The sequence below is a fragment of the Prionailurus viverrinus genome, chromosome B2 (genome assembly GCF_022837055.1).
Source record: "Prionailurus viverrinus isolate Anna chromosome B2, UM_Priviv_1.0, whole genome shotgun sequence".
Lineage (NCBI taxonomy): Eukaryota > Metazoa > Chordata > Mammalia > Carnivora > Felidae > Prionailurus > Prionailurus viverrinus.
Window position 1 is genome coordinate 42,327,105 of NC_062565.1, and position 143,198 is coordinate 42,470,302.

The window sequence follows — 143,198 nt, forward strand, 5'->3', positions numbered from 1 at the left end:
TTTAATGTTTTTATTTATTTTTGAGAGAAAGAGACACAGAACAAGCAGGGGAGGGGCAGAGAGAGAGAGGGAGGCACAGAATCCAAAGCAGGTTCCAGGCTCTGAGCTGTCAGCACAGAGCCCGACACAGGGCTCGAACTCACGAACTATGAGATCATGACCTGAGCTGAAGCCGGACGCTTAAATGACTGAGCCTCCTTCCACTTTATTTATTTAAAAATTTTTTTTTAACATTTATTTATTTTTGAGACAGAGACAGAGTATGAATGGGGGAGGGTCAGAGAGAAAGGGAGACACAGAATCTGAAACAGGCTCGAGGCTCTGAGCTGTTAGCACAGAGCCGTATGCGGGGCTTGAACTCACAGACTGCGAGATCACGACCTGAGCCCGACTGAGCCACCCAGGTGCCCCATCCTTCCACTTTAAAGTAACAAGGACTAGGACACCTGGGTGGCTCAGTTGGTGAAGCGTCCAACTCTTGATTTTGGCTCAGGTCATGATCTTACGGTTTGTGAGACAGAACCCCGAGTCGGGCTCTGTGCTTGGGATCTTGTCTCCCTCTCTCTCTGCCTCCTCCCCTGCTCACGCTTGCTCCCCCTCTCTCAAAATATACAAATAAACTTAAAAAAAGAGTACACAGCCACGCCCTGTGCCATGTGACTTTGTGTTATTCCCCCACCGGTGTGGATGGAGTTTATGTCCTCCCTTCAGAGATCTTAGGCTTTCCTGTGTAACTTGCTTTGGCCCACAGAATATGGGAGGAAGTGACAATGTGCCATTTCATTCAGCCCTCTTGTGCTCATGCCATTTGACATGAGATCAACATGCATGATGGAGCTTCTGAACCCAGGAGAATGAGACAAATCTCGGGGAGCAAACCTGACCTACACCCTGGAGCCAGGCTGATCTGCAGCTTAAAGTATATTGACCTGGTTGGCTTCTAAACTCATGAGTTATTAAATATATGCTGGTCGTAGGCTGCAACATTTTGGGGAAGTTTGTTACAGAGCATTATTATGGCAATAGATGACTAATACAAAGACCACAATGCAGAAGCAGGGAGTAAAAGAGTAAGTGAAGTAGACGGCTGATGGACGCATAAGGGAGGAAGGAAGGAAGTGATGGTGGCTCTGAACAAAGAGCAAGTGGAAAAGGGGCCCCCAAGAAGAATAAGGAGAAGATGAGAGGCAAGGAGTACTATGGCGGCAGCTCCTTTAGGTGTTGGGATGGGCAGGAGCCGCGTGTGCACACACGCACACACGCACACACACACACACAGTCCCTCTGTGCCTTTGGTGAGCCCTGGACCTTTCTGGTGTCATTGTTCAATGTTGTCTGAGAGGTTTCCAGGGAGTAGAAGTTTGATTCCTAGGAAGGTTTAGACTTCCAATTTTAGGGTCTATCTGGGCTCATGGTTGCAATAATGGGAAGGCGGGGCATGTGAGATCTGAGGACTCCCCTGAAGGGAGTATTAGCACCACTAGCTGGGATGCGCCCTAACTTTAAGCAGGGAACCGGCCCTCCAAAGCGCAAGTGCCTGGTGTGAGCTGGGGTCTGTAAGGTCTTGTGACCTTGGGGAGGCTATTTAATCTCTCCAGACTGACATTTAGAGATAATGGAAATAGTAATGACCTACCTGAGGGCTTGTCTTGAGCTGTGAGAGAGAGTGATGCGGTACCTGGGGCAGAGTGAGGCCCTCCATAGACTAATATCAATGCTATCTTGTAAAAAGAACAGATATCCAGTGTTCAGTAAGGCATTGACGTGTCTTGTTTTCCTGAGCCTAGATGTTGAATAAAGACAGGAGTCCCACCCAATGGTCCATGACACCTGACCAAGTCCGGAACTCTCGCTGGCGATACTCTGAGCAGAAAGCTGTTCTCCCACCATTTATTATTCTTCAGCCCACATCAGTTGATCCACTGGCTTTTGTTCTCCCGTTTCTCTTTTTCTCAGGGAAATCTATTTTTCTTAAGCTTGTAGGGGGGAAAAAGGTGGAGATAGACCTGAAGAAGCAGATGGCAGAGGTCAGTAGGATGCCCCATCTTACCACCGGCGTGGGCTGTGGGCAGCATCATTTTCTAGTTGGCTCTTCCACCGAGAGCTGGGTGACCCCTCTGTCGCACCTCTGGTTTATAAAAAGGTTCCGATGACCTTTATCACAACTTCAGCGGGGGGATTTTTGGCTAGACTGTTCTCTAAACACGAACTTGCATTTCTTTTCCTAATCTGCTGCCTATGATTGCTCTAGATCTGTCTTGTATGCTCCTTTTCCAGGGAAGAATTTCCCAGATCAGCGGGCTCCCTGCCCAGCCAGTGTTACATGTTTCTTAGAGTTTGAGCAGAAGAGCCCATCTGCCCCAGAAGGCATTTGCTTCCAACAGTCTATCCTTCCGGAGGCTCTTTGTCCTTGGTCCTGTTCAATACCTGAGCAGGGACACACGGGGATTTAGCAGCCCTCTTTATGGAGCTTAGGGTGAGCAGAGTAAGGGGGATGACCTTTCTCTCTCCCCAAAGGCCTCTAACTTTTCAACAACCCGCAACAATGAAAATCGCTTCTATTGTTTTCTCTCCTCTCTCCTTCCCCAAGAGAACAGGCCAAATGCTGTTCAGTTCCTCTTGCATCGGATTTGAGTTTGTATTTCATTATAGAAATCAGTCACAGAAGGAAAGGCTCTTCACAAAAGTGCCCGCTTATTGGCTTCTTACCAAGTGCATGGGTATGGTGAGTGCTAAGCTAAGTGCTTTACATGTATTTATTCATGAATCCTCTCAATTACCTTTTGGGCTGGGCACTATTATTATCCCCCTTTACAGATGGGGAAACTGAGTCTCACAAAGGATGAGTAGCTTGCCCAGAGGTGCACAGCTCCCTCCCACCCTCCCTCTGTCCCTCTTTTTCCTTTGGTCCATTGCCTCCTGAGGGAGCTGGGGAATTCTTTCCATACAGATCAGCCTCTGGAAGCAGAGCAGGGTGGAGAGTTGACCCGGAGGGGCCCAGGGAGGATATGAGGATACACTGCTTCTGCCGCCTTCTTCCACAGAGGGATCCGCAGGGATCATTCCATGTTGGGTCAAACCTGGTATTCAAGCAATTCCCCCAACAGCCCCATCAAATCCAGCCTTCTTCCTTCTGAATCTATAGAGAACAGACCTTGCACTCCATTTGCCGGTGTCCTTATTCTGTGCGTCTGTTTCATACATTGTAAATGTTATATATATTTTAAAATCTTACTCATTTATTTATCTTACTCTGATATCCAGGCCAAGGGGATTTTTGTGCTTCTGGGGACAAGCATCACCCCGGACCTCTCCCGGGCAGTTTGGCAGCCTACGATGGGAATGGCGATAGCCTGGCTGGCTAATTGGACTAGAAGTTCACCCCCTTGAGTCTGTCTTTCCTCAACTGTAAGATGGGGATGGTTTTTATGGCACTTCATTATCGTAGGGATTAAATGAGATAATGAATGCAAAGGGATTGGCATATCATAGGCACTCACCTGGGGAAGGGGCTGGGTTTTACTCACCTTTGAACCCCCTGCCCCTGGCACAGTGCCTGACACATAGAAGGTGCTTGGAGTTGTTTCCTGACCTGAACTGATGGTGAGGCTCTTTGAGGATTTGGGTGCTGGTAGTGTTAGCAGGTTCTGAGGCAATTAATGCGCGTTCTCTCTCTCTCTCTCTCTCTCTCTCTCATCTTTGCCAGGCCCCCCCTTGCCTACCACTGAAGGTTTTGGAAGGCGACTGTGTGTCACTAATCCACTCAGCCCCCATTCTCTCAGCGCCCTCTTTGTCTGAGGCCCTGGAATGCCTCAGCCTGAAGGCAGCAGTCAAGATTCTCCGGTGCTTTGTATTTTCCATGGCCTGGTTTACACTGCCCTCTGCTGTGTGCTTACGGGATAAGCATGTTCAATGAGGGTTTGCGGTGACGTTTTCTTGACATTGGGAGAGGCTCCCCTCTATGGGCTGCTTGCAATCCTGTTGGGCGGAGAGGTAGTGTTTAAGACCTCCTCCCCAATTTAGCTTGCAACTCCTGAGGCTTACCAAACACAAGAGGCTTTTTACCAATGTCCCTCACCGCTCAGCCATCAGATAATGCCATCTTGCTAGGATTAGATTTCTTAGGCATTTTTCGTTTGGCCTTGGCCAAAAGGGACAGGGTAGAATTTATTTGATACTATTCCCAGTCTGCCGTCTAGTTTTTTCTGAATCGCTGAGCACCTAATTCTTAGAGCTGCCCCAGCTGCTGTCAAGGGTCGGGGGGGGGGGGCGGTCACAGGAGGCACCTGAGCCAAGGGAGAACCAGCAGGGACCCTCTCTGCCTGTAACCTTCTTAAACCACCATCCTGCCTTCTGTCGGTTGTCCCTTCTCAGAGCTGATCCCAGTCAGTGAACACAAAATGGGGTCCTGCACGTCAGAGTGGGAGATTGGGGGCTAAAGACCAGGCCACTCCCATTGACCTCACTATAGAACCTGCTAGAAATGTACACCAAAGCCCCAGCGGAGGTCCCCGCTGATGGCCCGCACAAGTCACCGGACATATGAATGAGAAAGCTCCAGCTACCTTCTGACTGCAACTGCATGAGACACCCCCACACATGAAGGGTTAGCCTAGCCAACCCCCAGAATCAGGGTTTAACAATCGTGATGATGGTTGTTTAAAGCCACAGAGTTTGGGGATGGTTTGCTATCTAGCAATCGATATGCAGAAGAAGTGACTTAGGATTGTGGGATCCTGGGTATCAACACTACCTTTCTATGTTTTCCAAGATTTCTACACTGACTTCTTTTATAATCGGAAAAAAACTGTTATCAAAAATAAAAACATGGTCTAATTTTTCCCTCCACTTCACCAAGGGAGAAACTAGGTCTGAATTTGAATTGAGGGACGTAAGCCAGACTTGGAGAACAATTTTCCATGCAAGATTAGTTAGATGCTGGAAAGAATTAGAGATACATTGGAATTGGTATGATGGAAAGAGTGGTCGATTTGGAGTGAGGAACCTTGGAAATGAATCCTAGTTTTTTGGGTGACCTTGAGCAAGTCCTTGCTCAAATTCGGCTTTCTATTTTGAAAAATGCAGCTGCTTAGGGAAGATAACATCCAGCAGGGCGCCTGGCCCAGAAAAGTGGTAGGTGATCCTGCCTAATCAGTGCCAATTATGAACAGGCATCTGCAGGCTTTGTGGACGGCCCATCCTTCACTGCCACCAGAGGCTACGGTTCCAATAATGACATCTGCCTGGAGAAAACCCACAACTCTTAAGAAAAAAAAAAAAAAAAAAAAAATCCAGAAACACTGAGCAGCTTTTCCGGCGGCCCTTGATGGCGCCACCCCCACTAGCCGGGGCCAGTAGCCGTGCCCTTCGGGGGACCCCGGCGCCTGAGGAGGGCGGGAGCGCCCCGGACGCGGAGGCAGGAGGACCGGGAGCGCGCCTGGCGGGACGCAGCGCGGCCGCGCGCGCGGCTGCGGCCGGTGTCCAGGCAACCCCCGGACGCGGCTCCGCGGGAGAAGCAGGTGGCCCCGCGGCCCTCCGGCCCTCCGCTCCGGTTCCTCGCCCGCCCGGCGCCCGGCAGTGGCAGTTCGGCTGCCAGTGGGTGCGTTGATCTCGCAGCCTCGCCCCAGGAGGCTTCCGCTGGGGGAAGGGGTGGAAGACCCGGAGGTGGAAAGGGAAGGAGCACCTTGGGCGGGCGGGGCAGCGAGTGTGGGCGGCGGAGAGAACCCACGGGAACCCCGGGGGCATCCCGACCTGAGAAAAGCCCGAGGAGGGGGCGGGAGGGAAGTTCTGATTAAGATGCCACCCCTGCCCTCTTTGACTTTCAATGGCTTGTGGACTTTCTCTTGGCTTTCTTTGATGCCTTTCTTACAAAGGTCTTTTCTTTGTCTCCGGGTTGCTTTTCGTACTTAAAATCAACACATGCATAGATGAGTCCATGTACCCTGCAAAAGGTCCCCGGGACTGTTCTCTCCCCTCCATCTCCAGAGCGACCTGCAGCAGAGAGCTGGAGAAGGTTCAAGAGGAAGGAGACCCTGGCATGACCACGATGGAGAAGAGATACAGTTGAGTTGAAGAAATCAGAAGGGCTGGGTGTGGATTTGGTCGCCAGATCCAAGTATACCAGAGCCGGGAAGTTCAAACCACTTCAAGTGTACGGGGAGGCCAGTTTGCGGGCATATAAAAAGTAGTCTTTGAAAAGTAGCTTATGTCTCTTTTAACCCAAGATCTGATGAAGCGGAAAGCAGCTCAAAGCAGAGATAATCACAAATTAAGTTCTTGGATCTCATAACAGCCCAGAGGAATATTACTAATGAGTAAAGAGAGCCAGGGGCGCCTGGGTGGCTCAGTCCATTGAACGTCAGACTCCTGATTTTGGCTCAGTTTATGATCTCACCATTATGGGATCAAGTCCCACATGGGGCTTGGGCCTGCTTCGGATTCTCTCCTCACTCTCTGCCCCTCCTCCGCTTGTGTACTCACTCTTTCTCTCTCAATCTCAAGATAAATAAATAAAAAAAATAAAGGGTCGGGGGAGCCAGAGTTTTGACCTGCCCAGTGCTACGGTCAATAAATGGTAAATCTGAGGATTAACCACAGTCTTCTGGCCCCCCAAACCTGTGTCCTTCAATTTTTTCTTTGCTCAAATATTACTAGATTTGTGGCACTATTTATTGGATGGGCAGCTCGGGCAAAAAGTATGAACATTTTAAGGAAAGGCTTAAATTACAACGATGGATAGTGGCTCCTTAATTGGTTCTGAAGGCTGAGGAGGACGTTTGGGGGGCACACTGCCTCTAGAGAACAGAATCATGAAGCAGAACAGCCACAGTCTCTCAGAAAACCTTGGAATGAGTGTATGCCTAGGTTGGCCTTTATAGGTGAGTGGCCTGAATGCTGGAAACAGGGCATGTTGTAGAATGTTCTGTCTGTGCCCCATCAGATCATAGCTTGGTCCTCGGCCCTTTGTATTACAGATCTTCTGTCTCCTCGTTCTCCTTCACAAGTGCACAGAGAGCGGGGAGGTATGACTTACCATATGCATCTGTAAGCAGGGACCAGAAGAGCAGGAGTTGGAACCCAGAGTGCCCAATGTGGCTAGGTCAGCAAGAGAAAAAGGTTTGGGGATTCTAACTTTAAGCTCTAGGCTTTTCTGCAGTTCCCATGTAGAGCTCAGGTAGCAGAGGGAGCTGCTGTTTTAAAGGTGGGGGAGAGGGGGTTCATGTTTCTGAGTTAGGGGTACTGGAGGAGCACCAGACTCTGAGATCCCCAGACCACATTAACCAGAGAGTCATGACTTCCTTTCCTGCTATGTAGGTGTGTCCGTTCAGGAGACCATATCTGAACTCAGCTTCACATGGAGTCCAGGGAAGGAAGGAGCTCCACAAACCAGTTGACCATGAATACAAAACTGTGGGTGTATATGCATTTTTCCAGCGGGGGGGGGGGGCGTTGTTTTCATTACTTTCCAGGGGAGTCTGTGATCCGAAGGGTTAAAAACCACAGTCCTAGACCCTTAGGTTGTTTGTGGAGCAGATAAGCAGGGGTGAGAAACTGAGTGGTTAAAAGGTAACCACATTAAGCTAACTTGGCTTGATGTATCATTTTCTCCCTGCCAGACCATGCTATTGTGTAAATCAGCTGTGATGACAAGTATGTGAAAGTTCCTTGGTTATGTAAGGTGTTATTCCTGCCTAAAGAAATGGAAATAATTAGCGTGGATTCCACAGATGGCACCAAAGAAACAGACTTTCTTCTAAACTCTCTATTTCCCCCTAAATTTCTTTCTAGTCGCCAGAACCTTCTCTCGGTCCCTTCTGTTGAATCATCTTTTCTTATATCACTGTGTTTTGGCAACTTGTTAGAATTTCCCATCTTATGGCTTCCTGGACATTGAATTTGAATAACAATTATCATGCTAAATGATGACATTTTCAAGAAGCATGTGCCTTAGCTTCTTTGTATCATCTCAAACTAGTGAGCTAGAGGGAGGGGGGGGGGCAGGTGTTGGGAGCTGGGCTGGGGAGGTAATTGACTTACTTGAAGTAACTGGATGTTACCTTTACACAAGGCGAGCATCAGTGTCAGAACAGAAGGGGTCAGACTTGCAATTCCAGCCTCTTCTACTGGAGGACACGTGGAGAGGCAGCCAGAGGCCACGTTTAAGTGTCTCCAGGCTGTAGAGGCTGAGTTACTTCTGGGAAGATCCTGTAGTAAGCTGGATTTGGAGGATGTGCCCTTTGCCTGTTTAGAAGAGAGACCGCTCTTCCTATGCTTGCCTGTCAGATAAGCTTTCCCTTTCAAAGCAGCCACGGGCCACTTTCCAGAGAGTTGCCAACACAAAGCTTCTTAAGCAAACAAGGAAATATGCTAAATTTGTACATGTGATTTCACTGCTTGCTGCTCAGGGTTATATAATATATTTAAATTTTGCCCCTAAAAAAACCCCCAAAACAACAGTGTTTGTTTTGTAATGCCATCCATAGCAACCAGTTCTTGCTTTGGTGAACTCGTAAGTCCTCTAGTGGCAAATATACAATTAGAATGTTTACATGCTATGAAAAGGCAACCACTGTTAAAATCCAGGGGCAAAAATTATTATCAGTAAATGCTGTAATAACTCAGAGCTTACATATGATTATCAACCTAGAAGATATATCTGCTATTGCTTTTGTCTTCTCTACATATGTGGATCCTTTCTGATTCCTTATAGATAAGTTTCAAACTTTTTTCATAGCTATGTTTCTGGAAATAGAAGCACCGGATCAAATGTGCACTTCTCACGGACTTTGGAGGATGCATATGGCCAAAGTGCGTTTTGGTAAGATGCAGACATTTCTACCAGCAATGTACAAGAACGCCATTCCTCTAACCTCTGCCAATCTTAGGTTTTTGCAGACTCCTAGCAAACACTGGTATTGTGTCTTTTTTTTTTTTTTTTTAGTTTTTTATGTTTGTTTATTTTTGAGAGAGAGAGATAGAGTGCAAGCAGGGTAGGGGCAGAGAGAGAGAGACAGAGACACAGATCTGAAGCAGGCTCCAGGCTCTGAGCTGTCAGCGCAGAGCCCTACGTGGGGCTCGAACTCAGAAATGGTGACATCATGACCTGAGCTGAAGTTGGATGCTTAACCAACTGAGCCACCCAGGCGCCCCTGGTATTGTGGCTTAAATTCAGCTCTTTGATTATTAGGAAGGATGGATTCCCCCCCCCCCCCCCAAATGTATATTGGCTATTTGTGTGTGTGTGTGTGTGTGTGTGTGTGTGTGTTTAAAATTTTTTTTAATATTCATTTATTTTTGGGAGGCAAAGGGGGAAGGGACAGAGAGAGAAGGAGACGGAATCCAAAGCAGGCTCCAGGCTCTGAGCTGTCAGCACAGAGCCTGACGCAGGGCTTGAACCCACAAACCGCAAGATCCTGACCTGAACCGAAGTCGGATGCTCAACCAACTGAGCCACCCAGGTGCCCCTGTGTGTGTTTAATTCATTACCTAATCATGTCTTTTGCCCATTTTTTCCTTGGGTATTTATTTTCATTTTATAAATTTATGAAAACTCACAATTTGGCATGACTACTAACTCTTTTTCTTGTTGTATGCTATAAACTTTCCCCCAGTTTATAGTTTTCTGTGGAACTTTTAAATGGATATGTTTTCAAATCACGTATCTTTTCCTTTATTTTGCCTGTATTTGATATCTTTCTTAGAAATAACTTCCCCAGTCTAAGATTATGTAAACATTAAATTATCATTTTTCTCAGGTACATCTTTTATTTTAAATCTGATATTCAAATCTATCATTCATCTGGATTTATTTGGGGATTAATTAATTTTATTTTCATTCCAAATGATTAGTTGTTTCAGCAATATTTTTGAATAATCTATTCTTTCCCCACGACATGAAATGCCACGATTATATAAAGTTTTATTCTATCTACATTTTCTATTTTGTTCTCTTGATTAATCTGTTAGAGTCAGTGTCAGTACCATCTTGATTATGTGACATTAAACTACATTTTATAAATTACACTCTATAGCTCTGTCACCTTGAATAGGTTACTGGACATTTCTGACCCTCAATTTCTTTATGTGTAAAGTTATTTCTGTTCCATTTGTGATTATGGTATTTCATTGCTAATACTGTTTACTTGTGTTAAAAATTGTTTTTTCTTGAACTTCATTTACCTATATTATTGGTACTTTCCACGAAGCCATACCAAAGTTCTGATAATCTTCTCTATTTCATTCATTTCTGCTTTTATTTTTATAATATCCTTTTTTTTTTAACCACGTTGGGAGGTTTATTCTTTTTTCCTTATTTTTTTTGCATTGCAAGTTAGCTCATTAATTTTGGAATCTTTGTTTTTTAACCACCTGTCAGTTCTAAGATGGACATTTTTCAGCGTGTGAACATCTCTGAGGTTGGATTGGTCTTACCAGAGCTGTGGGCCCAGCAGCAGGTGTGAAGTCGTTTTTATAAGCTTTGCTGAATGAGCCCTGAATAATATAGAGGGTGTGTCTGTGTCTTGGAAGAAAATTCCAGAGGCAATCGAGGAGCACTTATTTAAGACGTGCTGCATCACCCATGTTCTTGTTGCACTGAGGTCAATTTGGGTGGAAAATGTGGACATCAGTGATTGAGTTGAAAAGTGATTCAGTAATCAGGCTTTTGAATGTAAGATTTAAGAAGGCCTTAACCAGGGGCCCCTCGGTTGACTGTCTGACCCTTGGTTTCAGCTCAGGTCGTGATCTCACGGTTTGTGGGATTGAGCCCTGCATTGGGCTCTGCACTGACAGTGTGGAGCCTCCTTGGGATTCTCTCTCTCCCTCTCTCTCTCTGCCCCTCCCCTGCATGCGCGCTCGCTCTCTCTCTCTCAAAATAAATAAACTTAAAAAAAAAAACAAAAAAACAAGGCCGGGCACCTGGGTGGCTCAGTCGTTTAAGCGTCCAACTCTTTTTCGGCTCAGGTCATGATCTCGTGGTTTGTGAGTTTGAGCCCCACGTTGGGCTCTGTGCTGACAGCTCAGAGCCTGAAGCCTGCATCTGATTCTCTGTCTCCCTCTCTCTCGGCCGCTCCCATGCTCATGCTCTGTCTCTCTCTCTCTCTCTCTCTCTCTCTCTCTCTCTCTCTCTCGCAAAAACATATTAGCATTAAAAAAGAAAAAGAGGGGCACCTGGGTGGCTCAGTCGGTTAAGCGTCCGACTTCAGCTCAGGTCACGATCTCACGGTCCGTGAGTTCGAGCCCCGCATCAGGCTCTGTGCTGACAGCTCAGAGCCTGGAGCCTGCTTCAGATTCTGTGTCTCCCTCTCTTTCTGGCCCTCCCATTCATGCTCTGTCTCTCTCTGTCTCAAAAATAAATAAATGTTAAAAAAAAATTAAAAAAAAATAAACATAAAAAAAAAGGTCTTAACCAATTTATTTTGCTTATATTTTCCTTCTTTAAATATGCACATGAATGAAATGTATTTAAAATATACATCTAAGGAAGTCTGAAAGAATGCTTCAATAAATATATAATAAACATTCTAAGTGGTAGAGCGTTCTCTCCTACTTTAATGGGCAACCTTTGTTCTTTGTGGTACATAAAATAATAATGTTATTACAGTTGCTGGTGTCTCATATTTGGTGGAATACAGTAGGTGCATTTCGGGCTCTAGTTTCTACTTACCGCTTTATTTGAGTCCCACAAGTTTGATTTATAGTACGTATGTCATTGACCATTAAGCACCTCGTGATTCCCCTCACGATTTCTTCTTTTATGTGAAATATTTAGAAGTGTGGCTTGAGTTTCCAAGCTCATGGATGTTTTTGGCTGTCTTTTTATTATCGATCCCTAAAATTGTGTTGCATTGTGGTCAGAGAGTGTGGTCTATGTTACATTGGTTGACGCTACTTTTGTGGTTTGTAGGTGGGTGGTTACACCTTTGGCTACTGGGACCCTGTGCTCTCCTCTTCACAGCTCCCCTCCCCTGGGCTCCAGTCCATTCCTGCTATTCACACCTCAGGCAACCAGTTGACCCTTTCTGTACCTAGGGCTGTTCTAGGTGCTGTGGCATATTCCAGAATGGCTCCTCCCACACTTGGCCGGCTCTGAGAATCACCTGAGGTGCTTCTTTAACATTCTGACACCTGGGTCTTGCCCTGTAGGTCTGAGTTGGAGCTCCGGGATCTGAGTTTTGGGTAAGTGTCCCAAGATGATTCTCATGACCGAGCAAATTAAAAATGTGGGTTCCCGGGGCGCCTGGGTGGCGCAGTCGGTTAAGCGTCCGACTTTAGCCAGGTCACGATCTCGCGGTTCGTGAGTTCGAGCCCCGCATCGGGCTCTGGGCTGATGGCTCAGAGCCTGGAGCCTGTTTCTGATTCTGTGTCTCCCTCTCTCTCTGCCCCTCCCCCGTTCATGCTCTGTCTCTCTCTGTCCCAAAAATAAATAAACGTTGAAAAAAAAAATTAAAAAAAAAAAAAAATGTGGGTTCCCAGGCCTCACTTAGAGAGATTTGTGATGGGATATGAGAATTTGTATTTTTTTTTAATGTTTTATTTATTTTGGGAGGGGGAGGGGCAGAGAGAGGGAGACCCAGAATCCGAAGCAGGCTGCAGGCTCTGAGCTGTCAGCACAGAACCCAACTTGGGGCTCGAAACACGAACCGTGAGATCATGACCTGAGCTGAAGTCGGACGCCTAACCGACTGAGCCACCCAGGTGCCCCGAGAATCTGTATTTTTAACAGGCCTCCCAGGTCATTCTGACGCAGGCAGTCTTTATGCCATACCCTGAACAACCTGAGAATGGGGATACTGGGAGGGGAGGGGAATGTACTCAAGAGTCACAGAAGTCTGACTCTTATTTTAATTTTTTAAAAGTTTATTTATTTATTTTGAGAGAGAGGAAGAAAGAGAATCCCAGGCAAGCTCCACACTGACAGCACAGAGCGTGATGCAGGGCTCAACGAACCGTGAGGTCATGACCTGAGCCAAAATCAAGAGTCGGATGCTTAACCGACTAAACCACCCAGGCGCCCCTTTTTGTAATTTTCTAATCACCGGAGGTAACGTGTCTATTGGGCTAAAGTTATGCATAAAGAAATGCAATATCCATTCATCTGACTTTTTTTTTTTAATGTTTTTATTTGTTTTTGAGACAGAGAGAGACAGAGCATGAGCAGGGGAGGGGCAGAGAGAGAGGAAGACACAGAATCCGAAGCAGGCTCCAGGCTCTGAGCTGTCAGCACAGAGCCCAACCTCACGAACCCGTGAGATCATGACCTGAGCCGAAGTCGGACGCTTAACCGACTGAGCCACCCAGGTGCCCCTCTTGGAAGTTTCTGATGACAGTTCTTTGGATTATTCATCAGTCTTTCTATGAATCAATCCTTTGGAAAATTGTATTGAGATGCTCAATATAACTTGATTCAGAGGTTATCTCTACCACTTAATTCAAAATAGACAAACTCCGGAGGGACAAGTAGTGTAGCATTGTGGTTAGGATTTTTGACTTTGGTATTACAAGAACCATGATCAAGTCTAGATCTAGATGTTTGCTTTCTGTGTGATCTTAGGCAAGTTGCTTAACCATCTGTGCTTTGGTCTCCTCATCAGTAAAACGGAAGGATAAGCAATGCTTATGTCTGTGGGGTATTATGGGAATTAAATGGGATAATGTGTGTAAGATGTTAACACCATCCCCAATACACAATGAATGCTCAATAAACATTATTTTTAAAAAATGTTTATTTATTTTTGAGAGAGAGAGAGAGAAAGAGAGAGTGGGAGAGGGGCAGAGACAGAGGGGGACATAGGATCTGAAGCTGGCTCTGTGCTGACAGCAGAGAGCCCAACGTGGGGTTCAAACTCACCAACCGTGATATCATGACCTGAGCCAAAGTCGGATGCTCAACCAGCCACCCAGGTGCCCCTAAACATTAGTTTTTTTGTTTTCTTTTTTAAAATAATTTTTGTAATCCAGGGGACACGATGGAGGGGTAGATATTTCGTTTCATTAACGAACTCCAATGGTGATGTGTTGCAGGTGATTTTCTGGAATCTAAGGGATGCTTTGCTGGCACAACATCCTCTGGAAGAAAGGTCAGCCCCTCATCTTCTGCTGAAACATGTCCTAGTGTGAGTGAGCCTGCAGTCCCCGGCAAAGTCTCCGTTCCCCTAGAGTAAGTAAGAGGCCAGTACAGTCCATACTGTTGGCATAAATTCTGACTGGGAAGCCAACAGTCTAAGAGGTAGAATGACACGTTTGGCAAGAGCATAGATTCTGGAGCCAGACTGTCTAGGTTTAAACCCCAGGTCTGCCAACTTCATCTGTGTGAACTTGGGAAAATCACTTTACCTCCCTGGGACTCAGTTTTTTATGTACAAAACGGAGATAATACTTCGTAGGATGGTTTTGAGGATTAAAGGAGGTAATGCATGGAAAGTGATCGCAAGACTCTCTGGCACACAATAAATGTTATGTGCATGGTTGTCATTATCAAATGTAAAAGCAAGCGAAACTAAGCTGTTTTTGTTTTTAATGTTTTAAAATTTCATTTTAGACAGCGAGCGGGGAGAGGGGCAAAGGGAGAGAGAGAATCCTAAGCAGGCTTCGTGCCTAGTACAAAGCCTGACGCAGGGCTCGATCCCACACCTGGGATCATGACCTGAGCCGAAATCAAGAGTCAGCCACTCAGTGGACTGAGCCACTCAGGTGCCCCCTATTTCCTTTTCAACGTTTATTTATTTTTGGGACAGAGAGAGACAGAGCATGAATGGGGTAGGGGCAGAGAGAGAGGGAGACACAGAATTGGAAACAGGCTCCAGGCTCTGAGCCATCAGCCCAGAGCCCGACGCGGGGCTCGAACTCACGGACCGCGAGATCGTGACCTGGCTGAAGTCGGACGCTTAACGACTGCGCCACCCAGGCGCCCCGCTATTTCCTTTTCAAATGGAAATGATTATATGGGTCCTGCCTACATCGCAGGATTATTAGAAGGGAGCAAAGAAGACCAGCGTCATGACGTTGCTTTGAAGCCCTTCAACCGGGAGAGCAATGTAATGTCGTGAAAAAACATCTCATGATTTGATAACTGATAACTATACCTGAAGACCAAAGCCATCTGTCAACTGTAAAGCTACGTAAACAAGAAGTGATTGCTTTTACCGCTGAAAATAGTTTGTTGTAGGTTTTGGTTTTGGTTTTTTGTTTTTAATGGCCAGGAACTTCGCGAAACACGATGCTCTGTTATTACAACCATTTCAGCTTAGGTTTGTTTTTTGGTTACTTCTTCCCCTTCCCTTTATCTTTGTTGATTTTTAATTTCCATTTAATGGTTTTATTGAACGTGCGTATCTTTTGGTAGCAGTTTTTGTGGAAACGTAATTCACATACTGTGTAATTCATCCTTTCAAAGTGTGCAGTTCAGTGGTTTTTAGTGTAGTCAACAGAGCTGTGCAACCATTACCACAATCAATTTTAGAACATTTTCATCACCTCAAAAAGAAGCTCTTGAGCAGTCACCCCCACCGTGGCCCCTACTCTACCTGCCCCTCCCCTCCCCCCCCCAGCCCTAGACAGCCACTAATCTACTTTTTATCTCTGGACATTTTATATAAAAAGGAATATGTGGTCTTCGGTGTCTGGCTCCTTTCATTTAGAATCATAAAAAAAAATTTTTTTAAATGTTTATTTATTTTTGAGAGACAGAGCACAAGCAGAGGAGGAGCAGAGAGAGAGGGAGACACAGAATCCGAAGCACAGGCTCTGAGCTGTCAGCACAGAGCCCAACACCAGGTTCAAACCCACAAACCGTGAGATTATGACCTGAGCCAAAGTTGGTCACTCAATAGACTGAGCCACCCAGGAGCCCCTAACATCGTATTTTTAAGTTTCATCTAGGTTTCAACATGTATCAGCACATCATTCCTTTTTTTTTTTTTAATTTTTTTTAACGTTTATTTATTTTTGAGACAGGGAGAGACAGAGCATGAACGGGGGAGGGTCAGAGAGAGAGGGAGACACAGAATCTGAAACAGGCTCCAGGCTCTGAGCTGTCAGCACAGAGCCCGACGCGGGGCTCGAACTCACAGACCGTGAGATCATGACCTGAGCCGAAGTCGGATGCTCAACCGACTGAGCCACCCAGGCGCCCCACATCATTCCTTTTTTTAAAAAAATTAGGGTGAAATATATATTAACATAACATTTGCCATTTTATCCACTTTTACCCATTGGCATTAATTACCTTTCCGTGTTGTGCAACCATCACTGCTATTTTTTAAACATTTTCATCAGCCCAAACAGAAATGCTCTACCCGTTAGGCGATAATTTCTCCCAGACCTCGGTACTCTAATCCACCCTAATCCGCTAACCTAATCTACCTTCTGTCTCTCTGAATTTACCTGTTTAGATATTTTGTGGAAGTAGAGTCATATAATACTTGTCCTTTTGTGTTTGGCCTAGTTCATTTAACACAATATTTCAAGTTTCATTCGTGTCATAGCATGTATCAGAACTTTCTTCCGTTCTATGGCTGAATCATATTCCATTGTATGTCAGCGCTACATTTTGCTCATCCATTCATCTGTCAGTGAACATTTGGGTGGTTTCCACTGCATGGCTAACGTGAGTCACACTGCGAAGAACATCCGTTTACAAGGGTCTAAGTCCCTGTTTTCCATTCTTTGGGGTATGTGCCTAGGAGTGGAGTTGCTGGGTTATATGGTAATTCTATATTTAACTTTTTGAGGAACCACCACACTGTTTTTAAGGACGCACCTTTGGGCTCTGTTTCAGCCCCCTCAAATTGTAAGTAAGTAAATGGTATGTTATGGACGTTTATGGAGGGGTAGGCTTAGTTGACGCACGTGAGTGTAATTCTAGCGTAAGATATATAAAATCAGATTCTAACTACCAATTTAAACACATAGAAGATTCTAATCCTTCTGCCTCCTTTCCAGCTCTGCTACAGATTTGGATCTGAAATCCTCCTCCGCACATTCTGATCAGTCCTCTGAAACCTCATTCCCTGAAGTCCCCAAGGATAAATATCCCAAGGAGTTCAGCCTGCTTAAGTTGCAGACAAGTGAGTACGTCCTAGCCTCCCCTCTGCGTGCCTCCATACCCAGGGCTTTCCAGAAGTCTGCTGTACTGTTGGGCACAGTTCACTGAAGACTCACGAAGTGCCAGGCATTTGACACGTTTTTTTTCTTTCTTTCTTTCTTTCTTTCTTTCTTTCTTTCTTTTTAATTTTATTTTTTAACATTTACATCCAAATTAGTTAGCATCTAGTGCAACAATGATTTCAGGAGTAGATTCCTTAGTGCCCCTTACCCATTTAGCCCATCTCCCCTCCCACAACCCTCAGTTTGTTCTCCATATTTATGAGTCTCTTCTGTTTTGTTCCCCTCCCTGTTTTTATATTATTTTCGTTTCCCTTCCCTTATGTTCCTCTGTTTTGTCTGTTAAAATCCTCATATGAGTGAAGTCATATGATATTTGTCTTTCTCTGACTAATTTCACTTAGCATCATACCCTCCAGTTCCATCCACGTAGTTGCAAATGGCAAGATTTCATTCTTTTTGATTGCCGAGTAATGCTCCATTGTATATATATGCCACATCTTCTTTGTCCATGCATCCATCGATGGACATTTGGGCTCTTTCCATACTTTGGCTCCTGTCGATAGTGCTGCTATAAACATGGGGTGCACGTGTCCCTTCGAAACAGCATACCTGTAGCCCGTGGATAAATGCCTAGTAGTGCTATTGCTGGGTCGTATGGTAGTTCTAGTTTTAGTTTTTTGAAGAACCTCCATACTGTTTTCCAGAGTGGCTGCACCAGCTTGCATTCCCAGACAGGTTTTCTAATTCTCGCAGCAGCTCTGCTGGGGAGCTGTCATGATATGTTTTCCCAAACTGACATGGCTTTATATAAAAACCATAAAAGTATCATAGCAAAGTATTAAAATAAGAAAGGAGTATATAAGGTAGAGTATAGAAACCCCTTCCCCAGTGTTCTCCAATGTATCCCCCATGGGCCCCGTAGCCATGAGGAATTTTGAAGCGTGTATGTGCTGGTATGTATGTACTTATCTATAGATGGGTTGGAGTATACAACCATATTTTCACTAGTGGAAAATAGTATACAAACTGTTTTCACTCAGAGCAAATAGATCATGGACCTCTTTCTGTGTCAATACACATAAATCTAGGTGGCTAATATAGGCCTACCCATTTAACACCCAAGGCAACTGAGGCACGGAGATACTTAGTCACTCGTACAAGACCACCTGGCTAGGAAGTACAGTGATGGGATTAGACTCCAGGCTCACCTGCCCCCAGAGCCTGTGTTCTTTCTTGGCCACCACAGAGCCCAAGTGTTTCTCAAACAACCCTAGAGCTGTTAGAGGATCTCTCGTTGTTTAAAATCACTTTAGCCATTTTGTAGGAAAAGTATTGAGCGAGGAAACAAAGCCCTGAGAGGTCCGGTGACTTGCCTGAGGTCTCGTGACGGCCTTTCTCATTTGCCAGAGTTGCATGTCTACGTTTCCCAGAGTCACTCTAGTGCACGCGTGTCCCATCATTGCTGCCAACACTGTGGTCCATCCACTAAGTTGCCGTGGTTGGCCCAGCCCTTCCCTGGTTGATGGGCATTCTGTTCTTCCTACCCACTCATCAGAGCGAAGGCTGGATCATAGGTGCTTGTACAACTGTCTCTTAGCTTCCCATTCCAGACATCGCTTCCAACCATAAAGGTGGCTTTATTTTTGGAGGAGAGAGTAAAAAGGAAAAAAAAAAGAGGCCTCTTAGATACCTATCTCCCCACTTCCCCTCTTTTTTTTTTTTTAAATGTTTATTTTTGAGAGAGAGAGAGAGCAAGCACGAGCAGGGGAGGGGCAGAGGATCCGAAGCGGGTTCTGCACTGCAAGCAGAGCCCATTGTGGGGCTTGACCTCATGAACCGTGAGATCATGACCTGACTGAAGCCTGACACTTAGCCGACTGAGCCACCCAGGTGCCCGTTCCCTTCCTCTCGTGCTGAGTCCCCCAGAGGTTAACACTGCCCTTGATGTAGACCCAAGGAATTAAACATGTTGATAAAGGCTGTACAGTCAGAGAATGCCTGGGACAACTTTCTGTCATTTAATTGCATTGTGAGGCCGGGAGCGGAGCTGATGGAAGGATTTCTGATGTCTTGCAGAGGACGGGCACCGTCCTGAATGGACGTTTTACCCGAGGTTTAGCAGCAATATCCACACCTACCACGTTGGAAAGCAGTGCTTCTTTAACGGGGTCTTCCTCGGCAACAGGAGGTCTCTATCAGAGAGAATGGTGGACAAGTGCTTTGGGAGGAAGAAGTATGGTAATGTTTTCCTCCTGGACCTTGACTGTGTGATGTCTGAAAATACTTGAGTTGTGGTTCTGCCAGGCCAACATTCCATGGCTGGGGTCAGCCCTCGGGGGTCACCATGTTACTGTAGGGCGGCCAGGAAGATAGGAAAGTGAAGGGGATGTTTGGCAATTCTTTTTGGCAAAGAACCGACAACATATGCTGATCCACATTTTTGTTTTTCTCTGCATTTCGTAAAATGCTAATGTGACATTTAAGTCATCAGACAAGTTCTCTCAGATACTTATTAATAGAAACCTTCATTCAAGTCGGAAGAAAATAATTTGTTTCAATTAGATGCTGCCCATGATATGTATTTAAATTATACATTATATTCTTCAAAAGGAAAATAGCCCGTAAACCTTAGCCTGAAGTGCATTCTGTTATTTCATACCTTATTAAAGGTAATTTGAGATGAGTGTGTGTATATACTCAGATAGTTTGTTACTTGGTGAGTTCTCTGTCCCAACCTACCCATAATAGATTTATGGAAAGATCCTAGTGTTGCTGAGTTCCAATGGATCATTATAGCACATTCTTCAATAGAAATACCCATACAGGAGGCAGCCCTTGCTTCATGGATGAATAGGATTGCTGTAGCAGGAATACAAAGAGGAAGAAATAGAAAGTTTTCATTTTTGAGGTTTAAAATAGACTTTTTTTTGTTTATTCTGCTTTAGAGAGAGAGAGCACGCCAGCGGGGGAGAGAGGGGCAGGGGGGGGGAGAGAGAGAGTCTCAAACAGGCTCCATGCTCGGCGCGGAGAACACAGGGCTCGATCTCACAACCTGAACCGAAATCAAGAGTAGGACTGAGCCACCCAGGTGCCCCTAGAATGGACTTTTAAACTCATTGCACAGGCAAATAGTTTTAAGTGTTTATTTATTTTTGAGACAGAGAGAGAGAGAGCGAGCACATGTGAGTGGGGAAGTTGGGAAGGGGCAGAGAGAGGGGGACAGAGTATCTGAAGCGGGCTCTGTGCTGACTGCAGGGAGCTCAATGCGGGGCTCGAACTCGGGAACCTGAGCGGAAGTCAGTCGCTTAAGCAACCGAGCCCCCCAGGTGCCCCCAGAGATAAAGTTTTAAAGATCAAGGCTTTTGTCTGGATAGAGAATATACAAGAAGCCGTACTAGAGGAGGTGGGAGAGTTGTCACTGAGGTGGGTGTTTTGAGGAGTCCTGTATCCTGCTCAGTTCCTGGGACCAAAATCTAGTCGGTGATCAGATGTGACTCTAGCTGGGGCTTCTGCCTCAGACTGTGGTTGGGGAACCTCAGCGTAGTGATAGCTATGGGCAATGTCTGGGCAGAAAGCCAGATGCGGGGTCTCACCCACCCAGGAGACGTGGGTAATAGCTGCATTCTTGTGCCCCGTGAGGACTGTGGAGGTCGGGACACATAGAAAGAATGAAAGAAAGAGAGCAAGCCAGGAGAGCTCCATAGCTCTCACGACCAAAACGGCAGGAGGCCACCGTGTGAGGCTCTGTGGACCATCAAGCCAGGGGTCATAAGAACGACTTTATGTCTCACCTGATGCATTGTGGAGCGGGCCGACTTCCTGAGGATCAGACTAGATGACACATTTTAGCAGACAACGGAAATAGATACCAACTTACAGAGAGTAGCAGAGATAAGATGAGGGTCAGACACCAGGGTGGTTCAGACAGTGATCCAGGACCCAGAGGCTTATACGGAAGCCTTGATATCACATAAGGCTGTTGTGTACACGCTTGCTCCCCACCCCCAACTGAGTTGCAGCCATAGGGTAGAATAGGAAAGATTTATTTAACTGGTTTAAACATGAAAGAGCAGAGAAAGACCAAGAAGGGACTAAGTTGAGCTGTATAGTCCTTAGGAACGCTCTCAGCCACGGTCAGACAAAAGCCAAACTGTCAGAGGCTTAAATCATAAGACATTTATTATATACTTAATGAGAAGCTTTGGAGTCTAGGTGGTCTATATTGTCTGATTGCCCAGTGATGTCACCAAAGATATAGCTCTTTTTTTTTTTATTAAGTATATTTATTTATTTTGAGAGAGAGCGAAAGAGCAAGCAGGGGAGGGGCAGAGAGAAAGGGAGAGAGAGAATCTCAAGCAGGCTCTGCATTGTCAGCACAGAGTCCGACGCAGGGCTTGAACTCACGAACCGTGAGATCATGGCCTGAGCCGAAATCAAGAGTTGGATGCTTGACGGACTGAGCCGCCCAGGCGCCCCAAAGACAATAGGCTCATTTTGTGTTTATGTGCTGCTATTCTTAGTTGTGTTGGATTTTTGTCTTCACACTTGTCATCTTATGGTCACAAGAGAAGTGTTGCAGTTCCAAGCATCACGTCTATATTTCAAAACATGAAAAAGAGGAATCTCTCTTGTTGCCTTCCCTTTTTAGAATGAGGGAAAAATTTTCCCATATGGTCCTTAGGAGACTTCCTTCCACTCATGTCTCACTGACTAGAACTGGGCCAGTGACAAGTATTTATCAAAAATAAATGGTATTATCGTGATGACTCAAGTCCTGACCCTAATCCATCACTTCCCTCCTAACTCAAACATTATCCTGAATTTTGTTTATTATTATTTTTTAAAGTTTATTTATTTTAGAGAGAGACAGACAGACAGACAGACAGAGACAGAGTGTGAGCTGAGCAGGGGTCAAGAGAGAGGGGGACACAGAATCTGAAGCGGGCTCCAGGCTCTGAGCTGTCAGCACAGAGCCCGACATGGGGCTCGAACCCACGAACTGTGAGATCATGACCTGAGCTGAAGTCTGGTGAGCTACTGGGTGAGCCACCCAGGCACCCCTGAATTTTGTTTATTATTATTTCCCTTCCATCCTTTCTTCATTTGTTTCTTCTGTCTTTTTATGGTTTTTATACATACTGAATGCATGCAAAGGTATATTTATGAAGTATTTATTGAATATATAGAATAAAGTATCACAATCACTTGTGTTTTTGTTTAAATTTCTAATTTATTTTTGAGAGAGAGAGACAGAGCATGAGCGGGGGTGGGGGGGGCAGAGAAAGAGGGGAGACACAGAATCGGAAGCAGGCTCTTGGCTCTGAGCTATCAACACAGAGCCTGACTCGGGGCTTGAACACACAAACTGTGAGATCATGACCTGAGCCGAAGCTGGATGGCTAACTGAGCCACCCAGGTGCCCCTCACTTGTGTTTTTTTTAATGTTTATTTATTTTTGAGAGGGAGAGAGAGAGAGAGAGAGAGCAAGCAGGGGAGGGGCAGAGAGAGAGGGAGAGGACCCAAAATGGGCTCTGTGCTGACAGCAGAGAGCCCAATGTAGGGCTCGAATTCATGAACTGTGAGATCATGACCTGAGCCCAAGCAGGACATTTAACTGACTGAGCCACCCGGGCTCCCGTTAAGTATCACAATCATTTGTATGCTTCTTACTCCATTTAAGACATAGAGTACTGTCTTTATATTTGAAGCTACTGATAGGCCCCTCCCTGAATATGACATCTTTCCTCCCCCAACTCCACAGGTAACTCCAATTCCACCTTTAATACAAAGAAAAACTTTTTATGGGGGACATTTTCAAACATTTGCCGAAGTAGAGAGAAGACCATACTGTTTCCTGATGTACCCATCACTTAGTTTCGACAATGATCACATGTGGCTAATCTTATTTAATTTTTATCCCCCTCCCCCAGGGATTATTTTAAAGCAAGTTCCAGACATCAGATAATTACATCCGTATATGTTTTTGTGTATACCTCTAATAGACAAGGATTATTTTTATTAAATGGCCACAATACCATTTTCATATCTTTTTTTTTAATTTTTTTTTTTCAACGTTTATTTATTTTTGGGACAGAGAGAGACAGAGCATGAACGGGGGAGGGGCAGAGAGAGAGGGAGACACAGAATCGGAAACAGGCTCCAGGCTCTGAGCCATCAGCCCAGAGCCCGACGCGGGGCTCGAACTCACGGACCGCGAGATCGTGACCTGGCTGAAGTCGGACGCTTAACCGACTGCGCCACCCAGGCGCCCCTACCATTTTCATATCTTAAAAAAACTAACAATAATTCCTTAATATCACCAAATATTGTCAGTGTTCAAATAGTCAATTGCCTCACAAATGCCACAATTTAAAAATATTTAGGGGCGCCTGGGTGGCGCAGTCGGTTAAGCGTCCGACTTCAGCCAGGTCATGATCTCGCGGTCCGTGAGTTCGAGCCCCGCGTCGGGCTCTGGGCTGATGGCTCAGAGCCTGGAGCCTGTTTCCGATTCTGTGTCTCCCTCTCTCTCTGCCCCTCCCCCGTTCATGCTCTGTCTCTCTCTGTCCCAAAAATAAATAAACGTTGAAAAAAATTTTAATAAAAAAATCTCTTTTTAATATATAGGTATTTCTCCTCTTTTTTTCTTGCAATTTATTTGGTGAAGAAATTAGGTTATTTACCCTATAAAGTTTGCCACAGTCAGGATTTTGCTGATTACATCCCTTGGTACCATTTAACAGGTTTCTCTGTCCTGTGTATTTCTTGTACACTTATAGTTGGATATATAGGCTTGATTCGTTTTAGTGTGACTAGTTCGTTGGTAATGTGCAGTGACTTCCTTAAACCTCAAATACAATGGTCTCTTTTCCATTTTTTCTCTTCCTTGATCTCTTGCAGCATGTAATATTTTTAAGCTTGGCACTGGACATTTCTTCGTTATTCTCTTCTCCCTCGTTACTTCTTGGACAAGACGGAGAGGCAGCGTTTATGACTGCCAGTCAGCTTCCATTATGAACTGAAATTCAACACATTTATTATAGAAAAAATCCAAACAAAATGTATTTCATTAAGAGTTAACTCTGATGATCAGCTATGATCAGGCCATTGGTGGAGTTCCTTAAAGGCCTAATTTGTTGTCATGGAAGAAGAACAAAATGTTGTCTATGGTTATAGGGAAATTGACCTGAAACTGATTTTTCTCTTCTGTAGCTCTTCCTCATTAGCTAATTCCCTTCTGAGATCTAGTCAGAGAGGCAGAGCCCAATTATAGTTGCTCCTTAAGATTCATAGGGCACAGGGATTCAAAGTACACCAATGCTCAAATTTTAAGCAGAGTTCTTGCTCTTCCTTTGCAGATACCTTTGATTCACTTCTTATCTATCTCGCTATCTATCTATATATTTATTTTTGTTTAAGGGTCAACTGTAGTTATTTTTTTAATGTTTATTTATTTATTTTGAGAGAGAGAGAGAGAGAGAGAGAGAGAGAAAGAGAGAGAGAGAAAGAGAGAGAAGGGGAATCCCAAGCAGGCTCCAAGCCCAGCACAGAGCCCAATGTGGGGCTCCTTCTCATGAACCATGAGCTGAAATCAAGAGCCGGACACTTAACCAACTGAACCACCCAAGTGCCCCTCATTTTAAACCAAAACATCCTGCCTGCACCTAAGCTACTGTTCTTTCCCGGGGTGGGGGTAATCGGGACACTTTCTGGAACAATGTCCCAAACACAGTGTTTCTCAAGCACACTTTTATCTTCATATTCTCCAGGCAAGATGATCACGAACAGAACTTTAGGAAGCCTCTATGTACTTCATAATAAAACATGAAATTATCCTGTTTCCATTGTCATATGGATAGCATTATCTGTAGATCACCTTCAGTCCCTTTTATGATCTTGTTTTTAAATATTTCACAGATATTGATCCTAGGAATGGAATACCAAAGTTAACTCCAGGAGATAATCCATATATGTACCCAGAACAGAGTAAAGGCTTCCACAAAGCAGGCTCAACTCTCCCACCAGTGAATTTCTCAATGTAAGTGTATGTGAATAGCAGGGTTAGTTAATTATAAAGGAATTGTAGCTCTCTGTACTATATATGTTATATTTCATAAGGAGTAGATTCCAACAAAACATGGTTGCTGAAAATTCCTTAAAAAGTTAATCTCTAGTTCCTTAGTGTCTACACACATGTACGTGTGCAATTGAACTTATACACAGGATCTTGACTACAAAAAGGTGGTTGTTAATTTTGTCACTATTGTTGTTACCACAAATCTGAGGACTTTTCGGTTTCATACTGAATCAGATTATTAGTGTTTACTGTTTGGATTGATGTACACTTGGAACTAAACTTAGGCCAAAGCGATTCAGAAGAGGATCATTAAGTTAAAAGAAAAAAAGTTGGTGTATTATATTAATATTTTAAAAAATCAATTATGTTTGGTTTACTGATGTTTAATAAAAATTATAATAAGAATTATGACCTTTATAGTTGTGAAGCCCATAGGTGGCCATTAAACCAGAAAATAAGACATAGTCTTCTTTAAAAAAAAATTTTTTTTTACATTTATTTATTTATTTATTTATTAATTTTTTTTTTTTGCAGGGATTATATCAATTTATTTATTTATTTTTTTTTAAATTTTTCTATTTTATTTTATTTTTTTTATTTTTTATGAAATTTATTGACAAATTGGTTTCCATACAACACCCAGTGCTCATCCCAAAAGGTGCCCTCCTCAATACCCATCACCCACCCTCCCCTCCCTCCCACCCTCCCCTCCCTCCCACCCTCCATCAACCCTCAGTTCTCAGTTTTTAACAGTCTCTTATGCTTTGGCTGTCTCCCACTCTAACCTCTTTTTTTTTTTTTTTTTTTTTTCCCTTCCCCTCACCCATGGGTTCCTGGTAAGTTTCTCAGGATCCACATAAGAGTGAAACCATATGGTATCTGTCTTTCTCTGTATGGCTTATTTCACTTAGCATCACACTCTCCAGTTCCATCCACGTTGCTACAAAAGGCCATATTTCATTTTTTCTCATTGCCACGTAATATTCCATTGTGTATATAAACCACAATTTCTTTATCCATTCATCAGTTGATGGACATTTAGGCTCTTTCCATAATTTGGCTATTGTTGAGAGTGCTGCTATGAACATTGGGGTACAAGTGGCCCTATGCATCAGTACTCCTGTATCCCTTGGATAAATTCCTAGCAGTGCTATTGCTGGGTCATAGGGTAGGTCTATTTTTAATTTTCTGAGGAACCTCCACACTGCTTTCCAGAGTGGCTGCACCAATTTGCATTCCCACCAACAGTGCAAGAGGGTTCCCGTTTCTCCACATCCTCTCCAGCATCTATAGTCTCCTGATTTGTTCATTTTGGCCACTCTGACTGGCGTGAGGTGATACCTGAGTGTGGTTTTGATTTGTATTTCCCTGATAAGGAGCGACGCTGAACATCTTTTCATGTGCCTGTTGGCCATCCGGATGTCTTCTTTAGAGAAGTGTCTATTCATGTTTTCTGCCCATTTCTTCACTGGGTTATTTGTTTTTCGGGTGTGGAGTTTGGTGAGCTCTTTATAGATTTTGGATACTAGCCCTTTGTCTGATATGTCATTTGCGAATATCTTTTCCCATTCCGTTGGTTGCCTTTTAGTTTTGTTGGTTGTTTCCTTTGCTGTGCAGAAGCTTTTTATCTTCATAAGGTCCCAGTAATTCACTTTTGCTTTTAATTCCCTTGCCTTTGGGGATGTGTCAAGTAAGAGATTGCTACGGCTGAGGTCAGAGAGGTCTTTTCCTGCTTTCTCCTCTAAGGTTTTGATGGTTTCTTGTCTCACATTTAGGTCCTTTATCCATTTTGAGTTTATTTTTGTGAATGGTGTGAGAAAGTGGTCTAGTTTCAACCTTCTGCATGTTGCTGTCCAATTCTCCCAGCACCATTTGTTAAAGAGGCTGTCTTTTTTCCATTGGATGTTCTTTCCTGCTTTGTCAAAGATGAGTTGGCCATACGTTTGTGGGTCTAGTTCTGGGGTTTCTATTCTATTCCATTGGTCTATGTGTCTGTTTTGGTGCCAATACCATGCTGTCTTGATGATGACAGCTTTGTAGTAGAGGCTAAAGTCTGGGATTGTGATGCCTCCTGCTTTGGTGTTCTTCTTCAAAATTCCTTTGGCTATTCGGGGCCTTTTGTGGTTCCATATGAATTTTAGGATTGCTTGTTCTAGTTTCGAGAAGAATGCTGGTGCAATTTTGATTGGGATTGCATTGAATGTGTAGATAGCTTTGGGTAGTATTGACATTTTGACAATATTTATTTTTCCAATCCATGAGCAGGGAATGTCTTTCCATTTCTTTAAATCTTCTTCAATTTCCTTCAGAAGCTTTCTATAATTTTCAGCATACAGATCCTTTACATCTTTGGTTAGATTTATTCCTAGGTATTTTATGCTTCTTGGTGCAATTGTGAATGGGATCAGTTTCTTTATTTGTCTTTCTGTTGCTTCATTGTTAGTGTATAAGAATGCAATTGATTTCTGTACATTGATTTTGTATCCTGCAACTTTGCTGAATTCATGTATCAGTTCTAGCAGACTTTTGGTGGAGTCTATCGGATTTTCCATGTATAATATCATGTCATCTGCAAATACATTTATTTATTTTTGATAGATAGGAAGAGACAGAGCACAAGGGGGGGAGGGGCAGAGGGAGAAGGAGACACAGAATCCGAGGCAGGCTCCAGGCTCCGAGCTGTCAGCACAGAGCCTGACGCGGGGCTCGAATTCACAAACTGCGAGATCATGACCTGAGCCGAAGTCGGACGCCCAACCAACTGGGCCACCCAGGGGTCCCAAGACATCTTCTTGAACACAAAGATGCTTCTATCGATCTCTCTGCTGTAGATGCCATACCAATTTTATGGTTGCCTTTTCTGTTTTTCAGAGTGCCGTATGAAAAGAAATTTGATACATTTATTCCACTTGAGCCTCTTCCACAAATTCCTATGTGAGTTCTCTCACCGTGTTTTATATTATCCAAGTTTTATTAAGTTATCAGTTATTTAAAAAAAAATTTTTTTTTCAACGTTTATTTATTTTTGGGACAGAGAGAGACAGAGCATGAACGGGGGAGGGGCAGAGAGAGAGGGAGACACAGAATCGGAAACAGGCTCCAGGCTCTGAGCCATCAGCCCAGAGCCCGACGCGGGGCTCGAACTCCCGGACCGTGAGATCGTGACCTGGCTGAAGTCGGACGCTTAACCGACTGCGCCACCCAGGCGCCCCAAGTTATCAGTTATTTATTATTTTCCCCTATGGACGAACTCATAGACACCCAACACAGAAGGACCTTTAGAATCTGAGCTGGTGGGTGGGGCAGTTTGTATGGAGCGTTTTTAGTGAGACACTTGGAGGGCAAGTGCTGTGCAGTCTATCAGCTGGGCTGTCCACGTCTTCACCCCATATGATGGACAGCCCGCCGGATGCCATGTGTTGTGGTAGGTATGCACTAATGGACGTTTATATGGACAAAAAAGGCAGGGTCCCTGATTTTTAAAACCTAAGAGTTGTCAGAAAAGAAGGACAGGCTTAAATGAGTCCAGCCAGGGAGGATGGTTAGAGTTTGAAGAGGCAGAGAAAAAGCTGTCAGAATATTCTCGCACTAGAGGGAAGTATCATTCCTCTGATGTCATACTTTAAGTTCAGGTCCTTTCTGAACCTCATCTAGTTGCCCAAGGAGGGTTTACACGTAGAAAAAGATATGTGTCAGTATAAAAAAATTCGCTTTCTAATACAAAAACAGTTTCATATAAACATAGATAGAGTGGGCAAGTGACCCACAGTCTGACCCACTGGAGTCCAGCTGAGAAACCAAACCCTGGAGCTCAGTGGAAATAAAAAGCCTTTTATTCCAAACTTGGGAGCCTTAATACCTTCATTATACGGCATTATTACATGAAGCAGATAATTAGGGCCTCTCATATCTGTACTGTATACATAAAAACTTTTTTTTTAATGTTTATTTTTGAGAGAGACAGAGCGTGAGTCGGGGGGGGGGGGCAGGCAGAGAGTGAGGGAGACAGAATCCGAAGCAGGCTCCAGGCTCTGAGCTGTCAGCACAGAGCCCGATGAGGGGCTCGAACCCATGAACCCCGAGACCGTGACCTGAGCCGAAGTTGGGCATTTAACTGACTGAACCACCCAGGCACCCCTGTATACTTTTTTTCTTTTTTAAAACTAGGCTCCATGCTGGGTGTGGAGCCCAATGTGGGGTTTGAATTCATGACCCTGAGATCAAGACTTGAGCTGAGATCAAGAGTTGGATGCTTAACTGACCAACCACCAAGGTACCTTGTGTACTGCACACTTTTGGTAAATGCTATTCTAAAATATTTAAAATAAAAGTAATTGCCAGGGCACAAAACAAGTCTATACACTTAAGAAGACGGAAATCCTATCAAGTATCTTTTTTTTTTTTTTTTTTTTTTTTTTTTTAATTTTTTTTCAACGTTTATTTATTTTTGGGACAGAGAGAGACAGAGCATGAACGGGGGAGGGGCAGAGAGAGGGAGACACAGAATCGGAAACAGGCTCCAGGCTCTGAGCCATCAGCCCAGAGCCCGACGCGGGGCTCGAACTCGCGGACCGCGAGATCGTGACCTGAGCCGAAGTCGGACGCTTAACCGACTGAGCCACCCAGGCGCCCCTCAAGTATCTTTTGTGACCACATGGTGTGAAAACAGAAAACGTTTGCCAGAGGAAAACTGGAAACTGTGCAAATATATGAAGATTAAACAGCATGCTCCTGAGTAACCAATGGGTCAAAGGAGAAATCAAAAAAGGAACATTAAAAAAAAACGACAACACTTCGAGACAAGTGAAAGTGGAAATACAGCACCCCAAAACCACGCATGCAGCGAAAACAGATCAAAAAGAGAAGTTTAGAGTAGTAAATGCCTACATTAAGAAAAAAGAAAGATATCAAATGAACAGCCTAACTTTACACCTCAAGGAACTACAAAAAGAAGAACAAACTAAGCTCAAGGTTAGTAGAAGGAAGGAAATAACAAAAACCTGAGGGGAAATAAATGAAATAGAGACTAAAAAGGTAATAGAAAAAAATCAATGAAATGAAGAGCTGCTTTTTTTTTTTTTTTTTAAGATAAACCAAATAGATAAAACTTTAGCTACACTAACCAAAGAAAAAAGGGACAGGACTCAAATAACATTAAGTGAAAAAGGAGACATTACAACTGATATCCCAGAAATATAAAGGATTGAAGAGACTGCTATGAACAGTTATCCACCGAACAAATTGGGCAACCTATAAAAACCGGGTGCATTCCTAGAAACATACAACTTCACAAGACTGAATCATGGAGGAACAAATCTTTTTTATTTATTTATTTTTTTTAATGTTCATTTATTTTTGAGAGAGAGAGAGACAGAGCACAAGTGGGGGAGGGGCAGAGAGAGAGGGAGACACAGAATCCGAAGCAGGCTCCAGGCTCTGAGTTGTCAGCACAGAGCCCAATGCGGGGCTCAAACTCATGAAGCATGAGATCATGACCTGAGCCGAAGCTGGATGCTAACCGACTGAGCCACCCAGGCGCCCCTTTGAAGAAATAAATCTGAACAAACCAATGACTTGTAAGGAGATGGAATCAGTAATCCGAAATCTGTTAACTTAAGCCCAAAACCAAATGGTTTCACTGGTGAATTCTATCAAACATTTAAAGAAGAAACTAATTTCGTTCCTTCCCAAACTTCCAAAAAAGTAGAAGAGGAGGGAATACTTCCAAACTCATTTTATGAGGTCTGCATTACCCTGATACCAAAACTAGACAAGGACACTGCCAGAAAACATAATTACAAGCCAGTATCCCTGATGAATATAGGTGCAAAAATCCTCAACTCTCAGCAAAACAAATTAAACGTTACATTAAAAAGATCATACATCATGAGCAAGTGGGTTTATTCCAGGGATGCAAGATGGTCCAACATCCGCAGATCAATGAATGCGATCTACCACATTAACGGAATGAAGGATAAACAATCATGATCATCTCAACAGATGCAGAAAAAGCATTTGGTAAAATTCACCATCGTTTCGTGATATAAAAACTCTCAACGAATTGGGTACAGAGGGAACATACCTCAACATATGTTCAAACTTAATCTTTCTTATGAGTAATGTTTAATTTTTCCAGAATGTTATCCATTTCTTTTAGGTTTTCAAATTTATTTGCATAGAATTGCTCCAAACAATTTCCTGTCTTCTTTCACTTGTTTCTCCCTTATCGTTAATTTTGTGTGTTGGTGATTTGTTCCCCCTTTTCTTCATTAGGTTAGATAGTGGTTTGTGTATTTGTTATTTTTAAAAAGCAGCTTTAAAGATTGTATTCTCTTTTTATACTGTCTCTTTCTCTGTTTTTAAATCATCAATCTTTGCTTCTATTGTTATTATTTTCTTCTTTCTACTCTTTTGGTTTATTTTTGTTCTTTTTCCATTTTTTTAAAAAGTAATCTCTACACCCTACGTGGGGCTCGAACTCACTCTGAGATCTCATTCTGAGGTCAAGAGTCACATGCTCTACTGACTGAGCCATCTAGGAGCCCCATAAGTAAACTCATCACTTGTATATTATTTATTTTTATTATTTATTTTGAGAGAGAGAGAGAAAGAGAGTGAGCATGACTGAGGGAGGGGTAGAGAGAGGGAGAGGACAGAGAATATCCCAAGCAGTCTCCACACTATCAGCGTAGAGCCTGATGGCAAAGGTCAAAGTCACGTGGGGCTCAAACTCACAAACTGTGAAATCGTGACCTGAGTCAAAACCAGGAGTCCGACGCTTAACTGACTGAGCCACCCAGGCGCCCCTATTTATGTATTTAAGTTTATTTATTTTGAAAGAGAGAGACAGAGAGAGGAAGGCAGAGAGAGAGGGGGACAGAGGATTCAAAGTGGGCTCTGCACTGATAGAGATCCTGATGCAGGGCTCGAACCCATGAGCTATGAAATCATGACCTGAGCGGAAGTTGGATGCCTAAGCAACTGAGCCACCCAGGTGCTCCCACTTTTTAAATTTTTTGAATGGGATGTTTAATTCATTTTTAAATTCCTTACTATATATATTAAAGGCTATGAAAGCACCTCTGACCACTGCTCTCCTTTTATTTTACAAATTTTGAAGTGTAGATTATCCTTACTTTTTAAAAGAATTCTGTGTTGGCCTTTTCCTTTTGACTAAAGAATTACTTAGTAGACTTAAAATTTCCAGGTGGAAGAGCTTTTGGATTTTTATTTTGCAGTTCATTTTTACTTTTATCACCCAATGATCAGAAGATATTGTTTTTATTATTTTTATTTTATGGAACTTGCCAACTTTTCATTGTGACCGAATACATGCTCAACATGGGGATTGTCTCTCTATGCATTTGAAGGTGTATCTATTTCATCAGGCTGCAAAGTTAGATACATACCCAGAAGATTTATCTTTTTTTTAACAAAATTTTTTTTGTAATGTTTGTTTATTTTTGAGACAGAGAGAGACAGAGCATGAACGGGGGAGGGTCAGAGAGAGAGGGAGACACAGAACGTGAAGCAGACTCCAGGCTCCGAGCTGTCAGCCCAGAGCCCAATGCGGGGCTCGAACTCACGGACCGTGAGATCATGACCTGAGCCGAAGTCGGACGCTTAACCGACTGAGCCACCCAGGCGCCCCCAGAAGATTTATCTTTTTGATTAAAATTGTCCATTTGACCTAGCTAGGACTGAAAATGGGTGTGTTAATTGTGTGCTAATGTTAATGTATTTCTATCTATATTGTTAAGTATAGCCATTAACAGTATAAAAATATCTTATTAGACAAACCGAAACCAGACTTTAAACTATAAAGAACAAATTGATGGTTACCAGAGGGGAGGTGGGTGGGAGATGGGGGAAATGGGTGAAGGGGATCAAGAGTATACTTATCTTGATGAGCATTGAGTAATATGGAAGTGCTGAATCACTGTATTGCATACCTGAAATGAATATAACATCCTATATTAACTAGATTAGAATTAAAATAAAAAAATCTTCTTTTTCTCACTTAATGCTTTTTGTCTTATATTATACGTTGACAGATATTAAGATTACAACTCTTACTTTGTTTTGTTTGCATTGACTGATATACCTTTCCCATTCTTTTGTTTTTAGGCTTTCAAAGCACTTTGGTTTAGGTCTGTCTTATAGACACAGAGTTGGATTTTTGCCTTGTGAGCTGATCTGAAAAATTTTGTCTTTAATAGGTGAATTAAGATCTTTTGCATTAATGATTCGGCAGATTTGTTTCAATTCTATCCTAATATTTTGTTACATTTATTATGTGTACCATATTATTTTTACCATGGTGGTTTTGTTCGAGAGATTCTTTTCTTTTAAAGCTTATTTATTTATTTTGAGAGAGAGAGAGAGGGAGCGAGCAGGGGAGGTGCCGAGAGAGGGAGAGAGAGAGTCCCAAGCAGGCTCTGTGCTGTCAGTGCAGAGCCCGATGTGGGGCTCAAACCCACAAACTGTGAGACCATGACCTGACCTGAAGTCAAGAGTCAGACGCTTAACCGACTGAGCCACCCAGGCGCCCCTTGTTCTAGGGATTCTTTATGCTAGAATCGTTCTGTACTGCTCTTCATCCTGCTGGTCTTATTTGGGCTTCTCATACTGGTTTGTCAGCTTTACATGATGCCCTTGACTCCCAACTATTACCTACGTGGTAATACCCCGTTCCTTCCTGCAGGAACTTCCACATCCCTAGCAGGTGTATCCGGCCATTTTCCCAATCATGGTGCATTTCTCCCTAAATGGATGGAAATCAAAGCTGCTTAAAAGATTAAAAAAAAAAAAAATTCTTCATCTTCTTTCTCTGACTCATCCCAGGAGTCACAATTCCTGGTACCTCTTGGAACATACACAGTGTGGCCCAGCATACGTCCTTTCAAATCCCAACAGACTTGGGAGGATGCTGGCTGTCAGCGTTAGAAAAACAGAAGGCATGCTCAGGTGGGATTCTGAAGAATCCTGAATGAAAGGACTGTTTACAGATGTGTGAACCAGTCGAGGGAACTCACATGGAAGGGCGAAGCATCCAGGGGCTCCCACCAGTGGGCAGCTCTTACCACTCATGTGTCTGAGCAGCAGGAAGAGTGATCTTGTCCCCGCTGTGTGGGGGGAGGTGGAGATGGGCTGTCTGGAAGGGGTTGTGGCAGTGGAGAGTGCACTCACTGCCGGAACCGAGGTGCCTCAGGAGATGAGTGGGAGTAGAGAAGCTAGGTGAGAAATACCCCAACCTCTCTCTCTTCTGGCTTTCTGGTCTCTTACTGGTGCCTCCCATTAGCTAAGCCCAATTCAAAGGTGAGGGCACAGAGGAATCAAGGTGATGCAAGTTGCAGGGGTCAGCTCCCTGGGCAGAGAAGGGCAGAAAAGAGATCTGGGTTTGGAGGGAGGGGCAAATGCGGAACAACTTCACATGGTGTTTTGTCACTGATCTCCTAAATCGGAGGCCTTAATACTTCGGAGGATGTAGTACCTTATCCACTGAAGGTGTCTGTGCATTTTGCTTTAGACAAACTCAAACTCAGGTGTTGTTTTCTTCCTGCAGCTTGCCTTTCTGGGTGAAGGAGAAGGCCAACAGGCTGAAGACCGAGATAAGAGAGGTGGAGGAGCTTGACAATTGGCACCCAGCGGTTCCCTTGGTGCACAGTTTATTCCCTGCTGGTGGGTTAAAGAACCTTCAAAGAATAGTATAAAACTGGAGGCAAGCCCAGAAGAGCAGGCTTTTGAGAGGCTTCGCAGTGGAGAGGAGAGAAGGCAAAGCCTCTCCCAGAGTGGATGGTATCTTTTGCCCCACACCGTGGTCCCTTGGGCTGCTGTTATCATGGCCATGCATCACTGGTTGAGTGTGTTGGTTGAGCACCATTAGTCTTGTAATGGGGCACAACCTTCAACTCCGTGCCTCTATCCACAGGTTCTTTGGATTCGCCAAGACAATCCTAAGCAGAAACAGGCCCACAGAGCATGCACTGACTGTACTCTGGAGAGCCTCTTCCAATTGGTTGCTTCTGTCAGTGTGATTGCTCTAAGTCAAATGTTTGACTTTGATAAGTAATCACTGTGCGTTGCCTTTTTTTTTTTAACTCTATGTTCTGAAAACCTTCAAACTTACAGAAAAGTTGTGAGGATCATACAATGAACAAATACCTACATGTCCTTCACTTAGAATTCACTGTGGTTAGCCTTTGTCAGAATTTGTGTGTTATTTCTCTCTCTTTCATTCCTGTTATTATTTTTAAATTTTTTTTTAACGTTTTATTTATTTTTGAGACAGAGAGAGACAGAGCAGGAAAGGGGGAGGGGCAGAGAGAGAGGGAGACACAGAATCGGAAACAGGCTCCAGGCTCTGAGCCATCAGCCCAGAGCCTGACGCGGGGCTCGAACTCACGGACCGCGAGATCGTGACCTGAGCTGAAGTCGGACGCTTAACCGACTGAGCCACCCAGGTGCCCCTCCTGTTATTATTTTGAAGAATTGTTTGAAAAGGAGTGGCAGACATCATCACCCTATGCTCCTACATACTATATACTTCGATATGCATCTCCTAAGGTCAAGGATATGCGCCAACAGTTTCAATACAAAATAACAACTTCGGGGAACCTAACATTGATAACAATTCTCTGACGGTCCACCTTCAGTTTTAGTCAGTTAAATTTCGTTTTCTAAGAATGCCCTCATATCAATGGTAAAATGCAGCCGTCAGCTTTAGTTTGGTAAAACTATTCTCATTAATACCATTCGAGATTTTCTCTACTATTCACGTGGTACATGTCAGAAAAATGTGAAGGCTGGATCGCCACAGGCGACTCATACCATTGCCCCTGTAACTCCCTCCCTCACTCCTGTATTTGTTTGACCACACAGCCAAGCAGGACGAGAGCTCAGTGAGTGCCAGTCGTGAGTCTTAGGGCCTTTCATCAATCAGGCGAGAAGCAAATATTTGGAAGAAAAGATAGGAATAAAAGCCAACCATATACATTCAGGCTGTGACCCTCGGCAGTCAAGCCAGTGACTCAGCATCTTCATAGCCGATCTCCTTTACTAAGGAGACCCCACTGGCTGGCTAATGAGGGCTGTGGGTCTGGTCTCGCGAAACGTTAAAGCGCAAAGAGAGAACTGGGGCCCATGCTGAGACTCCAAATTGTTCGAGACACGAGACACGACTTCTTTCTCTGTGAAAACATTGTCTCCAGAGGTAGCCAATAAGTGAAGTAAATGAAGTGGGTTTAGAACGGAGTACATCCTTGCTGTCTTTATACACGCCTTTGGATCAACTAGAAGACAACATGGTGGCCACGGCCAGCAACTGTGTCTGGCCACTCTTTGGGTTAGCATCAGCATACCTCTGCGCTGGTTCCCTTGCCCCTGGGACGCAAAGCTCACCACTGTCCCCGACAAAATCCACAATAAATAAATAAATAAACAAACAAACAAAACCAAATAATTTAGAAAAGGAAGAAAAAGAGGCTGCCAACAAATTTTCTCAAAGACACCTACTCCTGTAAAAGAGAACTTTTGTGCTTCTATTATTTAAAATATAGGGGCGCCTGGGTGGCGCAGTCGGTTAAGCGTCCGACTTCAGCCAGGTCACGATCTCGCGGTCCGTGAGTTCGAGCCCCGCGTCGGGCTCTGGGCTGATGGCTCAGAGCCTGGAGCCTGTTTCCGATTCTGTGTCTCCCTCTCTCTCTCTGCCCCTCCCCCGTTCATGCTCTGTCTCTCTCTGTCCCAAAAATAAATAAACGTTGAAAAAAAAAATTTAAAAAAAAAATATATATATATAAAAAACTCAGTGGCAACCACCTGTGTTGGATGGATAATGGAGAACACGATATAGATGCAAAAAAGGATTCTGCAGGAATTTCCAGGTGGGAGTATCTAGGTGGACCAGGAAACTGCTCTCAGAGGGGACCCTGGTGTTTTGGAGGGACGGAGTCCTATATAATAAAGGTATTAAGAAAAACACCCAGAGTACAGTTTTGGAAGATGTATAGCGGCCTCAAGATTTCAAAGAGGTCTATATTATTCCTTTTTTTTTTTTTTTTTTAGGTTTGTTTAGTTTTTTTTTTTTTTCAACGTTTATTTTATTTTGGGGACAGAGAGAGACAGAGCATGAACGGGGGAGGGGCAGAGAGAGAGGGAGACACAGGATCGGAAACAGGCTCCAGGCTCTGAGCCATCAGCCCAGAGCCTGACTCGGGGCTCGAACTCACGGACCGCGAGATCGTGACCTGGCTGAGGTCGGACGCTTAACCGACTGTGCCACCCAGGCGCCCCAGGTTTGTTTAGTTTTGAGAGAGAGAGAGAGAGAGAGAGAGAGAGAGAGAGAGAGAGCACGAGTAGGGGAGGGCCAGAGAGAGAGGGAGACATGGAATCCCAAGCAGGCTCCAGGCTCTAGGCTGTTAGCACAGAGCCCGACGCAGGGCTCAAACTCACAAACCTTATGGGGAGAGTAAGGCATAGACTAAATGGCCAAATGGCAAAAATATGTGGGTGTCCTAGCTGTCCCAGTCCTTTCTTCCTAGGCACAAAAATGTTGGACCTTTTAAGACATGAAAACCCCCCTCACCTCACTTCAGGTTCCTTGGTAAATAAGCATGTGGGTGCAGGTGCACATGTGTGTACGTGTGTGTGTGTTCGCCTCCTACTTTCAATCACTGAAACTCTCAAGCTTAATGGAAGCAACCTGTACATGACATTTCCAAGTAGATTCATTAGAGTAACAACTTCATATTGTACACAGGGTATTCTAATTTCAGATCCTGGGAAGAATGAAAACTAGCCTCTGTGGACTGGAGGGAATATTATGTTATACAGCTGGTGACATTCAAGTCCAAATAAGCTAAATGAAGACAATTCCAAGACTGTTTCTATAGTCTCTGCACTCCTAGTCATCAAAATGTTAAGATATTTGGATGTTAAACTTTTACAGTTCCACAAACGGGTTATCAATATTCTGTATAATTTCATTAATTGTCCACATTTCTGGTATGAGCTACCCAATTTGGTTAGACTGTTTCCTTTTGCTCTTAGGCCTTTGACCCTTAAAAGCTGGGCAGATAAAAGCCTTGTGTATAGGATTTCTTGCTGAAATATATCAGAGCTGGAGCTCCTCCAGATCATGCTACTGACGGAGAGGCTTTTCTTTCTCGGCTGGAAAATCAGGACACAGTGATACCTTGACCCGAAACTGAGCAATGGGCCTGATGTAGATGGGGCACTTGCAGGGGGTCTACTGGCCAAGTTCCCTGTGGGCTCTGGGAAAGGATGTGGGAACCCATGTGGTGTCTTTCTGATGCTGGGCAACTCTAGGAAGGGTTATGGCCCGAACCCTCCCTGGAGATGGGGGGCGCCACTACCGACTTGAGGAACCAACACTGAGGCTCTGGAACCCGGACCTTGTAAGAAATACTAATATGAAAAGTAAACATTTCTTAATGTGCACGGGGGAGGAGGCCCAGCCTCATATCCGAAGAGAAGCCAAATATACCAATGACTTGTTTAATTTAATTTAATTTAATTTAATTTAATTTAATTTAATTTAGAGAGAAAGACTGAGTGGGGGCGAGGGACAGAGGGAGAAAGTGAGAGAGTCGTAAGTAGGCTTCACATTCGGTGTGGAATCCGATGTGGGGCTTGATCCCACGACCCTGGCATCATGACCTGAGCCAAAATCGATACCTGAGCCAAAATCAAGAGTCTGACGCTCAACCAGCTGAACCACTCCCCACCCCATGACTTGTTTTCTGAGGAAATGTGTTGGTTTCCACCAAATATAAAAATGGTGTGGGGGCAGCTTTTAGTGGTGATGGTGTGAGCGTGGCTAGGATCATCTGGTTAGAAACGTGTTTTTTTGTTTGGGTACAGTGTGGGTTGGTGTAACACGCGGGGTCCTCTTAGAGAGGACGGAATGGACCCATGAGGCATAATTATACTAAAAATATGTTTTGTTTTGTTTTGTTTTTACTTGAAATTGAGGTTTAACTGGGAGTTCTGTATTTTTATTTGCTAAATCTGGCAACTTACAGAAGTGGCACGAAGGAGATGGATTTGAGGGCTAACTAAAAGTGCAAGACTCTGAGTTGACTTGGATATGGGTAGGGGGAAGGTATGGGAAAAGGACAAGTAGCAACAAGGTGGCTGGTGGTGCCCTTGCCAGGGCAGCATGTGGTGTCTTTATACACTTAGGGAAAGATGCCCTCTTGGGGGAGATAGTCGTGTGGACGCACTGTCTGGTAAGCAGTGTGCCAGCTAGATTTCAGCCCCCTTCTGTCCCTGTGCAGTGAACTACTTACACAACCATACACGGCAGCCCTGTGCTATTTGGTGAAATAGAGAATGCTGGGGAAGTCGTCTAGGGGGAGCTCAATTTTGGGAAGTTGAATTTGAGGAAACTGTGACACACACAGAATGGAATTGTTTGGGATGTAGTTGGGTATATGCATCTGGGGACTGGTATGTGTAAGTAGAAAAAAGGCTCCTGTGAGAAATATGAATCTCAAGCCTGTGCCATGTGGATGCAGGGTCTAGATAATAAATAACCTGATCAGAATATTGATCCCAAACCAAGATAGGCGCTCAAAGAGAGCTCTGAAACTCTGTGGCCTGAGAAAAAAAACCCAAATCCTCTTTGGGAATACTTTGCCACCCCAGGGCATAGGGGACTCCCTAGAAATAATGAATATGAGCACCTGAGAAAAAGACTACAAACTACAACTGGGTCCACCATGCAGAAGCGTCAGTAGGCGAAACCCAAACCAGTTTATTTGTTTTTTTAAAGTTTATTTAGGGGGGTAGGAGGGAGGGGAAAATGGGTGATGGGCATCGAGGAGGGCACCTGTTGGGATGAGCACTGGGTGTTGTACGGAAACCAATTTGACAATAAATTTCATATTAAAAAAAATAAAGTTTATTTTGAGGTGGGGGAGGGGCAGAGACAAAAGGGGAGAGAGAGAATCTCAAGCAGGCTTTGCACTGTCGGCACAGAGCCTGATGCATGGCTCAAACTAAAGAATCGAATTGTGAGATCGTGACCTGAGCAGAAATCAAGAGACCGAAGGTTAACTGACTGAGCCACCCAGGCATCCCCAAGCCAACTTAGATGATTAACCATGGTTAGCATTACGGTATGAATTACCAGCACTTAGGGTGCGTGGAATTTCATGTCTACCCAGACATTAGCTTTTTCCAACATTAGCTGAAGGGTTTCTAAATGGAAGGGAAAGGCTTAGGGGTAGCAATCCAATAGACAGGGCAGGCCTAGAGGTCTTGAAATTGTATTTGCAAAGCAGCACAGTGTTTCTATTGAAATTCCATCTGCTTATTTGGGGAGATGATGAAGATTATAACCCCAGCCCCCAATGTCTTGGTATTGTCACAGGCTTCTGACCCTAACTTTAGCCCTTTTTCCTGCACAATTTGATGGTAAAAACTGGACAAGGAGGAAACTAGAATTTCGATTGTTTTCTTGGCTAAGCAAAGTTAACCCAGTCAGAACTAGTTCCTCAGAAAGGAATGAGAGGTGGAGAAATGGGGGACATTGCAACCTACAAACCCTCCTGCTAACATCCCTGTTACTCCTTTGTAAGCTGGATGGACTGCCAACTTCTTAAAAAAATACTTTAATGTTTATTATTGGGGGGGGGGGAGGAGCAGAGAGAGAGGGAGACACAGAATCTGAAGCAGGCTCCACACTGTCAGTGCAAAGCCTGATGCAGGGCTTGAACCCATGAACCGTGAGACCGCAACCTGAGCTGAAGTCTGATGCTCAACGAACTAAGCCACCCAGGTGCCACCCCCCAACCCCTGGCCTTTAAGAAAGATTTTATTTTTAAGTATTCTCTACACCCAACGTGGGGCTTGAACTCACCACCCTGTGATCGAGTGTCACATGCTCCACTGACCGAGTGAGGCAGGCAATTTCTTTTTCCTGGGCCAGAGTTTCTCAAATTGTGTTTCCTAAATACCAATAGATAGTATAAGAAAAAATGTTTCCAGGGTCAACTTTGTTTGGAAATGTTATATTAAAAAGGGAGCTTTTTTGTTTCCTAGGGATGCTGTAACAAACCACAAACTGGGTGGTTTACAGTGAGAGAAATTTAATCTCTCACAGTTCAGGAGGCTGGAAATCAGAAATCAAGGTGTCAGCAAGGTTGGTTCATTCTCGGGTGCTCAAGGCGGGGAGATATAGCATGCCTCTCTCTTAGTTCTAGTGTTGCCAGCTGGGATGGTGATGGCCTCTTTGTGGGGACTCTTGAGTCCTGGCTGCTGAGGCTTGGGTGATATTGTGGGGGTTTGGCCAGTGCACGCGATGTTGGAGGACAGTCTCTTGTGTTCATGGCTATTGGCTTTGGTTTTACACATTATGGAAGTGGCATGATGTTGCATTTTCTGAATCCTTAAGTGAGACATGCAGTCTGCATGTTCAAGGGTGTCTTGGGGGACATTTTGACAGGGTTGCTCTGTCCCAATGGGCAGGTTGTATAATGCATGCCCTTAGGGGGCATGATTTACATCGTAGAAATGGTAGACACTGAGTGAGTCCCTGGGTGCTGGAATGGCATTTTGACAAGCTCTACCTCATTGGGTTTTTAGGTATGTATCAATTAATTTGCCACCCAAATTTATGTAGGTAGGTATTGTTAACTCCACTTTTTAGATGAGGATACTGAGATTCAGCAAGGTTATTACCCAAACTAATGAGAGAGCGAAGATTTCAATCCAACCTGAGTTTGTCTAATACCAGTGCCTATCAATGGTAACACTTTATTATTAATCCACATAGATTGAATAGAAATATATGAAAAACTGATGAGATATTTTTGTGGGTTTCTGGGACAATCACCGATCATCTGAAGTTGCCTTTGTAATAACAGCTGCCACTTTTAGGGGTAGTTATATATATCAGATACTGGCCTAGGTTTATGATCTCATTTAATCCTTAGGACGACCCTATGAGGTTGCTATACTATTATGCCTATTTTACAGCTTAAAAAATTTAGGGTTACGGATGCCTGGGTGGCTCAGTTGGTTAAGCCTCCCACTCTTGATTTCAGCTCAGGTCATGATATCCTTGTTCTTCAGTTTGAGCCTGGCGCTGGACTCTGCACTGACAGCGCGGAGGCTGTCTGGGATTCTCTCTCCCTCTTTCTCTCTCTCTGCCCCTCCCTCGCTCACGAGCCCACGCTCTCAAAATAAACTTAAAAAAAAATTAGGGTTAAATTATTTCCTTTTCCTGAGTATTCCGCGAGTAAATTCCTATTAGTTACATGCCTAATAAAATGCTAAATTAATAAGTTAACAAAGCTCTTCCTAAACCAGCTGGCTAATTCTGCACGCGTGATGTTCCCTTTCTCCGCCACTAGGTGACCTCACGATCAATCCCACCACAACCTTACTTACTAAGAGCCACTGGCGGTATCTCGCGAGAGTCGTGGTTTCCTCCAACGTGTTCTGGACATGCGCGGGGCGTAGAGCGCTTTAGCCAGAGGGGCTTGATGGGTTTCTGTCAGTCTTCCTAGACCAGAGCTATAACAACAAGACACTTAGTCCTTTCAGCAGCCTCGGTTCTCGCGAGACTTGCTACTCTGCTCCCCCCGCCCCCCACCTTGCGCCTGCGCACATCTCTTCAAGCCAGAAGGTCGCGCTTGGAGGAAGTGTCGGCTTCAGGTCCCGTGGCCGTAGCGCCGTTACTACTTCTGTGAAGCTCCTCTCGGCCGTTTGCCGAGACACCCCGCAGCCAAGATGCCTCGAATTATGATCAAGGGGGGCGTGTGGAGGAATACCGAGGTAAGTCCCCCTTTCCCGCCGTCCGCTGCCCTCCGCCCCCTCCGGCGGCCTGTGCGCACGCGCGCGGAGGTCGGGGAGGCGAGGAGGATACCCTGCGGGGTCTACGTGGGCGCGGTGCGGGGGGTGGGGTGCAGCGCGGGGCGGACCCTCGAGGTCTTAACTTGATGTCCGGCCTTGAGTCATCAGAGCACCTCAAGGACAGGGACCGTGATTTAATCACTTGACGTGCCAGGCACTTGTTAGGCCCTAAGTGAATATTTGTTGAATTGAGGACGCGCCCCTGCCATGGAGGAGCTCACTGTGTGGAAGGGGCGGGATAGGACTTCTGGGAGAGTTGGTTATCTGGCACACCCCCGTCCCTCAGCCTGGGCATTGTGCTTCTCTGCTAAAATATAGAGAAGTGCTGTGGCCACAACTTTGTTCCTTCATTGACTTCCTTGCGGAGGGGAAGCAGCTTGAGTGCCAAGTTCAGGGCCCGTGTATGCCCGCATCCCTCTTGTTATCTCTTATCAAGGCATAACTTGTTTGTCCTCACGACGGATCCCAAGGCCTGTCTCTTCCTGTCCCTCCGCCTCAGCCAGGATAGAAACCAGATAGGACAAACTACCTGCAGTAGTCTCTTTGCTTCGGAAACGCAATGGATAATGCCAATGGCTAGCTAAAGGGCAGTAGAGAAAAAGTAAAATACAAGTAAGATTTTGATGCATTTTGTGTTCATAGTGCACTGAACTTTCAGTTTCAGGAGCACATCTTATCTTTTTATGTTGTGTCTTTTTACTTCTTGTGCCCTCTCAGAATGCCCTACTGCTTGACATCTTTCTGACCATCCTTCAAAACCCAGTTCAGAAACTCTTGAATTTTTGCCCTATCACCCTGGAAAAATAAGTGGCCCCGTGGTACATCTTTCATCCATCTGATATAGCATGTTTTATCTTTTTGCAAGCATCGTATTCTTCTGTGTGATGCTGATAAGTTTCTTAACCTTTCAGAGCCTCAGTTTTCTACTGGGGATGATAATAGTAACAGTAATCTTCTTTTATAGATTAAATGAATCAACATTTAGAATAGAGTCTGGCACATAGTAGTCTTTCAGTAAGTGCTAGTTGACATTGCTTTTCCCCAGCAGACAGCACTGCAAGAGAACCAGGTCTCGGAATCCCTAGAACCTCGGACAGTAACCACCATGAAATAGTTTTTTTGGCAAATGGTTGCAGAATGAGTCTAGTAGGGTGGACAGTTGCTATTTGTTTTTACTTCAAGATGCGTATTGTAACAAAGTGACACGTAAAATCAGTGACAACCTTGTCTCACAGTTTGTACAGAGGGAACCAGGCTGTTTAAATTGGAGAAGAGATGACTTCTGGGGGAGAGACAGATGTACAAAATCAAGTAACAGCAGGATTCCTGTGTAGTGGCCAAAGCCCTGCAGTCTTTTTAAATCTCTGATAATGAGGTAGGGGGTGGGATGGGGTGGAGTGGCTCATATATGAGGCATGTATCACAAGTTCAATGTGGAAAAAAGCCTAAAAGTGAGATGCCCCAAGTGCGTTCATCTGTCGCTCTGTTATCCTTGGTGTCTGTCTATGGCTTAGCTTTCTGGACTCCCCTGGGAGTAGTGAATTCCAAATCAGAATGGGTGCCCTGGTGAAACAATAACTAAAGGCTAGAAGAAGAGCTGACTGGTGTAGTAGGGGAAAAATACTTAATTCTTGAGTTGTACCTGTGGATTTTTGGGTCAGAGCAGGGGTTATGGGACTGGAGAGAAAATGACATTTGTAAACTGGAGTGGAGAATGGATTCCCAGAGTCTTGCTTTGCTTCTTGAGGGCTGGATGAGACCTATTTCATTCTCTTTTCTGAAGTATGGAAGACCTGGTACAGGAAATAGGAAATGTTTTTTGAGTGAATGAATAAATGATGGAGCTGTATCCTTTTGAGAATGACAGCCAAACGTTGGAGAGTATTTTTTGTTAATCACTGCCAGGTAGTGTTTCTCAGATTGGGCTGTACTCACTCCCAATTTATTAGGGTGGGGAGGTTGTGTATTAGGGAGGGCAGGATGTCCTTCGGAGGGATCTCTTCTTAATATTTTGCATTTTGCCAATTCTGGCTTGTTGTTTGTTATAGTAAATGAAATTTTTGTATTTTTTTCCAGACCTTGGTCTGTGTGTGTGTGTGTGTGTGTGTGTGTGTGTGTGTTTATGACTTTTCTCCCTATCAATCCTAGGGAGAAATTTTGTCTGTTCTCACTTGGAATTTTGTGATTGAATATATTGTTTTTCCTTGACAATTTTTTAGGATGAAATTCTGAAAGCAGCAGTAATGAAATATGGAAAAAACCAGTGGTCTAGGATTGCCTCACTGCTGCATAGAAAATCAGCAAAGCAGTGCAAAGCCAGATGGTATGTACCACTTAATGAGTAGAAAACAGAAAGCGACCTTAATTATGATGAGGAAAATGTCAGTTCTTTGAACCTTGCCAAAGAAAGCAGGCAGTGTGATACAACAGAAAGTGTGGAGTGGGAGATGGGAATTCAGATTTAAGCCTTAGCTGTCACTTGCTTCCTGTGTGATCTTAGGCAAGGCATTTTTTTTATACCCTCTTTCCTGTCTCTGTTTTCTCCCAACTGGGGGTAATAATCCTTACTAACTGATGGAGATACGAGGTACAGATGAGTTAATGTGCTTGAGAGTGTTTTGTTAAGCATAAAATAAATTTACTTTTAGTATTGATGGACCCCAGCTTGTAAGTGGATTGTGTTCCAAAAATTTGTAAGTTGATTTAGAACTTACTTTCTCAAAGAAATTAATGATAAATAATGGTTAGTTTTTTAGGCTAGCTCACAGTAGTGAGTTTTCCTCATCAACACGGTTGAAATATTGTGTATTTGCTATCCCAAAATATAACTTAACTCAACACTGCACCTGTGGTGTCTCCTTTTAAGTCACAGGGTAGTGGACACATTAAGCTCTTGGCATGAGTGATCTGGCCCCAGCCTTGACCCATGTGGTACTAAGATCACATTTTGGATTGTACAAGAGTGATTTCATTTCCTAGGCACCTGGGTGGGAGAAAGGATCAGAATGTAGAGATTGGATCCCAAAGAGGAAGATTGTCCTCAGCCTGAAGAAGTTTGGATTTCTGCTTGTCTTAGTGGAGCTAAGCTCCTGCCCCAATATTTAGTAAGGCTTGTATCTTAATTGCAGCTAAGTAGACTGGATGGAAAAGGTGGGTTGGGTTGGGCAATAGGAGAGATAGAGGATGGCATAGTAGTAGTTTTACTTAAATTAAAAAACTCCAAAATCGTATGATATGGGGAAGCATTTAGTGAGTATAAGTCAGATACTTAAAGTAAGCCAAGGTATTGTGAGAATTGAATCAAAGTAGGAGAGGGGCACCTGGCTGGCTCAGGCGGAAGAGCATGTGACTCATGATCTTGGGGTTGGGAGTTTGAACCCCATGTTGGGTGTAGAGATTACTTAAATAAATAAAATTTAAAAAAGTGTGAGAAAGTACTATGAAAACTAGAAACACTAAAAATGTGAGGTGGTACTGTCTTATTTCAGGTAATTTCAAAACCTCTAATAAAGTGTAAAATAAATGAAAACAATTGATAGTAGAGAAAGAAGGCATATGATCATGTTTCAGTTAGGGTACCTTTTTCAAGCATTACTAGTCTTGCATAATTAAAAAAAAACAGAAGTCAGTGAGACAGGGAATAGTAAATGGGGTAAAGTTAACCAAATAGCGTTAAAAAGAACAGCTTTTGTAATTGAAGGGTGAGAGTTAGCTTGTGTTTTTGAGACACCAGAAGTTAGTATATCTAATGTGTAAATAGGATATTCTTGCCGAGTGACTAATGAATGTATCAAATGGTATCATTTTAATAGGTATGAGTGGCTAGATCCAAGCATTAAGAAAACAGAATGGTCCCGAGAAGAAGAGGAAAAACTATTGCACTTGGCCAAGTTGATGCCAACTCAGTGGAGGACCATTGCGCCAATCATTGGAAGAACAGCTGCCCAGTGCTTGGAACACTATGAATTTCTTTTGTAAGTGAATTTCCAAATCAGTATTAAAATGTATGTATATCTCCTGAATGAGGCTGAATAAGCGTTTAGCATTTTCTGTGTTTAAACATTCAGTTACAGATCTGAGTAAAGCCAAAGGAGCTAAAGCTATCGGATTATATACTCTTAAGTCTCATGTTATTGATAATATTACATACTTGTTACATGCTTTTTAAAAGAGTAACTTAAAATTATATAATCATACATATTCTATTTTTTTAGAAAATTAGGGAAAAAATGGTAAAAAAGCTAATAATCACCCATAATTACACCCGTAATTACATCACTAAGAGTGAACCAGAACATCTTGGTTCTTCACGAAAAGTTTGTTTTTGTTTTTTTTGTATGACTTTATTGCATTTGTGATTAAGGAGCTCTTTGGATTCTGTTTCATAGTGAATGGAACACTCACTGAAATTAGAATTTGAATGCCATCTCTAAAGTAGAATCACTTTATTTTGTGAATGTCCATCTGTTGGGTTTTTGAAAGGAAAGAGTGCCAGTGCTAGGAAACCTGGTATTTCTTAAGACTGAATGGTGTGAGAGTGTGACTAACTTTTATGGGCTTTTTTCTAGGGATAAAGCTGCACAAAGAGACAATGAAGAGGAAACGACAGATGATCCACGAAAACTTAAACCTGGGGAAATAGATCCAAATCCAGAAACAAAACCAGCACGGCCTGATCCGATTGATATGGATGAGGGTGAGTGCGTGCTTCTGAGGACTTTATTTCTTTGGTAACCATAGAGTCCTCAGGCCTCTTTTTAACTCTTTGAGTTTTCTTTCTAAGCTCCTCCGACTTCTTAGAACCCCAGTTTTGTCTGCAGTTGTTATTCTCTCTTTCTAATTGTGTCCAGTCTTCTATTATAGAGTAATTGTTCTTTCTGGACAGTGTCTCTTTATTTTTTGATTTTTCATTTCATTTAATAAATTAAGCAGCGTAATACTACTGGACAGATTCCCTAAAGGCTAGTTGTAAGCCCTTGACAGTTCTGTTTTCTCCTTCCCATTCTGTGGAGAGAGGCACCACGACAGGATTTGGAGTTCAGTCCTGTTAACTATTTTGACTTCAGGCAGGTAATTTAATCTTTGTGGTAAGGCAGCAGTGCGGTACTAGGAGGCAGACTCATGATGCCTTCTTCAGACACTGAATCGAGAATCAGAGGAACTGGATTTTAGTCTCCTGCCTGCCACTTATTAGCTATTGATCTTAGGCAAGATCATAATCCTTCTGAGATTTGATTCTCTTTCCTGCTAGATAGAGAATAATGATAGCTATCTTACCTCAACAGAGATGTTGTGAAGTGTTCAGTGAATGTTTGTTGAAATTTTAAAATTTAGAAGTTTAAAAGTAGTGGTTCCTACCTGCATCGTTGTTATGTGGTGACCTTCTAAAAATACAAGTACCAGGGTCTCCCCGGGAGATCTGAGTCAGTAAGCTGCAGCATGGAGTGGGTAATCTTGGGATCTGAGTGTTTTAAAAAGTTGTCTTGTTTAAAAAAAAAAAAAAAAAAAAAGTTGTGATTCCACTCAACAACCTTATACAGGAATTGCTGTAAGGCATCAGTAATGAAATTTATTCTATTTTGGGAGCCGTGGAAATGTATTGGAGGGGAGAAAAAACCTTTTCTGAGGAAAAAAAGGTTTGTTTAATAGAGTATCTGTTTCCTTATAAATAAATAGTAGTTTTTACAGTAGTTTGTTATGATTGGTGCTGTGCCAGTTAATTGATGATAATGAGAGATATGGTAATTATAGCTATTATTTAATGAATACTTTTGGATGCCTTACCTATTATATTTTACTTAGCTCTTCTCAACATTCCTGTGAAATAAGACTTGTTATTCCCTTTTTATAGATGATGCAGCATGCTCAGGGAGGGTAAATAAGTTATCCAGGGTCACAGAGCTAGCAAGTGGTGGGCCTGGTTTTTAACTTCGGTTTCTCTGACTTCAAAACCCATACAACACCATGTAATGATTATATTTATGGTTTTTCTCTTCTTAAGTACTACAGTATATCTCTCACATACCATACTTCTGTTGAAGAACTTAGTTTTTCTTCTCTATTTTTGCAGATGAACTTGAGATGCTTTCTGAAGCTAGAGCCCGCTTGGCAAATACTCAGGGAAAGAAAGCCAAGAGGAAAGCAAGAGAGAAACAGTTGGAAGAAGCAAGGTATAGTTGTTTCCATCCGTAGTTGAACAATTAGTTTGTGCATCCTTAGACCCCATAAAACTGTGATCTGTCAACTCTGTTGGGTAATAATTAGAATTGTCCGATTCCAGTTTTGCTAATACTCTTTAGTTCCTTTATACTTTGGAAAAGTTTTTTTTTTTTTTTTTTAAAGTTTATTTTTTTAGTAATCTGTACACCTTGCATGGGGCTTGAATCCATAACCCTGAGATCAAGAGTTGCATACTTTCTCTTCTGAGCCAGCCAGACACCCTTATACTTTGGAAAAATCTTATTTTTTTCTCCCTAACCATCATAGAATAGATACAGAAAAAAATACGTCTTTAAAGAGATGTTGTAAGAAGTAAAAGATGTTGGCAGAAGTGACGCCCAGGTGATCGCTTGATTATGTTGGATTTGTTCTGTTAACATAGGAGAGCTTCATTTGTTGTAGGCATCTTGGAGTCATATGACTAGAGGACATACAAGGCTATGTGATTGTTACTCTCCTTGATTAGTATTGTGCAGGTATTGGCTGTGAAATAAGAAACTTGGCTGAATGTAGAGGGAGTTAATGAGCCTTGAACCAAATTTTAGGCCCTTCTAGAAATTTTTGTTTAAAAAGTGAGTGGTATCATTGCCGTGTGCTCGAGGTTTTCTCCACTTTCCCCTTCCTTTTTCCTTTTGGTTAGATCTATGATTGAGCTCATTTCCTATGGCCCAGAAACCATGAAATGGTTAAAGGGAAAATCTGAATTGTCTAAGAGCTTATTAGCTTTTGGAATTTGGGTACTGGGGTTACCTTCCTAGCCTACACAGCTGCCGTTTTTGGTCCCCACGCTAGGAAGTCCTTCCTGACCTGATGACTAGCATTATGTTGATGGTTTCCCCAGTAGTGACTTTGAAGTGCCAGATCTTGGGGTGGAGGATTCTTTCACACCTGAGGGTGCTTCTTGGCATAGCTAAGATGGCCAGCCACTAGTCCAGAATAGTTACCTAATGGAAGTATGAATGGCCTGGAACAATAAACAGAAACCAAGGGGAGATACTCCGTTTTCTGCCCAGTTTCAGTCATTTTTGTGTTTTGTACACTATTTAGGGTTAAATAATGTGAGTAGGGTTGAAAAAAATTCACTTCTCCATTTTCGTCCATTGTTGTTTGGAGACCAAATAATTTTGAGCCTTTTAACCATAGATGGCTAAGGATGCTTCTCTAAGTATAAGTGTTATTGCTTGCTTTAAATACTGTTTTACAGATTTAAATTTTCTCTGGTCTATCTTGTAGATTTTCTTATAGAATCTGTGTGTCTTAACTTGTACATATATCTTGTAATAGACCAGATTGGTCTGTATGTAAAATACATTGCAGGACTATTTCTTTAATGCTAAATTACAGATGTGTTTTAAAGCTTTTTTTTTTTTAATTTTATTTTTAATTTTTTAAAATTTACATCCAAATCAGTTAGCATCTAGTACAACAGTGATTTCAGGAGTAGATTCCTTAGTGCCCCTGACCCATGTAGCCCATCCCCCTTCCCACACCCCTCCCGTAAACCTCAGTTTGTTCTCCATATTTATGAGTCTCTTCTGTTTTGTCCCCCTCCCTGTTTTTATATTATTTTTGTTTCCCTTCCCTTATGTTCATCTGTTTTGTCTCTTAAAGTCCTCATATGAGTGAAGTCATATGATATTTGTCTTTCTCTGACTAATTTCACTTAGCATCATACCCTCCAGTTCCATCCATGTAGTTGCAAATGGCAAGATTTCATTCTTTTTGACTGCTGAGTAAAACTCCATTGTATACGTATACTGTATTTTCTTTATGCATTCATTTGTCGATGGAGATTTGGGCTCTTTCCATACTTTGGCTATTGTCAATAGGCTGCTATAAACATTGAGGTGCATGTGTCCCTTCGAAACAGCACACCTCTATCCCTTGGATAAATACCTAGTAGTGCAATTGCTGGGTTGTAGGTTTTAGTTTTTTGAGGAACCTCCATACTGTTTTCCAGAGTGGCTGCACCAGCTTGCATTCCCATTAAAGCTTTTTATTGATTATAAATATAATACGTTTTTCCTCCGGTATTGCACTATTTTCTTTTTGAGGTTGATATGATGCTATTAGCTTGGTTATATTCACTTAGTGAAAGCATTTCTGATATCATTTGAAGTCTTTATTTCCTTTATTTAAAGAATGAAATTATTGGTGCGCCTGGGTGGCTCAGTCGGTTAAGTGTCTGACTCCTGGTTTCGGCTCAGATCATGATCTCACGGTTAATGGGATTGAGCCCCATGTCTGGTTCTGTGCTAACAGCACAGAGGCTGCTTGGGATTCTCTCTCTCCTCTCTCTCTGTCCCTCCCCAGCTCTTTCTCTCCAAATAAATAAACATTAAAAAAAAAAAAAGAATGAAATAACTTTATTTTTGAAATGTGTGTCTTTGCAAGCCTTTCTTTCAATACAGAGGTACATTTATGTGTACATATACACACAGTAATATTTGTATAAAATGGGATATTGTTACATGTTGTTTTGATGAGATGTTAGCTGTTAATCTTACTGGAGTTCCCTTGGCTTTGAACATTTTTAGCATGATGTTTCTGTGTGCAGATTTCTTTTTTTTTTTAATTTTTTTTTTTTTAACGTTTATTTATTTTTGAGACAGAGAGAGACAGAGCATGAACGGGGGAGGGGCAGAGAGAGGGAGACACAGAATCTGAAACAGGCTCCAGGCTCTGAGCTGTCAGCACAGAGCCTGACGCAGGGCCTGAACTCATGGACCACGAGATCACGACCTGGGCTGAAGTCGGACACTTAACCGACTGAGCCACCCAGGCACCCCCTGCGTGCAGATTTCTTTATCTGACTTGTAGTTCGTTGAGCATTCTGGATGTGTAGGTTCGGTAAATTTGGGAGAATTTTCAGCCATTATTTCTTTGAATATTTTACTCTTTTTTTCTCTCCTTTTGGTGCACCTAATGATGCCCTGCATTTCTGTGAGGCTCTGTTCTTACTTTCTTTTTTTTTTTTTCTGGATTGCCTAATCTTTACCATCTCTCTCTAGGTTCTTTTAAGTTATTTCTATCTTTAAGTGATTTTCTCTACTTGATGCAATATTTTCATCATACTTTGCTGCTTTAATCATGGTTTCTTTTTGTTTTTTGGAAATATTTATAATGGGTCCATTGAAGTCTGTCTGCTACATCTGACATCTAGTTGCTCTCACTGGCAGTTTCTGTTGCCAGCTTTTTTTTCCTCCCGTATGGGTCTTGCTTTCCTGTTTCTTCGCAGGTCTCAAATTTTTTTTGTTGGGAACTGGACACTTTAGGTCATACATTGTAGCAATTCTGTGTGCTATGTTCTCTCCATCCAGACTTTTTATTGTTATTTGCTTATGTGTGGGTTATGTTAGTGAAGTCCCTTCTCCCCTAGCAGCCCCCTCAGAATGCAAAGCCTCTGATGTTGCACCTCATGGGGGGTGCAGTCTTGGGTATACCCACAGTCACCTGGGATGGTGTGGTTTTGCCCACACTTTTTGGCATCTTTTTCCCTAGCTACGCCCACATTTTAAGCTCTACTAATTGCCAGCTGATTGGTGTATTGTTTTCAACAATGTCTTGGGACATAAAGTGTTCCACAAACCTATCCAATTAAATTTGGGCTCCTTTGAAAGGATGGTTGTTTCTCCTCCTCCCTCCTCCTCCTTCCTCCTCCCTCCTCCTCCTCCCTCCTCCTCCTCCTCCTCCTCCTCCTCCTCCTACCTCCTCCTCCTCCTACCTCCTCCTCCCTCCTCCTCCTCCTCCTCCTTCTTCCTCCTCCCTCTTCCTCCTCCTTTTTTAAATTTAAATTTTAGTTAACATACAGTGCAATATTGGTTTCAGGAGTAAAATTCAGTGATTCATTTGTCACTTACAACACCCAGTTGAAGGCATAGTTTCTCAGATCAGTGCTTGGTATTTGCTCTGACCCCAGGAAGTCTCCTCCCATTTTTTTCTGGCAAACTAGTGGGCCAACAGTTTAGTCTCTTTTTCAGTGAATCTACCAGTTTCTTCCCAGTTACCTCTTACCACAAGTTCCACTGTTTTTGAGAGTGCTTTTAGGCTTGAACGTTTTCTCCATACTCTGTTGCAAACGAAGTCAATTTTTTTGCGGGGAGATTTGGCATTCTTTCTTCTACCCTTGGGCTGTGGTGTGTTTGTCTCTCTGAATGACATCTCCATTTCAGGAGCTGAGTGCTCCGTGTGGGCAGCAGCCCTAGGTCCCCTCCGCTTGCTTCTCCTAGTGTGGAAGCCTCATCCCGCAAGCTAGGGCAAGGACTCCTGGAGCCCCAGCATTCTTAGCAGCATTGTGTCCAAGATAGAGCCTCTGTCTGGGCACAAGAAACAAGTGGCCCTGGTTCTGGGCCACTCTTGTTGGAATGTAACCTCTGCAACAGGTATCTGGAGGCAGGATGAAAATTGCTGATGTTCTGCCCCTCTTGTAATGAAAGCCTTCCTGTTGGGAACTGGAGGGGAGAGAGAACCCTGTGGTTTTGGCTGCACCAGTGTGGAGTAGAGTTTATATCTCCCAGTGCTGACAGGGGTAGGAGATGAGGAAGTGGGTCTTAATTCAGATACTATAGACTTTCACTTTTCTTTAATGAATTTTACTAGATTTGTAGCTGGGGTGCAGGGGTGCAAGAGTACCTGGCTCTGGGGGGTCCCAGACACACCAGATTTGGCCACTCCCCATTGACAAAATGCAAAGGCAGAGGGACGAGTGGTGGTGGAACAAGACAGAAATTTATTTCAGTGAGGCCAACGCCGGGAAGACTTGCACTGGCGTTTCAAAGACTGTCTCCAAAGTGCCAAAAATACTTCCTGGTTTATGTAAGGAAAGTGGGACAAAGGTCAGTGGGTATTTGCAGGTGGGCAGGAAAAGTCTGGCACTCAAGGTCTTGGAGTTCATTACCTGCAGGGTCTTACTGGCTTGGGGCAGTCCTTATTGCTTGAGGGGGTAAGCTGGAAAGAAGAACTTAATTAGAAAGTACAGACTGTGGGGTTGTGGGAGGGGGGTGGGCTAAATGGGTAAGGGGCATTAAGGAATCTACTCCTGAAATCATTGTTGCACTATATGCTAACTTGGATGTAAATTAAAAAAATAAATAAAAATTTAAAAAGTACAGACTGATACCACAATGGGGGTAGTTGAAGCCCTCTTTCAGATTTTCTTTTTTCCCTTTTTTTTTTTTTTTAAGTTTATTTATTTATTTTGAGGGGTTGGATAGGGAGAGAGGAAAATCCCAAGCAGGCTCTGACCTGTCAGCTTGGAGCCTGACACGGGGCTTGATCTCACAAACTGAGATCATGACGTGAGCCAGAATCAGAAGTTGGATGCTTAACTGATGAGCCACCCAGGTGCCTTGTCTTTCAAATTTTCTTTCTTTCTCTCTTTTTTTTTTTAATTAAAATATTTTTTGGGGGGCACCTGGGTGGCTCAGTTGGTTAAGAATCTGACTTGGGCTCAGGTCATGATCTTGGTTTGTGAGTTTGAGCCCCTAGTAGGGCTCTGTGCTGACAGCTCAGAACCTGGAGCCTGCTTCAGATTCTGTGTGTGTGGTTCTCTCTCTGCTCCTCCTCACTCATGCTCTCTCTCAAAAATAAAGTAAACATTAAGAAAAAAATAAGGGACGCCTGAGTGGCTCAGTTGGTTGAGCGTCCGACTTCGGCTCAGGTCATGATCTCACAGTTGTGGGTACGAGCCCTGCATTGGGCTCTGTGCTGATAGCTCAGAGCCTGGAGCCTGTTTCGGATTGTGTCTCCCTCTCTCTCTGCCCCTCCCCAACTTGTGCTCTGTCTCAAAAATAAATAAACATTTAAAAATTTTTAAAAGAAATTTTTAAATGTCTATTTTTGAGAGAAAAGCGCAAGCAGGGGAGGGCCAGAGAGAGGGGGACAGAGGATCTGAAGTGGGCTTTGCACTGACAACAGAGAGCCCGACGTGGTGCTCAAACTCCTGAACTGTGAGATAATGACCTGAGCCAAAGTCGGATGTTGAATTGACTGAGCCACCCAGGCACCCCTCAGGTTTTCTTGAATAAATGTTTCATCATGTGCTATATCTCCTTTGGATCCTTTCCAGAGACTTAAACTTTTTTTTTTTTCTTCCTAATTTTTGTCAGTTTTACTGGGGGTGTAGGTCTGCAGAGCCTCATGCTGGAAAGTGTTCTTATATGCTGATTTCTCCTTTTAATATTAAAAATAACTTTTCTCGTCATTATATCATTAGAATTATAGCATCATGGGAAAATACAAAAAAGTAAAGATTAAATGAAATTCTAACCTCCAGTGATTATTGTTCATATTTCGTTGGATATCCTTCACATCTTACAAGCGTATATTCACTGATAGATATATGCATGTAATTTTTACATGTTGCTCCATAGCGTGTAAACTTTGTAACGTGTTTTACACACCAGTATGTCTTGAGCATCTTTCCCTGGCAAAGTAGATTTACAGGTTTTTTAAACGTTATATAGATGGCTGTCTAATATTCTAGCTTATAACTATGCTATACGTTTTCTTAATTTCTTGTTGGATGTCTAGATTGTGTCCAGTTATTAGCTTATTTATGAATGCTGCTTGAAGTCTTGCAGCCAAGGCCTTGTTTATGTTACTTATTTCTTTAGGCTAAAGGCTGAGGAATGAAATTATTGGGTTAAAAAATGTGAGAAACTTCAGGGTTTTAATGTGTATTTCCAAATTCTCTTTGGGGAAACTACACCCATTTGTTTTCCATTACCACTGAGGGTGACTGTCCACTTTTTGTGTACTTGCCATTGAAACAAAAAACTGAACACTGTTAATTAGATCTGCAGAAATGGTACTTGATTTAATTTGTGATTATTAGCTAAGTATACCTTTTATCATTTTGGCTATTTGCATATTTTTCCTTAGAGAACTATTTGTTTTCTTCTGTTTCCTCCCCCACCCACCCCTTGGAATATAGTAAACAAAAAAACCTGAATAGATTGTTTATATCTAACCGTTCCCAATATAAATTGCAAATGTTTTTTCCTGTTGTTTAACTTTTGTTTTATGATTAAAAAAAATAATTCTATAGAGATATAAAATTTAAAATTCAAAGCTGTTGGGTATTTACCTTTGCCTTTTATTTAATTTATATTAAGTGAGTAATTCCCAACCACAGTTAAGATGCATACTTACTTATATAGTTCCTTCTGGTTTTTCTTTTTGCTTGTGTGTGCGCGTATCTTTAAATCAAAAGGGGAATTTATTTTGGTGAATGGTTGTGAGGTGAGGATTTAAATAAATATTTCTTGGGGTGCCTGGGTGGCTCAGTCGGTTAAGCGTCCGATGTCAGCTCAAGTCATGATCTCACACTCCATGAGTTTGAGCCCCGTGTCAGGCTCTGTGCTGACAGCTCAGAGCCTGGAGCCTGCTTCAGATTCTGTGTCTCCCTCTCTGTCTGCCCCTCCCTGCTCATGCTCTGTCTCTCTCTGTCTCAAAAATAAATAAAAACATTAAGAAAAAATTTAAATAAATATTTCTTCCCCAAATATCCAAGTAGTTTTCTTAGCTCTATTAGATGATCTGTCCCTTCCCCATGGTATGTGATTTTCAGGGTGATCTTGTGTTGTTTTTCTTTAGGCGTCTTGCAGCCCTCCAGAAGAGAAGAGAACTTAGAGCAGCTGGCATAGAAATTCAGAAGAAGAGAAAAAAGAAGAGAGGAGTTGATTATAATGCTGAAATCCCATTTGAAAAAAAGCCTGCTCTTGGTTTCTATGATACTTCTGAGGAAAACTACCAGGCTCTTGATGCAGATTTCAGAAAATTAAGACAACAAGATCTTGATGGGGAACTAAGATCGTAAGTTGCCTTTCTGATTTTGAAAATGGAAAAGTATAGTAGGAATTTTATGGAGGGCCATGCGCTATCCTTGTCAGAGCCAGATTTTTATTATTTAGGACAATGTGACCTACATAATGTTTTTATTTATTTACTGGATTCACGTTTCTGAGAAAACCAGTGACCCTTGCGGTCGTGTCTTTGGCATAGAAGGCTGTTTGCATCTCCTGACACGTCAGCACTTGGCTCTTAGTGTAGTCTTCACTCACTGAGTCACAGTCTTAACGTTGATGTGCATTTGTGAACAAGTTAGTTATTTTACTAAGGGACTGAGGAATTTCAAAATCTGGTCTGGTTTTTTGTCTATTCTAGTGAAAATTTTATCTTGTTTTCTTTGAATGAAATTAAAGTTACCGATGCATACCTAAGTCTTTTTATGGGGATACGTAAGTGTATTTATAAAATGTTTGTCTAAAGGTGCAGAGGATTTTGCCTATTTCTAGGGATTTTTAGAGTTTTCTCTATTTCTTCCATCTGAATTTTTTTTTTTTTTTAATTTTTTTTTTTTTTCCAACGTTTATTTATTTTTGGGACAGAGAGAGACAGAGCATGAACGGGGGAGGGGCAGAGAGAGAGGGAGACACAGAATCGGAAACAGGCTCCAGGCTCTGAGCCATCAGCCCAGGGCCTGACGCGGGGCTCGAACTCACGGACCGTGAGATCGTGACCTGGCTGAAGTCGGACGCTTAACCGACTGCACCACCCAGGCGCCCCTCTTCCATCTGAATTTTGTGGGGAGAACTTTTTATGGTTGTCAGAGAGTTTTAGTTTTCTACTCCCCTACTGACCTTCCACTCTGTTGACATGAATTGGGACTAAATGACAGGTGTCAGGCACCATGAAACAGGATTTTCTTTGATGTACTCCATTGTATTTGTTTCTCAAATTAAGACCTTGTATGAGGTAGGCTGTTTGAATAAAGAGGTGGAAGTGGGAGCAGCTCATCTGGAAGGAACAGGCTGGATGGGGAAGAGGCTGACACCCAGACTGGGAGGAGGCATTCTTGGAACTTTCAGAGGTGGCCTTGAGGCTGGCGTTAGACTAACCATTTGTCAGGACTGAAATATCCTTTAAAAAAACAAGTGAATTAAAAGAATCATAATGAACAATTGAAGAACAGTTTTAAAGGGAAATTTAAAAATTCAGTGTTTTAATCCCATCCCCTTTGTATTACTGTTTTCCGTTTTTTTGTATGCTTGTCTCCATCATTTTCGTAAGTGCACGCACATACTTTTGTAAGAATGTAAGCATGATATAGGAATAGTTTAATTTTCTTGTTGAAATTATATATAAAATTTTGTTTATCATCATAGTCTTTATGTAGGCTTAATATTTAATATGTAAGTTACTTAGTACTATATCTTCTTATTAATTCTATCGCTATTCTCAGCCTGCATTCCTCTTGAGTATAGTGGGTGAGTAATGGTGTAGGGCACAGCTTAATGTATTTGGATTTTGTCTTTTTATCAGTAATTTTTTTAGGAATGGGATTATTTTGTTCGAAGTGTATGAGTATTTATATGGCTTTTACTGTTATTGTCTATGTGTAACTTTTAAAAATCTCTCTCTGCTTTGATTCATGGTAGGGAAAAAGAAGGAAGAGACAGAAAAAAAGACAAGCAGCATTTAAAAAGGAAAAAAGAATCTGATTTACCATCAGCTATTCTTCAGACTAGTGGTGTTTCTGAATTTACTAAAAAAAGAAGCAAACTAGTACTCCCTGCCCCTCAGGTAATCTAATAATAACAGTTTTTTATTGTGTGAACTCATATGCTTATAATTTATTTAGCACATGTTTGAAGGGTCTACATGCCATGCTTTTGCTAGGTGTTGGGTGCCCTTAAGAAATTTACAGTGTAATAGGTGAGCCACATAAGGATAAGTTCTTGTGATTTACTATGATAAATAACAACTTCTCTGTATAAATTATTATATCTGGCCTTAAATTGCCCCGTGATGGTTTAGTTAAGTAATTGTCAGCTTTTAGCAATTTGTGAGCAGGTTAGGGCTCCCGGCCTCTTATTGTAGCCGATTAGGATACAGGTGGTATTTGGCTGTGTGGACTTCAGGCTGCTTTCTTATAGGGAATGTTTTGTTGTGTCATACTTCTCTTTTTGAGACAACAGCTGTGAAAATTAATGTGGGAGATGTGAAGAGAGAAACATACCCTCGTTCAGCTTATCATTCAGCTTATCAAGGAAGAGCCTTCTCTTCCTTTGACTTAATTATAGTTGGTCAGAACCATGGGAATTTTGAAAAAATTCTTGGTTTATTTTGAATAGTACAGCTCTGTAGAATTGGACTGTTTGGTTTAATGGAGCAGAAGGATGGACTTAGGAGGCCAGAAGAGCTTCTTTCTTTATCCAAATGATGCACTTATGTCAACACAAAATTCTTGGGCATAAACATGACATAATTTTGTCAGATGCTGCCATCCAAGTACTGATATTCCCTTTTTTTTTTTTAAAGTTTATTTCTTTTGATAGAGAGAGAGAGAGAGAGAGAGAGAGAGAAAGTGCTCATGTGCCTGAATGGGGAAGGGGCAGAGAGGGAGAGAATCTCACGCAGGCTCCGCAGTGTGGAGCCCAGCACGGGGCTCAAACCCACAAACTGTGAGATCATGACCTGAGCCGAAATCAAGAGTCGATTGCTTAACTGAGCCACCCAGGCGCCCTAAAGTAGTGATATTTCTTAAATTGAGATTTTGCCTGTAATTTTTTTTTCTTAGTTCTCTTTGGGATACTTACTTTTTAAAAATTTATTATTTTTTTATGTTTATTTGTTTTTGAGAGCGAGAACAGCTGACTGAGCTGTCAGTACAGAGCCCGACGTGGGGCTTGAACCCACAAATTGTGAGATCATGACCTGGAGCTGAAGTCAGACACTTAACTGACTGAGCCACCCAGATGCCCCTAGGATACTTATTTTTGTAAAATTACTAAGATAATGCTTTTTGATTTTCTCAGGGATCTTATGGCTCAGTGGACTTTGATGTTTTAATTGGTTTTTAGGCCCCCCTCCTTTGATGGTTGTATACAAACGTGATTATTTTATGTTCTTGGTTTATTGATGTGGTAGTTGGTTTGAAAGCATTTCATTATAGAAATACAAGACTTTGCCACTTGATAGTATATCATATATGGAATTTATCCCCACATTTTGTGGGGAAGACTTAAAAACTTTTTTGTAGAATTTTTCAAACCCACAATAGTGAAGAAAGTAGTACAGCAAACCCCTGTGTACTCATCACACAGCTTCAGTGATTCGTCTTTCTGGAATATGGAAGTTTTAGGCTGTATTGTTCTTTGGTTAAAATGTTGCTGTATGATGATTTTTAGATTTCAGATGCAGAACTCCAGGAGGTTGTAAAAGTAGGCCAAGCAAGTGAAATTGCACGTCAGACCGCTGAGGAATCTGGCATAACAAACTCTGCCTCCAGTACGCTTTTGTCTGAGTACAATGTCACCAACAACAGCATCGCTCTTAGAACACCTCGTACACCGGCTTCCCAGGACAGAATTCTGCAGGTAAGCTGTCGGATAGTAGAGTGAGCCTTTCACTTCTTGTCCTTGAAAGTGAAGGAGCATAGTAAGTGATTTGGTTTGTTTCTTTTAAAAGGGGTAAACTAGATCCTAGAGATTTCGTTATTAGGAACCTAAATTAGCAGATTCAATAATGAGGTGATTTCATTTCCACATTTACTCATAGGTTTGTTTTGTTTTGTTTTGTTTTTTTGAAGCTAGCCCTTCGAAATCTTTAGTACCTATTAGTAAAGCAAAGCATTTTAAAATTTCACATTGCCTAGCAGTCCTAGAAAGAAGTCAGATGTACGTAGTCAGTAACTTTTAAAATTTCCTTGCATTTCTGTGCTTAGCTTGGCACAGGCTGCCATCAGTACTGTTTCCCTCTCTCTCCTAAACACATGGGGTATACAGCTTTGAAGGGGGTTTGTATGCCAGAGAATAGCCACACCTAACAAAACACTATTGAACATCCTTACGTCTCATTTCCTCTTCTCTAATAGAAGTACATTTTAAGGTCTTTATTAGGAGTCACATGGTTCCTATTAAAACTTAGTAAGAAAAATAGTTGTGCTCCTCATTGCTTGCTCTTTAGAGGCACCAATTACAACTCTGTTTTTACCATCTTCTTGCTTGGACACTTGTTACTTGTTGATTTTATTTTCAGTTTTAGCCACTTCTCCACCTGGGGATTTGAACATTTGGCTCTCCCACCCTCTTCCTCTATCATGCACGCACACTCTTTCTATTCCCTCATTTTCCATTATGGTTATATCATAATTTTGATTAGCTCTGTATTCATGGTTTACTTTATGACTGTGCAAGCTATATTCATTGCTGAGCCCACAAAGTGCCTTATGATTACTTATGATTATGTTTTTTTTTTAGTTAATACTTGTTTTTTTCAGATACTAAATTTTTTGATGACTTAGCACAAATTCAACTCTAGATTGACACTGTCTGTGCAAATCTCTTGTAATCTGATCAAATTTTAGATATTCTCAGCTTCTTGAAAAAGTCTTTCTCAGAATTTCTGAGTGGTCTCTTCTGGATGATTACTCTTTTATTTTATCTTTTTTATTTTAATGTTTTAATTTTTATTTTTACTTACTTATTTTTTCTTTTTTTAAAAATTTTTTTTAATGTTAACTTTTGAGACAGAGCGTGAGCAGAGGAGGGGTAGAGAGAGAGGGAGACCCAGAATCCGAAGCAGGCTCCAGGCTCTGAGCTGTTGGCACGGAGCCCCACGCGGGGCTCGAACCCACGGACCGTGAGATCATGACCTGAGCCGAAGTTGGACACTCAACCAATTGAGCCACCCAGGCGCCCCACTTATTTATTTTTTTAAGTTTATTTATTTTGAGAGAGCAGAGGAGGGGCAGAGAGAGAGGGAGAGAAAGAATCCCAGGCAGGCTCTGTGCTGATAGCACAGAGCCTGATGCAGGGCTCGAACTCACAGACTATGAGATGATGACCTAAGCTGAAACCAAGAGTTGGACGCTTAACCAGCAGAGCCACTCAGGTGCCCCTATGTTTTTTTTTGAGAGAGACAGAGGCAGAGAATGAATGGGGGAGGAACAGAGAGAGAGGAGGACACAGAATTCACAGCAGGTTTCAGGCTCCCAGCTGTCAGCACAAAGCCTGACTTGGGGCTTAAACCCACTAACCATGAGATCGTGACCTGAGCTGAAGTCAGTGTTTAACTAGCTGAGCCACCCAAATACCCCTGGACGATTAGATCTTGTTTACAGCTTGTTCTCTTGATTTCCTGTTACTGGCACCCTAGAAAGTCTCTTGGATCACCTCTTTCCTGGCTCCCATGTCTTTGGTTTTTTTGGTTTATGTCTGTTAGTGAAAGGTTACTGAAGCTATGGAAGTTCCTTCAATAACTTTCTGAGGAAGGGTTCATGGCAGATGGAATTTTTAAGACCTTGCATAGCTGTGAATTATTGGTCTATTTATAGTATAACTGGGTATAGAATTCCAGATTGAAATCTTTTTTTTTTTTTTTGTCTTTTAAACTCTACACCCAACGTGGAGCTTGAACTCATGACCCTGAGATTAAGAGTTGCATGCTCCACTGGCTGAGCCAGCCAGGTGCTCCCAGATTGAAATGGTTTTTGTTTACAGTTTTGAAGGCAGTGCTCCAGTGTGTTCTGGCTTCTATTATAGCTATTGAGATCTCTGCCATTTAGCCGTTTTTTCCTTTCTCTAGAAGCTAATATGATCTCTTTTTCACATGCATAGTTCTTGGTGTGGGTCTGTTTTCAATCACTCGCTAGGAACTTCGTGATCTTTTCATTCTGGAGATTCCTGGCCTTCAGTTCTAGGATGTTATTTTGAAAATTTTGTTTCCTCCCTTTCATTGGTCTATTTCTCTTATGAAATAAAATAAGAATTTTCTTATTTATTCCTCTCTGGTTTTCTGTTTTAATTGACCTTTTGACTTCTTGCTAGGAGATTTTCTGTGAATTTTATCATTTTTCGGTTTTTAAATTTCTACAATCACATTTTTAATTTCTAAGAGCTCTTTAAAAAAATGTATTCAGTTTTTAAATGTTTCATTTAGTGAATATTTTGTCTTATTTCTCTGAAGCTATTAATGATGGTTTTGTTTTATTTTTATGTTTTCTTTTCCCTGTATAGTATTTAAGTTTCTTTTGTTCTCTGTTTTTCATATTGGATGTTTCCTCAAATATCTTTTGATCTTTGGCTCTCTGCCTGTATCTAGGGGTTAAGGGCAGGGCAGTTAAAAGTAGACTAGAAGCTCTTTAGGTGTGGGTAAGGCTCCTTCAACTCCAGGCTTCCCTGTAGGCTGAACTGTCTGCTGGGTTTCTTTGGCAAATTCTTGATGTCAGTATTCTACATCTTTTGGGTTAGTCAGATTCTTGAGAAAAGTAGCTTCCAATTTTCTGCCCAAAGGTATAAAGCTGGCCAGACTTTTAGGAGCCTAGTTGGGGAAAGTGTTTTGTATTTGGACTAGCAAAAAGAACACACACAGGACTTTGGTAGTGTGAAATTCAAGGTTCTTTCCATGAATTAAGAACAGAGTAATGGATAATGGAATAAGCCTTATTCTGGTTATCTTCATTTATTTTTTAAATTTTTATTTATTTTTTTTTAGAGAGAGTGTGTGCACAAGTGGGCGGGGGAGAGTGGCAGAGGGAGAGAAAGAGGGAGAATCTTAAACAGGCTCCATGCTCAGCACAGAGCCTAATGTGGGGCTCAATCCCATGACCCTAGGATCATGACCTGAGCTGAAGTCAAGGGACACTCAACCAACTGAGCCATCCACGTGCCCCTGGTTATCTTCATTTTGCCCCAAAACTTACTGGCTTAAAACATGTCATTGATGATAATGGTCTCTCTTGGTCAGGAATTCGGACCGGGCACAGGAAGAATGGCTTGTCTCTGCTCCATGATGTCAAGGGCCTCAGCTAGGAAGACTCAGCACTGGGGGGTGTCTTGACACATAGGGACTTGAATCATCTTCTTTCCATGACTGGTGGTTGATGCTGGTTGTGGGTTGGGTCCTCACCTGAGAATGGGGAATGCATCTGCATGTGGCCTCTCCAAAGCTTGCGCTTTCTTTCAGCCTGTGGCCTCAGGACAGTTAAACTTCTCTCATGGTGTCTCAAGGCTCCATTAGGGGTGTTGTAAAGAGTGTGGTAGGAAGCTGTATGTTTGCTCACCCTGCCTTGGAAGTCAAGCTGTGTCACTTTTCCTGCATTCTGTTAGTTACAGGTAATTCACAAGGCCACCTGGATTCAAAAGGAGGGGACATAGACCTCCACTTCATGATGGGAGGAGTATCAAGGTTGGATTCTAAGAAGAGCACATAAGATGAGAGATATGGCTGTCATTATCTTGGAAGATGTAGTCTTTCACAGGCCCGGAGTTGGGGATTAGGAGATTGTGGGTGCAGTGATAGTAGTAAGTGCTGCAGGGTTGTGGCAGAGGGACTAAAGACTTCAGAACATTGGCAGGCCTGCCTAAAGAGGACAAGACTTCTGAAAGGAATTTGCCTTCATGAGTTTTCTCAGGAAGTGGATTGGACTGGCCAGTTAGAGGTATCTTAACTTCCCAGTAGAGGAAACTGAGAGTCAGAAGGGCTAATGAACACTGGAGAGAGTTCGTGATAAAGCCAGACTAAAATCTGGGTATTCTGACATTTAGCCTAAGTTCATGTTGGGAAATTTCCATTTTTAGTTCTTTATGATTGTAAAGAGATTTGGCACAGGTAATAGAAGCTTTTGAGTCATGATACTTTCATTTTAAAACATTTTTTGATATTTAAAATTTTATTCCAAAACTTCTGATCTGCTGTGTTAGGTTGACAGAGGAATGGAAGTATTGAATTCTGTCATGGCGAGTTCATTTTATCTGTTGATGTTCATTAAGAAAATGTATAAGAATTCTGTCTCCTTTGAGGTTTATATAGTAGGACCAGAAGAGAGGATTCGGCTATTCTGGCTGAACTGTTAAAACACACTTCTTTACCTTTTTGTTTATCAGGAAGCTCAGAACCTCATGGCCCTGACCAATGTGGACACCCCATTGAAAGGTGGACTTAATACCCCTTTGCATGAGAGCGACTTCTCAGGTGTGACTCCACAGCGGCAGGTTGTACAGACTCCAAACACAGTTCTTTCTACCCCATTCAGGTATTGTAAAGGAATACATCTTTATTGTTTTAGAAAAACTTCAAGGATTTGGACAACATGTTTGTTTTAGTAATGTTGACAGAGAATGGAAATAAGTATTTAACATGACTTTTTGATTTCTTCTCACTCGTGGTAGTAAATAACATAATAATACCCAGGAATTGGTTATTACTGTATGGAACTGTCTTCTTTTTTCAGAGTTTCTGATGCTATCACCTTTTTTCTGAATACATTTTATGTGATTTATTGACTTAAAAAAATTTTTTTTTAATTAAAAAAAAAAAGAATCTGAAAGAGGCTCCAGGCTCTGAGCTGTCAGCACAAAGCCCAACATGCGGCTCGAATTCATGAACTGCAGGATTGTGACCTGAGCCGAAGTCAGACGCTTAACCAACTGAACCACCAGGCACCCCCATTTTATCTGCTTTAAAAGAACAAATCAGTCCATTGTTCGTTTGATCATTTGTTGAATTTTATAAAAATTGTAGTCCTTTATCTGTATGTGTTACTATTGCTTTTCTCCCAACATTTTTTTTTTTTTTTGAGAAAGAGAGAGAGAGAGAGATAGCAAGTGGGAGAGGGGCAGAGAGAGAGAGGGAGAGAGAATCTTAAGCAGGCTCCATGCCCTTTGTGGGGCTTGATCTCATGACTGTGAGATCATGACCTGAACTGAAAACAAGAGTCAGATGCTTAACTGATTAAGCCACCCAGATGCCCCATATCCCAACATTTTATTTTGAAAATTTCTAACATTGAGAGAGGTTAAAAGAATGGGAAAGCAAACATCCATATTTCACCATCTAGATTCTACAGTTGTTAACATTTTCACATATCCATCCATCTGTCAGTCCATCTAATTATTTAGTGCTTTTCAAAATAAGTTGCAGGTTTCAGTCCGTTTCACTTCTAACACTTTCTTGTGCTTATCATTAACTAGAGTCCAGAGTTCAGTCTTTGTTTATGATTTTTTTTTAAGTTACTATTTTTTAAGAGGAATTTTTTAGATAGAAACCTTGTAGAAGCAGGTCATATTAAAATGAAATTTGAGCTTTTAAGTTTGGAAATCTTTTAGGTTCGTTTTTAATTTTCAGTGTTAGGATATATCCTCGTACTGGTTATTTAGAATGGGAGTGTTTCAAACTGTTACAACTGTGCCTGACAGCAGGATCAAGAAGCATTGGCAGCCAAATCCTAATATACAACTTAACACTTTTGCAGGGCTTGTAAGAGAGCCTAATCCTTCTTTCCCTGTGTATGTCTTGTCTCTCAACTAGATTGTAAGCTCCTTGGGGGCAGGGACCCTGTCTTTTGATAACACCTCATCTCACCTTTGGGAACATCTGCCTGGCAGATCACTTGTCTGGAACAGAGCTAAGGTATAGGAAGTAAGCACCCAACCAACCAAGCAACCAACCAAAAACAGGCTTTGAACAACTAAGATATCAGTTGCAAAGTCTGTGGATTTTATTTATTGCTAAGAGAGTCTCGGCCCTCACTCAGAACTGTTCATATGTAGACATGGTATTCAGTTTCCAAACAGAACGTAAAGGAGGAACCACTGAAGTGAATGCATACCTATGATAGTGGTGTTCTAGCCAGCAGCTACTGGTGGTGAGGGGCAAATGATAAGATGAAGACACTATTGTGAACTTATAAACAATTTCCTAGGGGTCTTTGAGCATTATGGCTGCCCTCTGCCCATGGTATGTTCTTAGCCACCCCACAATGCATCAAGAAAAGGTTGAAATAATGTTTGGTGGGCCTAGTTTAGCAAGGCAAGAAAATGTCAAATGTAATAACTTTACTTGAAGTCATTAAAATAAAAATACTGTGTGTAAATACTAAGTTAGTTGAACTAAACTTGTACTCCAACATAGAGATCTCACTTAAAACCAGGTAGGAAGACAGATATTCTGCAATCTTAGTTTCTTTCATGCTTTCTTTGTAAAATAATTTATGTGAAAAATATTTGGAAGCACGATCCAGATAAAATTGGCACTTTTATTAATTGGAATTTCTGTCTTTCTAGGACTCCTTCTCATGGATCTGAAGGGTTGACTCCCCGCAGTGGGACAACTCCCAAACCAGTTATTAACTCCACCCCGGGTAGAACTCCTCTTCGAGACAAGTTAAACATTAATCCCGAGGATGGAATGGCAGACTACAGTGATCCCTCTTATGTGAAGCAGATGGTACATGTCAAATCCCTTTAATATTCTTTTTTTTTTTTAAACTGTTCTATCTCATGGACGTTGTATTAAAATATTTTCCCTTGTTGGTGCATATTACATATACTTTAAGATAACTGTACACCTATGGATTCCAGAAAAGGAAAATGATTTATAGAACTTGAGAAGGAGAACCTTTTGGTCTCCTAAGCCTACTTACTCTTTTTTTTTTTTTTTTTTTTAATTTAAAACATTAAAAAAAAAATATTTATTTATTTTTGACAGAGAGAGAGGGAGCATGTGAGTAAGGGAGGGGCAGAGAGAGAGGGAGATACTGAATCCAAAGTAGGCTCCAGGCTCTGAGCTGTCAGCACAGAGCCTGACGTGGGGCTCGAACCTATGAACCATAAGATCATGACCTGAGCTGAAGTCGGATGCTCAACTGACTGGGCCACTCAGGTGCCCCTAAGCTGACTAATTTTTAATGTGTTTGTGAATACTGATTATGCTGATAGTAGTTCTCCTTGTATGTCATATGATTTTATTTTTTATCATTTACTAATTAATAGTTTACTTTCTTGAATGGCACTCTTTTTTCTTTAACTTCTGTAAAACAGATTGTGAGTTTGGAATGCCTCATAAATTAGATTTTGAGCCTTGATTCTTGTTTGCTCTAGACTTTTAGAAGAACTATCTAGATCTCAAAGCCAAATTAAGTTGATGTTTATTGCTTATCTTAGTGAAGTTTTCTTTTGTATATTTTGCAAGCTGATACAGACAGATAATCATAAAAGCCACAGTTTTGTTTCTGCCCATGTTACTGCTTTTCTTATGTCACTCTTGGGTCTTATATGATGCCACAGAAAAGCATTGTGAGTTTTTTCTTTTTTTTTTTAATGAGTTCCAGTGATACCTGTTTTTAGTTTACAAATTAATTCTAACCTAGTGTATAGATTTGGTTAGTTTAGAATTTTTTATTAAAAAGAGTGTTTTTTTTTACTGTTTATTTTTGAGAGAGAGAGAGAGAGAGAGCGCACAGGCTGGGGAGGGTAGAGAGAGAGGGAGACACAGAATCCAAAGTAAGCTCCAGGCTCTGAGCTGTCTGCACAGAGCCTGACGCTGGCTTGAACTCACGAACCATGAGATCATGACCTGAGCTGAAGTTGGACGCTTAACTGACTGAGCCACCCAGGCATCCCGAGTTTAGAATTTTTTTAATGCCCAGCTTGATATCAAGTAATGTCAACTGTGAATGACTACATAATAGCTAAACAAATGAATTTAATGTGTGCAGAGCGCTGATTTGGAGACTTCAGAGGATCTAAAGTTGAGTAAAGATGTCCTTTGTCTTAAGGAAGTTTATACTCTGGAGAGATTGACAATGCTAAACCAAGTCCACAAATAATTGTAACGTAAGAACAAAATAAGCTTTCTGTGTAAAACCAACATGCTTGGGGGGGCCAAAGACGGAAATAATCACATTTGTTGGGTGGGTACTAGGAAAACCTTCGTTGAGGTATGCTCAGAAGGAGAGGTGGGGGCTATCTCAGAGGCCACAAAATGAGTAAGCATGGAGTGTATTTTGGACATAGCAGGTCATCTGGTTGGGCCTCACACCTACCATACGTGTAATGGAGCTATGGGGAATAAAAGGTAAGCCAAGGATGTACTGGGGAAAACTTTGGGTACCAGGCAGTTTCTTTTGGGAAGTGTGGACTGTATTCTTTGGTCATCATATGATCTAGTCATTTCTTCCTTTCTTATTCTTTTTTTAATTAATTAATTTGTTTTTAAGTAAATTTTACCCTCAGTGTGGGGTTTGAACTCAAAACCCCAAGATCGAGAATCACATGCTCTATTGACTGAGCCAACCAGGCACCCCATGATTTGGTAATTTCTGTTAAAAATAAACACACACAAAAACTCAGGCATCTTTTCAGATTAGATTTTATTAGTCCAAGAACAAATTGACTTCTGAAATTGTTCTTTCATTTGCTATTAAATTTCATGGTCAGAAATATATTCCTTAAATGGAAATTCTAAAGGATTTTTTTCTGCCCTGCAGAGATAATTCCCAAACCTTCTATTAGAATATCCGAGAGTAACTTTACGGATCACAAATCAGAGTTTTTGATCTTAATTTAGAGAAGAAACTGAGATAGAAATCAAACAAACTTGTCTCAGCTCTGAAATTAGGGATCATTTTTCTAGAATTAAAATTAGGCTAATTATTTTTTAGAAACTCTTAAGAATGGAGGTTGAATACTTAAGATGTATGAATTGAGAAGATCAATTTTTTTTCTACAGGAAAGAGAATCTCGTGAGCATCTCCGTTTAGGATTGTTGGGCCTCCCTGCCCCTAAGAATGACTTTGAGATTGTTCTGCCAGAAAATGCTGAGAAGGAGCTGGAAGACCGTGAAATAGATGATACTTACATTGAAGATGCTGCTGATGTGGATGCACGAAAGCAGGTGGGTAATTGTGCTAGAAAAGAAGTGTGAAGTCGCTGACTGTGTCAGTAGGCTGAAAGAATGAAGAATGGTCATTAAATGTGTTCATATTTAAAAGTTTTTTCAATATCTGAAAAAGGAAATTACCCTAAATTGCTTAACATAGTTAATAATACGTACTCATGTAATTAATAATATACAAGAATATCTTGATAGGCAGTCTTAAAATGTGTGTATGTATATGTGTATGTACATAATTTAAATACTTCCTGTCAAATTTATTATGCTTCTTTAAAATACACATAAATGTTCTTTTAGACATTGCTTTTCACTCTAGCCAAGAAAAGGTGTTATTGATCAGTCTTAAAAACAAGTGCATGTTGAGTGCACAGAGCCCAAATTAGGATTCAGTCTCGTGAACTGTGAGATCGTGACCTGAGCCAAAATCAGGAGTCGGATGCTTAATTGACTGAGCTACCCAGGCACGTCTAGGATAATTTTAGAAATGGAATTTCATGGGACTCGAGTGTGAATAGCATCAATGTAAACGTATTTCAGAGAGAAGTCAACATGAATGTGCTTTTTATTTTTATTTATTTATTTTTTAATTTTTTTTAATGTTTATTTATTTTTGAGACAGAGAGACAGAGCATGAACAGGGGAGGGTCAGAGAGAGAGGGAGACACAGAATCCGAAGCAGGCTCCAGGCTCTGAGCTGTCAGCACAGAGCCCGACGCGGGGCTTGAACTCACGGACCATGAGATTATGACCTGAGCTGAAGTCGGACGCTTAACCGACTGAGCCACCCAGGTGCCCCTGAATGTGCTTTTTAGTTGGTAGTACAGGATAATACTTTATTTTTTAAGTTAATTTATTTTGAGACAGAGAGAGAGAGATGGGGAGAGAGAACCTCAAAGCAAGCTCCGCACTGTGAGCACAGAGCCCAGTGCAGGGCTTGAACTCATGAACCATGAGATCATGACCTGAGGTGAAATCAAGAGTTGGATACTTAACACACTGAACCACCCACGTGCCCCCAGGATATTACTTTTTATGTTTAGTTTTCTTAGTTACTTTGCCTTACATTTACTCTCAGAAATGCCTTGAAATTCTAATATGTTAACTTACATTATTTGTGATTTAAGAATCAGGAAACGACACATTGGCTAGTTTTTTAAATTAAAAATCAGTAGCTTTTGGGGTGGAAGTGAGGGTTGTGTTGCAGGAGGAACAAATAAGAGTCCCCTCTAAGTTTAGGATTCCAATTGATTATTTAAATTTTTAAATTTTATTTTAATTCCAATTTAGTTAATATACAATGTGATATTAGTTTCAGGTGTACAGTATAGTGTTTCAACAATTCCTGGGGCGCCTGGGTGGCGCAGTCGGTTAAGCGTCCGACTTCAGCCAGGTCACTATCTCGTGGTCCGCGAGTTCGAGCCCCGCGTCGGGCTCTGGGCTGATGGCTCAGAGCCTGGAGCCTGTTTCCGATTCTGTGTCTCCCTCTCTCTCTGCCCCTCCCCCGTTCATGCCCTGTCTCTCTCTGTCCCAAAAATAAATAAACGTTGAAAAAAAAAAAAATTAAAAAAAACCCAAAAAACAATTCCATACCTCACCCAGTGCTCATCATGACTAGTACATTCTTTAATCCCCATCACCTATTTCACCCATCCCCCCCACCCACCTCCTCTGTGGTAACCATCAGTTCTCTATAGTTAGGAGTCTGTTTCTTGGTTTGTCTCTCTTTTTTTTTTCTTTTGCTGGTTTGTTTTGTTTCTTACATTCTACATATGAGTGAAATTTTATAGTATTTGTCTTTCTCTGACTATTTCACTTAGCATTGCACTCTCTAGCTCTGTCCATGTCGTTGCAAATGGCAAGATTTTATTCCTTTTCATGGTGGAGTAATATTCCATGTATATATATATATACATATATATGTGTGTGTGTGTGTGTGTGTGTATGTATTACATCTTCGTTATCTTTATAGGTATATACATATACGCACATATACACACCACAACTTCTTTATCCATTCATCAATCCATTGACATTTGGGCTGCTTCTGTAGTTTGGCTCTTATAAATCATGTTGCTCTAAACATAAAGGTGCATGTCCCTTTGAATTAGTGTTTTTGTATTTTTTGGGTAAATGCCCCATAGTGTGATTCTGGATTGTAGGGTAGTTCTATTTTTAACTTTTTGAGGAACCTCCATACTGTTTTTCTCAGTGACTGTACCAGTTTGCATGCCTACCACTGGTGCTCAAGGGTTCCTTTTTCTTCACATCCTCGCCAATACTTGTTCTTTCTTGTGTTTTTGATTTTAGCCATTCTGACAGGTATGAAGTGATATCTCATTGTAGTTTTGATTTGTATTTCCCTGATGATGAGAGATGTTGAGCATCTTTTCATGTGTCCATTAGCCATCTTGATGTCTTCTTGGAGAGTGTCTGTTCATGTCTTTTGCCCACTTTGTAACTGAGTATTTGTTTTCTCGTGTTGGGATGTGTAAGTTCTTTATATATTTTGGATACTAACCTTTTCTTGGATATGTTGTATACAAATATCTTTTCTCATTCAACAGGTTGTCTTTTGTTGATTATTTTCTTCATTGTGCTTTTTATTTTGATGTAATTCCCATAGTTTATTTTTGCTTTTATATCCCTTGCCTCTGGAGACATATCTAGAAAAATGTTGCTACAGCTGGTGTCAGGGACATTCCTGCCTATGCTCTCTTCTAGGATTTTTATTAGAATTCCAAATTAAACAAGAAAAGAATGATTATCTGATGGATGGAGCCACATAAACTTGGAGAATGCTCTAGTAGCTGTTGGCAGTTCTTAGTTTGTATTGTAATGAGAGAATGAATAGACTGATTTCTGTTGCCTTATATTACCTTTCTACAAACTTACACAGACTTCAACAGCTTTAACTCTTGAACATACATGTTCTTATACATGTTTCCAACTTTATTGAAATGTGGCAAATACCATATAGCTGTAATAATGGATATAAAAATAATTTTTTTAGGCTATCCGAGAGGCAGAGCGTGTAAAGGAAATGAAGCGAATGCACAAAGCTGTCCAGAAAGATTTGCCAAGACCATCAGAAGTAAGTATTAGAATTTCTGGCTTAGGAAGTTTTGAGTTTCTTCTTATGTGATTGATGCTTTTATATCATTCACAAAGTTTGTGAAACAAAATATTATATTCTTTCGGAATATAGTAAAGCACTTCCCAGATATAATGTAAAATGTTTTGCTGGTACAAATAAGACCTTAGAAGGAAAGCAAAATTCTTTTGAAAATGTAAAACTACTATTTAATTCATGCTAGAACAAGTAATAACATCAGCATTGGAGTGATAATGTTTGGTAATTGTACTTGTCTTAAAATTTTAGGTAAATGAAACTATTCTAAGACCCTTAAATGTAGAACCACCTCTAACAGATTTACAAAAAAGTGAAGAACTAATCAAAAAAGAAATGATCACAATGCTTCATTATGACCTTCTACATCACCCTTATGAACCATCTGGAAATAAAAAAGGAAAAACTGTAGGATTTGGTACTAATAATTCAGAGCACATTGCCTATCTGGAACATAACCCTTACGAAAAATTCTCCAAAGAAGAGCTGAAAAAGGTATCATTGATTATAAAGTATTCATTAAATACTGTGTATCATGGACAAACACTGTCTTTTCTCATTCTGTTATTTATAAACAAGTGAATTTCATGATTAGGAGATAAATGTTCATAGTAAGTGTTATGCAGAAGACCTACTTAATCACCCCCCCCCCCCCTTTTCATTCAGTGACAGACCTTTTCCAGGTAAACACTGGCTTAGGTGGCAAGGTGTTTTGTTTCATGGGTGTATGCCTCATGGACATTTGCTGCAAATTGCTATTTTCTGTGTTTAACTCTGCTACTTCTGAGTTGAATTGAATACCTTTAATACCTAAACCTCATTTATTTAGATTAATATGAAAAAGCAGGCATGCGTAAAAAACGTTTTTTTCACCTATTCAAAGAAAAGAAATACGGTTTACTGAATCTTTTTCCCTTAAATCATTTCCCACTATCTTTTTAGATAAGGAAATGCAGGAACATTTTCTTGTATAAAGTCTGTCCTGCCTCCTCCTCCGTATGCATTGATTTTTCTGTTCTGACAGAGCAAACAGCTGTGATTGCAAATAGAAATCTGTTCCATGGTATGAGAATACAGTTGGTGTCATGGTTGGAAGCAGAGTGGTCATTAGCTTTAGTCTTATTTCTTTAGTCCTTAGCCCTGAGGGGCAGTTATAGACTTGTTGATTGGAATGGGTTATTGAATACTTGGGGAGAGAATCCCTACAATATATATATATTTTTTTCTGTCTTCTCTCCTGCTCTTTACCTGTATTTTTTTCTTGCTTTCTATTATCCTTTTTGCAAAAGTAATACATGTTTATTGAAGGATTTTTAGAAATTAGAGAAAGGAAGGACAGTTTGCCCCTGATTTCTGAGTAACCTTGAATTACTCTTACTAAGTATGATAGGAAACTGACATCTGTTGAATGCTTACGCTTGTGGCAGGCACATTTTACCATTGGACTGGGGTTGAGAATTACACTCTGAACTCCATACTTGAACAGTCTCCTCTTTTTAAAGTGAAAATAGGGGAAGATGGGATTTGAGAAATTTACTGTGTGTATGGAAACCTGAAATAAGGATCACATTGTTACGTAACAGAAGGTTCTGTGGGGAATCGATTCTAATAAAACTTTTAAAAATAATAGTTGTAGGTAGTGCTTTAGAATTATTGGAAACCATTACAAAGTAGTTTGAATTTTTTTTTTTTTTTAAGTTTATTTTGAGAGAGAGGGTGAGTAGGGGAGGGGCAGAGAGGAGAGAAAGAGAGAGAGAATCCCAGGCAGCCTCTGCTGTCAGTGTGCAGCCCTATGCAGGGCTCAAACCCATGAACCATGAGTGAGATCGTGACCTGAGCTGAAATCAAGAGTTGGGTGCTTAACTGACTGAGCCACCCATGCAGCCCTAGTTTTTTTTTTTTTTTTTTTTTTTAGTTTAAATATTCTTTCATATTTTATTTTATGTATTTATATTCTTCTCTGTTCCAAATGAATTTGAAACAGCATTTACTTAGTGAGCACATTCTCTATGGGCAGTTTAAAGATAAATTAGTAGGGCGCCTGGGTGGCTCAGTTGGTTGAGCGTCCGACTTCACCTCAGGTCATGATTTTGCGTCTGTGAGTTCAAGCCCCGCGTCGGGCTCTGTGCTGACAGCTCAGAGCCTGGAGCCTGTTTCAGATTCTGTGTCTCCCTCTCTCTCTGCCCGTCCCTCTGTTCGTGTTCTGTCTCTCTATCAAAAATAAATAAACATAAAAAAAAAAATTTAAAGATAACTTAGTACTACTGTCTTCTAATAATCATAAGAGCTGAATTTGTAAATTTTTACTGTGTACAGTTTTGGAGTGAAACACCATTTCTGTTACTATGAAATGTTGGGTTTTCATTAAGTGTGTTAAAATTGGTTTGTTTTTGTTATTTTCTCAGAGATGTTGTTTAAAAGTATCCGTTCTTTATCTTCTATAGACATGATTTTCCGTTGTTTTAAGTTTTTGTATTTGATTTTATTATATATTTTGGTCTTTGATGTACTGGAATGATCGAAAGCTTTCTTTAAGGCACAAAACGATAGTTGTCAGTTTTGAGCCAGGATGCAAAGGGCTGGAAAAAGTTGATGTGGTATGCTTGTGGAGTCCTTGGGTCTCGAGTTGGGCCACACTCTGTGTGTATGTTTTATCATTTAATTCTGATAACAAACATGTCAGGTGGGTATTATCCTCATTTTACAGATGAGAAATGGGCTCAGGGATGTTAAGCAAGTTCAGACAGCTACTTAAATGGTAAAGGTATGATATGTACCCAGGCCTGTCCAACTTTATCTCTCCTCATTCTGTCATCTTAAACTCTCTTTAGTAAAGTAAAAGCTGGTGTGTGAGCCATTATTATTTGATCTGTGCCCCCATCTCATTCTTTGGCAATGTCAGGGGCATCTCTTCAGATGAGAAAAAAGGCATGTATCAGAAGCAATAAATGCCTGGTTCCCCTTCATAATTCTGTGAAGTCTGAAGTGTATGGAGGAATTGGTAGAGTGGAAGGAGCACACCCAAGCGAAGGTACCATTCAGCTTGGGGCATGATCCTGTCTTGCCTTTACTAGTGTGATGTGTTTTTGAAAAATTGCTTAATCTTTCTGAGCCTTAGTTTCATCATCTTTAATAAGAGAGTAATACCAGCTACTTTGTAACGTGTTAATGGTGTTTGGAGGTAATGTAGATAAAAGTTTTAAATTGAGTTCTCGGCATAGAGTAGATGTCCAAGAAATGGTAGCTACTGTTAATAATAGAGTGAAGGCAAAGATGTTTATTGGTGATATATGGAAGCTTGACTTTCAAATCAGTCTGCGTCAACTTACTGGCTTCTTAATTCATTTTGTTTAGATATTGTTCCCCCCTTCCAAAACGAAAACAAAAAAAAACAGTCAACCACAACACCTTGCCTTTACCCAAAGAAAGAGGAAAAATTAGTTTTTTAAAGTTCTCTCTTGATAGCAAGTAATTCTGGTACCCAAGCTTACTGAAATTATTACTGTACACAGGCCCAGGATGTTTTGGTACAGGAGATGGAAGTGGTGAAACAAGGTATGAGCCACGGAGAACTCTCAAGTGAAGCTTATAACCAGGTGTGGGAAGAATGCTACAGTCAAGTTTTGTATCTTCCTGGGCAGAGCCGCTACACACGGGCCAACTTAGCTAGCAAAAAGGACAGAATCGAGTCACTTGAAAAGAGGCTTGAGGTTGGTATCCTTTTAAAATTCTAATTTAAATGTGCCCTGATTGAGACAATGGACCAAGTAATAACCACTGGAGACAATTACAGAAAAATAGACCTGAGGTAGTTACTGGTTTTGCAATTCTTGCCTTTTTTTTTTTTTAAAGCCTATTTCTTTTGTTTAGTGATGTCTACACTCAGTATGGGGCTCAAACTCACGACCCCATGATCAACAGTTGCATGCTCTTCTGACTGAGCCAGCTGAGTGCCCCTTGCTTTTGCAGCTCTAGAGGGAAAACTGTACTAAAGTGTTTGGTCTTGTTTGGCTTTCATTAATTTTTCAGAATTGCTGGCCTTTATGATAAAGAATGGTGCCCTCCAGGTTGATCACAGGTCAAACAGGACCTTTTAAATGTGGGAGCAAGGAAGACAAGAAGTTAACACTGGTCACCCAGAACAATGTCCATCAATGCTAGAATAGCTTGTTTTCTGTAAAGAAGGATCTCAGTGGTACCAAGGAGCTTTTTTTTCTGGAGCCAAGAGAGCACATTCATGTAACTTTGGTTCCTTTCTGTTCATTCTCTGATTCCTTTGGGTTTGTTAGAGAGAGAGCACCGAGCTGGATTATCTTAGATAATGGCTTCTGTGATTTTTTTCACATCTGAGGAAATGTTGAAATGTACTAGATGGGAGTTTCATGGCACATGGTTTCTTAATATAGTCTGCAGGTTTTGAATTCCAGAATCTGTGCAGGGATTTGGCCAATGGCATGTAAATTGTGGTTCATGGACCACTGGGCTGTCTTGTGGATTTTTCAAGGTGATCTTCAGGGATGTTTCTGAGGCTAGGGTAGGGTGGGGAGAAAAGGGTGCTTCAGGCAGTCACATGCAGAAATGGCCTCAATTTTCTCCTTTGTGATTACTAATTTCTCTTTACAGAAAGCAAATTGGAAAATATTTTTATTTAGAGTTAAAAATAGTAGTACCACTTGGAGTGGTTGGTATCATGTGGGGCTAGGGAAATGAACAGGAAAAAGAGTTCTTGTAATATGAAATTATTCTAAGTCTTAATTTTACCTTTAAGACTACACATACAGGCATCTGGTGGTTAATGCCTTTGAGCCTCTTTTATCTCTTAGTGGGAAATTAGTTTCTCTTTGAAGTAATTCTCATCGTGGGTGAAATCTTTGCAGCCCAGTTGCTGCTTGTTACTCCATTGTACCGCTAACTTCCAGCAGGGTGTGCTGTTGTTCTGTGTTTTAATTTGGGCTTTAAAGTCAGGGAAAGTAGAACATCAGTGGGCACATTTTGAGTTACATTTTCTGTTGTGTTGGCTTCGTTTATTTATAAGTGGTAGTTAGCAGTGTAATCCTGATCTAAGGTCAGCATTGTAATTGATTAGAAAGCTATTTGGAAAGCTTTCTTGTAACCTTTATATATAAATACTTTGGTCTCTCACTTAGTTTGAAAATCTTCTCATTTGAGGTGGGTAAACGTTTTCTGCCCCACGTGGTAAGGACATTTTGTGCTCTTTAAAATATAAAAAGAGTTTTTCCCTAAATCTCATTTACTTTGCTGAGGCACTAACTTTCGTGACAGCAAATAAATGTGTCACGAAGTGAGTGGTGCCATAAAGTACAGTAATTTTTATTTTTATGTTGAATTGGTCTTGTGAGTTTTGAAGGGAAAAATACAGAAAGAACCACTGCCGTTCTTTTGGAGATTTATTTGGGTCGTTTATGAGCAACCATTAAAAACATGTGGCTCTCTTTGTTCAGTTCAGTACCAGGAACTGAAATCTTCCGTTGAACTATTTTTGTTGAAGGATTGGTGATTTTGGAAGAATATTCATAAAACAGTCTGAAGTAATTTTTCTTTTCTTGACTTCTGGATAACTTACTTTATTGTTTACCCAGCTAGTTACTTTTAAAGAATATGTAATCAAATCCTTTAATTTAGTAAACTACACTTATTCCAAATGAAAGTTCATTAAATCTTTAAAAAGAAGAAAAGAGACTCAAAAACCCAAATAAACAACTCCCCCATTTTATTTGTATCCGTCCCTAATTCAGAACTAGGCTTGTGTTAGCTTATTTTAGTTTTTGAAGACACAATTCTCCTGGTTTGAAATACATAAATATTTTATTTCAATTGTGGTAATTCTTTCATCATTTCAGTTGATTGCTAAATTATAAACACTATTCAAAGTTTGTTGTGGGGAAGGAACTCCAGTTGTATTATATAAACTAAATGCTATACTTAAATTATTCTTTCCACTCTTAGGTTCAGGGAGATATGCCTTTCTGTGCAAGCACAATACACCATGGCTGCCAGTGTGTTTGATTTTTGCTGTCATGAACTTTGGAACAGCGAATCTAAATTATGGCCCTATCACAGTGTATCAAGCAAGATGAAATCCAGCTTTGTCGTGGTTGGTGTCTCCTAAATGGATTAAAAAATATGCCCTGAGGTTTATATTGGAGCTGGGTCTTTGAGCCATTACTCATGATTAGTATTTGAAATGCAGAATTTAAATGAAAATCCTTAGGATACTCACTTAAAACTAATGGAACCATCTCAGATTTTATGTAGAATGTGGTGGGTGGTGTAAGGAGTCTGTTAAATAAATGGAATCAGAAAGTAGTCACAGGTCAGAAGTAAGTGGGAAAGACTTCTGAGTTGTAACCAAGTTCATGTGTTTTATTCTGCTTTGGAGGCAGAATTAATTTTAGAACTGTGCCATACATTTGTGTGTCAAACAAGGCAGCAGCAGCAGCAAACAGAAATGATAACTAATATCAGAAAAGGAAAAGTTAGAAAGCATAGCATGTCGAGGCCATTTAGATACAGTATTTTATTAGCTTCTGAGGGCATTATGGGTGTGTGGTGGGAGAGCAGAGTGATCGCTATCTGTAGTGATGCCCCAGATATTTAAAAAAAATGGTTAATTTCTGCTCACTGTTATATATATATTTTTAAAGAAGGATGCCTAAAATAGTAGGAAAATTTTGTATCAAATGGTAAAAAATGAAGGGACTTTATAGTCCTTGATGTGATCGTATGTTCAGTGACTATTACTGAGCATCTAATATGTGCCAGCCGTTGTTCTAGCACCTGGGAGCGTAGCAGGAACAACGCGGACAAGCTCTATGCTCTTGTGGACATCAGTTATCTGGAAAATGCTTCATGTGGAGGAGAACCTCATTTTCTGATGATGCCAGATAAATGAGTCATTACTGTATTTGGGAAGTGCAAATAGAATTTGAAGTGTTCTAATTTGTTTCCACTTTAAGTGGAAATAGGAAATCGTCTGAAGACATAATTATTTTGAGTGAAATAATTTCCAGGAGGTGCAAAAGTGAAAAGAGAAGTCTGAATTTAGGCCTGCTATTAAATTTAATAGTATTTGAAATAGTATCTAAACTGCGTTGAGGAAGTTTGGCTGAAAAGTAGATTTTGTCATGTTAGCTATAAAAATGGAAAGGCTTTCCTTAGAGGTGGAAACTAGGTCCAGAAGTAATACTTCTCTCTGTATTTTACTGGCACAGTCAACTTAGTCAAGAAATATTATGTAACATCGACTTCTTGGAAATAAAGTAACTTGAAAAACACAGATAACACGTCTTTCTCAGTGTACTTGTAGAACTCTTAGGAGCACCCCTGACTTTACTGAATGGTTATATTTCAGCAAAATTGGCTGTACAATGGATCATATTTTCTCAGTGACTTTATTTATAAAGTCAGATATTTTTATATAGGAAAAAATTCCCTTAATACTTTAAAGAGTGAAAATTTAGGGTAAGGATCAAGTTGTTGGGCAAATCTGGATGGAGGACTGTATGTTGAAGTAACTCGGCAGGTTTATGTTCTCTTGTGCGTGTGGGGGAGGGGTGACATGGGGCACAGGAGAGAAGTTTCTGGTACTCTGGAATGCTCCCTTTCTCAAATTCTGCTCTGTGCTTTGACCCTTAAGGGCACTGGCAGATTTCTTGCTTTTTCTATCAAGAAGAGCTGGGCCAGAGATCTCCTTGGTACAGTCGTGTTGCTTCTGTTATGCCTCAACGTTGAGTTGAATTTCTTTCATGCAGTTTATGTGTTTCATTTCCTAGCTCATGGCAGATGTCAGGTGCTCTTGGTATTGCTTTGTTGGTACATTACTGTTCTCGGAAAGGTTTTTGGTAAGGTTTTTTGCCTTACTGTTTAGCTTGCTTTGCCGGGATGCAGTCTGGTGGATGCTAACTCTGGTAGATGCAAGCAATAATCACATGCTTGGACCTGCATCTCGTCAGTGTGGAGAAGGTTCACTGATACGATTTAATGCTAGCGAGTAGTATAGAGATGAAAGGAAAGGCACTGCTGGGCTCTTGTTGTTTGCAAACATTTTGGTGGTTGAACCACATCGTTACTACCATAGGATCATATTGCTAAACGATGGACTAGGAAGTGGAGCTGCCATCAACTATGTATTTATTTTGGGTATCCTTAAACCTGTTTTTCCAGTGGTGTAAAGTTATATTCTGGGCCTCCAAGCAAGAGTTTCACTGAGGGATGCTCTTAATGTTTCTGAACCTCACTGTAACAGACTTTAACTGAAGACAGTATTGGAGACCCAAGGATAATGTGTTTATTTTGGAATTACTTAAGCTTAGTAACCTTAACAAACTTAGTGAGTTTGAGAGTAACAATTACACTTTTATAAGTCCCATACAGCCCCCTTTTGTAATGACCCGAGGAAACACTTACGGTTCCACTGATTCATCTCCTGGGGACCATCAGTTTTCCATTGGTCTCTGGCCAGCCTTTTTTAGACAGTTTCTCTTCTATGCATTTAAAAAATAACATTTGTGGACGTTTTTCTAAAAATAATACCTGTACTTTGTAGAAAATTTAAAAAGAAATTAAAAAACAATTTGAAAAGAAGCCTACCATCCAAACATAATCGCCTTATACATTTTGAGGGATATGTATGTGTGTGTATATCTATTAATATATGTGTGTGTGTGTATAATTAAATGTAGAAAAAAATTACTGTATGCATCTGTGTGTGGATGAAAGGAGGAAGATGTTTAAAACTGAATTGGAATCATCATATACTACTTTGTAGATTTAATAACATATTACAAATACCATTTTAAAAAGACCTGATCACTTGCTCTCATTTATAGAGTTGTGGCAAAGATCTGGTTTGGTGAAATCCCCAATTATGCTAGTTATATTCTGCCCAACTTCTTGAGAAGTTGTTAAATAACATTTTTTTTCCCTGTAAATTTTTTCTGAGAAATGTTTGTGTTCTTATAATTTTATAGCTTGTTAAGAATAGAAGAGTTAGGAATTTAAAAGGATAAGCTGAGGAAAGTCAAAGCTTTTCTCAAGTGGCAAATAAAACTCTTGTAGGTTAATGTCTCAATCAGGGAAAGAGTGATGGGCAGATCCATTAATTAAGATCTTGTTTACATGTGTCTAGAATAACTTGTTTTTCAGGGAACTGTCTGATGGCATTAAGCCATTCAGTCCCACAGCTTGAATTTCTTCAGGCATGTTTGCATTTCACGGGCTGAGGCAGAGGGGACATTCGGTTTATTAGTAGTGGTGTGTTGAACTTTCAAGTAGGACATACTTCATAGCTTCATCACTTAGTGGCCATGTGGCCTAGGGCAAGTTACTTACTGTCTCTGAGCCTCGTATTTCCTCATACTTACCTGTAAAATTAGGGTGGGTAGTAGTTCTTATCTCACGGAAGTGAGAGTTTGAGATAATGTAAGATTAAGTGAGATACTGTGTGCCTAGCAAATAGCAAGTTTTAGCAAATGGGAATTCCCATGTCTCTTCAGGTCTGTTAACCACCGTTAGTGTTGTCTAAATTGGATTAAACTTGGTTTGATACTTTTAGGTGTCATGAAGTAACTTTGTTACCTTGAACAGCAGGGTGGCTGAGTTTTTATTCTAGAAGTTTTGATGACTCTCTGAAATTGGAGATATGGGTTGATTTTCGCAGAGATTGAGTAAGAACTGAAGGCTCAGATCTTGGTTAGTATAAATGGATCTTAACGTAATTGTGGATTTTAATTTAACATTTCATATATACATCTGGTGTGCTAAAATCGTTGACATGTAAATTTTGATGTCTCTTATATTTCATTGTATTGGTGTTTCATGGTTTGTGGTGTACAGTCTTAAATAGCCTCTGCAGTAGATCTTGAATTTGAATTTTATAAAACCTTTTATTATGGGAGTTTTCAAATACATCCTGAAGTGGATTAGTTTAATGAGTCCTCCAGTGTTATCATCCAGCTGTATCAACTCACCGCCACTTTTGTTTTCATATGGCATTCTCCCTTCCCCACTATTTTGAACCAAATTCCAGACATTGTATTGTAAAACAGTTATGGTACATGAAATTTGTCGTCTTGGTGTCCCTACACACTTATATGTAGATATAGTCTCATTCATCTCTTGGATTGAATTTTACTCTTTTATTTTGGGCGTAGTCAGCTTTAATTATATCAAGTGTTGCCTACTTTAATTTCCTCATAGATATTAGAAATATAGATATGTATTTAAAGCATAGACTTCCATTATAACCATATTTGGTAGGTTTGTCTAGTGACAAGTTAACAAAATATTTAATCCTGTCTCCACTATCGTCTCTGTTAGTATTTGTGAGAGAGAAAGAGAGCTCGCGCACGAGTGGGAGAGGGGCAGATGGAGAGGGGGACAGAGGATCTGGAGTGGGCTCTGTGCTGACAGGAGCGAGCCCCATGTGGGGCACAAACTCACCAACTGTGAGATCAGGACCTGCGCCAGCTGGATGCTCAAGTGACTGAGCCACCCAGCTACCCCTCTGTACCCCTCTGTTAGATGTTTGAAGAGGAATTTGAAGTGCATATCTATAGTGCAGATAAGGATTTGAAAAAAAATTTTGAGAACTTTTTGTAAGTCAGCTCTAATGTACCATCCAAGCTCCTTAAGCCAATATCGTTTTGTTTAAAATAAGTTGTCCTTGGGGCGCCTGGGTGGCGCAGTCGGTTAAGCGTCCGACTTCAGCCAGGTCACGATCTCGCGGTCCGTGAGTTCGAGCCCCGCGTCGGGCTCTGGGCTGATGGCTCAGAGGCTGGAGCCTGTTTCCGATTCTGTGTCTCCCTCTCTCTCTGCCCCTCCCCTGTTCATGCTCTGTCTCTCTCTGTCCCCAAAATAAAAATAAACGTTGAAAAAAAAATTAAAAAAAAAAATTTAAAATAAGTTGTCCTTCAGGAAGGGCAGTTGCTAATACTTAATATATATTTTTTTTATTAAAAAATTTTTTTTTACATTTATTTATTTTTGAGAGGGAGACACAGCGAGTGGGGGAAGAGCCGAGAGAGAGGGAGACACAGAATCCAAAGCAGGCTCCAGGCTCTGAGCTGTCAGCACAGAGCCCAATGCAGGGCTTGAATCCACGAACTGTGAGATCATGGTCTGAGCTAAAGTCAGATGCTCGACCAACTGAGCCCTCCAGGCGCCCCGTGAATACTTAATTTTTAAAAAAAGGTTTAGAAACACGAATATGATTAAATCAGAATCTTTTTTTTTCCCTGTTTTTTTTTGTTTTGTTTTTTTTGTATTTTAAAATCTTTAAAAATTTTCTTTATTTTAGAAAGAGTGAGCAAGTGTGGGAGAGGGGCAGAGGGGGAGAGAGAATATTAAGCAGTGGAGCCAGATGCAGGGCTTGATCCCACAACTTTTGGATCATGACCTGAGCCTAAATCAAAAGTTGGGTGGTCAACTGACTGAGCCAAGCAGGCATCCCTGATTTTTTGTATTTTAAACAATAAGGTCTTATATCCTGTTGGACTTTAATGTTTCTGTAGTGTATGGGGGGGGGGGGGGGGTTGGACTAATTTGCATATGCATTTATTTCATGCTTGTGATTTCTTGTTGCTAGAAAAATGCCAGCCTTATAGGTTAGTTTTTTCCCTCCTAAAGCACATTGAGCAGTCATAGAACATTTTACAAAGTGTACAGATCTCTTCCTTCACATTTTAATGATCAGATGATAAGATGATAAGTGTTAAAGTAACTGAGCTTAAATTGAATATTAAAAGCTGCATTTAATTTCTTCTTTATACTTTTAGTGATTAAATTTATATAGTTACTCGACTAAATTTTTTCCTGTACTTAATTTTTTGGGGTATCATTTATTTCCATATTTGCTTGAAATCTTAGCACAGCGTTCGAGCCAGAAGATTTTATATAAAACTTGAGCTAAATTAAATTGTTGGCGTGAAATGGAACCTAGCAGCTTAGTAGTTTTAAAATCCTTGATAGTTTGGGAAGCATAAATGACTCAACTGTACGAGGCAAGGTATTCCCCGGATTCAAGGTACCAGTCATAGTAAATGTGCCTTGATGACTAATTAAACACTTTTGGAACATAAGTATTAAGCTATTGCACCAAATTGGAAATTGAATATCCATGGAGTGCAGCGTATAGTTAACTGGATTATCTTGACCAATGAAAATGAAAATTTGTATGTCTATTTTTTTAAAAATGTGCTATGTGTATTTGAAATTCTGTACTGGTAAGGCTTTTGGAATGCTTATTTGAATCCACATGTGATTAGAGTATCTTAGAACATTCTGTATTATATTTAAGGAACTGCATGCAACTCATTGATTTAGTTCACTTATTATTGGGAGTGAGAGCTTTTTGGTGGGTCTAGTTCAGAGAAAACAGCTGATTGATGTCCAGCTTCTGTAATGACAGTGGTTGAAACAGATTCTCTATCCTGATTGTCCAGGAGAATCATTTGGGGGCTTTAAAAATACCAAAGTCTGAGACCATTTAAATAAGCATCTCTGGGTTTCTCTACAGGTAATTCTAAAGTTTAGCTGGGATTGAAAACCACTGGCTTGAGAAATGTGTTTGAGTACGTGTTACTTGGTATGGTTGTCCTCATGAGGCAAACTGCTCTCTTAAAGAAGGAACAGCTATTTTTCCTTGTTTTATTTCCAGCAAGGATTCCAGGTCATTTTTTAATTAAGGTTGGAATTTTAAAGAAGGTTTGAAAGCCTCATCATTAGTCCCTTGGTCCATTAGAGAGGAGATCAAAATGGTTAAACTCTTAGTATATATGAAATAATTGTAATCAGAGCTGACATTTGTTAACTGCATACTCTGTGCCAGTCACTGGGTGGCTAAGAGCTTTTACGTACATTATCTTATTTAAGCTTCATAATAACTTAGTAGTGACTGCCATTTTACTGATGGAGAAATGGAGACAGGTTAAATAACTTGTATCGATTCACAACAGTTGGGTGGCTGTGCTGCGAGGAAAGAACGGCTCACTCTCCCACTACACTGTGCTGCCTTGACTTCACACAGTATTTCCTTAGAAGACATACAACTGCCATGGAACTTACTTTGATTTGCTATCTATTAGAGGAAAGTGGCCCCTTTATAAAGGACATTGTTTGTTCTTGGATTTATTCTTCAAATGAATTGCAGAGGAATACAAGCTTATTAACTTGTATAAAATGCCGAAGATATAAATGGTTGTTAAAAAGCTGTATTTTAATTTTAGATCCATCTCACATTTTTAAGGCAAGGCGTGGACATGCAACATGTTCGTTCTTTCCACCCCACAGGCTTATTTGACTTTGACTTTTAATAAACGAAGCTGGAGGTGGATAGGTATGAAGTGTTACTTTTCCGGTAAAAGTATACACTTGACCCTTGAACAACACGGGGTTTATGGCCGCTGACTGCCCCCTGCCCCCCAGTTCAAAATTCATGCATGGCTTGGCTCCCCCAAAACTTACAGCCTGCTGTTGACTGGGGCACCTTACTGATAACATAAAGTCAATTTACGCATATTTTCTATTGTGTATGTATTATGCCCTGTGTTCCTGTAGTAAAGTAAGCTAGAGAAAAGAATATGTTATTAAAATTATAAGAGAAAATACATTTACAGTATTATAAAAAGTCCATGTGAGAGGACCTGTGCAGTTCAAACCTATGTTGTTCAAGGCTCAACTATACTTTGTATTTTGAGGAATATTTTATTATGTTTTATTTTACTTTATTTATTATCTATTTATTTATTTTGAGAGCGAGAGCGAGGGGTGGGGGGAGGGAGCGAGCGGCAGAGAGAGAGGGAGAGCGAGAGAGTCCCAAGCAGGCTTTGCACTGTCAGTGCGGAGATCGATGAGGGGGCTTGAACTCATGGAACCATGAGATCATGACCTGAGCCGAAACCAAGAGTTGGATGCTTACCTGACTGAGCCACCCAGGTGCCCTTGAGGAACATTTTAATTTTTTGGTGTTCTTATATATTCTAACCATAAAGCATTGTAATTGATGTGTTTATTTTTAAATCGGATATTAGGCATTGAAGTGGATGTTTCAAAGTTGTTATTTTGGAAAGCTATATATTTGTTTTGGTGATTATATGGTTTCTAAATATTTTAATAAAACATCCTATGTATAGTTTTTCCTATCAGTTATTTTGCATTTGACATTTATCCGTGGTACCATTTCTGTTTACTTATCCCTATCCTATTTATTCCACATTTGGTATCTTAGAAAAAAAAGAGTATTTACATTGTCACATGGTCTTCCTTGTTTATAGTTACATTGTTATGAATTATGGGTTATCATTTGGGTGTATGTTATCTTGAAACTACTTAGTTTTGGAGTCACTTGATGAAATCAGTTTGAGGGGGAGTGGAAGAGAGTGGAGAGAGGTGAAGTAAGGGGAGGGAGGGAGAGAGGAAAGGAACGGACAGACATAGATAATAAATTAACACAGATTGAATATAAGAAGCTAACAGATTTAATAGTTACTCTTAAGGCTTTGACCTCACAGTTGTAAGTGTCGTATGTGCATTTGCAGATCACTTTAAAATATGATGTGGTTATATACTGTGGGACGTAGACTAGATACCTGGCGTAGGTGCCATGTGGATGGGATTCTGCATTACATACCTTTTCAAACCCTTCTCATCCATCTCTCCTTGGACTCTCTCGTTCTCTCTCAACTGGGGCCTTCTCTGTCCTGCTTCAGCTCTAGAATTTTGTTGATATCTTGCTCCTGTTCATTGTCCTTCTCCTGTTCTTTTGTGAGTTTGTATATTTTGAACTCTTTTCCCCTAATTTTAGAGTGAGCCGAGGAGGCAGCCCATCGGTGCCCAGTATACATATTTAATAGGAAAACTGCCATCTCTCAATTTTTTTTTTTTTAAAAATTTTTTTTTTTTTTCGACATTTATTTATTTTTGGGACAGAGAGAGACAGAGCATGAACGGGGGAGGGGCAGAGAGAGAGGGAGACACAGAATCGGAAACAGGCTCCAGGCTCTGAGCCATCATCAGCCCAGAGCCCGACGCGGGGCTCGAACTCCCGGACCGCGAGATCATGACCTGGCTGAAGTCGGACGCTTAACCGACTGCGCCACCCAGGCGCCCCATGCCATCTCTCAATTTTATGGTGTCTTTTCACTGTACCAAAACTAAGTATTTTTTTCTTTGCCAAATGTGGCATTGTTTTTCCTGTATGGGTTTTATGCCAAATTTAGAATTATAACATTATAAAAATAACCAGTAGTTTTATCGTTTGAGGGGGTTACATTTTGATTACAACTGTGGTGCAGTAATTGGTTGTTATTCAGTTATTAAAAATGTACTGGATGTATAATATAGAAGTGCATTTTCTCCACTTTTACTGAGAAATAATTGGCATCCATCCTTGTATAAACTTAGGACATTCAGCATGATGGTTTGACTTACATATATTGTGAAATGATTATCACAGTCTCGTCTCAGTTAAAAATCTGTCATCTCACATAGATAAAATGTAAAGAAAAGGAAGAAGAAAACAGAGAAAGAAAAACATTTTCTCTTGTGATCTTCAGATTTACTCTTGTAACAACTTCCCGGTACGTCATACAGGAGTCTTAGCTGTAGTCGTCATATTGTATAGCAACGCGTTTTGGGGATGAAGCTGGTGAAGACGGGTCTCTGCCAGTCCCCAAATCCATGCAGATTAATGATAGCAGAAGTTATTTTCAGAAGCGCAGGTTAGTTTTTCTTGCACTGTGAAATTCAAGCCTGCTTTGAAATTGAATTATGGGTGAGATTATTACAAATCGATTATTTGGGACTACACTGTACAACCCTTCCAGTGCAAGACAAATCCTTCTTAGGCCACATTTTGTGTTATGGTAGCTCAAGTATGAGGAATTCTAATGCGTCTTGGCTTTGAGGAGGTAGATGAACCAACAGGGCCTTTTCTGTTATTTAGCCTGCTTTTCTCATGTCTGCTGATGTGATCTTCCCCTGCTCCCCCAGATAAACAGGGGTCACATGACAACGGAAGCCAAGAGAGCTGCAAAGATGGAAAAGAAGATGAAAATTTTGCTTGGGGGTTACCAGTCTCGTGCTATGGGGCTTATGAAACAGTTGAATGACTTATGGGACCAAATCGAGCAGGCTTACTTGGAGTTACGCACTTTTGAAGAACTCAAGAAACACGAAGATTCTGCTATTCCCCGGAGGCTAGAGGTAACATCATTGCCTTGCAGCATTGCTTAAAAAGAGAACTGCAAAAAATTACCAGGGCTTTCCTGTTTTTTTCTTTCTCCTGTGCAGATTTATCTCTGGAGTTGATACTGTCTGGCTTTTTTCAGTGAGAGCCTGAAGTTTTTGACTTTCTTATCTAGAATTGTCTGTGTATAGGTGGATAGACCAGGCCAGTGGTGGATACAATGGCTTTTCCTTTACTGGTTTTCTGGTTTGCATATAGATACACGGTGAAATAGAATAAGTAACCCTTGTGATTTGTCCCCCTGAAACCTAATTGCATCCCATTTTTACAGCTCTCTGAGGTACATTAAACCGTTGTCTGTTTTGTAATTTAGAATGCTGGGAATATAGCTGGTCATTGTACAGCATGAAATTCCTCTGGCCAGATCTGGTTTGACTTTTATTTCCAAAGTGTGCATGATAGTCCCTTCCCAGATAAAGGGCCGTGAGGGCTTATCGAGGTGCATTTGTGGGTACTGATAGGGCAGCAGTGGCTTGTGTATTTGAGCTAGCAGAGATTTTCCCAACAAGGTGGTAGTCGTATGACCAAAGAACGGTTGTAGTACTGGCTTTAGAGCATAAGTAGTTGTTCTTCCTTGTTTCTCTGGGGAATACGTCTCTCTTTAAGAGTCATGACTTAACCCTTCTGTTCGTAAGATGATAAAGTGCCATAAGATATTTTTAATTTTCATTGCGTGCTTACATACGAAATAATGATTTAATATTTTTGTCTCTTCAAGTGTCTAAAAGAAGATGTTCAGCGACAACAGGAAAGAGAAAAAGAACTTCAGCATAGATATGCTGATCTGCTGCTGGAGAAAGAGACTTTAAAGTCCAAATTCTGAAGCATAGTTTATACTCTGTCACAGGATGAATTAATTGCTGGTTTTCATACTCTGGAAGGCTGAAACTGATGATTATCTTCGTTGACAAATTTGCCCACGATCTGTGGTTTTTCAGTTGTTTACTTTAAATGATATTGATCTTACATAGTCTATGTATAAAGACTTTAACTCCACAAAATGTTTTAGGGTTTAAATTATTAAGATGATCATTCTTTTAGCAGTGTCATATTTGCAAAAATTTTTTTAGTTTTGGCCTTTAATTTTAAAAGCCTGGTTTTAAAGTGCTGCCTGTGAGTAAACTCTTGAATAAAAACAAAATAAAAGAATTGTGAGTGTAGCCTTTTGTTTGAAGTAATTAGATACTTAGAGTGCCCACAAACCAGCAAGCGTGTACTCTGTGTCATATTTAATGAGTAACTCTTGGGTGATCAGAATGGTGATCCGGTATCTTAATTCCTTCAGAGGCAGTCCTTTTGTGGCCTCGCTAGTTTTAGCACAGGGCACTCATTTCTCTATACACTGACAAGATGGATTAACATTTTAATACCTCAGGGTTTGTTTTTTTGTTTTTTGGATTTTTTTCAAGTATAATTTTAAGAAGTTCTCTTCTTTGCCCAGCTACTCACACAGTTTATGGATTAGGACTCAAAAGATTTCATTTTTATTGACCTGTTAGGTTCTTTCAAATGTCTTTTCTGCAAAGGTGTGTTGAAGATTAATTTCAGTAAGGCTATCACACTTTATTAAAGCTTTGTGTTTATCCTAATTACACAAGTGTAGAGTTTTGGGAATTGGTAGAAGTGGGAAGACCAGACTTTATTATTCACATGAAATCGTTTGGGATAGTTATTAGTTGGCTACAAGTTCAGTATAGACCAACAGTATGTTGGACATACCAGGAATATTTCCCCATCTTAATCCTAGGGATTAAAAGGAGGGAAGGAAGGATTTATTCAGTTATCAGGTAATTTATTAACCGCCCAGTGTCAGAGTCATGGAGATAGAACAGTGAGTAAAGTAGGTATGACTCCTAGTTTGTGGAGCTTACAGTCCATTGGGAATGATGATAGGCGACTGAAATTCAGATGTTTTTTGAGTGACTCTTCTTAAGTGCCAGACACTTATTTAAGTGCTGGAGATAAAGAGTTAAGACAAACTTCTTGCTCTCATGGAGGTGACATTAGTGGGAGGAGATACTCAACATACAGGGAAAAGTATCAGATCATGAGCTTTGATTCTATGGAGGGAATTAAAATCGGGTGATGGGAGACAGTGACTGGATGGCGACTTTAGTTTGGGTGATCAGAAGAGGTCTTTGAAGGGGTAACATTTAAGATAGGATGTGGGGAAGAGCAATGCCGGCAAAGCGCCTTTGGGGTATTTGAGGAAGAGGAAGGAAGACAAGGTGGCTAGGGTGTCAAGAATGGCATTTGAGTAAGGCCTGGGCGTATAGGGGCATATGTAGAAGGCCTTGGTAAGAAGTTTGGTTTTTATTCTATTATGGGAAGCTGTGAGAAGATTCTGAGCAAAGGAATGGCATCAGATTTGGTTTAGAAACATCCTGAGGTCATAGTGCATAACGTCTCACCAGGCTGACGGGGGATGGGGAAGCCACTTAGTTGAGCATGAAGGTAATGGCAGACGAACAATAATACTGACTCCAACCAGGATAGAGGCAGTCCTGGTGGGGCAGGTGCAGGGACTTGAGCAGTAATCAGTATGCGGTCTCCTCAGACTATATATTTTTCTAGTTACCTAGTCACTTTAATGCTAGAACTTTTTTCAATAATTTCACATGGGTTTTCTAGGAAACACTTTATCATCTGTGAATGGCAGTAATGTTTCTTCTAGTAGTTTCATTTTTGTTGCATATTTTGTTGGCACAAATGTTTAGAACAGTTTTAAATGACGATGATGGCAGACATTCTTGTTTTTGATTTTCATGGGAATGTCCATAATACTTTCGTTTGAGGTTGGCTGTTTTGAGTTCTTCTTTATCTAGAAAGGAAATACCCATCTATTTTTAGTTTTTAAAGAATCTGAATTAGGATTGGCTCTGGAATTTTGTCACATACACTTTTTGGGTATCTTGTAAGATAGTCATATGGGTTTTTTCCATTTAGTTTGGTGATGACATCATCAGTCGATTTTTTTCCAACATTAAACCAATCTTTGAACTCCTGGAATCAGGTAGATAATTAAAAAAAAAAATTTTTTTTTAAGATTTACATTTTACTTGCGTCTTGTGTAGACTTGAATTATATGGATTTAAAATAGTTGCTCTCATATTCAAGACTCCCTTTGTTTTCAAAATCTGAAGTAGTACACACATACTTCCAGCCTAAAGAATGACCACGGTTTGTGTAATTTCATAACTGGCAGTCTGCATCGTGGATGGCTCATGCTTTTGCTTTGTAGCAGTGAAGCTTTAACTGGTAAAGAGTTCTGCCATTCTCCTCTGTGAGCATCCTGTAAAGCCCAGGGTTCTTCACCAGTACCACTCTGAGAGTGATTTTGGTGACTGTTTTCACTTTCACATTTATCGTATTCTCTTAACAGGCATTCATTGAATGGTCGTGGTAACATTAGTGTTGAAAATCACGTTCAAGTGGCAGTAACTTTGGGACAGACATTAAATGTGATAAAGAGCCCTCAAACCTGCCAGCATGAGTGGGATCTCCTCTCTGAAGTATTAGAAATGATGCCGCGTCTCTGCTACCATCAATTGTAGACTTCTGCTGTCCAACCGTTTTATTCTCCTGATTTTTACATTTATTTTTCTGGGAAAATCCGTTGTGCAATTTGTGATGTCATGCAGTGCATTTCTCCTCAAATGTGGCCGCCCTATTGGTCTTACAAAATTTGATTTGCTAATATGTTATTTAGGAAAATGGCACTTTTATGTGAGTGAATTTAGTCTTTTGGGCTCATGTCCAATTTTTGGCGTAGAGATTTTGCTAGCTGTATGAGGTGAATAGGATAAATATGGGTATTTGCATCAAGCACGTATATCGTTGGGGTGACTTGTTCCACTAAACGTGGAAGGATTGCGCTTATAAAACTTTTGAATTGAGAGCCCTGTTTGGAAGTCATTTCTTGATAACTGTCAAGTTTCTTCTGTGACTGTTACCTATTTTTAAACTTAAGTATTTTCATACCTGATTTTAAAATTTTGCTTCAAATGTATTTCTCCTTCTGTGTTTGTTATTTGTTAAATTTAAGTGATTTATGTTTTTCCAGAAAACTGAATTTTGTTGAAATTTAACACATTTATTAGCAGAGAATTTGAATAGGGTAAGAAATTTTCTATATTAAGTTTGTTACTTTTAAGTTATAAGAAATGACCTTTTCTTAGTTTGACCATTCCTTTTTTTCCTTGATTAGACTTGATAAAGGTAATCTTTTTTCCCTTAAAAAAAAATCCCTGCTGTTTGGATTTATCACGTGTGATTTATTTTAAAATATTTTAATTTCTCATGTGTATTTCTTTTGTTTTCTGTAGAATTTTTCCCTGTAACTTTTTGAGTCTGATGTTTATTTTTTGTTTTTATATGTATACAAATGAAGGGTTTTAGTTATCTTTAATTTCAAATATGTTCCTATCCCAGCTACATTGATGTGTCTTTTTTTTCTAAGTAGTTTATCATTGTGTTTAAACTTTTGGTTAAATAATTAAGAATATTTAAAATTTTCTGTGTGGTTGGCTTTTTTTTGTTTGTTTTAAATAATTGTTACTCGTAGCAAGGAAAAATGGCTTATGTAGTTTCTGCTTTTTAGAATTGATTGAGGTTTTGGGGCCCAGCATTTTAAAAAAGCATGCTATGGATAAATGAAGGTTTATTCAGTGTATGTGGGACAGCTGAACATGTACTGAACCACTTTAATTATATGATTGAAATTTTATCTTCTTATTTTTGGGTGTAAACTACCATAGACTAGTAGTGTTGTCTTAAAGGCTTCTAGATCGTTCTTTCTCTCAGTTTTATCTTGTTTGGAGCTTTTTCTTTGTATATTTTGATACGGTTGTTTAGTATGTAAATACTTGTGTCTATTGGGGATCATTCATAAGACAAGCAATCTATAAAGTTATTCTTTTTGTCCTTTATGTGTTATCTCTTTGAGATTGGAATATTCTTTTTGTTTGTTTGTTTATACTTGCTTGATAAGTTGTCTATTTTTTTTTTAACTTTTATATAATTTTTTGTTTTCTCTAAAGAGCGTGTCTTGTTGGATTTTATACTTCAACCCATTTGGAGAGGTTTTGCAATTTAATAGGGGAGACTAATCCATTTGCTTTTATGTTAATTACTGACTTTGGTCTTTGTGATCATGTTTTATGCTTTCTCACTGATTCCTCTCATTTCCTAAATGGGCTATAATGCCCTGGGCTTTAATTTTCTTAGTGATTTAGGAAATACGCATTCTCTTTTAAGTTTTACAGATGATGATGGTATCATTTAGGGTTCAGGATCCATTCAGGACAAAGAAACCATACCAGTAATTTGAACAGGGAAATTTAATACGAAGAATTATTTGCTAGTAACAGGAGATCAATCACTAAGAGGGACAAAGGCAACCTTAAAGAATGTAGGACTAGCAGATGTAGAGAGGAACTACTACTTGTAGACAGAGAGTACCTAAGTAGGGAACATTCTTTTTTAGGGCTGAATAATATTCTTGTGTGTGTGTGTGTGTGTGTGTGTGTGTGTGTGTGTGTGTGTGTGTGTGTATGATGTTTTTGTTACCTATTCACCCACTGATGGATACCTGTGTTGTTTCCACATCTCGGCTATTGTAAAGGGTTCAATGAACACGGGGGTGCAGATATCTTTTGGAGTTAGTGTTTTCATTTTCTTTGGATAAATACCCAGAAGTGGAACAGCTGAATCATAGGGTAGTTCTGTTTTTAATTTTTTTGAGGAAGCTCCATACTGTTTTTTATAGTTGCTGCACCAGTTTGCATTCCTGAGTACAGTACACGAGGGCTCCCTTTTCTCTACATCCTTGCCAACTCTTATTATTTCTTGTCATTTTGATACTAGTCATTCTGACAGGTGTGAGGTAATGTCTCATTGTAGTTTTGACTTGCATTTCTCTGATGGTTAATGATGATGAGCATCTTTTCATGTACTCATCGGCCATCTGTATGTCTTTGGAAAAATGTCTGCCCATGTTTTAATTGATTGTTTTTTTGGTTATTGAGTTGTATGAATTCTTTATATATTTTGGATATTAGTCCCTCACCAGATACATGATTTGCAAATATTTTCTCCCACCCAATAGCTTGCCTTTTAATTTTGTTGATGGTTTCCTTTGCTGTGCAGAAGGCTTTAAGTCTGATGTAGCCCCACTTGTTTATTTTTCCTTTTGTTGCTTTTGGCAGGTTCAGAAAATCATTGCCAAGGCAGGGAGTTTACTGCCTATGTTTCTTGTAGAGGGTGTATGGTTTCAGGGCTTACATTTAAGTCTTTAATCCATTTTGAGTTAATTTTTGTGTATGGTATAAGACAGGGGTCCACTTTCATTCTTTTGCATGTGGCTGTCCCATTGCCCAGCACCATTTATTGAAGAGACTGTTCTTTCCCCAGTGTATGTTTTTGGCTCCTTTGTTGTAAATTAATTTTCCATATATGCATGGGTTTATTTCTAGGCTCTATAATCTGTTCCATTGATCTGTGTGTCTGTTTTTATGCCAACACCATACTGTGTTACTTACTGTAGCTTTGTAATATAGTTAGAAATCAGGGAGTGTGATGTTTTCAGTAAATATCAACAGATGTGACTCACAAAAAAGATGGGGTCCTCAATTTTTTAAAAAGTTTTATAAAGGGATCCTGAGACCCCCCCCCCCCCCCCCAGTTGATAACTGCTAATTTAAATTAAGCTGGCTGGAAATAAGGAACATCTACTCAGAGAATCCACAGCTTTCTCTGCTCTTTGATCACAAGTGCAGATGGGGTGGGGCGCCTGGGTGGCTTAGTCGGTTTAGTGTCTGACTTCGACTCATGTCATGATCTTATGGTCCATGAGTTCGAGCCCTGCATCGGGCTCTGTGCTGACAGTTCAGAGCGTGGAGCCTGCTTTAGGTTCTGTGTCTCTGCCTCTCTCTGCCCCTCCCCCACTCATGCTGTGTCTTGTTCTGTTTCTCAAAAATAAATGTCAAAAAAAAATTCCACAAAAAAAATGCAGATGGGGCGCCTGGCTGCCTCAGTCCATTAAGCATCCGACTTCAACTTAGGTCATGATCTCATGGTCCATGGGTTTGATCCCTGGGTTGGGCTCTGTGCTAATAGCTCAGAGCCTGGAGTCTGCTTCAGATTCTATCTCCCTCTTCCTCTGTTCCTCACCTGCTCATGCTCTGTCTCTCTCTCCTTCAAAAATAAATAAAAAAATTAAAAAACAAAACAAAACAAATGTGGTGTGCCCTGCCCTCCTGGGCCTCTCACCCCACATATATGTGCCTGAGAGAGGCTGGTGGTGGCTGTGTCCTGTGTGTGCACTGTGTCACTGTCCTGTCCTTACACTCATTCTTGGATTCTGGGGCTTTTCAACTTAAGTAGCAGAAGTGACTAGTTAGATTTTGTTGTTTTTATTGTTATTTTTTCTTTCTTGATATTAGGTGTGCAAAATATAGTCATGAGGAAACCCGAAGCGGTTAATGCAGTATAATTTCCTTTGCAGATGGGGTGACTGAAATCTCATGAGGGGAAGGGATTTGCCTAAATAGTGAAATTGATGTTCAAGCCACGTCCAGAGTGTAGGCCTGGTTTTTCTACTGTAGGCAGGCACCATGGGATGTGAAATCTCAAAGAAGATGCATCCAGGGACACTTGTTTTTAAATGAAATAACACTGTACGTTCCTATAATCTAATAAACTTGGGACTGACTCATCACCCTTCAGGTTATTTTTTAATTTTTTTAAGATGTTTTATTTATTTTTGAGACAGAGACAGAGCATGAGCAGGGAAGGGGCAGAGAAAGAGGGAGACGCAGAATCCAAAGCAGGCTCCAGGCACTTAGCTGTCAGCACAGAGCCCGACACAGGGCTCGAACCCACGACTGTGAGATCATGACCTGAGTCAAAGTTGGACGCTTAACCGACTGAGCCACCCAGGCGCCCCACCTTTCAGTTTAAAGAAACCCACCTTTTTGAATAATCCCTCTTTAATGAATAATGAATAATTACGGACTTTCCTTCTATATCTTAGGAGTATTATCTTGTACTGATTACCCTTGAAACTGATTCAGGGAAGAGCAATTGTCACCCTTTCCCACCGAGCATCACTTGATGTTCTGTCCCTGTGCCCCTTCTTGCCAAGAGTTTCTGACAGAATGTACTTGAAGATTGTCCTGGCATAGTGAGGTAGCCAAAAGACAGAAGCTGGACCAGATTTTAGAAGTGATGCATATGGCTTGCCTTGAGGAGGTATGTTATGGATTAATTGGAAGATCAAATGTGTAATTTACTCTCTGCTTCCAGAAGAGCCCTTGCAGGGAAATTTAGTATCTGATGGAGAAGAGAGCTGTTCAAAATATGTAGGTGATGGTTACTTGATTTCTGCCAAGGAGAACTCCCTACTCCCCAACAAAAAGCATCAGGTCTGCCAACAATTAGTTTTGTGTTTAAAATTCTTTACTGGAGGAAGGAGATGTCCGGAAAACCTGCCCAGATTCAGGATTTGCTTGCTTGAGAAATGTAGAAGTTTTTGACAACCGTGGAAGTGTCCAGTGTCTGCCCTCAAAGTTCAGAATGGGTTCATAAAATCTAGTAATGGAAGAAGAAAGAGGATGACAGCCATGTTTTAATTTGGTATTTGGCTAAGGGAACTGAGGCTTGGCAATGAGCCACTTTTCTGGTTGATGAGTTAAGAGCCCGTGTGAACGAATGGTTTCTGAATACTTACAGGATAGCATCTTGGAGAATTGGGCTCAGAGGGAAGGTGGGGATCTTAGCCGAGATGAGCCTGCAGATAGGGACCTGGTGCTAAGCCAGAGGGATTTGGAAGGAGTTAACCTGCAAAAGCTGTCGTTTTCACCGGGTGAGGAGCTGAAACTAGAGGGTGGGGCTAGGAAGAATCATGACCTAGACTCCTATGTGGAATTATTTTCCAAGTCATCTCTTTGCTTTTCTGCTATTTCTTTGCTGATGGTCAAATATTTTGTTCTTGCCTTTAATAAGAATCAGTTCTGAGCGACATGCTTGTTATGTTTGGGTTAAGGAAGTAACGGCATACCTTCCGAATTCCAAGAATTCCAAGTCTCTTGTCAGCCCCCGCGGGGTTTGGCCCTAAACTCCACCCAGCTGTCTCCGCGAACCACGGCTCAAGTGCCATCTAGTGGTTAAGTGGAGGAATTGTTTTTCAACCAAGGAACCAACAACTGGGTTAAGACTTTTTGACCTTCAAATCTGAGAAACAGAACATGTTCATTCTCCAGTGTCACTGCTATTTTCAAGGGAACTTGCTTCTTTGGAAATCCTGATTTTTGAACCAGGTGAATTCCAAAATAATTCTAGGCCCTAACATCCCTAGCAGGTAATGAAGAAATAGAAGCAGTGATTTCTTGATGACAAAATCACAGCCAATATGTAAGGGAAAAAACCTAAACAAAACCAGTGCTGTCTGAGAAACGGGTTCCTCCAACCCGAGACTTACGTCTGTCCCTCACTAGACTGAGCTGTTAATGCCTCACCGTCTAGCCCTAGCGGGGGCTCCCTGAGTGTGGACGAGAGGCAGCGAAGGTCTGTCTGCTTCTCTGTCACACAGTACCTGCGATGTGGCTCTAAAGTACCATGACTGATTGTGGACTAATTTCATAAGCGCCAGGGTGTATTTGTGTGGCCTTTTCCCAAGCAGTCCCCTAGGAAGCCATGCGCTTACTTCAACAGTGCCGCCACTGCTTAAAAATAAAAGTCTTTGGAACTGCTTATTGGAATTGTTTGGAATTTCTTCAGCGGTGCTCGGGAAAGACTGACCTGGAGGCTGTTTCTGTAATGGGGTTGGGAAGGAGAGGTGGAGGCAGGAGTGCTGGTGAGAAGTTGCCCAAAGAGCCCGAGGTGACAAGGGCGGGGGGCAGTGAAGGCAGAAGAATTCAAGAGGTGAAGGCAGGATTGAAAAGTGTTGGCATTTGGATATGGAGGCAAAACAAACAAACAAACAAACAAAGCTACGGGTTAGTCATTTCTGACAGAAGATGCTGAGGGGACCAGATTTTGGAGAAAAGGTGAAATGTTTGCTTCTAGCGAAATACCGAGCAGGCATTGGCTCTAGAGGCCCAGAGGGCAGTTGTTACTGCAGACTGATCTGTATTTATTCATGGAACGAACATTGTAAAGTGCCTATAGTAATGGCTTGCGTGTAGTAAGTCCCTGTCATACGACGGACAGTGCTAGACCCCTGTGCACTAATTTAATCCTCACAAAACCGAGAAGCGTAGGTGCTCTCATACCCTCCTTTTCCAGATGGAGGTAAAGTGGTTTGAACGGGCCAAGTGTTTCACCCCCCAGTTTAGACGGAATTAAGTGTGAGGGAGTAGGAACCGAGAAGAAATCAGCGAAAATATCAACATTATTACCGATGGAACAAGGCTGGAAGGTGGGGCTGAGATTTGTGCTGACAGTGGCTTCCGGAGTCTTTCCCCCACTCCCAAGCCTCAGCACAGCCCCCTTGTGAGCCGGTGAGTTTGTGGCGCAGATGTGTTCACTCAGACTGCTGGCTCTCCCAGAGACCCTGGGCTCTCGGGGCGTCGGTCCTCTGTGTTCGGATGGGTTCTGGCAACTTCGCAGAGTTCTGTTGATTGCTGATGGCAGCAGGTGAGTTTACAAAGCGAGGCCGATTTTCTGCGAGACAGGCTTCGAGGTGATCCTTGCAAGAGAACCTAGCCCTCGGCAGGCAGGAGTGGGCCGGGAGTCAGGGCGCTGGAACCAGCTGCCGGCTGTCCTCAGTGGGCTCTCTCTGTGGACGCCAGCAGCACTGAGACCTTAAGCCTCACTACACAAAGTATGGTTTCTGCACCAGCGGCCTCAGAGCACTGGTCCCACTGGATGGGAATCTGCATTTTAATGCTATTCCCAACTGGTGTGCATGCACGTTAAAGTTCGGGAAACACTGCTGGAAACATACCCAGGAGCGGCCTTGTACGTGAAGGAGAAGCTTGTTTCTCTCCCGGTTGCCCCTGCTCTCGGGAAGCCTGCATTAATATTCTCCTCCCTGCAGAGGCCTTTCTGCTCTGAAGGCTGCCGACCAGCCCTTCCTTCGATCACTCATTATATCAACAATTTGTCCGTTATTTGGGAGCCATGAAAAAAGCCTTCTCAAAACATGCCCTGGAGCTCGTGGGGCTTATGTGATAACTTACTCAAACCAACCTGATACTTATTTCATTTCCCTGCATAGTCTACTCCAAAGAGTTTTTAAAAAGCAATTTTCGGAAACCTTTGGATAGGCCATTTGTTTCTCTATAAGACTTTTTCCCCAGAGGGATTTGTGATTATAACTGGAGTGAGAAAGCTCTGTTATTAGAAATAATATTTGGTCCTAGAAAGCTCTAGAGAACTTGGGTGGAAGGGGGGAAGGTAGAAAGGGCAGGGGCGGTTAGGGGGTGAGGATGGGGAGAACAAGGACTCGTGCTGTATCCGTAAATTCCCATTTTTGTACTTTGACAAAGAGGCCGGGAAATCCAAGGAAAAAAGTTCAAAAAGGTGCTGGTTCAAGGGATACAGGAGTGCTGATGTGTAGGGGCACGTGTACCCCAATGTTTAGGGCAGCGCTCTCAACAGCAGCCAAATTATGGACAGAGCCCAAATGTCCATCGACTGACGAATGGATAAAGAAGCTGTGGTTTATATATACAATGGAATACTACTTGGCAATGAGAAAGAATATGATCTGGCCATTTGCAGCAACGTGGATGGAACTGGAAGGCATTATGCTGAATGAAATAAGTCAGTCCGAGAAGGACAGGTACATGTTTTCACTCGTTTGTGGATCTTGAGAAACTTAACAGAAGACCATGGGGGAGAGGATGGGGGGACACAAGTTACAGAGAGGGAGGGAGGCAAACCACAAGAGACCCTTAAATACAGAGAACAAACCGAGGGTGGATGGAGGGGGGTGGGGGAGAGGGGAAAATGCGTGATGGGCATTGAGGAGGGCACTTGTTGCGATGAGCACTGGGTGTTGTATGGAAGCCAATTTGACAAGTTCTATTCATAAAAAAATAAAACATTAAAAAATTAAAAAAAAAAAAAGAAGCGCGGGTTCTAGAACTACGCCGTCCAATATGGACGTTAGCTATATGTTTTGCCTACATAGCTATTGAAATGAACATTTTAATTAAGTGTAATAAAGTTACGTTCAGTGATCTCAGCTACATTTCAGGTGCTCAACGGCCACATTTCCACCAAGAAAGTTCTGTTGGGCATTGCTATTTGGGAAAGCCGTAGAGGGTTGACATGTCGGTTGCGGGCATGCAGTATTAACTCACAAGAGTAAATTTACAAGAGGGGACCCGAAGATCTGCCTGGTCTTCCCTAGGCGTGGTGGGATAAGTGTGCCTTTCAGTTCCGTAATGCTTTGAAGACCAAGTAAAACAGGGCACCCGTCCTCATTTTGCCCAGGTGATAAGGAACCGTGGGCCATGTTTCATTGCCTTGTGTCACACTGGACACTAGGGGACAGTAGTGGTCTCTAAGGATAGTGTGTGTCACTAACTGGGAAGTGTGCTTGGGTGCCAGAGAGAGAGAGAGAGACAGACGGGGTGGGGGGTGGGGCGCGGGGAGAGAGGAGAGAGATGGCGTCGTTCTGAATTGCCCACAAGGCTTATCAGAAGAAAACTCCTGGATGGGGCGCCTTGGGTGGCTCAGTCGGTTGGGCGTCCGACTTCAGCTCAGGTCACGATCTCACGGTTCACGAGTTCGAACCCCGCATTGGGCTCTGCGCTGACAGCTCACAACCTGGAGCCTGTTTTGGATTCTGTGTCTCCCTCTCTCTCTCTGCCCCTCCCCTGCTCATGCTCTGTCTCTAAATAAAAACACCCCCCCCCCCCCAAAAAACAACAACTCACGGATCCTCATTCAGTTAAGTAAAACGGCCACAATAAAAGCAAGTGACAACAATAACAAAAAAGACACTCCTGGCTCCCTGCACTTCCAGCAATGTGCGTATTATTCTCTCTGGAAGGAAACCAGGCACGGCGAACATGGCAGAAGGGAGCTCTTGAAACTGTATTAGACAAGGAAGCTGTACCAGTTTCGTGTTGCTTGAGAGATTTGATTTGAACGGGTTCGAAACTAACCCCGATGCAGGCTGTTTTACAGAACAAAACCTCGGTGGGCAGCTCCTCAGAATGGTACTTTTCAAACACAAAGGTGTTCGCGGGTTCGCGTTCTCCTACGGCTAACGGTTAAGCGTGAGGGTTTGCACGTATGAAATGTGTCTGTACATTTCCGGCCTCAAGCTCAAAGCACCTTGTCTTAGCAGTTGTTTCCTCTGTGAATAAGAAGGTTCTTTTCTTTCGGCGCGTTTAGTTATTAGCCCTGGTGATTGGTTCTCCTCATACACAAGGAAAACGGTGTCTCGAAGGCTTTCCTCTCTGTGCCTTGGTCTTTGAAGCCTATTTCAAAATATTTCGCACTCCGTTGAGATCCCGTGGACACGGGGTGATCACAGGGGGAAGCTTGCTTACTCAGCAGCACGGAAGTGGGCGCGAGGGAGGGAATGCCCAAGTCAGGATCCCCGGCTTCAGATAAGGTTGGGATGAGGGCGAAGGTTGGGAGGCATTCGCGGTTCAGCCCAGTTCTCCGTCTCATGTCCGGCGTGGCCCTCTCGGGCCTGGGGTTACGGAGGTCACTGCCAGAGGACGGTGTCCTCCCCACACATTTTCGCACAGCACATAAAAGAGAGGGTGGTCGCTGTAGGTGGGAGTCGGGGTGGGGTTTACAGACCTGCCTAGCCCCCTCGGACATTTGAAGAGGTCAGAATAAGCCTGTAAACCTTCATTTCTCTACATTTCTTCCAATGCACGATCGGAGCACCGATTTCCATGTCACTGAGCTGGAAAGAAGCAGGAGGGCGGTTCTGGGGCCGTCTTAGCACAGTGGCCCGTCTGGGAATAGCCACCTGCAGAGACCGAGGCGACGAAAGGGTACTCTGTTGCAGCACTGAGTACTGGGAACAGCCCAGATGCCCGTAAACGGATTCAATTCTTCACGGCAACACCTGCGCCATGGAACGCTATGCAGTCCTGTGCCCTGGGGCTGGGGCACCCCCCGCCCCTGCTCACCCCTGCTTCAGGCCGGTCTTGTCTTTGTCTTCCCTCTCGGCCCTGCTCAAGTCCAGCAAGGCCAGCCTCAGCCCACCCTCCCCCACTCAGCCCTCCTCTGTCACCTGTGGTGCTGACGCGTATCTGGTCTCACGCATTTTGTTTTATTAAATTCTTTTATGTTTTATTTATTTTTGAGAGAGAGAGAGAGAGAGAGGAGGAAGGGCAGAGAGAGAGAGAGGGAAGCAGAGGATCCGAGACAGGCTCTGCACTGTCAGCACAGAGCCCGACGCGGGGCTCGAACTCACAAACCGCAAGATCATGACCTGAGCCAAAGCCGGACGCTCAACCGACTGAGCCACCCCAGGCGCCCCCATACGAATAAATGTGAATAAAAAATACGAATTTTATTATTATTATTTGTTTAAAAAATGTTTGTTTGTTTTAAAAGAGAGGGAGCGAGAGAGAATCCTAAGCAGGCTCTGCACTGTCAGTGCCGAGCCGGACTCGGGGCTCAATCTCCCAAACTGTGGGATCATGACCTGAGCCAAAATCGAGAGTTGGATGCTTAACCGACTGCACCGCACAGGTGCTCCTTGGCTTCATGTATTTTAGGCTTCATTTCTTCCTGTGTCTCCTCTTGACTCCTTAGCTGGACCAGAGCTTCTTCGAACCATGTCTTCCAAGCATCCCCTCAGAAAGATACTTGGGTATCTAAGTATCTTGCTCATTCTCTGTCTCTGTCTCTGTCTCTTTGTGTCTCTTCCCCGTCTACCTCTTGTGTCCTGGCACTTCTGGCCCATAAACAGATCCCCTTGTCAGTCCCCACCCCTGACCCCCATGCCAGCAGATGCTCCTTCAATCTGGAAAATAACAATTACTTTTGCTGGCTGGACAGAAGGGAAAGGCAAGAGGGAGTCGTCGAGGAGAAATGTCCCGGGAAGGAGAAACCACTGTTCTCAGAGTCTCAAGTCCTGGGTGTGAGTCTTGCCTCTGTTTATTTTCAGGCCGTGTGACTTGGGGCAGGTTACTTGATGTCTCTGAACTTCTCTGTGCGCGATGCGGCTGTTCTGCTCTCGTGGATTGTCCCGAGAGTCCGGTTAGGGTGGGTTTGTGAGCTGCCGAGCGCTCACGCCTGCAAAGCTTCCTTACCACCCAAGCTCTTCACGACTTCCTGACCCATCGTTCATGGAGAAAGATACTAGCGTGAGCCCCCTATCAGGTTCCGAGCCCAAACACGGGACTGCGGAGGAAAAGGGGACTTGGCCAGGAAAGCTGGGAGTGCCTGCAGACTCCTCATTCCACAGTGTCCTGACTCAGAAGTCCTTGGCATTGGTTTGTATCTGAGTGAGTGGATGTGCTGATTAGTTGTACTTGGTGAACCAGAAGCACAACCCAAATATGTTCCTTTGTGGGATTTAAACAAATTAACAGGAAGAGCAGTGTGGGGGTGATGAGTGTGGAAGCACATTTCGGTTTGCCTTTTCAACCATTAACACACATGTTCTGAAAGCCGGTCTGGAAAAACATGCTTCTGTCAACTGTACGGTGAGCTGGGTGATGTCCTTCCTCCCTTAGGCTGATGGGGGAGAAGTGGGCGGGGTGGGGGGGGGCATTTGTCCCCAGAAGGCCAGATAGGAGAGTGGAAAGAGCTTTGGATTCATGCAGCCTCTACCACGAAGGAGCTGTGTGACCTTGGGCGAGTGACCTACCTTCTCTGAGCTTTGGTTTCTTGTTTCTTCACCTGTAAAGCAGATCCTCCTTTCCAGGCTCTTGTGACGATGAAATGTAAAGTGCCTCGGACTGTGCCCAGCACGCAGCAGGCCTCCAGTCAATTGTAGGTATTACCGTCACTTAAAACGCCCAGAAGCGGGAAACGGAACCAAACCATTGTTACTTTGGGGTTTTGTGTTACAGCTGAACTTAATCCTGACTAATACACTCACTTTACAAATAAACTCCGCACGTCTCTTAGGAGAGGAACCCAAAGTTATGAGCCCCAGACTTCCTACACACGGCCTAGCCTTTAAGCCTGTTTTGTATTTTTCTAAAATAACTACTACTTTCTCAGTTAACATTCTCGGCACGGCTTGGCGGTAAGTGTTCAAGGCCATATAAAAGACCTATGTGTCTGGGGAGCCTGGGTGGCTCAGTCGGTTAAGCATCCGACTTCGGCTCAGGTCACAATCTCGCGGTCCGTGAGTTCGAGCCCCGCGTCAGGCTCTGGGCTGACGGCTCAGAGCCTGGAGCCTGCTTCCGATTCTGTGTCTCCCTCTCTCTCTGCCCCTCCCCCGCTCATGCTCTGTCTCTCTCTGTCTCAAACATAAAAAATAAACGTTAAAAAGAAAAGAAAGACCTATGTGTCTAAGGTTTGGCCAGTGGGATGGAAGCAGAAATGTAGGTGAGAGATGTGTTCTTAAAAAGAGGCCGGGTGCCCTTTGTCCCTCTTTCTGCACATTTACGCCCAACACTTATGACACCAACCGTGTGGGTTTTGTTTCCCACACCAACCAATTCTCCCAGTTCTCTGCACACCACCCGGGGGTCCTACGATTCAGTTCAGTTCCGACACTACTGGCCTGGAGTCAGTGTCAGATCCCACAGGTTAAGGGCTCTGTCCCACAAGACTGCCCCGCTTCAGATGCCCAATCACAAGTCCTGGGCTGTCACCTGCACTTCCTGTTTTGTTTTTTTTTTTAAGTTTGTTTGTTTGTTTGTTTATTTTGAGGTAGGGGGAAGAGAGAGAGAGAGAGAATGCCAAGCAGGCTCTGTGCTAATCGTGCAGAGAGCCCCACGCAGGGCTCAAACTCAAGAATCCTGAGATCACGACCAGAGCCAAGATCAAGAGTCAGACGCTTAACCGACTGAGCCACCCAGGCACCCCGGTGCCTGCACTTCTGACCAACCGGCTACAAATCGGGGGTTCCTATGACCCCTTCAGTTTTGACAATTTGCTAGAATGGCTCACAGAACACAAGAAAGCACTCGACTTAACTATTACTGGTTTATTTAAAAAAAAATTTTTTTTTACATGTTATTTATTTTTGAGAGAGAGAGAGAGAGCACAAGTGGGGGAGAGGCAGAGAGAGAGGGAGACACAGGATTTGAAGCAGGCTCCAGGCTCTGAGCTGTCGGCACAGAGCCCGACGCGGGGCTCGAACCCACGAACCGTGAGACCACGAGCTGAGCAGAAGTCGGATGCTCAACTGACTGAGCCACCCAGGTGCCCCAACTATTACTGGTTGGGGATATAAAGGATATGATAAAGAGTACTAGTGAACAGCCATAAGAAGAGACATGTATGATGAGGTCTGGATGGGTCCCCAGCACAGGTACTTCTGGCCCCATGGAGTTGGGGTGCACCACCCTCCCAGCAGACGGATGCATTTGCCATCTGGAAGCTCTCTGAATCCTGTCGTTTGCAGGTTTTTATGGAGGTTCCATTATGTTGGCACGGTTGACTAAATCATGGGGCACCTGGATGGCTCAGTTGGTTGAGCGTCCAACTTTGGCGGAGGTCATGATCAGATGGTTCATGAGTTCGAGCCCCGTGTCAGGTTCACTGCTGTCAGTGCAGAGCCTCTTCTGTCCCCCTTCTCTCTGCTACTCGCCCCCCCCCCCTTTCTCAAAAATAAACATTAAAAAAGTCATAATCAACTAGTGACTGCACTCAACCTCCAGTCCCTTCCCCTCCCTGGGGCGTGGGGGATGGGCTGAAAGTTCCAACCCTCTAATCAGTCACATGGTCCGTTCCTCTGGCGACCAGCCTCCCTCCTTACCACCATCTAGGGGACCACCAAGAGTCACCTTATTGGATTAGAGTCACCTTATGGTCTAAAAGGACTTGTTACGAATAACAAAAGACATTCCCCCCACCCCTACCACTCAAGGACATTCCAAACAGATTAGGAGCCCTGTGCCAGGAACTGGGGATAGGACACAGTAGCCACGGACCGTCCCACAGGGACATGCTGAGAAGGGAAACCGGGCTTAGGAGAGAAGAACATAAAAGGTGCTTAGGTCCCCGACACCAGGGAGGGACACACTAGCCCCAGTTGGACCATCTCTGGACTTCTGAACATGCAAAGATATACCTAAAGAAGCTGATTATCTCTCCCAATGCACTACTTAAAATTTCAGCAGGAGTAAGCAGGCTTGCGGTGGTGCCTGGTGAGCTTAGCTCAGCTGTGGGTAAGCGAGAGAAACGGGAAGAGGAAATACTCCGGCCAGTGCCGGGAATAGTGCTGCTCCCAAGGGTGGTACCTGGTGGTGTGCCCCAGGCTCTGACCTTGACCCTATAGATAACGCAGTAACTTGGCTGAAGCCCTAAAGAGCATACTTAGAACATTTGGCGATGATTTGAAACGAGTTGGGAGAGCTGATATTTTGAAAAATATTAGAAAGATGCAAAGCATACTTTGATCCAACAGCCTTATGAGCTGAATGTAACAATATGGTCCACGAGATGAGGCTGAATGGAAGAATCTGCCTGATGTGGGAACCACACACCAAGCAGCCTCAGTAGAATTCCCACTGCGGGAATTGTGTTGAGCTCTGAATTTGGGGGCAACTGGCCATCAGTGTGAAGAGACTCAGACATGTGTTATGGGAGATCCGGTTGAGGAAAGAGCTGGTGGGATGGGGTGAAATGAGGTAAGAGCCCCTTTAGTTTCCTTGGGCTGCCCAAACCAAGTTCCAACACGGTAGAAATGTGTGGTCTCATGGTTCTGGAGGCTAGAAAGCCAAGATCAAGGCGTTGGTAGGGTTGGTTCCTTCTTCTGTGCCTCTCTCCTAGCTTCTGGTGATTTCCCGTCAATCTTCGGCATTCCCTGGCTTGTAGACCCGTGAGCCCTATCTCTTTATCTTCACGGGGTTTTCTCACTGTGTGCATGTCTCTGTGTCCAAACACAGTCATATTAAGTTAGGCTTATTCTATAATGACCTCATTGTACTTATCAGCTAAGACCCTGTTCCCAAATAAGATATTGACAGGTACTGGGGGCTTAGGGCTTCAGCACCTTTTTGGAGGGAAGACCATTCAAGCCATAACAAGCCCTCTTCTAATACTTGGAGGGTTGCCCTGGGAAAGAGGCTTAATTTTCTTCTACAGGACCTCAAGGGAGAGAGGCAGGGCTGGGGGCGGGGGGCAGTTCCACAGAGACGGAGGACAGCCTGGTAAGAAGGTGCAGGGCTGTGTCTCAAAGCTTCTGTGCTTCTGGCTGTTTCTCTCCTCTCCCACTTGTATCCAATGGCCATTGTCTCCCCATTCCCCCTCCGGTCCCTATGTAAGCAAAAACAAAGATGCCAATAAATTATTAACCAAATAATGTATCATCTAAACTGGAACACTTCTGAGCATGGCAGTGGTGTGAATGGGGGGAGCAGTTGGCAAGGGGGCACATTGACTGAAGAATGAAAGCAACAACAGCAACAAAAACCGGCTTTTCACGATCACCGTGCATCAGCAATAAAGCCAGCAGTTCTGAACCATGGCAGTGATAACATGACTCCTTGAAAAAATGTTTTGTTGGCTTAAGTCATAAACAATTATTGTAACATATACATAAGCTTTAAATTAGCTTGTTTTAATCTATCTTTAAAATAATTTTTTTTAATGGTTTTGTTATTTAGTTTTGAGACAGAGACAGAGCACGAGCAGGGGAGGGGCAGAGAGAGAGGGAGACCCAGAATCCGAAGCGGGCTCCAGGCTCTGAGCTGTCAACACAGAGCCCGGCGTGGGGCTCGAACTCACGGACCGTGAGATCGTGACCTGAGCTGAAGTTGGATGCGTAACCGACTGAGCCACCCAGGCGCCGCCTTTATCTTTTAAGAAATAAATATTTGGGGCACCTGGGTGGCTCAGTCGGTTGAACGCCCAACTCTTGAAAGAAAGAAAGAAAGGAAGGAAGGTTACTATTTTACCTGGAAGTACATTTGGAGGATACTCAGTTCTACAGGTGGCCCCTGACCCATGGGAACTCACTGTGTGTACATTCACTTGGAGAAGAAGTTCACAGCTATTCAAAAGCATTCAGGCTTGGTGAGCAGCCTGTGTCTCCAGCCCCGGGGTGAGTACTTCTGGGTTTAAACAACGGATTTGAAATGGACAATGACAGTGCAGTGATTAATAAAGACAAACAGAACTTGAGTGACTTTAAGTCTGTCTTTCTTCAGCATGACAGAATAAATTAAAAAAACATATTCTCTTTTACTCTCCAAGTCGTAGCACAAATGGTTCATCAAACACATCTGATAATTTCCACATTACTTGTTCACGTTTAACAACCGTTGGTGTGGGCTCCCGGTTGCTGTGGCTGACCCTTCTGAAGTGATGCAACCTGTCTGGGCGATGATTTGATGCAGGACATGGCACCAAGCTCTTCTGGCAATTTCCCTACTTAAATTATAGTCATTGGGTAACGTGTAGCCTCCGTAAGTGGAAAATTATTCTGAATGTCAGTGATACTATAAATGATGCTTATCTTCGATTCTGCTAAACTAACAGCAATTAAATTAAACATTTTCTAGGCCTTATAAACTTAGCTGAGCTTTCTATATTCCATACCTCTAATTATTGACAAAATCACCGGGAATCGTTCTTTGAAATGTCATGTGTAGTTGGGTCAAGTGCAAAGTTTCAGGCGGTTGGAGGGAGGGCAGCCTACTTGGCTGAGTGGGTGGGCTCTCCGTTGCCAGATGGCCTGTTTTGAAGCCTGGACTCACTCTGCCATTGAAGTTTTAAATATCTCTGCCCTCTGATTCCTCACCTGTAAAAATGGGGATGGTGGTGATGATAGTACTTAGTGAGGTATATAGTACATTTACTTTTTTTTTTAATGTTTATTTATTTTGAGAGAGAGAGAGGGAGGGGGAGAGAGCGAGCCAGCGCAAATGTATGACCGTGCGCAGGGAAGGGGGAGAGGAAGACAGAGGAGAGGGAAAAAAATCCCAAGCAGGCTCTGAGCTGTGAGCGCTTGAACCTAAAAACCATGAGATCATGACCTGAGCTGAAATCGAGTCAGATGCTTGACCAACGGAGCCACCCAGGTGCCTCCTTTAAAATACATTTAATACATTTTAATACATAATACATTTAAAAAGGTGTGTGGCATTTATACATTTTAATACATTTAAAAAGGTGTGTGGCATTGAACAAGCCCTTTGTAAGTGTCAGCTCTCATTGCTATTGAGATTATTCATCCCAATGAGGGGCTGGTGCTTAAGTAGTTAAAAAAAATTTTTTTTTAATGTTTGTTTCTTTATTTTTTTCCTGATTTTATTTTATTTGAAATATGAAATTTATTGTCCAATTGGTTTCCATACAACACCCAGTGCTCATCCCAACAGGTGCCCTCCTCCATGCCCCTCCCCCACCCCCCATCAGCCCTCAGTTTGTTCTCAGGTTTTTTTTTTTTAAAATTTTTTTTTAATGTTTATTTATTTTTGAGACAGAGACAGAGCATGAACGGGGGAGGGTCAGAGAGAGGGAGACACAGAATCTGAAGCAGGCCCCAGGCTCTGAGCTGTCAGCACAGAGCCCGACGCGGGGCTCGAACTCACTCACGGACCGTGAGATCATGACCTGAGCCGAAGTCAGACGCTTAACTGACTGAGCCACCCAGGCGCCCCTGTTCTCAGGTTTTAAGAGTCTCTTAGGGTCTGCCTCCCTCCCTCTTTAACTTTTTTTTTCCCCCCTTCCCCTCCTCCCCCATGGTCTGAACGTGTTCAAGATCTGGACATTTCCTGTTGGAACAGGTCGACAGCCAGCGGTGTGATTTCAGGTACAGACACTGCAGCTGGGACAGGTCGCTTGGGGCAGGAGATCCTCCCGAGGCTAGGCAGACTGCACGGGGTGGAGGAGGGAGACGGTGGACCCGGAGAGCGGGCCCTGGAGGTGGGTGCAGGGCAGGCGGGAAACTGGAGGGGTGGCCTGCGTGCCAGCTCCCCTGGGCACCCTGCCAGTGGTGAAACTCTGGTGGCGTGTGTGTGTGGGGGGGGACAGGAGGTGGCTCTTGTAGTCCTTGCGTCTGATGAGCATTTTCTCGGTGTCCCTGGGGCTCAGGTACCCCGATGCTTGCCTGGGGGGACCTCTCTGCTACCGGCCCCAATTTGGTAGAATGGCTGCCTTGCGGCTCGGTTTGTCCGACGTGCCTGCTCTGGGCCCCTCCGCCTGACACCATCACCTGCCTCCTTTTCTCTTCCTGATAGGCTCCTGGAAACCCTCTAAGGGTCTCCCTCCCTTTTTATATTATAAAAGGAGACAGTGGGGCAACCAGAGAGGGCAATACTCCAACTCAAAGAACACAATGAAGACTAGGGTGGAGGGGCGCCTGGGTGGCTCAGTCGGTTGAGCGTCTGACTCTTGATTTCAACTCAGGTCTGGATCTCAGAGTCGTGGGATTGAGCCCCAAGTCGGGTTCCTTGCTAAGCATGGAGCCTGCTTAGGACTCTGTCTCTCTGTCTCTCTCTCTCTCTCCCTCCCTCTGCCCTTTCCACATTTCAGTTCAGGCACGCATGCGTGCACTCTCTCTTTTTCTCTCTCTCTCTCTCAAAAGAAAAAAAAAAGTTAAGAAAAGACTTGGGTGTCATGAGCACCCACTGGATGCCAGGAGCTTTGCACAAAGCATCATCTCATTTCATCCCCACAACAGATGGGTTACTTTCCTATTCAACAGATAGGGAAGTGGAGGTTTGGGGGCTTGAGAAGGTACAGTTACTCGGTTAAGGTCACAGAGCTGGCGGCTCTCTGGCGGGGCCGCACTTACACGCACATTTGGTACAATCCCAACCCCTGGCCCATCTTCAAGACAGTGCCCCTTCCTCTCCCCTCCTCTCCCTCCCTCGGGCCCCTGGCCTCCAGAGCCCACCTGGGAGCCAGGCCCCTTGTCCCTTGCCCACGGCGCCTGGGCTGCGGTGGGTGGCAGAGGAAGGGCTCGCTGGTCCCGGCTGCCCATCTGCGGCTTGAACAGGAAAGAGACAAAGGTCCCATTTTAGGGCTGCTGTCTGTTTCCATGTCTCTAGTTGCTGAACCACCAGGAGGAAAAGCATTTGAGGTATTTCCACGGGAAATGGTAGCCAACAAAAGCGCCGTTGGGTGGTATTCTAGTTAATTGCAGGAAGGCGGGCAGCCCTCCAGGATATTACCTTTCTTGGGCTGGAAAGTGTTTCTTTGAAAAACGTTTTGGTTCAGCCGAGGCCTCCTGAGTTTTCGCAGATTTGTTCATAACTACGAAGAGAGTCACCAAGTCGGTCCATCGGGGGCCGGGAGGGGGTGCGGTGGGAGGCAAAGCCGGGCGGGAGGAAACCACTCTGATGACAACTCTCTGCTAAATGATGGCTGGAAAACACTGGATTATATTTCCCAGCCGGTATAAATTCCTAAAGGGGGCCATTCCCCCGAGGCCTGCCTCCCCCAGACGGAAACAGAATCTGCGACCCTGAATGAAACGTCTCATGCCCCCGAGAAGGGGAGAGGGCAGGAAATGAAGAGAAATGATCACTCTTCTTAAACACACTTAAAAAAAAAAAAATGTGCAACGAAAAGAAAAGTGTTCGCAAAGGTGCATGAATCCAAGCGTGTTACTCCTGACACGTTGGGTTTGCGTGTGCTTTTGCCTTCTCAGAAGGCTCCCCATTCACAGCAACCCCGGGCAGCGAGCAGGGCCCCCATCGATCCGTGCACCTGAGAGACGAGGACACCACGTTACTGACTCACAGCGCGGGTCGCCCTGTGCATTCCGTCCGTCTGTCGTGACCGCGTATTTGCCGCAGCCACCTCCTTTGTGCCCCACGCTGGGCTGCTGGCAAGGACGTTGAGGTGGCTGCTGTCTAGCCGTGGAGACACACGCCTTGTTTAAGTGGAACAGTCCAGAACAGCCCGAGGTGAGCTGGAGCCCACGTGGCGCTCTGAGAAGGGAGGGCTGAGGGTGGTCGGAGTAGGGAGACTGGCAGGACCTTGTGAAGGAGGCCACCCTCCCTCCCCCACAGGGCTCTTGCCATCACAGCTCCCTGAAGTCCAGGTACGGTGCCCAGGATTGAGTATTTCATTCTTAGTGGCCATGGTACGTTTCATATATGCTACTTGTCATCAGCTCAAAGGCAGAGGCGCAGACAGTGAAAGGTCACATGTCATTTCCCCTACTGCCTGCAGTTCTGGCCCCCCGCCCCCAAGATTAACAGTCCGCACACGTTCGCATGTTGGCGTGTGTCCCTTTGGACATTTTCATCTGTGTACAACCTGCGTGGTTTCCTCCCTGGACACACCTCCAGGCCCACTCTCACTCCTCCAGCCTGCTCTGCCTCTCTCTGCCCCTGCAGGGACAGTGTCGTGGTGTTTTTTTCCTTCCTCTCTGCCAGGTGTGTCTGTTCTGGGTCAGAGCATCTGTCAAGTGCATTCCTTCCCTCCTGCCCATCCCCACAGCCGCCTCCTCCCTTTACTCTAGCGTGTGGGGGGCTGGGGAGGGGGTGCTGCTGGCCCCTGGGTCCTTCATCACGCCTTGCCCATTCCCTTACCCCTGTAAAGAACCCTTTTAAAAAATTTATTTCTTATTTATTTAGGTGTTTGTTTGTTTTATTTTATTTTTTTAAGAGAGAGTCAGAGCGAGCATGTGTGCATGAGCAGGGTGGGAGGGGCAGAGGGAGAGAGAGAATCCTAAGCAGGCTCAACACCCAGCTCGGAGCCCAATGTGGGCTCAATCCCATGAATGGTGAGCTCATGACCTGAGTCGAAATCAAGAGTTGGAGTGTAGCCAACTGAGCCACCCAGGCACCCTCTTCCCTCCTTCCCACCTTCCTTTCTGAACCCTTTTTATTAAACTCTCCCCAAATCACCCCACCTCAGGTTTTGTAGGACCTTGACTGATGGTGAGCACATACATTGTTTTGTACTCTGCGTATGCAGATGTGTGTGTGTGTGTGTATGTGTACCAAAAGTAGTAATGCATTCATATAGTTCTATATGTGTGTATCTATCGCCTACTTTTTAAGGTGAGCATAGTATTCCATAGTATTCCATTGAGTGGGTAGGCATTGTTTATATCAGTCCCCCTACTGCTAAACATTTAAGGCTGTGTTCAGTTCTTCCTGTTGGTATCATGACCTTCCCAAATATGTATATGGCTTCTTCCAGGAGCCGAACGCGTGGCGTACGGCGGTGGAAGGTACCTGTGAGAGCCTGGGCAAGGCACTCCACCTCTCTGAGCCTCAGTTTCCCCATCTGTCCGATGGGAATTAGCATAGATATGTATAGATGTATAATGTATAGATCATTGGCCCCAGAGGCACGTGATGGCCTGTGACTTTGCTGAGCCCTCATCTTCCTGAAGCTGCTGTTGTGAGGCTGGAGTGCAGGCAGAGGCAATTCCTCGTCATGCTCACTCATTGCGAAAACGCTAACTTCTGGAAGAAGCCCTGAAGCGAAAACCAGCTATGAGGGCTAGAAGATTCAGAGAGAGGGATGATTCTTACAACTAAGAAGTGTTATGGGAGAGGGGCGCCTGGGTGGCTCAGTCAACGAAGCCTCCAGTTCTTGATTTTGGCTCAAGTTATGACCTGACGTTAGAGGGATCGAGCCCCATGTCCGGCTCTGAACTGACAAGTGGGGAGCCTGTTTGGGATTTTCTCTCTCCCTCTCTCTCTGCCCCACCCCTGCTCGCTTGCACTCTCTCTCTCTCTCAAAATAAATACACGTTGAAAATAGTTTTACAGGAGAAACGATGTGTTCTTGGGCATCTGGGGAACTACGAGGGGAGATGGGGAAATCGGGGACATGGTGTGGGCGGCTACACGCCCTCGCAGCTCCGTCCAGACTCCAGGTGCTCCTTCCGGGCTGCGGGAGGCGAAAGCAGGGCCTCTAGCAGACTGCCCCCGAGCGCGCAGAGAGGCTCTGGCGCAGTGCGGCGGCAAACCGGTCCCGGCCCATCCCGAGCGTGGCGGTGGCGGCCCGGACCAGCAGGTGTCGCTGCTACCCCAGCAGACGGCCCCACGCACGGACCAAACAGCTCTGTTCCCGCCCGGCAGGGTTTACCCTGGGCCATAACAGGGTTAGAAGCCTGTTCTCCCCCACGTCCCCACTTCTGCGTAAGACAAGGGGTGACACCCCCCCTTCCTTCTTCCCCCAAAGAGGCCGGGAGGCTGGGGGCGGAAGAGAACTCCATGCAGGTTGGCTGCGCAGCGTCCTCCCTGGCCTCCTGGCCACGTGGGGCTCCAGGGCACCACTGCCTGCCAGGCTCTCCCTGGAGCTGTCGGGGTGCTCCGATGAAGAGGCGTTTTGGACTTCATAATCCGGCAGGGGGGATGGGACAACTTGAAGGGGAATGTGTAAGTGTAACAAAGAGGGGCCCAGCCTGGGTCTGGCAAGCTGAGTCCCCAGCCTGGTTTTTCTTTCTTGAAGGGTCCTGTTCTAAGGTTTTGAGTGATTCCTCTGCACCATAGGAGAAAAGGAAGTAGCTCACCTGAATGGGTTTAGAAGGTGACCAGTGGTCCCATTTGCCCAGCGACGGGTGGCTAGGGGCTGAGGGGTTGCCAGGATACGAGACTTTGGTGCTACACCCCGGAAAGCCCAGGGAAGCTGGGAACACCCTGGTCATCCTAACTGGGTAGCCGCCACGTTTCGGGTACTGTTTCATGTAATCCACACCGGCGGTAGCATTGTCACCTCCGTTGTTCCGAAGAAGAAACTGAGGGCCAGAGAGCTTAAAGGGGCTGCCGGAGGTCTCAGAATGGGGAGGAAGGAGCTGACATTGGAATGAAAGTCCATTTCGCCGGTGTTCTTTCCATTACACTCCACAGCCTCCTGGATTCCTCTGAAGTTGGGGGTTGAGAAGTGACTTTCGGAGGCAAATCTGGGAGGCCCAAACAGTAGGCAGCTGTGGGTCGTGGGCATAGATAATTATAACGTGTGCTGCGGCCGCTGCCTGAACTGGGGCAGCGGCCCGGGAGCCCCTCAAGAGCTTGCAGTTCTGAGGGAAGCAGCGTGTTGGGAACTGGGGGGAGATGAGGACATGTCGGCGAGGGCACACGCAGAAGGAAGATGTGCAACGGGCCAGGCCAAGGGGGCACTGCTGGGGCCGACAGGGCTTGCGGGGGGACAACACAGGTTACGTCAGCCGGAGGGGGGACAGACCACACCACCAAGGAGGCTCTGACAATTTCATGTACCCCCTCGATAGCCCAGACATTTAAAGAAAAGTATCTTTTGGGGCACCTGGGTGGCTCAGTCGGTTAAGCGTCCGACTCCGGCTCAGGTCGTGAGTTCGACTCCCGCGTCGGGCTCTGTGCTGACAGTTCCCAGCCCGGCGCCTGCTTCGGATTCTGTGTCTCCCTCTCTCTCTGACCCTCCCCCGTCCATGCTCTGTCTCTCTCTGTCTCAAAAATAAATAAACATTAAAAAAATTGTCTTTCTTTTAAATGTCTTTTGGTACAAGAACAAACGCCTGGTGAGCTCAGGACTTGTGGGTTTGTCTTGCTGAGCCGAGCAGGACCGGGTGAGCAGGAAGAAGCAGATCCTGAAGGAAGTTCACGGTCATCCCCCTTGTGGGGCGGGCAGGGACAGCATCAGCTACCTCCACAGCTTGTCATGGAGTGGTGTTGGGTTCTGACAGGGGAGCTGGGGAAACACTCAAAACGAGTGTGAAAACCCAAGGAAATGATCCACATGGTCCTTGATCCACCCGGTAAAAGCAACTCTTGTCCCCCCAGGCTGGTTGCCGAGCTCAGGGCCAGTGTTACAGAGAGAAGCCCCAGCTTTCCCGTCTCCTGGGCCCCCAGCAGAGAGACTCCTCAGCAAGTCACTGCAACCAGGACGAGTGACGAGCTCATTGAGACAGAGCTCAAGGTGTCACCCGTCCACTCCTGGGATCTGCGTGTGTCTGCCGAGCAGGGCTGCTGCCTTCACAGGCGAGAGTTAAGGACAAGTGCCCCCTCTGGATGTGTACGGCTCTTGGCAGCACAGCTTTGCAAGTTCAGGTCCCACTAACCCCCTCAGCTGGGTGCCTTTGTGCAGTGCGTAAACTGTGCGACTGCACATGGTGGTCCTGCCGACAGAAGCCTGTTTGTGTCAGGGGCCGAGGAACCCTTTGGGAGGGACTTTGTCAGGAAGGAGGAGTGCCAGGCATGCATGAATGGGTTCAGGAGTGAGGCCGGAGTGTGCTTGGAGTGGCCGCCTCTGCCTGGGAAGTACCCACAAGAAGTTATTCAGGAAGACAAGGAGGAGGAGGGGCCTCGTGGGCAAAGGAATAACATGTGCAGATGCGCAGAGGCCTAAAATCTCCAGGCTGCTTGGAGGGTGGGGTGCAAGGAGGGGACAGTGGGGGACGAGGTGGGCAGGGGCCAGAGGGTAGAGGTCTGGGCTTCTGTGCGTTGTTCTGTGGTTGAGGATGGGAGGAATCGGACTTGGAGAGAAGGGGGCCGCAAGGAGGGAAGAGCGGGGAGGTAACACTTCTTTTTGTAGGCTCCCCTGATTTTTATTCCCATACCGTATAAATGCTACGCCCAGAAACCTCCATTGGTAGTTCGGAGCTCTGTCTTCTCCCATCGGGCCTGATCCTGCTGGGAGTCTTAGAAATAAAAGTTGGGAACCTTACTCTCAACAGAAATGACAAGTCTGTAGAAGAGAGTTCGGATACCACACGTGTGCCTGCTGGGACCGACAGGGCACAGAGAGTGCGGGGCGAAGGAGTCCGCCCTGTGCTTGGGGTGGTCGGCAAGGGCTTCTCAGACCTGCCCACTGCCTGTGTAGACCTGGCCGTGGGCACAGTCTTCACCCCTGACAAGGGCACCGGGTAAGCCACCATGACCCCCACATTGGAAAACACTGCCCCAATTCACTGAACCCAAAACCGAATCCAAATATTATTATTTTTCAACCGAACTCTGAATTGAACTGTTTTTTTCTTAAATACCTACCAAGCCAGTTTGAACTAGACACAAACATATGTGTTTTCTGAAACTATTGAACCTGACCTTCAAAATAATCTCTTATCCGAGGGCGAAGTGAGACTTTATTTGCTTCAGAGTGTCCTGTTCCCAGCAGGCCAGCCGAGTTTCCTTTATTTCATTTATTCGGCACTGTAACTTTATTTCTCATCTTTTTTTAAATTTTAATTTTTTTAAAGAGACAGAGTGTGTGCACGTGAGCAGGGGAGGGGTAGAGAGAGAGGTTTTTTTTAAGTTTATTTGTTTATTTTGAGAGAGAGAAAGAGAGCATGAGCATGGGAGGAGAGAGAGAGAGAGAGAGAGAGAGATAGAGAGAGAGAGAGAACCCCAAGCAGGCTCCCCACCTGATGCGGGGCTTGATCTCACGAACTGTGAGATCATGACTTGAGCCAAAATTAAAAGTTGGGTGCTTAACTGACTGAGCCACACAGGTGCCCCGGGAGAGAGAGAGAGAGACAGAGGGAGAGAGAGAGAGAGAGAGAGAATCTTCAGCAGATTCCATGCTCAGTGCAGAGCCCGACTGGGGGCTCGATCCTACAACCCTGGGATCATGACCTGAGCCAAAATAAAGAATCAGATGCTTAACCAACTGAGCCACCCAGGCAGCCCACTTTATTTCTCATCTTTAAACACAGTGCGATGCATAGATCTTAAATGCGTAGTTCGTTCGATTCTGACAGACGCACATACTCGAGGACCTGGCCCCCGGGTCAAGATCTAGAACATCTGCATCCACCCAGAGAGATCCCTCTGCCCCTTCCAGGTCCATTCCACCCCCAGCAAACAACCACTGTTCTCATTTCTGTCTCCTTTTGCTTCTCATTGGAGGCTAATGAACAACTGTCCCCCACCTCCCACACCACCCTGGGAAGAGGGAAAACAAGATAATACCCATTTTATGGATAAGAAGGATGAAGCTCAAAGGAGTACAAGTAGCTTGCTTACACTCACGGAGCTCGGTGGTGGCAGGGTTAGAATGACCCAGGTTTCTGGTCTGCCAGCCAAGTGTTCTCTCCATTTCAAGCCAGCTGCTGAACTGAACAGTGGATTTAATGCCTCCTTGGGCTCCCTAGGGAAGGTGTCCCACCTCTGGCTTTCAGGGCACGGTGGGGATTGCTTGCCCCACAAACAGGGTGGTTCCACCGACTTTTAAAGATCTCTTGCAAAGAGGGCCCGGCGTGGCTGGGTCCTGGGCTGGGCCGCCTTGCAGATAGGACCTTCTCGTGGGGCCCCCACAGACCCCCGTGGCGGCAGCCTGCACTGGGGTGCCTGTTCCCTGTCTCCAGCCTGCCTGTGTGTGGCTGTCTGTCAGTGTCTCTGGCCGCCCGTGTGTAGACAAACTGTATCTGACCCCCGAGGAGCAGTGTCTGTCTCCGGGAGCAGTCGAGCTAGAGAACATTGACCAGGTTCCCAGGCTGGTTTTCCTGGGGAAACATTTTCCAGAGCCTACAACAATGTTGCATTTGATTTGATTTTTTCCCCCCTTTGCAGGCGATTGTGTGGTTTGGGGTGTTTTGCTCCTAGTTATAATCCAATAAAGAGCAGCTGCTGTGATTTTTCCAAGAGTGCTGCTTTCAACCGCCCTCGTTGAAAATGCTCTAATTTATTTCAGTCGCTTGTGGGAAAACCAGCCTCAGCTCAAAACAAAGGCGTCCTGTGCTGATGTAATTGCCCCGTGAGTCTCTCCTCGGGGCTCCAGGCCTGCTGACGGGCACCGAGGCAGCCCAGGAAGAAGCCTCCTTTCTAGATGGTGGCAGTTATCCAAGAGACCCTCTCTTCCGAACCTCTCAGGGGGAGGTGGGAGCCCCAAGCCCAGAAGGGGGGCAGGAACCAAGATGTTCTTCATGGCCTGCCCATTTCCTGTGGCTCACAGGGGTCAGTTTATGGGTCCATCACACCTTCTTGTGCATTAATTCGGTCATTTTCTTTCTGCTTAATATGTAGTCAAGCCCTGCCCCTCGAGGGGCTGAAAGTTTGGGAGAAAGAATGGATTGAGAGAGAGGGAATCTCAGCTAAACAGCTGAGCTCCTTTATGGGCGCTCAGGCCGTGGCACCTGTAGGAGGACATGTTGGGCACTTTGGTGTTTTGGGGAGGAAGACATGCCAAGGGTGGGGGGAGACCTCAAGGGTCCACCGGTCCACCCACTCTCAGCTGTATCCAAGCTGACATGTTCTGTCTCCTGTTCTGTCCAGACGTCACCAGACCCCTGGCTAAGGTGATTACAGACCACTTACTCATTGCTGTGGTTTGATCGCGCACAGATTTCTTCTCGCGAAGCACATGGGCCTCCTGGGCTCCAGAGTCCAAGATGGCAGCCCCTTGGCAGAGTGATGTCAACTCATAGATAAGACTCTGATTGGATTACACTGGGTGGTGCCACCTGTTTGACTATAACTGTGTGTCCGCGGGAGGGACTCTGGGTGTGTGCTGTGGGGCTGGCTGTCTCAAAGGCCCTGCTTTCCATTTGGTTTGCAAAGCCATTTCCGTAGAGCCTCAGAGCTCTGTTTCCTTCAAGTTCGAGGAGGTCACATGCTGGGGAGCATTTGCCTGGGAGGCGCCCTTCCTCCCCCGCAGGGCCCCCTCTCCCCTGCAGCCATTCTTCCCCTAGAACCACCTGGTGGGGCAGAATGAATCAGTGGGCAGAGACTTGTGCTAGCAAACCCTCTTCTGGCCTTTGATTCTTGGTGGCAAGTTGTAAGGAATTGGCGAAGGCACAGAGGAGTCCCAAACGCTTCACAAGTACAGATTTCTAGAATTCATGGCCTTTAGAGATTCAGGTGCAGTCTGTCTGATGCAGGACTCAAGCATCTTTATTTTTATTTAAAGAGAGTATTTAAGCATGCGTGTTCGTTTGAAACCTTCTGAGAATTAAGAAAATATGAACCATAATGTTTTCTGCCCTCCAACAGTCACACTGAGCGCTTTTGCAAACTTCTTTCCGGTCTTTATTATTGTACAGACATTTATATCTGGAGAAGTACTACACACTCACTTTGGTGTCCTTTTCCTTTTGAGCATCATGAGTATTTTCCCGTGACATTCGATATTTTCTGAAAGCATGTTTTGTACGGGTCGCACATAAGGGAATCTTTGTCCGATTACTTCTGCGAGCTGGGTTCTTGGGTGTGTGAGAAAGCTCTAGAGTAGACTTTGAAATACTTAGCTTTGTTCATTCCCTTGTGCTGGGTTCCACTCCCCCGATACACCCAGCTTTTGCTCCCTTCCAATGTGGAGCCTCATTTATGGTCTTAGTTTTATTTATTTATTTAAAAAAAAATTTTTTTTTAACGTTTATTTATTTTTGAGACAGAGAGAGACAGAGCATGAACGGGGGAGGGTCAGAGAGAGAGGGAGACACAGAACCCGAAACAGGCTCCAGGCTCTGAGCTGTCAGCACAGAGCCCAACGCGGGGCTCGAACTCACGGACCGTGAGATCGTGACCTGAGCCGAAGTCGGCTGCCCAACCGACTGAGCCACCCAGGCGCCCCTATGGTCTTACTTTTAAAATCATAAAAGCAGGGGTGCCCAGGTGGCTCCATTGGTTAAGCATCCTACTCTTGATTTCGGTTCAGGTCATGATCTCACGGTTCATGAGTCCGAACCCTGTGTTGGGTTCCGTGCTGACATCATGGAGTCTGCTTGGGATTCTCTCTCCCTTTCTCTCTGTCTCTACCCCACTCATGCTCATGTGCATGCTTTCTCTCTCTCTCAAAACAAGTAAATAAACTTAAAAAAAAATCACAAAAGCAGCACATGCTCGAGGAGGCCAGTCAAGCGACGTGAAGGTGTGTGAAACAAAACACACAGTCCTTGGGTTTCTCCAGCCAAGCACTTCCCACCCGCACCCTCCCACCCCCACCACCCTGAGGACCCATTGGTTAGGGACGTACCTCTTTAGTCTCATTTTTATTTGTACTAAGTTTCTCAGCTGCTTTTGCCGCATGAGAAGATGGGGAACTGTTGTTGTGGGGGGCAGCGTAGGCCGGGAACTGGAAATCTGAGGTCTTGTCCCAGCTCCCCCACTCACCGGCACTGGGAATGTGAGCATTGTAAGACATTCTGGACCTTACTTTCTTCTTTGCAGTGTAGGGACAATGACATCCTTGATGCCTGTCTGCCTGTAGATTGTTCTGGGATTAGATTTAGCAAGCAAGCAAACAAACAAAACAATACAACAATGTAAGACCAAATAAGATGCCTACTTAAATTTGAATTTCAAATACATCTTGGGGGGGGGGGCGCCCGGGGCCGGTGGGGGTGGGGGATCTCAGTTGGTTGAGCATCCAACTCTTTTTTTTTTTTTTTCTTTTTTTTTTTTCAACGTTTATTTATTTTTTGGGACAGAGAGAGACAGAGCATGAACAGGGGAGGGGCAGAGAGAGAGGGAGATACAGAATCGGAAACAGGCTCCAGGCTCTGAGCCATCAGCCCAGAGCCTGACGCGGGGCTCGAACTCACGGACCGTGAGATAGTGACCTGGCTAAAGTCGGACGCTTAACCGGCTGCGCCACCCAGGCGCCCCGAGCATCCAACTCTTGATTATGCCTCAGGTTTGTGAGATTGACCTTCATGGGATCGAGCCCTACTTCGGGCTCTGTGCTGACAGCGTGGAGGCTGCTTGGGATTCTCTCTCTCCTTCTCTCTCTGTCCTTCCCCTGTTTGGGTGCACGCACACACACCCTGTCTCTCAAAATAAACAAATACATTTAAAAAATCAAATAAACCAAGGGTAATTATTTAGTATAAATATGTCCCATGGCATATTTCATTTGTATTTTACTTGGCAACCCTACATGAGATGAAACACGGGGAAGTGATTGGGAGATGGGACCTGGCAAGATGACTCCCCAGGACCCCAGCTGGTCTTGTCCCTTTGGAGGGAGGGCTCCTTTCTCTAGGGGAGGTTAGGGCTCCTCCGTCCTTGGACTTGAGACAGCTCCTCAAGCAAAGACCCCAGCTGGTCTTGTCCCTTTGGAGGGAGAGCTCCTTTCTCTAGGGGAGGTTAGGGCTCCTCCGTCCTTGGACTTGAGACAGCTCCTCAAGCACTGACAAGTGCAGGAGGGCTAAGGCCCTGGAGCAGCAGGGGTGAGGAGGACAGTGCACTGCTATTTACTGAGCACCTACTGCGTGCCAGGCAGTTGGTAAACACTCCAGTGTCCATGTTTACCCCCTACTCGTAAGCGCTAACCCTCTTCCTGACTCCCTTGCCCTCCCAGACCTCACCTCACTTCTCTGCACCCAGGCCCGATTCCTGCCTTGTCAGGCAGTGTATTTGGAAATAATTCTGGGGCTTCAGCCCTTGGCTTTCTATACGTGTCTCCAGGGAGGTGCTGGGTCAGGAGAGATTTCCCCCAAAGATCCTACCTCTCTGGTCTCCCCTCGGTCTCCTTGGATCCCAATCTTTTATGCAGGTGTGAATGGATGGCATTGAGGCAGCTATTCGAGAATCTCCTGGGCCTCTTTCTTTATCTCCTTTAATTAATCAGTTTTCAAGTTAGTTAACAAACGGTGTAGACTTGGCTTCAGGAGGAGAACCCAGTGATTCATCTCTTAACATATGACACCCAGTGCTCATCCCGAAAAATGCCTTCCTTGATGCCCATCACCCATTTAACGCACCCCACCTTACCCCCCTCCAGCAACCCTCAGTTGTTCTCTGTATTTAAATTTTTTTTTTAATGTTTATTTATTTCTGAGACAGAGAGAGACAGAGCATGAGTGAAGGAGGGGCAGAGAGAGAGGGAGACGCAGAATCAGAAGCAGGCTCCAGGCTCTGAGCCGTCGGCACAGAGCCCGACGTGGGGCTCGAACTCACAAACCATGAGATCATGACCTGAGCCGAAGTGGTCTCTCAACCAACTGAGCCACCCAGGCACCCCTGTTCTCTGTATTTAAGAGTCACTTATGGGGGCGCCTGGGTGGCGCAGTCGGTTAAGCGTCCGACTTCAGCCAGGTCACGATCTCACGGTCTGGGAGTTCGAGCCCCGCGTCAGGCTCTGGGCTGATGGCTCAGAGCCTGGAGCCTGTTTCCGATTCTGTGTCTCCCTCTCTCTCTGCCCCTCCCCCATTCATGCTCTGTCTCTCTCTGTCCCAAAAATAAATAAACTTTGAAAAAAAAAATTTAAAAAAAAAAAAAAAAAAAAAAAAAAAAAAAGAGTCACTTATGGCTTGCCTCGCTCTCTGTTTTGATCTCATTTTCCCTTCCTTTCCCCTATGTTCATCATTAGGTTTCTCAATTTCCACATGAGAGAAATCATATGGTATCTGTTTTTCTCTGACTGATTTACTTTGCTTAGCGTAATACCCTCCAGTTCCATCCACGTTGCAAATGGCAAGATTTCATTCTTTTTCACTGCCGAGTAGTATTCCATTGTATACATATACCACATCTTCTTCATTCATCAGTTGATGGACATGTGGGCTCTTTCCATAATTTGGCTGTTGTTGATTGTGTTGCTATAAACATTGGGGTGAATGTGCCCCTTTGAATCAGCGCTCCTGTATCCTTTGGATAAATTCCTAGTAGTGCTATTGCTGGGTCATAGAGTAGTTCTATTTTTAATTTTTTTTAATGTTTATTTAGTTTTGAGAGAGAGAGAGAGGTAGAGTGTGAGACGGGGGAGGGCAGAGAAAGAGGAAGACACAGAATCTGAAGCAGGCTCTAGGCTCCGAGCTGTCAACACAGAGCCAGACATGGGGCTGGAACTCATGGACTGCGAGATCATGACCTGAGCTGAAATCGGATGCTTAACCAACTGAGCCACCCAGGCACCCCTATTTTTAAAAATTAATTAATCAATAAATTAATTTTTAAATTTACATCCAAGTTAGTTAGCATATAGTGCAACAATGATTTCAGGAGTAGATTCATTAAGGCCCTTACCCATTTAGCCCATCCCCCCCCCACAACCTCTCCAGCAACCCTCTGTTCTCTATACTTAAGAGTCTCTTATGTTTTGGCCCCTTCCCTTTTTTTTATATTATTTTTGCTTCCCTTCCCTTGTGTCCATCTGTTTTGTATCTTAAATTTCTCATATGAGTGAAGTCATATGATATTTGTCTTTGACTGACTAATGTCACTTAGCATAATACCCTCCAGTTCCATCCACGTAGTTGCATATGGCAAGATGTCATTCTTTTTGATTGCCGAGTAATACTCCATTGTATATATATACCACACCTTCTTTATCCATTCACCCATCAGTGGACATTTGGGCTCTTTCCATACTTTGGCTATTGTTGATAGTGCTTCTATAAACATTGGGGTGCATGTGTCCCTTCGAAACAGCACACCTGTGTCCCTTGGATAAATACCTAGGAGTGCAGTTGCTGGGTCGAAAGGTAGTTCTATTTGTAATTTTTTGAGGAACCTCCATACTGTTCCCCAGAGTGGCTGCACCAGTTTGCATTCCCACCAACAAGGAAGCGGGGTTCCTCTTTCTCCGCATCCTCGTCAACATCTCTTGTTTCCTGAATTGTTAACGTTTGCCACTCTGACAGGTGTGAGGTGGTATCTCATTGTGGTTTGATTTGTATTTCCCTGATGGTGAGTGATGTGGAGCATCTTTTCATGTGTCGGTCGGCCATCTGGATGTCTTCTTTGGAGAAGTGTCTATTCGTGTCTTTTGCCCATTTCTTCACGGAATTATTTGTTTTTTGGGTGTTGAGTTTGATAAGTTCTTTATAGATGTTGGATACTAACCCTTTATCTGATATGTCGTTTGCAAATAACTTCTCCCATTCTGTCGGTTGCCTTTTAGTTTTGTTGATTGTTTCCTTTGCTTTGCTATCTCCCCTTCTTGGGTGAATCCCATACAGCTGACTTTCCCGCACCTCTGGGCAGAGGTGGTGGTCTGTCAGGGTGCCCTTCTCCTGAGGCCACCTCCGGGCTGCATGGGCATGGTGCTCTCATTCAGTGTCTTCTGACCCCTCAGTAGCCTTCCTGGCATCCCCTGAACACCCCACAGACCTCCCCCACCTGCTATCTACAGCTGTGGAACACAGGACTTTGTGGAACCCCATGAGATACAGACATATTCAAGTCAAAATGACTGAGTGCGATATAACTCTGCTCTAAATTGGATGCCATTTTAACCTGTATTCTACTATAAACAATAGGTATTTTAGGAGGAACAAACATACAGGGAGGGGAGCACTTATCTTGGAAACGTTACCCTCTGAGAGTTATTTCACTAAAGCAGCAACGCACTTAATCGCAGGAGCTGAGACTGAGGACCTCCTGGAGCCTCACAACTGTCCCCATGGCCCCTGTGTCTCCATCCCGCGGAGGGTAGTAATGTCAATGAGAGAAGCACAACTTTTTGGATGTGTTCTCTCTCCTGGATAAAGTCACTACGTTATTTCCATCCCATCAGTAATGATGGTAATGATATCTCAGATTTATTTTATTTTATTTTTTTTTTACGTTTATTTATTTTTGAGACAGAGAGAGAGCATGAACAGGGGAGGGGCAGAGAGAGAGGGAGACACAGAATCTGAAACAGGCTCCAGGCTCTGAGCCGTCAGCACAGAGCCCGACGCGGGGCTCGAACTCACGGACCGCGAGATCATGACCTGAGCCGAAGTCGGACGCTTAACCGACCGAGCCACCCAGGCGCCCCAGATTTATACAACATGGTATTTTTTTCTGGTCAATTTGAATATTTGAAACAACAGCGAGACAGCAAAAGCCTCTTCTCTGCCCCTGATTCAGGTCCCTCTATTTCTCATGTGTCCACTATTAACAGTTTGGGTTATAATCTTCTAGACTTTTCCATCTGTACATAAACACGTATGTGAGTGTGTGTGTGTGTGTTTCACATGGCTGGTAGCACACTACACATATTGTAATGGTACTTTTTTCACTTAGCAAGTAGATCAAGGACACACAGTCCTTGTTTATCCTTCTTCGCTGTGCCGTCCTGCATCGTATGGTCCTACTTCAGTTCCTGCCGCAATTCCCTTGTGACTGACATTTACACTGTGCCGAGTTCGGCGGCTCTCATGAAGCCGCCGCAAACACCCCTGTGTTAGCCGGGCACCTAACCGACTTACAGAAGTGCATTCCCACCTGCTATTTGATGTGTGTAGGTCAAACATTATCCCCTCTTCTTTACAAATGCAAACCCGGAGCATAGAGATGGGCCAAAGTCCTGTGGCCACGCGGTTAGTAAGGTGCAGAGCCAGCTGGCTTTTGAGTCCCTGCCCCAGGCCTCAAGGCTGTCTCCTCCGAGGCTCAGAGTGCTTCAGAACCCACTTCTCACACTTTAGCGTGCACACGCACGCCCTAGGACTGGTGCTAAAATGCGGATTCTGACCCACTTGGTCTGGGATGGGCACCTTTCTTTTAAAAATTACTTTTAGGGGCGCCTGGGTGGCGCAGTCGGTTAAGCGTCCGACTTCAGCCAGGTCACGATCTCGCGGTCCGTGAGTTCGAGCCCTGCGTCGGGCTCTGTGCTGACGGTTCAGAGCCTGGAGCCTGTTTCCGATTCTGTGTCTCCCTCTCTCTCTGCCCCTCCCCCGTTCATGCTCTGTCTCTCTCTGTCCCAAAAATAAATAAATAAACGTTGAAAAAAAAATTAAAAAAAAATTACTTTTAATGGGGGCGCCTGGGTGGCTCAATCTGTTGAGCTCTGACTTTGGCTCAGGTCATGATTTCAAGACTTGAGAGTTCGAGCCCTGCATCAGGCTCTGTGCTGACAGTTCAGAGCCTGGAGCCTGCTTCCAATTCTGTGTCTCCCTCTCTCTCTCTCTGTCCCTTCCCTGCTCATGCTTTGCCCCTCTCTCCTTCAAAAATAAATAAACATAAAAAATTTTTTTTTAACGTTTATTCTTTTCCTTTTCTTTTTTCTTTTTCTTTCTTTCTCTTTCTTTCTTTCTTTCTTCTTTCTTTTTTGAGAGAGACAGAGCACAAGCAGAGGAGGGACAGAGAGAGAGGGAGACACAGAATCCGAAGCAGGCTCCAGGCTCTAAGCTGTCAGCACAGAGCCTGATGCGGGGCTCCAGCCCACAAACTGTGAGACTATGACTGAGCCAAAGTCAGATGCTTAACTGACTGAGCCACCCAGGTGCCTCCTGGGGTGGGCACCTTTCTAATAAGCTCCCAGGTGGTGCTCACGCCATCGGTCTAGACCATGCTTTGAGCAACTAGGCTTTAGCATATGTGGCATCACTAGATTCAGAAGACATTTGCGGGGTGTGGGCTTTCACTGGCCTCCAGTCTGGTGGGCACTTTGACCACCGTCACGGTAAGTGCCAAAGATCAGAAGTCCCCACCGCACATACAGTGTCAGTGCGGGAAGGAGACTGGCTTGTCCTGACTGAGGCTCAGGTCAGGGAGCCAGGGCTGAGCCAGATGCCACAACTCTGGATCACTTGGGTCTTTTCCACACGGGATTCCGGGGACTGGCTACCACAGGAGGCTGGCGGCTGCTGGATCCCGGTCCCCGTCTCCTGTCCAAGCTCCTTCTTCCTATGTCTCACCACGTGGCATAGCTTGGTTTGAAGAGGTGATGAGGGAAGGTGGTTTGAGCCTTAGACACTGAAGGTGTTGGGCATTCCCCTTCCAAGTGCAGAGGTCTCTACTGGGCCTTTGTTTTTTTTAAAGATTGATTTGAATTTTTAATTTTTTTTTTCAACGTTTTTTATTTATTTTTGGGAAAGAGAGAGACAGAGCATGAATGGGGGAGGGGCAGAGAGAGAGAGAGGGAGACACAGAATCGGAAACAGGCTCCAGGCTCCGAGCCATCAGCCCAGAGCCTGACGCGGGGCTCGAACTCACGGACCGCGAGATCGTGACCTGGCTGAAGTCGGATGCTTAACCGACTGCGCCACCCAGGCGCCCCGATTTGAATTTTTAAAGATTGACAAATATTCCGTATTGACTGCTGAACACAAGAATGCTGTCTGGTGCCTTTAATTGGGCCCAACTTCCAGGCCTTGTCTACAGGAGGGCTGGCCACTCACTGGGTTTGGCAGTCAATGCTACTTCGTCTTCTGTCTGCCAGGATGCTTGCTGTACCCTCCCAGCCACAGAACCACCCATCTATCCATCCATCCGTCTATCCAAAATGTCTTTTGCTCTCCTATCCTGAGTGCTGTAGGGGGTGTAGGGGGTGCTGTAGGCCCTAGGTGCTGTAGGTGGGATTCAAAGATGAATGAGTCAGGTCCTTGCCCTCAAGGGAAGGAGAGACACAAATAACACTAAGAACATTGTTCTAACTGGCCCAGTTTCCAAGTCATACTCACACTCTCAGTTCATTTAGTCTTTAAAATCAGAGATTGGGCCCTCAGGAAGGATGGAGGTCACCCTCCCCCCACCCCCATCACCTCCTGGGAGTTGGTTCTGGGCCGGGAGGTGCTGAAGGCACTGAGTGATCAGGGACCTCAGAGGGAGGAAGGATGATGGGACAATGGCAGTTGATGTCAGAACTCCTGTGGAGCGCTTCAGGTTCAACATGGGAAGAGGCTCGCAGCCTAGGTGATTCAGGATTCCAGGAACGCGGCGCTCTGTTTCTCCCTCCCTGGGCGAGTAGGATCGGGGAAGACATTTGCCCTCGGTCAGGCTGCAGACCCATTTCTCCCCCAGGGCTTTTTTCCTGCCCCTGTCTCTGTCCAGTTCCTCCAGCCGTGGAGCCGGAGGGTCCCTGCTAGACCCTGGTACCTCTGCCTGCCTCTCCTGGCTGGTGTCCTCCCGCACCTCCCCCTCTCCGTTTATGGCTAAATTGCCTTTTTATTTTTATTTAGTTTTTAAGTGCTTATTTATTTTTGAGAGAGAGAGAGAGAGAGAGAGAGAGAGAGAGAGAGAACGTGAGCAGGGGAGGGGCAGAGAGAGAGGGAGACAGAGGATCCGAAGCGGGCTCTGAGCTGACAGCCCAGAACCCTATGCGGGGCTGGAAATCACCACCCGCGAGATCACGACCTGAGCCGAAGGCGGATGCTTAACCGACCGAGCCACCCAGGCGCCCCCAAATTGCTTTTTTAAAAGCCATGACTTTGGGTTAATAATCTTGAATGAGTCAGGTCCAAGATCAGCCAGTCCCTCACTAAGCCGGTAGCTATTCCAGTAAAGTCACAGAGGGGCTTTTGTGTGTGTGTGTGTGTGTGTGTGTGTGTGTGTGTGTAGGGGGAGGGGGATGGCTACTGAATGCCCCATTAACATCCACGTGGGGTCTGAGCAGTTGGGGGTCTTGAAGATGCCGGATGGGGATGTTGAGGGGAAGGCAGCTGCTTCAACGGTGGGCGTGAGGTGCTGGCAGCGAGGAGTGCTTGCCGCAAAGACATGGGGGTGGTGAAGAGAGTGGGGAGCACCACAGCAAATCTTGCTCTCCTCACGGGTGCTCCCCACAACCTTTGCATTCAGGCTTGTACGGGGTGGGGTGGGGGGCCCGTCCAGCCGCCTCAGTGGGAGTCAGGAGGGGGTGAAGTGTGTCTGTCGGTGTTGACACCCCACCTCCCACTCCGACCTGTGGGGGCTGGGCGGGTTGTGGTGCTGAAAGGGGCCCCCATGTGTGGTGCCGATGGGTTCCAGCTGTGCTCCGGTGCCCCTGACTCTGTGGGCTGCCAGGTGGGGCTCGGGGTCAGGGGAGGCCCGGCGGATCTTTGAGTACTCATGCACCGTGTAATGAAAACCACCACTCAGCAGATCCCAGTGTTTACCCCGTGCCTCTGTCCTCGCGCCTCGGGGGTCTGGAGTTGCTGGAGGGTCTCTGAAATATTTACATTTTGCCGACAACCCCGGGAGCATTGTCTGCTGGCCGTGCACACGTGCACGTGCTAAGGCGTTCGCGTACCTCCCCTCGTTGGATGCTCCCTATTTCACAGAAGAGGAAGGCGAGGTGGAGGGAGGCCACGGGCCACAGTCGGTCCGTACGACCGGAAGAGGCAGCTGGGGATTCTGCAGGTCTGCCTGAGCCCACAGGCCACGCCTCTTCCATTTTGATCGGGCTTCTAGCATTTAGGTTAGACGGCAGGAGAATGTCCTCACTGTGATGTGCCTGGTACGTGCTGGCCTTGGCAACGTACTGTTTGGTGTAAATTGGGATTCCATGACCCGTTAACTCACTGTCTCTGGGGCGGGGATGGGGGAAGGGAAATGGGAATTTGGGGTCGTCTGGCTCTGCATCCCCTCCTGTCTCTCCACTGAGCCTCAGGCTTCTGAGAGTGAGAAAAGAGGACACCACCATGGGCGACTCTTTCCTGCAGCTCGGGTGCTGTTGCTTGATTACACTGGGAAAACCGGGGCATGGGCGGGGGTGGTTTGCCCCAAAGCAACTTTTGGGAGAGTTTTGAGAAGTTCTAACTCCAGGGGAGTCTGGCTTGGTAAACTGTGTTTCTGGCCCCGATCATTCCACGCTGGCTCAGTTATTTGATTTATTTAACCTGTGTGTGTGTGTGTGTGTGTGTGTGTGTGTGTTGACATGGGTGTAATTAGCATACAAGTGTCTATGGCACCTGGGGAATCAGCCACCCTGACTTGAGCTATTGATGTATCTTGGAACAGGTGGGAAATCTTGGGAGTGAATGTTTCTTGGGGGCAAGAACTGAGCTCTGAGTTGTCTATGGCTCCCGTCATGGCCCCAAAATGGGTGCATTTGCCATACCTCACAGGTGCGTCTAAAGCACCTGTGTATTATTAGGTTTTCTGAATACCCATAACCTAGTGCACTTGGAGAGAAGGGATGGGGCTGCTACCCCTGTGAAGAGAAGGATCTTTTTTTGTATTGAGGGGTAAACTGTCTCTAAAGTGATCCCTGAAGGAAACACCTGGAAACCAGACATCTTAAAATGAGAGGTGTCTTGACAATAACAGGGCTTCTTATCATTAGGGGTGGAGCGTGGACTATGGTGAGGCAGGCGTCCTGGGTTGGGGGTTGTGACAATCTTTAACTTAGGGTGAGTGCTGTCACTCTGGGCCTTGGGGCTGGGGCACATCCTCTGAAATGAGGCAGTGAAGCTGGGGCAACCCAGATTTTACCATGAGCATCAACCCCCTGGGGATCTTGATAAAAGGCAGGCTCTGATTCAGTAGATCTGAGGAGGGGCTTGAGAGCTTTTCTAACCAGTGCCAGGAAAAGCCAAGGCTGCTGGTCCACTGGCTGTGCTTGGACTGGGAAGGCTCTAGAAAATCGCCAAGAGTCCTTTCAATGTGAACTCAGAGCTGAACTATGGTTTTGAAGTGGGCAAGCAGTGCTGGGGTTCTCACATTCCAGGGATTTCTCAAGCACACAGCTCTGGACCCAGAGATCACACACACACACACACACACACACACACACTTCACAGGGGGAAAGACAGAGGCAGAAGAAGAATGGGAAAAAAGGCAGTGGGTGCCATGTGGCAGGGAGCAGGTACAGTGAGGGATGCAGAGAATAGTACGAACACAGGAGGAGAGGTTTGTGCCCTGAGAGAGAGGCAGAGAAACACACAGAAGGAGGAAAGCAGCCGGGGAGTACAGGTGGAGAGTGGAGGGAATTGTGGGGGCATGGGGAGAAGTAGAGGCCCCCGGCTCTGCCCCCTCCAGGGCCGGAGTGTGCTTCCCCGACTTCCTGGTCTCCCAGGGGGTGAAGACACCTCCAGCTCTAATCACTGCAGCTTCAAGCCCCAAGGGGTCCCATTACTTTATTCCTCTTGTTTATATTTGGAAAAAGATTTTGCCCCCACTCCCTTTCTCCAGCCACCATCCCAGGCCCAAAAAGGAAGGACGGAAGCCCACCCCCATTAATCAGAGCTGAAGCCCGCGTAATGGCGGTGAGCAGGGGGACTGCGAGAGCTACCGTCTGATTGAACATTAGTCATGCTGCACGTTACATTCTCTAATGAGAAAATTATTCCAAATTGCCTCAAGGGATGGTCGTGATTAAACTATTTGCCTTGACTTCCTCTGCTAAATTGAACGTGCATGAGTGCACACACACACACACACACGCACAGAGTCACCCCTGTCAGATCTGTTCACCCAAAGCCTTGGAAGGCACCGTCTGGAGGGGTAGGTACAGTCTCTGGATTCCAGAGAGTTTCCACTCCCAGCCTATTCACAGCCTGCCTTCTCCTGCTACATTTTGAAGACAGCTAGGTCCTGGGGAGGGAAAGGGGAGCATTGGTGGGGCCATATTGCTGCAAGGCCCCAGTTGCCCACATTCTGAAGGGGGCTCAGTTTCTGTGGGTGAGCGTCTCCTGGGTGTCAGATGTCTGTCTCTTAAAAAGAGAATAATTTTCTTCAGGCAAGAATCTGGGGCTCTTTTCAAATCCCTCTTTATTTTCTCTCCTCTGAAACTCCAATTTTATTTGGACCTCCTTCCTATGCATAAGCTGGGCCAAGCCATTAACATGCAGCCCCCGTTTGCTGTTACAGGTTTTCGAAGCATATTTCAAAAGGGAACCAAAGCATACTATTAAATAAGTATTCATAGGAACTAGAAAGTTTTTATGCAGAGTTTATAACATAAAAAATTCTCCCAAGAGCATATGTGGTCTTGGTTATTAGGACATTAGCATACCACTTCCCCAGTTGCCTCCTCTTTAAATCCTGGCCAGATTTCAACGTCTGGCACAAGTGTTCTGTTCTCTGGAGTCCCTCTCTGACTGTCACCTCAGTCACAATGGAGCACTCCTAATTCTGGGCTCTCATTGTTTTGTCGTTAGTTGATAGAACTCAGTGAGTATTTACCGAGTACTGTATGAGTTAGCTTTTGCGGGGTTATACTGTGTTAACCAACACCACAACTTCTCAGTGATTCATTCTAGGATCCAGGTTGAAGGAGCAGCACCGAGAGGGAATAAGACAGCAACGATGGAACCACGTATGGATCTTAAAACTTACGCTCGCATGCGGCACACCTGACTTCTGTTTACCTCCTATTGGCCAAAGCAGGCCACTTGACCACACCTGAAGTCAGTGGGATGGGAAGGAAGAATCCTTTCACCAGGGAGTGCCAGCACAAGCATCTTCCTGGGTATGCCAGGAAAAATTCAGTACCCTCGGGCATAGTATCTAGAGTAGTTTTGTGTCTATTCTTGGCATTCTTCCCAGATTCCCTCACCATGATCGTTAGAGTCTTTTTAGTTGTCACAGGTAGTGATTCTTTTTTCTTTTTTTTTTTAATTTAAAGGCTTTTTTAATGTTTATTTTTGAGAGAGACAGAGACAGAGCGCAAGTGAGGGAGGGGCAGAGAGAGAGGGAGACACAGAATCTGAAGCAGGCTCCAGGCTCTGGGCTGCCAGCACAGAGCCCGACATGGGGCTTGAACCCACGAACCATGAAATCATGACCTGAAACTGAAGTCGGACAGTCAACTGACTGAGCCACCCAGACGCCCCATCTTTTTTTCTTTTTCAAAGGCAAATTGCATGCTGGCAACATATGATTCTGTCAACCTCTCTTCTCTCAGCTTCTAGACTGAGTTTTCTCCTGGTTCTTTCCAGTCTCTGGTCACCTCCACCTCATCTCTGTCTCTCTGGGCCCATCTTTCCCCTCTTTTTTACATTCTTTTTAGTGTTATGTTCCCTTTGAGTTGGGAAGTCTCTTCCTTTGAGTTGATTTCAATGTCGTCTTCTATGTCTATGACTGTGAACTCATTTTCCCTGCTAAACCCGGTCCTCCTCTCATGTGGCAGATTAAATATGGCCGCACCTTCTTCCTCCTGTCCTCCTGTCCTCCTGTCCAGAAGTGGAATCTATTTCTCCTCCTCTTGACTCTGGGATGGTCTTGTAACTTTGCGAGAGTCTGAAGCCTAGGCCTGGGAGAAGCCAGCTGCCATGTAAGGAAGCCAGTCTAGCCTGTTGGAGGGTGAGGGGTGGGGGAGAATGGAAGTGTCCCAGCTGACAGCCAGTGCCAACCACCAGACTGGTGTGTGAGGCCAGTTTTGACCTTCCAGCCCAGTGCATCTTCCAGCTCATTACAGCTGAATGAGTGAGCCCAGATGAAGCCAGCAGAGGAAGCATCCAGCTAACCCCTAAATCATGAGCAATCGTAATTATCTGTCATTTCAAGTCCCTAAGTTTTGGAGTGTTTGTTGTGAGCAACAGATAACTGAAATATCCTACATCCCTTAAGTTGGTTAGTGGCACGGCCACCTAACCAGCCTTCTAACCTCAAAACCTGAGAGTTACCCAGTCACCTCCGTCTTCCTCGATTCCACATCCAGTTTGTTAGTAAGCTGTATGAAAGCGAGCTGGAGTGGGGGTGGGAGTTGTTCAATGGGCACAGAGTTTCAGTTTTGCAAGATGAACAAGTTTTAGAGGTGGCTTGCAGAACTATGTGAATATACTTACTCCTTTTGAACTGTACATTTAAAAGTGTTACTTTTAACAGTAAGTGTAACTATACACTTAAAAAGCTAGTAAACTTTTTGTGTGTGTTTTACTGCAATTTTAAAAAGTGATTTAAGCATCTTCTGGTCTGCCCCTCTTCTCAATCTCCACCCTCCATGCTGCTTTCTTCCTGAGATGTGGCTCCAGTCCTGATAGTTTTCTTTTCTTTTCTTTTCTTTTCTTTTCTTTTCTTTTCTTTTCAGAGAGAAAGGGAGCAAGTTAGCAAGGGGCAGAGAGGAAAGGAATCCCACAAGGAGGAGAGAGAGAGAGAGAGAGAGGAGAGAGAGATAGAAATGGAGCTCACCTAAGTGGGGCTCATGTTCACCTGAAGCGGGGATCGAGCTCACCCTTATGTGGGACTCAAACTCACGAACGGTGAGATCATGACCTGAGCCAAAGTCAGATGCTTAGCTGACTGAGCCACCCAGGTGCCCCTGACACTTTAAAACTCAGTCTCCCCCTCTGCCTTCAGGGTAAAATCCAAACCTGCACCAGGAAATGGAAGGTTCCCTGTCTGCCCTCATGTCCATTAACTTCTGCTCTCATTAACATCCTCCTACTGTCTGGGTTTGTTCCAGGACTTTCCTTGCCTCTATACCTCCAAGCTTTCCTCAAGAAATTCCATCCACTAGCATGACCTCAGTGGTTTTTATTCAACATTAACAACATCCTTTGGGTCTTTGAAGTGTCCTGTTTTTTTGTTAATATATTTTTTAATTAATTAAATTTATTTTTGAGAGAGAGCAAGTGAGCATGAGCTGGGGAAGAGCAGAGAGAGGGAGAGACAGAATCTGAAGCAGGATTCAGGCTTCGAGCTGTCAGCACAGAGCCCAACGTGGGGCTCAAACCCACGAACTGTGAGATCATGACCTGAGCCGAAATCAAGAGTCAGATGCTTAACTGACTGAGCCACCCAGGTGCCCCTAGTATTTTATTTTTTTTAATTATTATTTATTTATTTATTTTGAGAAAGATAGGGGGGCGGGAGAGGCAGAGAGAGAGGAGAGAGAATCCCGACACAGCACTCAATCTCATGAGTGAGATCGTGACTTGAACTGAAATCAAGAGTTGGATGCTCAACCAACTGAGCCACAACAGGTGCCCCTTATCTAGAATTTTAATTCTGAAAATTTAACCTATGAAAATAATGCCAGTACCAAACAACTAACAGATGCCTTGGGGTTGACGGTTGGGAGTCAATGAGAAAGAAGGGAAAAATAAGTCATGGTTTATCATGACAATCATGTCCTATCATAAGAGGTCAACATACAAATACATTTTGTCATGTGTAGCGTCAGCAGGTGCCGAATGTCTACTATGTGATGGTATCTTGCTGAGCACTTTGTGTCAATATCTCTAACCTTACTACACTCTCCCTGAGGCATGAGGTGTTAATTCCTATCACCATCTTACAGATGAAGAAGTTGAGGCTCAGATGGAAAAGGTAATCCCCCCCCCCATTTTACTGAGATATATTGACAAACAGCACTGTATAAATTTAACGTGTACAGTATAATGATTTGACAAGGTAATTTTTGAAAATAAACTTTTAATGGAAATAGATATATTTCCGTAGGAAGTACCCACATCCTATACAGAGAAAGCCGTGTCATAGAAGCTGAGAGAAGAGAATGGTTGAAGAATCATATGTTGCCAAGATGTCAAGTATCAGGTAACTTGCCTAAAAAAATAATTCGGTCTGGTGATTGAAACCTTGATAGATTAGCACAAAGTGAACACATCCATTGACCACTGCTCAGAACAAGGCATAGAATGCCACCAGTGCCCCAGCAATACCCCCCCCCCCCTTTCTCTCCTTCCCAAAGATAACCATCATCTGACTTCTAACAAATAGGTGAGGGAGTTTGCTTGAAGTTCCTCCCTGAGGAAAGGGACCAGTGTCTTTCTACTGCCTATAACATGAGCCCCCAAAGTGCATGGCATTCCTGTGAGGGCAGTGACAGGAGACCTAGGCTTGACTCATGGCTCTGCTCTGTCCTGGCCTTGACTTTGCTACATGTAGGTACAGGCGTCTGTGTATCTGGAGAGAAGGCCATGCATTTCTCAACAGAGAAAGACCCGTCAAGGGAGCGACCTCTTTTTATCTACCCCAACCAGGGGCTTGTCTTTGAGGCACGTGCGTGTGCGTGTGCACACACACACACGTGTGTGCACGCACACACTTCCCTGTGACCTATCTGCAGCTTAGAGTCTGCTTGCAACGGCAAACCTTCCAGATACATTTCTGATCTCTCCCGGAAAGCTGTTGTGAGCTCAGTGTAAGGAAAGCTTTTAAAGTGACCCTCCGTTTAAGCCCTGAGTCAAAGCCTGTGTGTTTTCTTTCCTTTTCTTAACTGGAAGGTTATGTGTTTCTTAGCTACTGGTCAGACTGGATGAGACTGCCAAAAAGCTTTCAGGGAATTTCCTCACCATGTAACAAATTTATGAGTCATATGAAAAACTGGGAAATGCTTCAACCAGCTGCCTCTCATTGGCTCAGAGCCTTTTTTTTTTTTACAACACCTTGGTGCTGGGGCCTTGGATGGAGCCAGCAGAAGGGTTTATTATAACTACAAATGGCCTGATGTTGCCTGGGAGGAGGCTGTGTTGATCTTTCTTCTTATCTCCACTTTCCTATCCTCCCCAACAGAAAGCTATAAAAGTTCCCTGAAACAGTTCAGACACCAAAAAGCCAACCGGAGAGCTCCTTCTTACTCCGTAAAGGCCCGGCAGATGGATAGGTGGGTGACTGGATGGCTGAAGGCAGATTTGGGGCCTTATTCTCCACCTCTGCCTAGACAATCAATGAAGAGCTCAAACTTAACATGCTTAAAATGGAACGCTGATCGCCCTCCAACCCCTGCTGTCTTCTCCATCTTAGGAAATGCGAACTTCCTCTGGGCCAGATCATGTTTTCCAAAGATGGCTTTGCAAATATCCCCGGTGTCCCCGCCATGCTCTTCTGCAATGTGACAGGCTACTCCTTCATCAAGAGGTAGAGTTAATTTTTCCACCCCCTTGAAATAGGCCAGGTTCTGGGGGTGGCTGGGTAGCTCAGTCGGTTGAGGGTCCAACTCTTGATTTCAGCTCAGGTCATGATCTCAGGGTCATGCGATCGAGACCTGCATTGGGCTGCACTCTGAGTGTGGAGCGTCCTTAAGATTCTCTCTCCCTTTCTCTCTCTCCCTCTCTCACTCTGTCCCTCTCCCCTACTTGCTCTCAGTCCCTCTCTCTCTCTTTTTCAAAAAAAAAAAAAAAAGAAAGAAAGAAGAAAGAAAAAGAAATAAGCTAGGTTCTGGACTGTTTTTTTTTTTTTTTAAGTTTACTTATTTTGAGAGAGACAGAGTGGAGGAGGGGCAGAGAGCGAGAGAGGGAGAGAGGATCCCAAGCAGGCTCTGCACCTTCAGCATGAAACCCAATGTGGGGCTTGAACTCATGAAACTGTGAAACCGTGACTTGAGATGAAACCGAGAGTCGGATGCTCAACTGGCTGAGCCACCCAGCCACCCTTGGACTGTTTTGAATAATAATAGAATATGGTAGAAATGATGCTGGGCCAGTTTGGGGCATAGCCCTTCAGTAGCCTGGCAGCCTCCACTTCCTGCCTCTTGGAAGCCAGCCGCCATGTAAGAAGTGCACCTGTCCGGGGACCACCATGCTGTGAGAAGAGAGAGATGCTAAGGGACACTGAGCACTAAGCATGAGTGGAGAAGCCACCTTGGAGGTCGATGTGCTACCCGGGCCTCCCCAGCTGCGGCCGCACGGAGCAGAAACAAACTACCCAGCCAGCCTAGTCCTGACCCACAAAGTCACGGGCAGCCTCCTAACACCCTCTTCAGTCTCCTCTCTTGCAACCTGGACAGAGCCTGTAAGACCCGAGTTAGACCATATCGCTCCTCTGCTCAGGATCCTCCAAAGGCTCCCGCTGCACTCAGGTGCTGCCCCCTCCCCCCCGGCCCCCTGCTACCTCTGTAACATCATTTCCTGTTTCCTTCCCCGTTGCTCACTCTGTTCCAGGAACACTGGCTTCCCGGTTGCTTCTCCGCCAGCCTCAAGCCTGCATTCGCTACTCCTTTCTACTGGAACAGTCTTGCCGAGATGGCTGTGCGGCACACGCTGTCACCTCTGTAAAGCCTGCACCAGCTGGCACTTAGTGAATGCCCTTCTCTGTCCCCCCCATCCCTCCCCGTACACTCCCTGCCCCTTCCCTGCTGCTCTTTTCTCTATGGCATTTGGTCATCTGATGGCCGCACACTCTAGATATTTAGTTCTTGTCTCTCTTCTCTATGGGGTGTCAGGTGTCTGTCGCTCCACGGGGGCAGATCTTTGGTCCGTTTTGTTCACAGACATGCTTCCCTAGAGCCTAGAACCAGGCTGCGCACATAGCAGGTGCTCAAAAGCCATTTGCCCAATACATGAGCCTAACTTTTCTGAACCTGAGTTTCTTAACTACAAAATGAGGGGGTTGTGAGGACAAGTAAGGTTTATGTAGAGCGTATGGCATTGAGCCTGGTACAGAACAGTGCTCAGTAAACCTTAGGTCTTTTTCCTACATTCCTACTTATTCCCCATAACCAGCTGCTCTAAGAATCTATTCTAGGGGCGCCTGGGTGGCTCAGTCGGTTAAACGTCTGATTCTTGGTTTCGGCTCAGGTCACGATCTCACTGTTGTGATACTGAGCCCCGTGTCAGGCTCCACGCTGAACGTGGAGCCTGCTTGGGATTCTCTCCCCCGATCTCTCTGCCCCTCCCCCAATTGCTCTCTCTCTCTCTCTCTTTCTCAAAATAAATGAATACACATTAAAAAAAGAGAATCTAGGGGCGCCTGGGTGGCGCAGTCGGTTAAGCGTCCGACTTCAGCCAGGTCACGATCTCGCGGTCCGTGAGTTCGAGCCCCGCGTCGGGCTCTGGGCTGATGGCTCAGAGCCTGGAGCCTGTTTCCGATTCTGTGTCTCCCTCTCTCTCTGCCCCTCCCCCGTTCATGCTCTGTCTCTCTCTGTCCCAAAAATAAATAAAAACGTTGAAAAAAAATTAAAAAAATAAAATAAAATAAAAATAAAAAAAGAGAATCTATTCTAAAAAGGCTGGGAAGAAATGCTATATGTGTAAAATTATATACATGAATAAAAATATATTAATTTATAAAATGTTAATATATTAAAATATATTTAAGATACATATTATATATCTAAAAAGACATGAACAAAATCCAAATCCATTTATAGTAAATGGCCCATGGGTATATTTCACTTGTCTTGTCTTGCATTATGTTTTTGGCCTGGGTCTCTTGTTTGTGGTTCTAGATGGTGAAAACATGATTGGTCCAGCTTGTGTCAGTTGTCTGCGGCTGGTCCAACTGGGGCTTTGGGAGGGGGTGGGAAACCAGGACTCACACACAGATGTTCCCACTCAGGCCCATCTTCAGCAGATGTTATGGGCACAGGCAATGACCAGAGAAGGGGGCCTAGGTGGGGCAGAGACCTTATGATGTGTTACCTACACAACACTTGCCCATAGTTGTCATAGGCCTGTGTTCTGCTGGTGGAGGCATTTCCTCTGATCTCGTATTCTTTTGTGTGTGTGTGTGTGTGTGTGTGTGTGTGTGTTTATTTCTGAGAGAGAGAGAGGGAGACAGAGGATCTGAACAGGCTCCGTGCTGTCAGCGCAGAACTTGATGCGGGGCTCGAACTCATGAACTGTGCGATCATAACTGTGAGAAGTTGACGCTAAACTGACTGAGCCACCCAGGTGCCCCACCCGGGTCTCATATTCGAGGGTATGGGAGTGAGTCTGTGTCCCCCAAGATCTGCCCTTTGTAGACCACATGCTGTCTCCCTACCCTTTCCCCTCCAAGTCTGGGAGGCTCATCTCTTTGGTCTGCCTTTCCCATCCGTGGCCTTGCCCTATATTCCCACTGGAGACTGGCGCCTCACTAACGACAGAGCATTTAGAGGAGAGCTTGTGGACAAAGGTGGGGGTGTAGGGGAGCCATAAGGGATTGTGCCCGGCTGGGGCTGATATAACCGAGCTGTTACCACTCTTAGGCCCAAGGGAAGAGGGAGAGGTGGTTACTGGCACCTGGAAGGGGAGCCATCTAGGGAAGCAGAGGGACACAGCCAGCCTGAGTGGGAGCGGGGGGGGGGGGGGGGATGCAGGGAGGGAAAGAGGTGCCCGGGCACCCAGGCCTCATTCTCTCCCATCCTCTGGCTCCTGCCAGGACCTCTCATCGGTTGGAGCCAGGGGACAAGTGGGTCATGGATGTAGCCCAGGGTTGGTTCCCCGGGGCCTAGAGCAAGGCGAAGGGTGGAAAGTGGTTGGTAAAGGGAGGCCCGGCCACTTCCCTCTGCACTTTCTCCAGCTCTCTCCAAGCACAAGTCCTGCCCTGTACCCAGTGTTGCAGGCCTGACTGCCCAGGGGTCTGGGTCAGGAGAGATACAGTCTTCAGTACTCCTTTCAGATCATGTCCACCCTTTGGGACTAGGAACACATTTGCTATTATCTTTAGGAATCCTTGAGTCGTAACTGATGATTAATTCAATCTACAAAGCATAGAATGCGGGTCATTTTCCCCTAAGCGTATCCTTACACTTGCTCCGCTAGAACTCCAGCTACCCACTCAGCAGGACCCCTTCTGCGGTGTCGTCCTTGTTGTGCGAGGACGACCAGGAATGTGGGCTGATGGAATGTTGTTGCTGGCAGAGGTCTTAGAACGGATTTCTTGGTAGTCCAACTGTATCGTTCTCCTGGTAAGAAAACCGGAGCCCAGAGAAGGAAGGCGACCCGTGGTCAGGAAATCCTGCTACAACCACACTCACGTTGCCGGTCACCAGGTGTGTGGATGTCTCCCCCACGCCCATCGGCTCTCTGCCACCCGCCGGGTGTGCTATGATCCCATTCAGTTCTGACACTGCCTACTCGGAGTTAGCATCGGATCCCACAAGGGCTGCGTCCCACAAGACTGCCCCCCCCCCCTTCACATGCCCCCTCGCAAGTCCCAGGCTGTCACCTGTGCCTCTGACCGACTGGCTCTAGATCAGGGATCCCATGCTCCCCTCCTTGGCGTCATTAATTTGCCACAGCAGGGGCGCCTGGGTGGCTCGGTCGGTTCAGCGTCCGACTTTGGCTCAGGTCATGATCTCGCCGTTCCCGAGTTCGAGCCCCATGTCGTGCTCTGTGCTGCCAGCTCAGAGCCTGGAGCCTGTTTCAGATTCTCTCTCTCTCTCTCTCTCTCTCTCTCTCCTCTCTCAAAAATAATAAAGTAAACATTAGAAAAAAAATAATTTGCCACAACAGCTCATGGAACTCAGGGAAACACTTACGTTTGTCACTTTGTTATATCATAAAGGATACGATAAAGGATCCGGACGAACAGCCAGATGAAGAGATACAAAGTGTGAGAGGTCTGGCGAGGGGGCCCAGAGTTTCCATGCTCCCTCCAGGTCCTCCATCCTCCCAGCACCACATGCGTGCAGCGACCTGGAAGCATTCTGGACCCTGTTCTTTTGGGATTTTTATGGAG

At 43.9% G+C, this 143,198-nt stretch overlaps 2 protein-coding genes across 6 annotated transcripts; both read left to right on the plus strand.

Annotated features, from left to right (window-relative positions):
* Window positions 1–5,508: 5,508 nt before the first annotated feature.
* On the plus strand, window positions 5,509–38,219 carry SPATS1 (spermatogenesis associated serine rich 1). Of its 4 annotated transcripts, none has more exons than XM_047859074.1 (9): window positions 5,509–5,599; window positions 5,928–6,062; window positions 14,023–14,158; window positions 16,942–17,066; window positions 19,183–19,344; window positions 25,021–25,141; window positions 28,052–28,114; window positions 34,746–34,861; window positions 37,954–38,219. In XM_047859074.1, the coding sequence occupies exons 2-9, from the start codon at window positions 5,936–5,938 to the stop codon at window positions 37,974–37,976; spliced, it is 873 nt and encodes a 290-aa protein (XP_047715030.1). In that variant the 5' UTR covers window positions 5,509–5,599; window positions 5,928–5,935; the 3' UTR covers window positions 37,977–38,219. The 4 variants fall into 4 exon arrangements, with proteins under 4 accessions (XP_047715030.1, XP_047715029.1, XP_047715028.1 ...); XM_047859073.1 differs by lacking the exon at window positions 37,954–38,219 and adding an exon at window positions 35,112–35,349; XM_047859072.1 differs by lacking the exon at window positions 37,954–38,219 and having other exon boundaries at window positions 34,746–35,349.
* A 4,535-nt stretch (window positions 38,220–42,754) lies between these two features.
* Window positions 42,755–90,498, plus strand: CDC5L (cell division cycle 5 like). Of its 2 annotated transcripts, none has more exons than XR_007152216.1 (16): window positions 42,755–42,982; window positions 45,280–45,383; window positions 46,873–47,034; window positions 47,629–47,756; window positions 49,131–49,230; window positions 56,876–57,094; window positions 58,720–58,864; window positions 60,472–60,660; window positions 65,170–65,318; window positions 67,348–67,510; window positions 69,794–69,958; window positions 72,969–73,049; window positions 73,338–73,580; window positions 76,598–76,795; window positions 79,053–79,200; window positions 89,094–89,232. XR_007152216.1 is itself a non-coding variant. In XM_047859070.1 (16 exons), the coding sequence occupies exons 1-16, from the start codon at window positions 42,938–42,940 to the stop codon at window positions 90,170–90,172; spliced, it is 2,409 nt and encodes an 802-aa protein (XP_047715026.1). In that variant the 5' UTR covers window positions 42,755–42,937; the 3' UTR covers window positions 90,173–90,498. The 2 variants fall into 2 exon arrangements, 1 of the variants encoding a protein (XP_047715026.1); XM_047859070.1 differs by lacking the exon at window positions 79,053–79,200 and adding an exon at window positions 90,068–90,498 and having other exon boundaries at window positions 89,094–89,306.
* Window positions 90,499–143,198: the final 52,700 nt, after the last annotated feature.

Coding starts and splice junctions, on each gene's coding strand:
- SPATS1 (XM_047859072.1), top strand. CDS start 5,936: ATGTACCCTGCAAAAGGTCCCCGGGACTGTTCTCTCCCCTCCATCTCC. Junction 19,345..25,020: donor CTTTGGGAGGAAGAAGTATG/GTAATGTTTTCC, acceptor AATATTTCACAG/ATATTGATCCTAGGAATGGA. Junction 25,142..28,051: donor CCACCAGTGAATTTCTCAAT/GTAAGTGTATGT, acceptor TCTGTTTTTCAG/AGTGCCGTATGAAAAGAAAT.
- CDC5L (XM_047859070.1), top strand. CDS start 42,938: ATGCCTCGAATTATGATCAAGGGGGGCGTGTGGAGGAATACCGAG. Junction 57,095..58,719: donor CTTGATGGGGAACTAAGATC/GTAAGTTGCCTT, acceptor GATTCATGGTAG/GGAAAAAGAAGGAAGAGACA. Junction 69,959..72,968: donor ATGTGGATGCACGAAAGCAG/GTGGGTAATTGT, acceptor TAATTTTTTTAG/GCTATCCGAGAGGCAGAGCG.